This window comes from Adiantum capillus-veneris, chromosome 10, assembly GCF_014529385.1.
Source record: "Adiantum capillus-veneris isolate H3 chromosome 10, ASM1452938v2, whole genome shotgun sequence".
Lineage (NCBI taxonomy): Eukaryota > Viridiplantae > Streptophyta > Polypodiopsida > Polypodiales > Pteridaceae > Adiantum > Adiantum capillus-veneris.
Window position 1 is genome coordinate 94,689,154 of NC_140940.1, and position 144,179 is coordinate 94,833,332.

Here is a 144,179-nt window from a genome sequence, read left to right on the forward strand (position 1 = left end):
CGATCATCTTTGGAATCTGTTCTTAGAAGGACACAGAGGCATCTGCTGGAATCTACAGGATTCACCGCCACGACACATTTTGATGGCAATGTACTCAAGGCTAATGTACCTGCCCTCACACTATTAGCATACATTCGAAGAGGCCTTCGTCTCACAGGATTCTTCGAAATTGACTCACGGATTTTCCATCCTATGGTGAAGGACCTCAAGGCACGGTATGTAGCATACCAACACACGTTATCTGAAAATCCATTTAGATAGCATCAAGAAGCACTAGAAGCAGTCCTTCGAACAAGAAGTTTTTCAGCGACACTTGCTTCATTGGAGCCACATCAACGGCCAAAGCACTGAACATGCACGAGGGCGTGCAAGGATAAAGAAGGGGGGAGTGTTTGGCAGACGAAGCAACAAGCGACCATTCCCAGAGAAGGATCATATTTTTCTAAGAAACCATTGTAAAATTCTTTTGTAAGGAAGCATCTCTAAGCCGAGAATTTGTCAAAGGATTTATGATTATTCTTATGGGAGCAATTGTATATTAGAGAGCCAGTTAGAAGTTTAGGAGCTTATGGCCGAACAAGCCATTTGTAAAGACCTAATCTATAAAGGTCATTTTTTGTAAGTTTGAACATGATCTTTTGGATGGAAAACTGAGAAGACAACGTACATTTGAGAGCTCCTTCTTGTCCAAACTTGTAATCTTTGCCATTGTGGCTACGGTAATCCAAATTCAGATTTGTTTATTGTATTGTGTTCCTCTTATCTTGATCTTCCATTCAAGTGTAATCATTCAAGATTCGGTGTAGGATTTCAACTACGAGTTTGGGGCCTTAAATCACTGTTTTGAGTGTCTATATGCGTGCTTTATGTTGTTTTGACCCTAGGAGGGGCTTTAGGGACCTTAAAACGACCCATTAGGATCATCTGTTCGCTGTTTTTGCTGACTTTGGGACGAACGATCGCGATCTTTGTACCTCTCCAGAATGCTGTGACAGTGATAGGATATGTTCCTGATAATCCCTTGTAGCTTCCCTTCAAGTTTCGTGTGATTCCGATATGATTTGCATGGTAAACTGGCGTGATGACTGTAGAGCTATGTAGGAGGACATAGGCAGATCACTTGGCGATAATGCGTTTGATTTGCTTGTAGAGTTAGTAGTTGCATCTCTTCGAGTTCACTTCATTAGGAATGACACCCTAGTGAGTTTCCATGCCTCATCCAAGTCGCTTCCCCTGTATTGATAAATATATTGATGCTTGATAGCTATGCTATGGACGTTCGTCGCGGCGACCCGCAAACACATGGTGAATTTGGGATAGGCAATGTGGCTGGAGTAATCTAGGTTGCTTCCCTCTATCATATTTGGTCTTTTGGCATACTACACATTTTGAAACATACTCTTGTATGTCCACTTTCATGGTAGGCCAATAGAAATACGTCTCTACTCCTCGAAGAGTAGGTTGAATACCTCAATGCCCCCCATATGGAGGAGCATGGAATTCATACATAACTTTCTCATGAAGGGAATGGGTAACACATAGCCTGTGTTTGTGGGGGCAAGGTGAATGGGTCCTCTTTCTTCCCCAAAGCAAGGGATGACATTATGTCTCTAAAATCAGGGTCACTAGCATACTCGTCTATCATAGAAGATAGGTCATTGTGAGTAGCTATAGACACTGCATTAACTTTAGGTCGTCGTGAAAGTGCATCAGCCACTTGATTGTGCTTACCAGTAATGTGAGCAATATGAAAATTAAATTGCGAAAGAAAATTTGTCCACCTCATTTGTTTATCGGACAGCTTGGTTTGCGTCATAAAATACTTGAGACTTTTGTGGTCGGTTCGTAGAATAAATGGAGTCCCCAATAGGTAGTGCTTCCATGTTTCTAGGGCATGTAGAACAGCTAAAAGCTCTTTCTCATAAATGCGCAAGACTCATTCATCCATATTGAGTCTTCGGCTCTATATGCTATGGCATGCCCTTCTTAAAGCCTGCTCCAAGGCAATCACCACAAGCATCACATTGGACCTCAAATGGTTTTGAGAGATCCGGAAGCATGAGGACTGGTTGGGAGGTAAGCTTCTCCTTGAGCTTATCAAAAGCATTTTTCTCTTTAGCAGTCCATACATACTTAACGTTATTCTTAGTTAAGTCATGTAGTGGTCCTGGTATTTGAGAGAATTTTGCTATGAAGCGTCTATAGTATGCGCACATACCAATAAAGCTTCTTAGTTCATGTAGATTCTTTGGTTTAGGCCATGCTTTTATTACCTCTAATTTTGATGGATCCATACAGATACCATCTTGAGAGATAATATGACCTAGGTAATATGACCTAGGTATTGAATCTCTTGAAGGAAAAATTCGCTTTTCTTTTGGTTGAGGAAAAGCTTGTTCTCCCTCAATGCTTGAAAAATCACTTGGAGATGTTGCTTATGTTCTTCCAAAGACTTGGAGTAGATGATGATATCATCAAAGAACACTCCAGTGAATTTGCGGTAAGGTCTAAAAATTTTCTCCATTAGACGATTGAATGTAGCTGGTGCATTAGTCAAACTAAAAGGCATGACTAAATATTCATAAAGACCAAACGTTGTGCGAAATGCAGTCTTTAGGATACCTTCATCCACTATCCCTTTTTTATGATAGCCACTCTTAAGGTCAATCCTATTGAAGTAGGTAAAGCCTTGTAGCTTATCAAACAGATCTTCTACCCGAGGTACGGGAAATCTGTTTTTGATAGTGATATGGTTTAGTGCTCGATAGTCCACACACATACGGTATGTACCATCCTTCTTTTGCACTAAAAGGACTGGAGAACAGGCAAGTCTAACTCTTCTTGATTCCTTCCATCTACATTTGATGAAACGATAAGGATATTTTCGAGACTCTTTGACAAAAAATCATGTACGTAGAAACTGAGATCTTCATTGATTTATCAAAAGCAGGAGAATTTACAAGTGGAATAGTGCGACCACGCTCACTAGCATCTATATAGATATTCTTTCCCCTGTAGATGAAGTAGATTCTCCTTTTAGAGAACTTCATATTGGCAACCATGAAATCAAACCATGGCACCCTTAGGATAGCATCCTCATGTTGGAGAGGAGAGATGAAGAAGTCTTCTTTGTCGACATAGCTTTGGACATGAAGCCTCAACTTCCCAATCAAGGGAGTAATGGAGGCTTGTTGTCCCTTGAAAGCTGCGTCAGCCATTACCATATCTCCCATATCGAAAGCTTGAATGCCCAACTTGGTGGCCAACTCCGTTGATATGAAGTTGTGAGTAGAGCCAGGGTCAAAAAAGATGAAGGCATCATACTCTCTTACCTTTCCCCAAGCATAGGAAAGTGATGATCCTTTGCAATGAGCGTCCTCTTTTGGAGCTTCAATGGTGGAAGCCCTAGGAGTCTCATTGCAAGCAATCTTTTTGGGGCAAGAACGATAGCCATGTCCTTGCTCCCCACACTTGAAACACTTATGGTCCTTGCGAAAAGCTTCAAGCGCTTCAGGAGAGTGTTTGTTTCTACCTTCGAAAAGTCCCTTCTCCTTGGATCGATTGTTGTTGTTATTGTTGTTGGAAGTGCCTTGGGAAGAGTTTTGAGCATTGGTCTTCCCCTTTGCATCATTTTTGTATTTGTTTTCTTGCCATTCCGTCGAGCCCCTTGATGGAATCAATGCGTGAAGCAACCATGGTGTGATGGGTTACTTCGCTAATAGTACCAGGCCGTTGAGAGTTGATGTATTCGGCCATCTCTTCAGGTAATCCCGCATAGAATTGCTACCTTTGCTCCGCAAATTCTATCTTTTGAAAGACAGTAGCCTTGAGATATATATCCCAAAACTTGTCTACATACTTTTGGATAGACTCATGAGAGAGAAGATTCAAGATGCGCCATTCGGTAAGCACTTTGTCCTTTGCATCGCTTGCAAGGAATTGCTTCACGATGGAAACTCGTAGAGTTTTCCATGTCTCTGGGGCTTCGTCGTTGCCACATAGGCTAGCCCACCATTGACGAGCTGATTTTTGAAAGTGCATAGCCACATGGCGTAGCTTGGAGGACTCCATAAAGCCCTCATCTCCAAAGGCCGCATCAAATTGTTGGATGAAGGCCAACACTTTGTTGGTAGCACCAAATGTGCCATCATAGGTGAGAAAAGAGATACTCTTTCCCCCCTTCTTGAACTTGTTTAGCTTTTGTGACCTTCGCCATCATGCAGGGAATGATTTGCAATGTCCTCCCCTCTTGTATTCTCGAAGAGAATAGCCATAGCTTTCGTCAGAAGAGGAGGAAGGTGAAGAAGAAGGAGAAGAGGGTGACATCTTCCTAGCCCTTTTCTTCCTTTGTTTCCTTTCTTCCCTTTTGGAGTGACGAGGGGAAGGACTATGTGTTGATCTTTTCCTCTTGGGAGGAGTGGGCGATCGTCTAGACCATTGTCTTTGTGGAGCCACATCTTCAGAGGAACTTAAATTGTTGAGTAAATTTGGCTTGCAAAGCAGGGTTGCCCATAGCTTGCTGCAACCTAGTGATAAGATAATTCACAAAATGCGGGCATCATCATTAGCACCTTCATGTGCAAAATCAAAGCTATCAATATTCATTCTACTCTCTTGATTATTGTCAGTCATGTTAACAAAATTTATGTATGTACTTAGTGTATACTTTGGCAATTCAAAACTTTACTTGCCACTCCTCTCAGCCTTTGGAAATTGGCTCTTAAGTATCTACACCCACGGCTCGAAGTGGTTAATTATAGAGAATAGTGGAGTAAGTCTAACATAGCAATGTTGCCAAGGGCTATCTCCTTTCGGACTTCTTATGGCTCAATAATGGTAAAGCCGTAGGCAAGTCTAAAAAGACTCCATTATTAAGTCCAAAGCTTCCGAGGTGTGCACCATATCCCACATAGTGGGCTCAAGAAAACCAATAATAGATCCTAGTTTCACTTACCCTAATATAATTAACAAAATCAACCATTAATAGGCTACTTAAGGACCTCTCTTCTTAAGCAAGAAAAGAGAAACCAAATGCTCTGATACCAATGTAATGGAATTAGCCTTTTAACTTGAGTTGTAGCGGAAAGTGAATAACATATGTAACATTTCCTCATTAGGCAAAATTTGGACTCACAAAGGGGCCCTTTAAGGAGTTTGACTTTACCTCTCTCTACCAAAACGGGCGCATGGATAAATTTTTGCAAATAAACTCCAAAGTTGGCGGAGGTTTGACAGTTAGAATGTCCTCTTCAAGCTCTATCTACTTATATATAGCACGCCATGAGATTCCTCATATTTTAGAAGATTCTTTTTTTTTATTAACCTATGATGTGACAACTCTGTCGGAATCTAAGTGAATCAAAAAAAGAATCTTCTAAAATATGAGGAATCTCATGGCGTGCTATATATCAGTAGATAGAGCTTGAAGAGGACATTCTAACTGTCAAACCTCCGCCAACTTTGGAGTTTATTTGTAAAAATTTATCCATGCCGCCGTTTTGGTAGAGAGAGGTAAAGTCAAACTCCTTAAAGGGCCCCTTTGTGAGTCCAAATTTTGCCTAATGTGAGCATTTCTTTGTGTGTAGAGGTAGAGGGAGAAGGAAAGTGCTTGGATGGAGAGAGAAATAGTAACACATTACTTCATTAACATGGCATGAACAATACTTGTAAAAGAGAGTGACAGTTTAGAGAAATTGACACCAATAGAGGACCAAATTAGTTGGAGCCGTTCCCCCCTCCAATAGGCATTTGTATTATAGATTCTTCCATGAAGGAAGACTTGTTTACAATACAATTGATTGTGTTCCTTGAGACCTTCTTGATGAGGTGAAGATGGCAAGCTTTACTCACCAAGCATTAGCATGGTAACAACAATAAACATGATTAGCATGAACTTGAAGAATGCCTAGCCTCAATCCCAAGACCTCAAACACCATGAAAGGTGAGGATAGCTGGCAGGGAGTGAGGAAGAAGAGAGAAGTAGAAGTAGCTCTAAGAGAAAGCAATAACCCCTTGCACATAATCACTCATAGCTCTTATAACATAGCTTACCAGAGTGATAATGGATATTAATTAGAGAGATTGATAAGCAAGCATAAGCATTCTCTTGTGTGGATTTGCATCCATAGCCAAGAGCTTGTTGTAGTAGGCACTCAACTTCTCAAGCTTGGAGAAGGAGATGGAGTTCTTGCTTCACAAGAGTGTGTGAAGAGAAGAATGAGAGAGAGAGAGAGAGAGAGAGAGAGAGAGAGAGAGAGAGAGGTACTTTGGTCGACCCCCTTCCCTAGGCTTTTATTGAAGCTCATTGGGTCATGTAGCCCTCTAGCCAATGAGAGCTTTGGTTGCCTTTGGGGCAAGTTGTGTAGTCTCTTGACAAGTGTCCTTCTTTCCCTCTTGTGAGTTTAAGCTAGCACCCCCCTTGCTTAAGCACAACCCTTGCCTACTTGAGCAGTGTGCCTCTAGCTACACCTGACATGTGGGCCCTTTCCTCTCATGAGAGTATGGGCCCTTGGTGAGGGGCATACATGCTACTCATATCCCTCCTTTGTAGGGCTCGCCTCCTTCTTTGTAGCAAGTTAATTGAACTTGGTAAGCAGGTACGCCCCCTGCTTAAGCACAACCCTTGCTTAAGCAAGCTGCCCCCTTGCCTGCTTGGACCTTAATTGCCTAAAGTTTAAAAATTAATGACTATGTCCTAAGGCTTTTAACACTTACCTTTGGAGGCTTTAATGAAGCCAACCCTAAGGTCTTTTGCTCCATTGGTTAGCCTTGCTCTTTGATAGACCATTTCTCATTTGGAACCCTGTACCATTGGCCTCGTGTTGAAATAGAACTATAAGCACATCTGTATCTTAACCCTTGTTCCCGTTATTCTCCCACATTAAGTGATCAGTTTAATATGAGAAAATTATTTGGGTTGGTTAGATATTAGATTTTATGACAACTATCGTTTATGGGATCCTGAGAGTCGATCAATTATCCGTAGCAGTGTTGTAGTCTTCAATGAGACTAAGAAGCATAAACAGCCAGAGAAAGAGGTAGAATTCCAGAAAGTGACATTTTCCGATGTATTACCTCCTTTGCAGACATCTCATGAGCCAGTTATGCCGCAAGTGAATGCTCCTGTTACTAGAGAAACTGAACAGGCTAGTACTAGTTAGCTGAGAAGGTCTCAGAGAGCCTCAAATCCGCCAGACCGTTTTGCTCCTGGCCTGGATTTTGTATTACTGACAGATAGTTGTGAGCCGTCTTGTTACAAAGAGGCCATGCTGGCCAAGGATAAGACTCAGTGGGAGCTTGCAATGAAAAGTGAGTTGTCTAGTATTTAGAAAAACAAAACTTGGGAATTGATTCGATTGCCAAAAGGTAGGAAAGAACTGCCTTGTAAATGGGTTTACAAGAAGAATATTGCATTTAGTGTTGAGAACTACAAAGCTCGTTTAGTGGCCAAAGGTTTCAAGCAAGAATATGGTATAGATTTTCAAGAAATTTTTTCTCCAATGGTCAAGATGACGACACTGAAACTGTTGCTTGGTTTGGTTACCACTGAAGATTTGGAGCTTGAGCAAATGGATGTCATTACAACTTTCTTACATGGAGATCTTGATGAGGAGATTTATATGCAGCAGCCTGAATGATTTGTGCTAAAGGGAAAGGAACATTTAGTCTATACGCTTTTGAAAAGTCTCTATGGCTTGAAGCAATCATCCAGACAATGGTATCAAAAGTTTGATGCATTTATGCGTTCCCTATAAGCATAGTACTGAGGATCCATGTCTTTATGTAAAAAGACAACCCAATGGACAACTGATTATGCTTATTCTTTATGTGGATGCCATTCTCATTGTGGTCATTCAAAAAAGGACATTGCTGACCTCAAAATGAAGATGAAGAGTCAGCTTGACGCAAAAGATTTGGGAAATGCAAATCACATTTTGGGTATGTGCATTACTCGAGACCGTAAGAAGAGATTGTTATACTTATCTCAGAAGGAATATGTGCATAGAGTTCTTGAGCGTTTCAACTTGCAGAAGGGGAAGGCATTGAGTACCCCATTGCCTGCATATTTGAAACTTAGTAAGAATTATTGTCCCAAATCTGATGAGAAAAAAGTTGCGATGGCTAAGGTTCCTTGTGCTTTAGCTTGTGGTAGTCTCATGTATGCCATGGTGGCTACGAGACTTGACATTGCACATGCAGTGGGAGTTGTCAGCAGATTTATGTCTAACCCTAGTAAAAAGCATTGGGATGTTGTCAAGTTGATTCTCAAAAACTTGAGTGGAACAACGATTAGACAGTTATGCTATGGTCGTGGAGATCTATCCATCAAGGAATATGTGGATAGTGATTATGCACGCCGTGTTGATACACATAGATCAATGATAGGTTGGATCTACACATTTGCTGGTTCTGCTATCTCTTGGAGATCCGTTCTTCAAGATTGTACGTCGATTTCCACTACATAGGTTGAGTATGTTGCTTTAAGTAAAGCATGCAAGGAAGCTATATGGCTTGATTGCCTAGTGGGAGATCTTGGATTTGAGCACAAATTGCCAGTTCTTCACTTTGACAGTCAGAGTGCTATTTCTTTGGCCAAGAATCCGGTGTTTCATTTGAGAACAAAACACATTGATGTGCGGTATCACTTCACTCCAAAGTGCTTGGCAAACAAAAAGCTTGACTTGGTGGATTCATACGTCAAAGAACACAATGGATGCACTCACGAAAAGTCTCTCTAGGCATGAGTTTTAGCACTATCATGAGTTGATGGGCATTCGGTGAGATGTATTCTTCCTCACTCATTCTTTTTTTTGGCCTCCCACATTGGACATCAAGTGGGAGATTGTTGGGTTTGTTGGCCTATGTCCGGCCGATCGTCACTAACTCCCGCCACTAACTCACTTACAGTTTCTTTTATCCAACTATGTAGATAATACATTACGAGCCATACACACTATCTCAATATAGTGTGTGTTGTGTAGGAGGCCAAGGCTCACCCTCACTTGTGTCTGTGTACTCTCTTCTCTCTCGCACTCTCTCTTCCCGCTCTTGGACTCGATCCAACATTGATCCTACCATCTTTTTCCCTGGGCCACATGCTCACCTATTGGCAATATACCCAATGAGCCCATTGCTTGCATCATTGACTACCAATCTATCTCAACCACAGCAACTACATGTTGACATTCTTGTTTCTCGTGTTGCTCATCTGTAGTTGGGCTACCCCAAGTTTTTCTCACTACCTAGTCATTTGTTGAAGCCCCTTTTTTCTATTGTCAATGGCTTGCTTATCATCACGAGTAGCTTCACTCTTTGCAACAATTCACTCTTGTTTGCAACCAGCTACACTCTATTTACATATAAGAGCCACACGACCGTGCATATCCGTATCATATTGCAATATTTGTGGCCATCAGTGAGTCGTTCCAACCAACACCAAATTCGGGTCCTAGCTGACACCATCATTCTGCAACAGCCCCTTGTTAGGAAACCTATCGATGTTTTATGTCGAGCTCCTCATTCAAAAAAAAAGGATTAATTAAATTAAAAGCCTCTAAAGCCTTGAAGGCTATTCCCACAAGGACCTTCAAGTATTTTTCTATTTCTATATCTTGTTTTCCCAGTGTTGTTAGCAAGGGCAACATATGTCTATATTGTGCACCATTTTTAAATTAGCACATGATATATATGAAATATATGTGCATGAAAGCACTTGCACACACTTCCACGGGTTTAGACACTATCGACAAAAGACTGGTAAGACCGCCTTGTTGGGGATAAAGGCCATTGGGCCAATACCATCACAAGCTAACTGCTCCACTAACCCTAATCTCATTCTTTCTTATTGATAATATAGAACAATAACGAGCTCACACATACTGTGAGAAGAAGCTCCACCAAAATTCTCTCTCTCTCTCTCTCTCTCTCTCTCCTCTCTTGAAACCCTAATCTCTCAGCCCTGGCATCCCTTCCACGCTACACACTCATCAACAACTGGTATCAGAGATAGAGAGAAGGGCTTGCATCATTGCAACGTTGCGGCGGAGATTGCGGTAAAGTTGCAAAATTTTCAACACTGTTTTGCAGCATAAATTTGACTGAGGAAAAGGTCAATTTTCAGCTTGATTCCTTTTTACAACTTTCCAGTTGAAAGTTTTTTCACATTCGACACTAATTTTGATGTGCGTTTGGCAGACTGCCTACACATGTAGGGTATACAACTGCAAATTTTTATTGATCTGTTTTGACCTGTAAAAACAACCCATTTCAGGTCCATTCCGAAATTTTTTGATTGTTTTTTTTAGATCTAAAACTTTACAGAAGGAAGTTCTGCAAATTCTGAACGGTTTGGGAGATATTGGCTATCTGGCTGCAGGGTGCTTACGAAGTTGCACATGCTTTTCTTGTGAAGAGTTGTTGGAAGTGGGATGCATATAACATACTTTGTTTGTTCAATGTGTGGTTGATTTGTTCAGGGATTTTCAGCATACATAACAAAAGTTCATGTGTGGCTTTTGAAGAAAACAAATGCGTTCGGATTATAGCGCTTGTTGAGCTCATCTATGGTTGATAGTGCATCTTGCGGTTTTGCGCTTGTTTATGCGCATTTTTTATTACATTGATACACGATCTTGTGGATACTGCCTATGTACGCATCTTTGGAGCCATCTTGGTTAATATGGTAGTCCCGACCATTTCTAAGATTTGTTTCGAAAGATAGTCATTTATGGGACTTGACTATAGTTGTGTCATTGCTTAGCCTTTTGTGAGGGTCATGCGTGAGGTTTTTTGAAGCCGAACACTGGGGCCCGGGTTATCCAGTGCAAGGTGGATTAGGTTTCTGAAGCTCCCCTTGTCATGGCCTCGCCATATGACATGTATGATAGTCGACATAGGTGCTCGACATGTGTGTTCATATGTATGCATTGAGAGATGCGTTGATACTTGACTCTTCTTGTTGAGATGCTAACAGATATTGCTTATTCTGGTGATTTATGACATTTGGGATATGAGATTTTGTTCCTCTTACAAGGGAAATTCTGTCAAAATAATCCCATGACTTTCATGGCTATGATTTCTTGAACATCTCTTTATCTTGCCATTCATTCCTTTGTGCTTCTATTGGGTTTGTTGGTTGAGATTTTACTCGATTTACAGTTGAAACTCTGCTGAATTTTTGTCAAGATTATTATTGACATTTAGTGGCATTATGGCTTCTTCTTCTTTGGATAGCTCTTTGCTTAGCATTGAAGAGTTTGATGGAAACAACTCTTCTTATTAGAAGAAGCAAATCATGAATGTCTTGGTTCAAAAGAAGTAGGTTAAATCCATAAAGTTCAAAATCATGAATGTCTTGGTTCAAAAGAAGCAGGTTAACCCATAAAGTTTCAAGGTGTCAAACCCGAGAACATGGATGTGAAAGAATGGGAAGAGCTAGATGAGCTAGCTAAGTCTACCATTGAGTTATCATTGTCTAAAGCTGTGTACTACAACGTGGAAGATGTTGAAGGAGGTGCTTATGCATTATGGCAACGTTTGTGCAATCTTTATGATCAGACTAGTGTTGTATCACAAGTCATTGGCTAAAGAAACTTGTTGATTGTCGCATGAAAGAAGGGAGTTCAATGCGATTTTATCCAATTGATTGCACAAAAGGTTCCTCTTAATGATAGCCTAGAAGCTATGTTTTTGTTGACCACCTTGCTAGAAAGTTGGGATACTTTTCGTCCCGATAGTTAATAATAGTCTTACAGTGAATGAACTAACCATTGAGAAGGTTGCTAGTTCTTTGTTGATTGAAGAGATGAACAGGAAGAAAAATAAAAGTGGGAAAGGTTCTACTGCTCTTAATGTTCGTGGTAGATCGCAGTCAAGAAAGGAATCTAGTATAGATAGAGAAAAATCAAGAAGCAAATCTCATTCTCGTCATGACATAAAGTGTTACCATTGCAATAAGCCAGATCGTATACAAAAGGATTGTTTTAGATGGAAGAGAGAGCAAAGAAAAGTTAAAGATAAGCAAGTTTAAGATAAAGGTGAACATAAAGCTTCATCTGTGAAGATTGAAGAAGCAAATGCAATGAAATCATATGGAGATTTGTTGTTCTTATCATCTCTTGACTATGATGTTTTAGTTGCAAGTTCCACTACTACCTTTCAAAACTAGATCATTGATTTTGGTGCATCATTTCATGTTACTCTGTGTAGACAATGGTTTTGTACTTATGGTGCTTCAAGGAAAGGTGTAGTCCATATTGGAAACAACTATTTGTGTGACATAGTCGGCACTGGTGATGTGTAGTTGCGGTTTGCCAATGGTTGTCACTTCACTTTGAAGAATGTGAGACATGTTCCAATTTTGGCAAAATTTTGATTAGCACTGGGAAACTTGTGCCCTTGATGATGAGGGTTATCATACCTCTTTTGGAGATGCTTCTTGGAAGTTATCAAAGGGTTCTTTGATTGTGGCAAAGGGTTTCAAACATGGAACTCTTTACACTCTACATGTTGCTAGTGTTAAGAATAATGTTATATGTATAGCCAAGCAACCAAATACCTCTTTGTGGCATTACCGACTAGGTCATATGAGTGAAAAGGGAATGATAGCATTGTCTCATTTAGGTTATTTACCTTGTCTTGATTATTCTATAGTCTACTTTTAAGGTGTGTGAGCATTGTTTGTACGGTGAGCAAACACAAAGTCCTCACAAAGAAAGTGACTATAGAAGAAGTGAGCCTTTAGAGTTGATACACATAGTGACATTTGTGGTCCTATGCCTAGTGTCTCATTAGGGGATGCTTCTTATTTTGCCACATCCATCAACAAATATTTTTGCAAAGTTTGGGTTTATCCTCTTAAGTACAAGGATCAAGTGCTTGATGCATTCAAAAAGTTTGTCTCATTGGTTGAGAACCAGAGTGGAAAGAAGGTCAAGTGCTTACACACTGACAATGATGGGGAGTATGACTTTTGCGATTCAAAAGGAATCAAACGTGAGTTGACTTCTCCTTACAATCCTCCACAGAATGGTGTTGCAGAGAGGATGAATAGAACAATACTAGAGAAAGCTAGATCTATGTTGTCTAATGTCAATTAACTCGAAGGGTTTTGGGCAGAAGCAATTGTTACTACAGTTCATCTCATCAATAGGTCATCTAATCATGTGCTAGATGAAAGTTCCAGAGATGCTTTGATCTAAGAAGGTTACTTATGAACATCTTCAAGTTTTTGGTTGTGAAGTATTTTGCCATGTTCCTAAGCATATGCGTAGCAAGTTTGACCCTAAGTCAAGGAAATGTATATTCTTAGGCTATGGTGAGTCTGGTGAAATGGGATATCGTCTTTGGGACCCTGAGGCTAAAAACATTGTTCGAACTAATGATGTGTACTTCAATGAAAAAAATATGCATAAGAAACCTATACCTACTGTTGAACTTCGACGTGTGGTGATTCAAGAGGATGGGATAGTGCATAACAAAGTACGTAATGTACCTGCACAACAACCACCACAAGTGGAAAACCCTCCTTTGTTAGAAGAAAGAGTGGAACAACCTAATGTGCCTGAATTAAGGAGATCTACTCGGGTTTCTCGTCCTCTTGAATGTTTTGTTCCATCTCATGACTATGTGATGTTGATGGATTGTGGTGAGTCTTCATGCTATGATGAATCTGTGTCTATTGTTGATGATAAGGTTAAGTGGAAATTGGCTATGCAATCTGAGATGAATTCTTTGAAGAAGAATGACACTTGGCACTTGGTACCGTTGAAAGAGGGCATGAACGTTCTTCCTTGCAAATGGGTCTACAAAACGAAGATTGCTTCCATTGATGATCAGCCAAAGTACAAGGCTAGACTTATTGCCAAGGGTGTTGATTTTGATGAAATCTTTTCACCAGTTGTGAAGATGACTACTCTTTGCTTGGTGCTTGCATTGGTAGCCATTGAGGATATGAAACTTGTTTAAATGGATGTCAAAACGGAATTCTTACATGGGGATCTTCATGAAGACGTTTATATGCAACAAACACAAGGGTTTGTTATTGAAGGCAAGGAAAAGATGGTTTGCAAACTTAAAAAGGCTCTCTATGGGACAAAACAAGGATCCCATCAATGGTACAATAAGTTTGATGCTTCTATGCGGTCTCAAGGTTTCAGAAGGAGTGACGAAGATCATTGCCTCTACACTAAAAAGGCTATTGATGGTAGTCTTTTGATATTGATCTTGCATGTAGACGACATGTTTATCGTCGCGAAAAGTATCAGTGAGGTAGATGCATTGAAATCAAAGTTGCGTAAGAAAATTTGATGAGACTTTGATATGAAGGATTTAGGAGAAGCCAATCACTTTCTTGGTATGCGGATTTTCAGAGATATAAGCAAGAAAGTCCTTTACTTATCTCAGACTGAGTACATTTCCAAGGTACTTCAATGTTTTAATATGGAGAGGGGAAAGGTATCCAATAGCCCATTGCCTCCATATGTAAAACTTAGCCAAATTGATTGTCCTAAATCAGAGGAAGAAAAGGTTGAAATGGCCAAAGTTCCTTAACATCTATTGTTGGTAGCTTGATGTAAGCCATGATTGCTACATGTCCAGACATTGCATTTGCAGTGGCAGTAGCTAGTAGATACATGTCTAATCCTGGTAAGAAGCATTGGGAGGCAGTGAAAGGGGTGATGAGATATTTGAGCGGTACAAAGGAAAAATGCTTATGCTTTGGGAGCAAGGAGGCATGTGTAAAAGGATACACGGATGCCGATTATGTAGGGAATGTGGACTATAGAAGGTCCACAAGTGGCTATGTTTTCACATTTGATGGGGTTGCAATATCATGGAGATCCCGTTTGCAAGATTGCATTACTCAATCAACCACTGAGGCAGAATATGTTGCCACCTCTGAAGCTTGCAAAGAAGCTATTTTCCTTGCTCGTCTCGTGGGAGATTTGGGCGTTAATGTTGAGAATCCGATGTTGCATTGTGAGAGTCAAAGTGCTATTCAACTAGCACGAAATCCTATGTTTCATGCAAAGACAAAGCACATTGAGATCAAGTATCATTTCATTCGAGAGATGCTTGAGGATAAGTGCATCGAGCTTGTCAAGGTACACACACATGACAACCCTGCTAACCTTCTCAGAAGGGTTTACCTCTTGAGCAGTTTGCATATTGTCATGACTTGATGGCCATCATACTCTACTTACCCCTTTCTCTGCTTATTGGCACATTGGCCTTTAAGTGGGAGGTTGTTGGGGATAAAGGCCATTAGGCCAATACCATCACAAGCTAACCGCTCCACTAACCCTAATCTCATTCTTTCTTATTGATAATATAGAACAATAAGGAGGAGCTCACACATAGTGTGAAAAGAAGCTCCACCAAAACTCTCTTTGTCTCTCTCTCTCTCTCTCTCTCTCTCTCTCTCACACACACACACACACACACACACACACACACACACACACAACCCTAATCTCTCAGCCCTTGCATCCTTCCACAATGCGCACTCATTAACACGCCTTACCTCTTCGGTCTTACCTCTTTCACATGAGCCTCACATGAGCACACACACTTAAGCATTGCACTTGAAATGTGTACGTGCCTCACACCATTAGTCATGATTATTACACCTCAACAAACTGGAGCAACGACATCAATGATGAAGAATGACATCAACATGAACACGTTCTACAAGAGGTACTTCACATTAGTGACGCTCGCAGTGCGACACTCAAAAGTGAAAATTCACGGTGTCGCTATCAACGTCGCTATGGGCGTCGCTAGTTTATGTGTAACATAAAGACGCTCATAGCGATGCCCATAGCGACACCGACAGGGGTAAAAAATAAACTGAGAGAGCCCGAAAACTCAGATCTGCGCTTAAGCAAAGAGGTAACCCGTGCTCTCCCTCTCTCTCTCTCTCTCTCTCTCTCTTTCTTCTCCACACACACACACACACACACACATGAGGACGCTTGGACGCGATGAGACATTTGATTAGATGATGTTAGTCTAGCCGTAACTAGATAGCATTAGTTTCCTTTTGTCATAGCATATGTACCATGAGATGACGTTTATACGTCTTTTTGTAACTATTGGAAAACCATGTATATTTTTTCAATAATGACAATGGTGTTGTAACTATTACATTTGCAAAGTTTAACAATCAAGTGATTTTTCCTATGATGTGTACAATTGTCATTGATTTACTTTCATCAATTTACTTTTGTCAGTTTTGTATCTTTATTCTGCAAACAATACTATGGATGATGGAGTTAATGGTTATATTGTCTTGTGGGTGACTACTTTGGGTCTATATCTAAGCTTGCACTTTCTTTCAAAGGTTAATCTGTGCTTATCTTGGATTCATTTAGGTTTACTCTATTATTGAAACATTCAATATGGTTGATGGGTGAATGCCCTGCCACCAAATTTATTTTCTCTCGGGTGTCGCTATATAAGGCTTTGCAACGTTGCTATGAACGTCTCTATAGGTGGCCTGTAAACGTCCCTATAGACGTCGCTATATAGAGACATCTATAGTAATTAACACATATAGCGACGTTCTCGTATTAATGTTGTTAGCAACAGTCTTAGCAACACCGAGTATTTTCGTCACTAACAACGTCACAAGTGCACACAACCTCTTGTAGTGTCGAAGATCTACATGTAAAGATGAAGATGACAACATCAACAACGACATATGACAACAAATTTGAAGAGGACACAGATAAAGACCTCGTCACACATGAATGAATGAAATTTGTATTGCCTAGGACTACTATCGAACCTACTAAGTCTCACATGTGAACCATAGTGATGAATCCAAATCATAACCGTTATGATGTATCATGGGACGTTGAACCATGGTGATGAATCAAATTGAACCACCATGATATATCACGTAGATAAATCATGTTAGCCTAGGGGTACACTATGACATGAACACATGAACCAAAACACATGAACTCTTTGTCAAAGCCCCCAAGTTTGGCTTAAGGGGGTGATTGTTGGGGTAACCCCAACTTGTGGCTTGTGTGGGAAACCCCTCTAGCCACCTAGGAAGGATGAGGCGATTAAGATGGTCCAATAGGGAGAAGATGCAACCTCTCTAACCAATGATTGTAAAGCACCAACCCTATCTAAGAGGCTCTTTTCTAATGGATCATTAAGCACTTTGCATTTTTCAAGCTTTATTCATTGTGTCTATATTCTAGCATAATGCTCTTGCCTTTAGTTTAGCCTAACCTTAATCCTAATCAATCTAACCCTAAACCTAACACCATGATTAAGCTAAGGCTCCATCCACCATAGCTTGATGCTAAACCATTGGTGATTGGAGAACAGTCTTCCGCTACTAACCCTCACACTTATTACTCTCTTCTCTTCTCTCCCCACTTCTCTCTCATGGTATGCGTAGCACTCCACTTAGGAGGTGCACATGCAGACACTCCCATGCTCTCTCTTGCTCTCTATCTTCGATCTTCGAGTATGTATCACATCAAATCTTGTGCATGTAGAACTCGTGAGGAATGCCATGTCTTCGTCCATAGTACACATCACCCCCAAATGTGGCTCTAAACTAGGGGTAAACAAGTTGCAAAAGCATGCACTTCAAGTATACATAAAAATCACACAAATGCATATCTTCAACACTTGCATTTGCAAGCTATCAATGCACACAAATACATATGCACACAAATGCATCACATAGTGACATAAAATGTTTGCAGGGGACTCGGGGGGATTTACTCAATGTAATAAAGGGAATGCCACTTGCGAGCGGATGGTCTCGGAAAACCCTCTATCTATGACTTGTATGCTTTAAATATGTCCCCCTTTTTTGCACTTATACGGTTTTTGATTTTTTTTGGGCAAAACTCACAATGGTGAGTGGACTATATTTTCATAATCAAATAATTACAAATTCCAATCATGCTCGAGCCGAGCCGTGACTTCTTGCAAAGGACCCCCTTTTTTTCACTTAAACGGTTTTCGATTTTAGAAATTGATGCCTATGTAAATTGAGCGTGGGTCTTTGCACATCCTCAAGTTACTTTGCCAAGTGGCACTAATCGACGAGGTCAATCGGACGGTTCACAATCCGTGTGTAATTTATTGGGTCACGCTCAAATAATTTATTGGGTCGTGTTCAAATGGACCTACGTTATATTTCTGTCACATGAAATATGAATGATGCAATCATCTATGCGCGGCTCTCAAATGCGTTTCTGTGAATAATGTATATACGATCTTCAAGCACCAGATCGAGGTCGCCATGGCTGGTTGGCTTTCTTCTAAGTTGAAAGAAGCTGAGAACTTCTTGCAGCAGGTAGATCTCACTCTCATTTTTAGCTCTATTTTCCGGCATGTTCCTGCGTGATCGACAATCAGGTTTTCTAGATTCTGACACTCTGTGTATGCCTTTTCTGAATATGTTTTCAATAACGTGCTCATTCTGTACAGAGTTTCGCCATGCATACACACAAAATGAAGAGATTGTATTGCCCTCAGATACACGATTGCCAAATGCGCACGCATTGTCATTCCCATATTGTCACTGTAACACTCAGATGTTTTAGGACAAAGGTAGCTACGTATAGGCCTTCTATGAGAAGGGATGAAACACCGACGGATCCAAACTTGTATACCACCTTCTTCAAAAAACACGAGCTGGTCAAGCACATTAGGTTTGATATGTTAGGGAGCTCGAGGTATTTGCATTTTGTCTGTCAAATTGGCAGCAGAAGGTATACTTCAAATAGCTGCAAATTGTTTGAGTTTGTAACCTGGATGGACCTGCGTAGGCACCCTGGTTTCTCTTAGGGGTGAATCATAGGGAGTGCGCACTGTTTTATGGCTATGCCTGACTGGTTTGTCATACTGGTGTCTGGCTCTGTTGAGGGCGCCCGCATGTCGTGAAGTCAGTTATAGGGGTCAGGTAGATCCCTTGGGGTCCATATATAAATTCTCCCATCTTCTTCTATCGCGGGGTTGCATGGGAATCCAGTGCGAACTGTTTAATGGCTATGCCTGGAAGGGGTTTTGCCTTATTGCTGACTGACCCTGTTGAGTGCGCCTGGGTATTGTCTTTGTGGTTGCCCTTTTATGGGCTGGGCTGATTTGCTTTTATTTTTGCCCAGATCTCACCTATGCATGTCATGAAGTCAGTTTTAGGGTTTAGGTAGGTCTTTGGGGTTCATGTATAAAACCTCCCCGCCTCCTCCTACCCTGGGGTTGTATGGGAATCTAGCGTGCAGTATTAGTCAACGATTTGAAGCTTTCTTCACGCTCTCAGATGATCTTACCTTCTCTCTCGTGTTCAATGTTTTTTCTCCTTGCCTCTCTTCCTTTTATTTACTACCCTTAATTGGAAGGATTCCCTTTGTTCATGCTCATCAAGTGCAACGTGTGAGGATTAGTGGTGCTAAACCTATACTCAAGATTAAAACTTCATACTTAAGATCAAACTGAGACTTAAGAGACGAGAACACTGATGTTTGATTGATTGAATAAATGCTTGAGAATTGAGTACAATAGGTTCCTTATATAGGAGATGAAGAGTCACAATTGAAAAGACACACTCATGGTGAAGAGACATGAGTTTAGACGTAAAGAGATATTCTTTGGACGAAGAGTTGCAACCATTGGGTGAAAGGGTGTGACCCGTCATCGAAGGAGTGTGGCTTTTGGCGAAGAGGCATGTCTCTAGAGCAAAGAGTCGTGACCCTCCAAGTGAAGGGGTCCTCCTTGGCATGTCACTTTGCGTATCTGCAACTCAGACTAGATGTGATAATGTAACATTGTAAGGTGCAGCGGAATGAATGTTGTATTTTCTCAAGATTAGTGATCTATATTTGCTCAAGGTTCCTTTTAGTTCTTAGGGAAGGAGAGAGCCTTCCATCTTATGGAGAGTGCTATGATCACGAACAAAGTGAGTGGATATTGTGCGTGCAAGTGTATGAGACTGAGAGAAGGAGAGAAAAGAGATACGACACCCGAGAGGTTGTAAAACCCTCCTCCGAAGGCCCCACTCTCGTCGGCAAGAGTGGTCTACTTTTGATTGCACAAAGGTGTACAATGATGATGCATGGACTGATGCAAACGGGGATTATGTCGATGACGACGATGATGACTTTAGGGCTGAATTCGATGGTCTTCTATCTGCTGTCCACAAAGGGGTAATGGCTGAGAATCTGGACCACTTTGGGGGGCTGAAAATGACTGGTTTGCTGCTGTTTTTATGGCTGAAAATGACCGGTTTGTTGAGGCTCGTATGATGATGAAAAATGCTGAGGTTCTTGCACTATCTAGCTGTGTTTTTATGGCTGATGTCGAGGGCTGAAAATGCTGTTTGGCTGCAGGGCTCAGGCTGCGTTTTCATGGCTGAAAAACGCTACCTCTTGCAGGTTTGCTAGCGTTAGCAAAACGTTGAAGTAGGGCTGCTGCAAGTATGTAAAAACGCCAATGTGTACTGACTTGTTGGCGATGGCTGCAGGTGAGGAAAACGCCAAGGGGAAGAGAGAGTATAGCGATCCCAAAAACGCTAGGGGTTGAAGGGAGGTGGCCTCACCAAGCGAGCTTGAAGAGGTTCTTGTTGAGAGAGGGAGGGAGTACATGTTGCTTGGAAAGCCTGCTGTGCTCCTTGCTCATCTGCCCAATTGTGCTAACTTGGGTTTGCTTATATATTAACTTACCCAATTTGCCCTACTTAGTTCCCAACAAAAGTCACTTAATAAATAAGTAAAAAATGTTAAAATTAGGAAAAAATAGGATGAAGTCACTTGAAAAATCTCCAAACTGACTCTGATGGAAATGCTTATGCTTATGCAGTGTGCAACCAGAGGATATGCATCTACACTAAGTGATTGGGCATGCACGGTCTACGAATAGACTCACAAAGGTGCCAGATCACTTCTAATCTAGACTGATTGGACTGACGGGAAGCCTGCTATGGTGTAGCTTGTCCACGGACACATAGGGTTGGATGTGTCACGTGACATCCCCTCCTTTTTAAAGTGAGGTACTGGTACCGAGCTGCATGGCTTCCTTGTAGTTTGCCAACAACTCTGGATAATCCTTGAAGAACTCTTCGTCTACCCACACCGCTTCGTGGGTTCCTCGATCTTTGAACTTCAAAAAATATTGTCGTACTTGTTTCTTCGAACCATGGCAAAACCGATGCAACAAGACTTGCTCCGGCTCCATAACTTCAGCTTCATCGATGATCTCCGGTTCTTCTTCTTTCGAAACGTCCTTTGGAGGTGTTCCCTGGAACACTTTCAACCAAGAAACATGGAAAACGTTGTGCATTGACCATGAGTTAGGCAACTGCAATTTCATTGAAACCTCATTTATCTTTTTGATGACTGAAAATGGACCATACATACGAAAAGACAACTTAGGATATTTCTTTCCAACTTGCTTAAGACACTGTTTCATGATTTGTAGATATACCCAATCTCCTTCCTTGATCGAGACCTCCTGACGATGCTTGTTATCCTGTCGAGAATAAGATTCCCGAGCCTTGCTTAGCCGAAGCTTCACACTCTTAGAAATCTCATCCAATGACTGACTCTCAGCATTGGCATCATGCATTTGACTGACCGATCTAGTCAAAAGTGACTGGAACGGACGGCCAAAAGCTACCTTATACGGAGTTCGACCAATAGCAGCATTTAGAATAGCCCGAACCAATGGGAGATAGAGCTCCCATTGAAACTGTTGATCATGAACATAAGATTTTAACACTTCAAAAGCCAACTGATTATAAATTTCGGTTTGACCATCTGACTGTGGATGAAAAGCGGATGAAAAATTCAACTTTGTGTCAAAATTTTCAAAGAGTGCATGCCAAAAGTTGGACGTGAACTTAACATCCCTATCTGAAACAATGGACTTTGGCAAACCACAGAGGGGGTACCAATGCTTAATGAGCAATCGTGCAACATCTTGTGCAGTAACTGTGGCTTTACAAGGAATCAACATGCAAAATTTGCTGAAACGATCAACAATAGTTAAACATTGAGTGTTCCTTGAGTGCAAACTTGGTGGTAAGTTAGTCACAAAATCCATAGAGATATCCTGAAAAGGTCCCTCAGGAATAGGCAGCGGAAGCAAGAGGCCTTGCTGCTTACCTTGATGAGCTTTTACTTTTTGACATATAGTGCACTGTGTGACATAACGAAACACATCTTTTCGCATTTTAGGTCAATAAAAAAAACGTTCAATCTTTTCCAATGTGGTGCTCATTCCCCTGTGCCAAATCATGTGCATCATGCAATATGGTTGGCCTGAGAGAGGGCAACACACATAAACGTTGACGAAAAAATAACAATCCATCACGAATGAGATAGTTGCTGGGCCCTTGGGAAGCAAGAGCCTGCAACCAATACTTACTAAACTCCGAGTCTGCATACTGATGCTTCATGCTGTCAAAAGACTCACCCTGTATAGAAAATGTGGTTCTTGACTCAAGGGCCAAAATCTGTCCTTTGCAACTCAATGCATCTGCAATAGGGTTAGCTTTTCCAGGCACATACTCAATCAAACCTCCAAATTGCTCAAAAAATTGTGACCACCGTGCTTGGCGATCACTCCAATGTGCACTAGGCATAGACTGGAGCCACTTGAGGGCTTGATGATCTATGTGCACTGTAAACTCTCTACCATACAGAAAATGCTTCCAATGCTTAAGAGAGTGAATGACAGACAAAAGTTCTTTATCATAAACTGAATAATTCTTTTCCGCACTATTGAGCTTCCGGCTAAGGAAAGCTACTGGGCGACCATGCTGTTGAAGCACAGCGCCAATGGCGACATTGCTCGCATCCGTCCATACCTCAAAGGGATCATCCCAAGAAGCAAGGATAAGACACGGAGCTTCTGTCACCGCAACCTTGAGAGCTGCGAAAGCCTCAATGGCTGCCTCGGGCAAGTCTACGCGTTGACGGCGAGTTGGTCAGGCTTCCCACCCTCTTGTTTGACTCACTAGCCTCTGACATCTCTTGGAAGTCTTCAATTGAATTGGGTGTACAACCAGAATATGCACCATCCTCCTCACTGTCTTGCTCGTCTACAATATGCACTCCACCAGGCACTACATCCAAAATCCTGCTTGAGATTCCCACATATTCAGCACTATTTGAGCTTCTGCCACTACCATTGTCCTCATACTCGCCCATATATCCGCTATCGGTAGATGTAGATGATTCTTCATCATCAGTTACTGCCTCTGCTATGGCTGCCGAACCCATGAACCTCTTTTGATCTTCACAGAAGGCTAGAAGTAGAGCTAGCTTCACATGGTGCCAGCTTCTTTGCTCTGTTATCGAGAGATTGCAATAGTGTTTCCATGCGGCTCCACGAAGCCCTTGCCATGCATAATCTGCCTTTGCCTCATCGTCGTCGATCTGCAACTCTTCCATTTCTAGCTCCACCAGCCATATCCAAGGTCTAATCCTCTGCCCTCGTGCTCCGCTAAACCACCTGTCAATCTTGGAATACGCCATCTGCATCCACTTGGCGGCTTTAAGGCTTTCGCACAATTGAAATTATCCTGGTAATTGCCCTTCAAGCACTTATCTGGGAGCTTTAAAACACAAAAAACACCCGTTCCCCAGCAGGATCGCCAGAAGATGATAGGAATCCGGATACCCACACCCAGACCAAGACTCCTACTCTCCTCAATAGCCCAAAAGCCTTTATGTCTCTTCCCTCTCGCCTTCTTTCATTGTCAGAAAAAACCTACCTATGAAAGCTTGGGAGAAACACATCATCACCTACACTTTTGCTTCTGCCAATAGCTCAAAAACACTCCCCCTACTTACAAGCTTCTCATAATGCGGCCCTCTCTCTCTCTCTCTCTCTCTCTCTCTCTCTCTCTCTCTCTCTCTCTCTCTCTCTCTCTCTCTCTCTCAAACAAGCCCACAGGATGAAGATCTCAGTAGGCTTGCTTCACATATTGAAACCACATCTATTTGAAAACCAAAAGCATATGGAACCTGAAAAATGACCATATGTACACACACAAAAAAATAAAATCCAAGTCGAAAGAACGTCTTGCAGCTAGATGTCTGACGCCGAGTCCTTCATATACGGAGAGATCTCCTGATGCATTGAAGTGGGCGTCGTTTTTGATCACCAGCCTTGGAGCCTAGGCCTAGTCCTTTCTTCTGCATGTGATGCCATACTCATCCCCTAGCTTGTTATACTCTTGCCCCCAATTGGCCTCTCTTGGCTTCTCTCATTAGTAGCCCCCGATGGCTTCCCTTGCCCTTATAACATGCAGCCCATGCGCCACCAGATGGCGCCCCTGCAAGCCGGTCACCTTCTCTGGTCGGCCCTTCTTATGCAATCACTGGTCGACCCCTCTATTCTTTGCAAACGCCCTTGAGGGCTCCCTATTGAGCTCGTCTTTGATCTCCCTCTCTTTGCTCCTCTGTGCCGCCCAGCCTGGCCTTGAGAGCCTCCTATTGAGCTCGTCAGATGGCTTCCCCCCTTCCTCTCTGCAGCTCGAATCCGGCCTCTCTAGGGTGCTCCCTCCAGAATTGCTCAGGGTGGCGGCCTCCCAAGCTCTGCACGACGGCTCTCGAAGTGCTCCCCCAACTCCTTTTATGCCCCACTCTTTTTTTTGTTTTTTCTGCCTGCACGCGTTACTGGCGGTTCCTTCTCCCTCTTCTCCTTCTAGTGGCTTCGCGGACCCCAGTTTTGGAGAGCCCTCGGCCTCTCTCCCGTCCATGGCGGCTCTTCACGTGGTGGCCATGCTCCCCATGATTGCAGTCGATCCGAAAATTCATTTCCATTTCTTTTTTATCATTTTAAATAGGGGCCGGTTCCCACCCGGATGCTAATATCATGTATTGACACCCAAACTCCTCGTCATGGCCCTTCACGTTCATTCTCACCGAGCAGTTGGAAGCCTTCAACTGGGGAGCCACTTGCTTTGCAACTCTATCTCTCCAAAAGCCGCGCGCCCATGAACATTTTGGTACTCTGCTCGAGATAAGTCTTATGAATCGCACCTCATCACCTTCTTGAATGGCGAATCCTCTTCTTGCTTGCTTGATTGGTGGCCAAAAATCACCTGTCCGGTTGCCATCTTTACCATTTAAAGAGACTTATGGAGCGAGCTTGACTTTTGAAGCTTATGCATAGTGGTAGCTCGTCTCCTCTTCAACATCTGCTTATCCATATCCTTTGTGCTTGAAGACATGGCCACCCGCCTCTGCAAGGCATCGGTTGAGAGCGATTCTGAATCCATCAACGAGAGCTTATGCAGCCTTGGGAGGTTTGGAGAAGATGTGTTCGCAGGTTCAGTTTCAGGAACCTCGAACAAAGCTGTGGCTTTTTGACGCTCTAGTGGCTTCAGCTATGCTTCTATGGGGTTCAGATTTGGGGGCCCTCACTGGACCACCAAGGCAAGTCTGGTAGCATTGATGATGGAGATGTATGGAGAGGCCTCTAGTCTCTATGATCTCTCGGATGATTCGGGCTAAGGCCTTAGTGCCACATGAGATTATTCGGGCTGAGCTAGCTGCCCCTCCTCTCGTAGTTGAGGCCCTTACTAAATTAGTTTCCTTCATGCATAATTTATGGGACCTTCCTAGAGACAGATAAGCTCGGCTAGCCCTTGAGTCATCCCTATAGCTAGTGCTACAAGGGGACCCAGCATGTTGGTATAGGCAGATGTCTTTCCTTGCTTCCTTCTTCTTTTATTTGGTAGCTTCTTGCATAGGCACTTTAGGTCTAGGCATCCCTTGTGGAGAACTTGATCTAGGAGGCACTGTGCCATTTCTACATCCACTCCTGTGGCCCTTTTTAAAGGCCCTTCATCCCCATTTTCTTATCTACGCTTCTCTTCAAAAACAACCTCATTGGCTTGACATTTGGCAATGTACGCTTGCACTGACAAAGAATCTACAGGGTCATTCCAACCTGCTTCTAGCGGAATGCAATCTCTGGCTTCATGCAAAACCTCTTTAGTCATCTTTTCTTTTATAACAGATTCTATTGCTCATGGCCACAAGTTTCCAATATCATCAGATGATGCTCCTTATCCAAAACTCTTTTGGAACTCCTATCTCTTGCAGTCTGTGCATCAATCTAGCTCTGGGCACTATATCGAAGGCTTTGCGGAAGTCCACAAAGCAACAATAGAGCCATCTCCCACGTGATCTCCCCTCCTCAATAATGACTCTGAGTGTCAAATATGATCAAGAGTAGAGAAACCTCTCATGAAACCTGCCTGTCGAGCTGCCCGTACACCCTCTCTCTGCCCATCTACTCAACTGCTGCTCAAGGATGGATGCGTACAACCGTGCCAATGTGTGTCCAATCATGATAGTGCGGTAGTTCCCAGGCTCCATAGGGTCCCCCGACTTGAAGATAGGTACAATCGTGGACAAACTCCGAGTATTAGGTAGGCCCTCGCACATGGCACGGTTGAACATCACTGCTAGAAGCTCTGCAGGCAAATCTTTGGCATGTATAAAATGCTCTACTACCAGGACATAGTGATCATATGCTCTCCTAGTCTTCATCCTGTCAATGGCTTTCTTTGCCATCTCCGCGGTAAAGAAAGCACATGTGTGTGGGCATGGCTTTGGCGGATCTGAAAGAGGTGGCTGCCTCGAGATGGTGTAGAGAGATGATGCATATCGACCCCATACCTCCGTAGAAGTGATGACTGGTTGGGGGGAGTGCTCATGGAAGAGTCGCCATGCCTCGCCTGAGTCCTGGCTCAAAAACAACTGATATAAATCTTGCTCTATCCAAGCTAGAAACGCCCTCTTCTTTCGTCGTACCAAACGTCGAGAAGCAATCCGTGATTGCTTGTGAGTAATGACTCCTAGAAGTACCTCCCTCTGAAGTCGGGCTCTCGTCTCTCTGCACTCCTCATCGTACCAGCTATTTTGGGGTGTGCTCCCAGAACGTCGGCGCTGCCCAGGCTTAGTATGGGCGTATGCCTTTGTTGCTGCATCCTGTAGTCTCTGTCAATATATAAGTGAGCTCCCCTAAAGGTCTCCCCGGATCCTCTGTGCATAAGCGTCTGTAGATACCATCTATGTAGACAGAATCAGTCTCTGAAGTAAAAGTGTATCGGGTATGCGTAGGTGTCTATGCCAGTCGCACTGTGCTGAAATGGAAGAGACGGTAAACGTGAGGAGAGCATGATCTACTATTACCCCAATAGGCCTGGGTCCGACTGTAAAATCCTGAATAGAGGGTATGAAATCGGGCTGAGCCAAAACATAATTTACTGTGCTCGTCCCATGTCTATGAGGAAAGCAAGTGAACCCACTCGACGCTGGAAATTTGTGGAGGCCATTCAAGATGGCGAGTCCATGTGCAGTCCCCACATCTGTTAGATATCCCCCATATCCAGTGTGCTCTTCATCCTACAAACACCTGGCCAATCCCATATCACTGAGATCCAATTGTCTCAACATTTCCTATGAGTTATTGTAGAAGTCTATCTGAGACTGGCCCGTCCTGGCACTGAAATCTCCCAAAAGAATGAGTTCTCCATCCTTAGAGAACTCCCATATGTCCTCGTCCAATATCATGTAGGGTGACTCCCCCTTGGGCAATGCACAATGAGATGTGCTGGGGGCAAAATAGCATATTGCAATGTAGAGTGGCCTCCGTGTCTCTGCTCTCACTGTGACCCACATATATCTCGTCCCTCCGAACAATGCGAATGAGGGGTTTCAGGTCCTTCAAGAATAGGACTGCCACACCTACTAACCCCCGTCCTTTATGCGCTGATCTCACTTCTTGCCTACAAATAGTCTCCCAATGGTATCTCGTCACTCTAGGTAATGTGTCGCCAGGAGTCTGATGCGTTTCCGAGTAAACAATAATGTCTCTTCCCTTACAGCTATCCTCAAATGTGCCTACATCTAGCTTCATTGATCCGTTACAATTCCATGCTGCCATTCTAAGGTTGTTCCCATAGGTCTCGCACCGTCATGCGGTGCGTTTTTCCAACACCACTACTCTCCCTCCCATATCCATATATATATATATATATATATATATATATATATATATATATATAGAGAGAGAGAGAGAGAGAGAGAGAGAGAGAGAGAGAGAGAGAGAGAGAGAGAGAGAGAGCGTCCAAGATTCCTTTTGGGTCTTCCTTTTCCCGTTCGTCAGTCTAGCCCATTCGCGTGAACTGTACTGGCGACCTGTTGACACGCATTGACTCCAAAATACAACACTTGGCACAGCATGCCTTGGTTGGTCGGATGATTGGACAGTCTCCACCTCGCTCTTCCATACGTGATTGGTGTCAGACTGCATTGGGCACTACTCAGGGACGGGTCTCGGAGCTTACGTTGCTTGGCAGAGGCATATTCATGGTACGTCTTTCAGATCCCGCCACTGCCTCAGCTCTTCTGGCTCGGTCTCCGATACTCTCTGATCGCAGGATGATATACTTGACGAGGTGGTATCCCGAGTTTACTACTGAGGAGTTTGACAATCGACACCTTATTCCCAGATTCCCTCTGACGCTCTCCTTCCCGGATATGCCTCTCCATTTTATTGATGAGCATCTCCTTCAGATGATTGCTGCTCATTTTGGCACAGTAGTTCCAGGATCCTGCATCTTCTCCTCTGGTCCACCTCGCATTCAGGTCCTGGTGTTTGGGGATACTTCATTACCAGATACAGTTACTGTGGCTGTGCGCGATCGAGACTACTCTTGCCGAATGGTAGTCATTGGTCGCCCAGGGCAGTGCTTGCGTTGTCACGAGATGGGACACTTGGCACGAGATTGCCCCACCCTGCCCCGCCATCGACGACAACAACAGCCAGCTCCTGGCACTCATGCTCAGTCACGTGGTCAGCGTCAACAACCGGTTCCTCCTACTACTACTCGAGCACCTCGACAGCCTGCAGGTGCTCCTCGAGCTTCGACCCTCCATGTCCCTCCCTCTGCTTTAGTTCCTACTGAGAATGCATGGCAGACAGTGGGTCGTAACCATTCATTCCGTCCTCGTCAGCAACCTACACCGCATGCAACCCCCACTGTTACCTCTCCTGCTCCCTCTCAAGTTTCCACCACCCCATTACCCCCTGCTTCTCCTCGCCATTCTTCCTCTTCAGCACAGGATCACTTACCTCTACTACCAGCTCCTCCTTCTCTTGCCGTTTTCCCGCCCGCTCCTTCTCCTCTTCCCGAGATCCCAATTCCCATGCAGATGGATCATTCCCCGCTATTACCTCTCCCTTTTCCTCCTCTCCCTCTCGCCCTTGCTCCCCCCCCTCCACCTTCTGGTCCTCCCCCTCCTTCAGCCGCTCATACTTACGTCCCACGCAGTTTTCTCAGCTCCTGTCCTCTTTCCTGGGGCACTCATTGGGCGGAAATGTGTGGTGACTCAGAAGGACCACTGCGGGTACAGCTCTACCTTATGCATCACAAGCCAGGTTGTGTTCCCTCTTTAATAGGCAGTTGCTGTCAGTCCATCCATTCCTTTTTCCTTCCATTCCATGCAGCTCAGGAATGGTCTGAGGATCAGGTTCTACATTTTATGCATGCCCAATCTATGGCTCAGCTTCATTCATGGTTGTCTACTTCCGCTCCGGATGTACTGTCTCCACACTTCCCTTCCTGTATTGGTGCTATGGAATGGAGTGATGTTTGTGCTTGCTATTCATTGCCTATGGTCATTCATGTATCCTCAGATGTGGTGCTTCCTATGTCTATGCGCATGTGGGGTGTCAAAGCTGCAGCATCAGTAATGCAATGTAAACAAGCTGAGGTCCGTAGTTGGTGCAATGAGACGCCATATTTTAGAGAAGGCTTGCGGGTCGCTTTCCTACCGCCCGAAGCTCACCCCTTGGATGGCCCAGCTGCCTCCAAGAAGATGCGCAGTTAGTCAGATGCTTTACCAATTCTTTCATGCAGACTATGGATTTACATGTAGTTTCTTGGAATGCTAATGGTTTACAGACTTCTCGGGTAAGAGGTTCCCGCAAGCTTTTACTTCGCAGAGATTTGCACGCTCATGTAGTAGGCACTGTGGATATATTACTAGTACAGGAGCATAAGATTGCCACTCCCTTTGGTAATCTCATGCCCTCCGGCGCTCACACTTTTTGGGAGCCTGCTCTAGGCATTCATGGACAGAGTTGCGGTGTATGCATTTCAGTGGGGCCACGTTACTTGGCCTCAGTTCAACAGCATGGCACCCTTGTCGCTGGAAGAGCAATCTATGTGTCTCTTCGGATTCAGGACTCTATCATTGGTTTTATGTTAGTCTACGCACCCACTACTCCTCGGGAGAGGGCTACTTTTTGGGCCTCTTTGGCTACTGTTCTACCTGCTGTAGACTCTTGGGTTGTAGGAGGCGACTTCAACAATGTCGAAAGCGACTCTGATTAGCGATCCATCACTCCTCCTGTTCTATCATCCATCTCTCCCGATGAGCAGTCAGATTGGGTTCGATTTCTTATAGCTATTCAAGGTGTTGATGCATGGCACATACCCTCTTTTGGTCATCACCCTGCTACACTTCATTACTCGTGGGGGTTTCAGAGACAGCAGGGGAGATTATTAGAGCGACTTGATCGTTTTTACATTGGCCCTTGGGCAGCAGCTCTAGGTGGATTTACTACTATTTGGAGAGGGACCAGCCCCTCAGATCACTTACCCATCTCATTGTTTATCTCCTTCACTAGATCCTCTGCACAGAGACGGGGCTGCCGCATCCCTGACAGTGTTCTCACCACTGAAGTTTTGCAGCAACAGATTCGTGACTTATGGTCCACGGGTGCTTCTTATGGTGGTCCCCCTGGAGAGTTCCTTGCTCATTGCATTACTCAGTCTAGTATTTACTGCCGTGATCAGACTGCTATTATTCATCGACAGTTGAGAGTACGTGAGTTTGATCTTCACATTCCTCTTGGTTCCACACAGCGCTTGCTTGAGGAGTGGCCTCAGGATGCTTATCTCGCTGCTAGACAGACAGAGCTCATAGAGGAAATTCGTCGCGTACAGGAGGCTAGGTCTGAGTTCACTCATCATGCTTCAATATCTCATTGGATAGCTAAAGCTGATCGAATGAATAAAGCCTTCTTCGCTGCGCATAAAGAGCGCCCTCCTGGCACCACCCTTCGGACTTTTTACGATGCTCAGGGGACACTTCATATGCATCCTGATGTTATTCTTGATATGTCTGCAGATTATTTTGAGGCATTGTTCACTGCTGATGTATGCACTACGGAGGTTTTACTTGCCCGTGAGCAGATCTGGCATCACACTCGACGCCGTTGTATAGATACTATGACCGAGATCTTGTTGGCACTCTTCACCCTTGCAGAGCTTCATGCTGCTATCGACAGTCTAGATCCATCCTCCTGCCCAGGAGAGGATGGCCTCACTAGAGCTTTCTTTTTGACTTATTGGGATGTATTGCATATACCACTGCTTCGCGGTTGTCAGGACATCTTTGCATCAGGATATATGCATCCGGATCTATGCTTAGGTCTCATATCTCTTATTCCGAAAGGGGGTGACACAACTCAGCTCCGCCAGTGGAGACCTATTACCCAACTCCCTTCGGTCTATAAGATATTAGCGTTACTGATTAGCCATCGCTTGCGACCGTTCTTACCAGATATTATTCATACTTCTCAGACAGGCTTTGTCATGGATCGACGCATACTGGATAATATCTTCACTTTTTATGAGGCAGTAGAGTGGGCCAGATCATCTTCTGAACCTCTCGCTTTTTTCATTCTTGACTTTGAGAAAGCATACGACCGTGTTGAGTGGGACTTTCTCGAAGGATCATTAGCCAGGATGGGTTTCCCCTTGCGATGGATCGCAGGCATTTCCGCTCTCTTCAGGACTGCCCGTAGTCCTATTACTATTGGTGGTCGTGTCAGTCGCAGTTTTGAGCTCTCTCGATCTGTCCGACAGGGATGTCCTTTAGCAGCATATCTGTATCTGTTTGTTGGAGAGACTATGTCAGATTTTCTTCGTGCTCAGTCATGCATTTTGTGGCTTGACCATGCTAGTACCTTCAGCACCAGACCTTATCGATCAGGAGTTCGCAGATGACACTATGCTGATGTTGCACTATTTGCTAGCAGCTCTTGATGCCATGCGGGAGGCCTTGACGGTTTTTTGCATTGCCAGTGGTGCACGTATTAACTGGCATAAATCCTATGGGTTACTGGTTGGCAGTGATGACATACCTACTTGGGGGGTAGCTGATGGTTTCACATGGCTGCAGCCGGGTCAGACATGCAGATATCTGGGCTTTCAGGTTGGATTTGATGTTTCCTCACAGCAGCAGTTTGCACCCGTTCTATAGTCTATTCGCAGGAAGCTATGTCATTGGTCTTCACGTCATCTGTCGTTGGCTGGCCGTGCATTGGTCGTCAACCAGGTCATTCTGGCTACAGTATGGTATACGGCCTCTTGTTGGATGCTACATTCAGGAGTGATAGCTCAGCTCCGCAGACTAGTGCGGAACTTTTTATGGAGTGGCACAGATGGGACTACTGATACTTGTGCTCGGGTTCGCTGGTCCACGATTATTCGAACTCGGTCAGAGGGCGGCCTTGGCATTATTGATCCAGAATTACAAAGTCGCGCCCTTCTTACCAAGCTTATAGTTCGGGGTCTTTTTCCCGGCCAAGAACCTTGGAAGATGCTTCTTTAGGCCGCTATTTGCACAGAAACTCCACGCCTCGGCACTAGAGATGGTCATACTTGGCGTACAGGGTATCGTTTTCTCTTTACGGATGCCCCCTTGTCCACCAGCACTCTCTCACCCTTCATCCGATCACTCATTCAGATTTGGGTTTCCATGCGACTAGCTCTCATACGCTCACCTCCCTCATGTCGTGAGGAGATTGAGCGCCAGCCTCTCATTTGGAATGATGCAGTTCTTGATTCTTTGGTTAACCCACCCCGTCAGCTTGGAGAGAGGACTCACATTGATTGGGCTGCTTGGGACAGTGGCCCTGCTGCCTTTATGCGGTTGTTTCATGAGACGCGTATGCTGGATGCAGATTTTGTAGCAGAACATTATGACATTGGTCGCGGGGTGACAGACAGACTTCTTGAGATTGACTCCGCCATTCCTTCATAGTGGGACGCAGTCATGCGAGGCACGGTTCAGATGCCTCCACATAGTGGCTGGGAAGGTCTCTTTGCTGAGAGCACTCTCTTATTAGTTCGTTTAGACACCATGCTGTTCACAGTTGATTCAGACTCCTCTCAGGGGATTCATGCTAGGCTGACATTTGCTACCACCTCTCCGCACCTTGTCTACACCGGCGCTCGATGGGAGGCCATACAAGTAGTTGGCTTTTGCGGAAAGCGTCGTTGTGTTGACCCCCGTTTCGCATCCGCTGATGCCGCCCTTTGGAGGCTTTGGGTGTGGGAGGGTCGTGCCTTATCTCAGCTTTATTGGGACCCAGGAGAGTGGCATTGGCCTCACTCTAACCCCACCTGTGCACATGTATCATTTTTTGAGTACACTGTCAGAATTGGAAGATTAGCATTGATGAGACAACACCCAGAGCAGCCCACTGGTATGCGTTTTTGGTTACATTTAGGTCTCTCCCATGCCTATTTACAGCAGTTTTGGTCAACCATATGGGATTTACATGCGGCTCGTCGTATTTCTTTTTTCATGTGGATGATTGCACATGCAGGACTTCCAGTTGGAACTTGGCTAGCCACTATGGGTCATGATCCGTTATGCACTCGATGTCCTTCGCGACTACATGAGTCACCGGCCCACTGTCTTTGGTCATGCTCCTCTTCTCATAAAGTGTGGCTACCAGTTTTCTTTTTACTTAGCAGAGCAGGTGTTCAGGATGGATTTCTCACTTGGGGCTCTGTCTCATGGTTGATGCCGATGCCCGGACCGCATCTTTTCTATGAGGGCTCAGACACAGATCTAGCTCTTATGCTTACCTCGACTGGTTATCTGCGAGGAACTTTGGCTATGTTACCACAGATCGCATGGCAGGGGGATCCTCAAACACGTGATGAAGTTTTTTCAGTCATCACTAGCATTACACTATGGAATATTTGGAGAGCTCGTTGTCTTCACATTCTCAGTGCGGCTTCACAGCTCCTTCAGGATATCCTTACTGCCATTTGGCTGGACATCATTCACACCCTGATTTGGCAATGGGATTCTTCCTCAGGTACATCTAGAGCAGCCGAGGCTCGACGATTTGCCTTTCTTCGGCGTTGGGCCCGAGCTCCACTCTTTTTCACACTTACAGGTGGTCAGATTATATGGCATTATGCCCCCCCTCAGTGGTTTCTACTCCACTCATCACACAGACCACCACGAGATTGTACTAGCCGAGTTGTCACTATAGTGGCTCTCACCCTTACATTCAGCTTGTACTCCCCATGTGACAGGCTATTTTGGCATCCGTTGGGGATCATATTGTACTCAGTAATATATAGCCCTGATTTTTCCAAAAAAAAAAAGAGAGAGAGAGAGAGAGAGAGAGAGAGAGAGAGAGAGAGAGATGAATGAAATGAAATGTTATATTAACATCTTCAAAAGGCCAAAGTGACCGATGAGACCAGAAAGTTACAATGTGGTGAATTTGATACAAAGTCTGAGAGAGAGAGAGAGAGAGAGAGAGAGAGAGAGAGAGAGAGAGAGAGAGAGAGAGAGAGAGAGAGAGAGAGAGAGAGTGGCTCTCACCCTTACATTCAGCTTGTACACCCCACGTGATAGGCTATTTTGGCATCCGTTGGGGATTATATTGTACTCAGTAATATACAGCCCTGATTTTTCCAAAAAAAAAAAAAAAAGACAAACAAAAAGAGAGAGAGAGAGAGAGATGAAATGAAATGTTATATTAACATCTTCAAAAGGCCAAAGTGATCGATGAGACCAGAAAGATACAATGTGGTGAATTTGATACAAAGTCTGAGTGTGTGTGTGTGTATATATATATATATATATATATATATATATATATATAGATAGATAGAGAGAGAGAGAGAGAGAGAGAGATGAAATGAAATAAAATGTTATATTAATGTCTGCAAAAGGCCAAAATGACCTTTGAGACCAAAAAGTTACAATGCGGTGAGTCTGATACAATGTCTCACACACACACACACACACACACACACACACACACACACACACACACACACAGAGAGAGAGAGAGAGAGAGAGAGAGAGAGAGAGAGAGAGAGAGAGAGAGAGAGAGAGAGAGAGAGAGAGAAAGAAAGAAAGAAAGATTTTTAACGTCTATGTCAGGCCGAAATCGGCCTATGAGACAAATCAAATGTACATGGTGTGTATGTCATCCGTCTATCGGAAAGACAAATGAAACAAAACTGACACAAAACTGAACTGAATGTAGGTAGTGGAGTATCTGAGGAGGGATGGAGCTCTATCTCTAGGGGTATATGCATGTCTATATGCTCAAGGTAGTACAATCATGAGAATGCATCAAGCTATCTAGCTCCATCCTGTACTAATGGGGGGATGTAAGATGTGGTACATGGGCGGGTCTGGTGCCAAGGCTACCCGGATGAAAGCTGTCGGGTCGGCCCTCATCTGAGCCACTCGCTCCTCAGTGGCACGGCGCTCCCGGGCTCGGATCTCCTCGATCTGTCGGTGGTGGGAGCTCGCGCCCCTGTAGCCTGTGACTCGTGGTCGTCGTCTAGCTCGGCTCACCTCCGCCTGTGGGAGTATCACTCCCCTCTGAGTGTCTGGTGAGGGAGGGGCGGCAATCCTCTGAAAGAAGTCTGTGAGCTGTGACTGTCTCCCCTCTGTCTGTGTAGCTGTGTGTGGTTGTAGTAGTGTGTCCCGATGGCTCTGTATCTCTAGTAAGAAACGTCCGAGCTGTCTCTGATCTCGAGAGTCCATGATCTCTCGGAGAGTGGGCTGTCCTCTGAATAAGGCCTCATACCTGCCTCTGACCTCAGTGTATGCTCTGCATCTACATACAAAGTGCTCCTCACTCTCCACCTCCTCTGTGCAGGCTCTGCAGACTCGCTCCTCCCTGGGAACACCAGTATGTCTCCCGATCTCAATCTCTAACTTGTGTGAAGCCACTCTCAGCTGACCAATCGCCACCCGTGAGCTGTGGCATATATGTGTCCATGTAGCGTGGTCTCTGTATGAACCCCCCAGACAATATGGTGAGAAACTGGTCTCTGTAATCTGACATCCTCGTCCCCAAGCCAGGTGACTCCCAGACTCTCCTAGTGTATAGCTGCCACAGATCCTGTCTCAATACCAAGTTCCTCTCACTGCGAGAGAGGTGAACATATGGTGAGTGGGGGTCGTACTTGAATGGTGGTAGGCTCTCCATGTCAAGACCGTGTCCCTCAAACCATGCTCTGACCTGTGAGTACCATGCTCTCTCATGCCCACTCTCTGATAGCTGTATAGCTGCCTCAAATGCTCTACGAGTAAGTCTGTCAGGAGGTAGCTCTCTCATCCTCTGGATGAAGCAGACTGTCTGGAATAGTGCCTCTACAACCATAGGTGGTGTGGCGAGCTCGGCTCTAATAATGTCATGTGGCACTGTCTTCTTGCTGCGGAGCAAGCGTGAGATCATACATACCTGTGGCCTCTCAAGCTGTGTCCACTGGTCAGCTGTCAATCCTGGTGCCCATACTGCCGCCGAGTACATCAAGGCCGGGGTGACTAAGGTGTCGAAAAGCCACCGCTTCGTGCGGGGCTCCTGAAAGTGTGCCTGGTGGCATCTCTGCTCTAGCATGGCCAGAGCTGCATATCCTCGGGTGAGCCTGTCAGCAGCAGCCTGCCTCATAGTGAAGAGTCCTGGTAGGCTGGTGAATGTGATGCCAAGGTAGACATAGGAGGTGACTACATCAACCTGTCCTCCTGCTGCTGTGAAGGTGGCAGCGCTCCTCACTGCACTGGATGTGTGAAAGATCATAACCTTGGTTTTGCCAAGGTTCACAGTCAACCCCCTGTGTGTGCTGAATTCGTCCAAGGCCTCAAGATGGCGTTGCAAGCCCTCGGGTGACTCTGAAATCAACACAATATCATCAGCATATAACATGATGTGGACTGGAGTACCTGCCAAGTCGCTTCCCTCTCCTCCTGCTCGCAGTATGTAGTCGGAGATCTCGTCGATGTAGAGCCCAAAGAGTGTCGGGGAGAGTGGGCATCCTTGCTTAACACCAATGGTGCTAGCAATGGTCTCTGAAAAACCGCCTGGGCAACGAACTCGACCCGTCACCCTCTCGTAGAGAGCATATATGGCCCAAATCATCTCTGTTGGTACCCCAATGCTGTGAAGGCGCTGGAAGAGTCTCTCGCGTGGGACTGTGTCAAAGGCCTTGCGGAAATCCACAAAGCAGCAGTAAAGCCTCTTCTTCCGCGCCTTTGCCCCATCAATGAGGCAGCGCAGAACGAAGATGTGATCAGTGGTGGAGAAAGCTCGTCTGAAACCTGCCTGGCCTGAAGCTCGTAAACCCTCGATCTTTGCGTAGCAGCTGAGCTGTGCCTCAAGTACTGCTCCATATAGCTTGGCCATCGTGTGGCCAATCATGATAGTCCTGTAGTTCCTTGGGTCCAGGGTGTCGCCAGATTTGTGGATAGGCACTATGGTGTGCTGTGTCCACTCCTCTGGGAAGCCCTCCCCTATAGCCCGGTTGAAGACATGTGCAATCAACGGGGCTATAGTGGAGGCCGCATAAATGATGTGCTCACTCTGTAATCCAGTATGGTCAGCTGATCGTCTGTGCTGCATGCGGCGTATGGCCCTCTCTACCATCTCTGCTGTAAAGAAGGAGGAGCACGTGGGGCGTGGCTCGTGTGGCTGTGGGATAGGAGGCTGCCCTGGCACCTCATAAAGTCGCTCTGCATAATCATGCCATATCTGTGGATCCTCAATAGCTGTAGTCGGACGTGGCTCGCGCAGGTTGCGCCATGCCGTCGCGCTATCCATGCTCATGAATAGGCGGTATAGCTCAAGCTCCTGTGCCTCTTCGAATGCTCGCCGCTTTTGGCGTGTCAGCGTCTTCATATGCCGTCTGGCCTCTCTCTCTGTGATCTCTCCTAAGGCTCGCCGTGCACGGAGGCGTCGGTATAGCTCTCCCAGGGGGGGGAGTGCGTCCTGTGTGAGTGGTGTGTGGAAAAGAGCTAATAGCTGAAGTTCTGAGGCATAGTCCCAGGGGGGGGAGTGCGTCCTGTGTGAGTGGTGTGTGGAAAAGAGCTAATAGCTGAAGTGTGGAGAACGGAAGAGATATGTGATGTGAGAACTGAGAGTGGTGTGGATGGGTGGAGGAGGCATAGGCCATGCTCGACCTCGGCCGAGTAAAGAGAGGCTAGCTCATGTGTGAAATGGATGGTGGTGTGTGGAGTGTGTGCTGTGGAGTTGTGTGGGATGGTATCTCCGGTGATGGAGAAAGAGAGGTATGTGTGGTCGGCTCCGATGGGTATGGGTGGAATGGTGAAGGATGTGATAAGGTGTGTAGCCTCCCTGGGTCCCTGAATATAGTCGACTGTACTCCCCCCTCCCTCTGCAACTCCATGTGGCATACAAGTCAGGCCCCCTGAGGTGGGCCACTGGACCATCCTGTTATAAATAACGAGACGGTGCTGGGAGCCAAGTCGAAGTAGATGTCGTCCGTAGGCTGTGACTGGAGCTCTGTTTGCTGTATCTCTCATAGTAGCCTCCTCATCTAGAGTGTAGTGCCTCTGGGTCCTCGTGGTCATATGCCTCACACTGCTCACTGCGCGTACGAGCATTGAAGTCTCCCATAAGGAAGACTTCACCCAGTGTGGAGTACTCCATAATCTCCTCCGTGAGGCATGCGTACGGTGACTCCTGCTCAATAGGGGCGAATCTGGAGCCCGTGGGAGCAAAGTAGCAAAGGGCAATGTAGACGATCCTGTCTCGTGAGAGCTCGAGGCGAATCCACATGTAGCGGGCCTGTGGGTCCCGGGCAACAATCTGTAGTCTGCTGTGAAGCCCCTGTCTAAAGAGTATGGCCACTCCTCCTGAGCCGCGAGTGGTGTGCTGGCGCATACATCCCCGATGTAGAGACTCCCACTGGAATCCATGTATCCGTGGTAACCCTCTCTCTGGGCTCTCGTGTGTCTCTGTAAGTAGAATGATGTCTCGACCTCTCATCACCTCCTCAAGTCTCTCTGGGTGTGTCCATAGGTCTCCATTGCAATTCCAAACCGTGACATGAATCTCCTCGTGTGTCCCACAGGCCGCGAGTCCCTATGCGATGGTCTTGCCATCAATGATAACCCTACCATCTCGATATACTGCCTTCTTCCCTTCTTTGCGGGCTTGGTGGACTCTAGGCATGCACGCGTGACGGTGATCTTGTTGCATCTTTGTGAGGTCATCATCAAGATAAATCGGGGGGCCTTCTAGCCCTCTCAAGATGACCCTCTTTCGGAGGAAAGAAGTTCGAGACTCCTCGGAGGCGAATTGGAGGATGAGAGCTCTTTTCTTTGGATCTTTGCCGGCTCTCCAAACTTTGGAGAAAGGGATCTCTTCTTCCTTGTATCCCACTTTCTTGCATAAAGCTTTCCCATCGCTCTCGGGTGTAGACCCTTCTTCTTCTTTGATGCCGGTCACTCGCACATTGAGACTGCGAGCTTGTCGCATCTTCTCCTCCTCGATGGTTGTGTGTACGATGAGTACCTCATCTTTTTGGGCTTCCTCTCTTGCTACCTTCTTGATGTTCTTTTTGACCACTTCGACCCATCCTTCTTTGGTGGCCTCTAATTTGTCCTCAATGCTTGCGGTGAGGGCTTTGGTGATCTCCTCCTTGAGGGATTCCTTAGCCTCCTCTTTAATCTCTCCTTCCTCGGGGGTGAGGGATGTGATGGAAGCATGAAGGAGATCGATTTGTGCCTTCATCTCTTCTTGCTCTTTCCTCCATCTCTCCCTCTCCTTCTCGTTCTCCCGTTCCCTTCTCTCCTTTTCCTCTTTGAGATTTTGGATTTCCGCTCTCATGTCCTCCTTCTCTTCGTTCCATAGCTTGATGAAGGTGGCTTTCTCCTCCTCCCATCTCTCTCTCTCCATCCGCCATTCTTTCATGTCCTTCTCCAATTGTGCAAGCCTCTTGTTCGTGAGCATGAAGGTTGTCTTCATTGTCGATGTCGGCGTCTTGATGATGGGGGAAGACATGGTTGTCTTCGTAACTACCCTCTCTTCATATTGTGAAGAAGAGAGGAGAAGGGGAAGAGAGGGAGTACGTGTGTGTATGCGTGTATGTGTGTAGTGTGTGTGTGGGTATGTATCCGTGTGTGTGTGTGTGTGTGCGAGAGAGAGAGAGAGAGAGAGAGAGAGAGAGAGAGAGAGAGAGAGAGAGAGAGAGAGAGAGAGAGAGACGACATGCGACACGGAGTGGCGGAATTCCACCCGAGAGAGAGAGAGAGAGAGAGAGAGAGAGAGAGAGAGAGAGAGGTTGAGATTCTATTTCCTACTCATCGATTTCAGATCGATCAGCAAGCTGCAGAGTCGTTAGGCAAACCTGAAAAAGAGAAGCATGGTAGCATCTCCAAGAACAAGAGTGGGTCACATGGAAACATCAAGCCCATGTTCAATCTATCGTTGGCAGAACAAAAAGAGACAGGCCGGGAAACTCACATACGAACCAAGCTAGACGTGGGCTCAGAACCACTGCCCCCTGCACTATCTAAGCTCATCAAAAAGTCTGATCAAGGTGCCAGGGTACTAAACAGCAATGCAAGATCTGAGATAAAGGGTTTAAGGTCCTACAGAAAGCAGTCAAATGCTATCCCTCAAGGTAAAACAGACACCGATAATAAAGCTGGCAAGGATGATTGGACCGAACTCTTGGCTTCCCCAAATGTAGATGCTGGTACTTCTCCAGGTCTTGCAAGTAGTGTGGGGAGCTCTGATTCAGGCCATACTGGCTACTCAAAAAAACGACTCCCTAAATCTACTCCAAACTCTAAACAGAGTGGACACCACGAACAACGTGAGGATATTCTGCGAGGAAACTTCTCAAGGGGGTCAGATATGACTCTAAAGATCAGTCCTTCCGTCAGCTCCTCAAATATTGCTATAGTTGACTCTCAAAGTGCATTTTTTCCAGGAAGATTTGGAGATGAAACTCTTAAACGGCGGTTGGAAAATGATTTGGCTGGGCTGGAGGGTGGAGAGGCAGTAGCAGAAGATTCACAAGTTTCAATTTCTAAGGTCACAGAAACTAATGGTAATGTTCCATACACAGCTAGAAGACACTTAGATTCTGAAAGTTTACCCAATGTTGTAGAAGGTGGTGATAGAGATGATGGAGTTAATAAATTGAGAGTTCGACAACAGCAATTGGACTCCTCTGACGTAGTGAGACCATCCAGCCCAGCCTCTGAATGTGATCAGTTTTCTGATGATAAACGTGATGAATATGAGGGGACTATTCAGGTGACTCATGGAGCCACTCTTGAAAGACCATATCTAGAGGGGATCCTTGCACTTGAAAACAAAAATAACTTTCCTCAGAATGACTTCGGTGGAAAGGATCAAAGTGCAGTATTAGATAGTCCCCTTGCTGTTGACAGCAGAGAGTTGGCAGCAGAGCTTGAGGTTGGTGAGTTGGAAGAGTTGCCAGAGGCTCAGACTTTACCTGCTTCGTTACAAGTAGAGGAAGAAGACAGTTATGAGAGCAATTCCATGACTGATGAAGATTCTGATGGCGGGACAGAGTCTGAAGATTATGAAGAGATTGAGAGGCAAAAATCAGCTCACAAGAAGAGGATAGCTAGAAGAAAGGAGCTGACTGCTGCTAGAGCAGCAGAAGCACAAGCAGCAATACGAGAGCGAAAGCTACTTGTGGAGAAACTTGAAAAAGAGGTCACATCTCTTCAGCGAGTTCTTGCCGAGCGTGAAGAGCAACAGGGCAGAGAGGCAAGTTTTTTTACCAATGCCCCTCATTTTCTGTATTTTTCGAGAGCATCAATGTGTTCTTGGTCTGCTCTTATTCAGTTTTATTAGCTTTTGTAATCTTACATTGGGGATGTTGAATACATTGCAGGCTGCAGAGTTGCGCACGAGTATTGCAGAAGTCATGCAGGCACTAGAAGCAGAAAAGAAACTCCATAGCTCCACAAGGATGAAGGCACTGTCTGTAGAATCTCAGCTAGAGGTTAGCTGAGCTTCTTAGTGATATTATTTGCGAAGCCATGATAGTTGACACTGCGCTGTTTAAATCGATTGCTATTGTTCACATGTTTTACAATGACCCTGCCTAACACATTGCTTGTATCTAGCTCTCTGACACTCCGCACGCTTCGTCGTAGGAAATTTTTAAAATGCATCATGGTTTGCGACCATGTCATCAGGTTGTGAATCTTGACGTTTGAAAGGTTCATGCTACTCATGTCTAGCTTTGCTGCACGCAGAATGAAAATGCTGATCTTGCTAAGTCTCTTGGAGCGTTACAGTGGGAACTTGAGGAGGAGGTACTCGGCTGTTCCATCTGTGTTATCTTTTACTGTTGCTTCGATAACATGTTTATAAGTTTATGTTTGTGGCCTGAAGGTTTTCAGGTCGGAACCTGGAGATTTAGATAGCATTAGGTCCCTCCTCTGTCCTTCCCTCTCTTGTCATTTTACATTTGCCCTGCCTGTGTCTTAGGTGTATTATAATAGAAATTTCGTTGCCAGAATGATTCAAGTCACATTTGAGTGTGAATAACTTTGGCTCATAGAGTCAGTCACTTCCCTATGCTGTTAATGTTGAAGGCCAAGCTTGTGCCACATTATTGGAATGAGAGGTTTCAATCAGTTGTGACACTCCTCTTTATGAAAAACTTTTAGGGTGCTTTTCTAATGGTCGATATGTACAACCTGTCTAAACCATAAAATGCTTGCCTATCTTCAGCCTATTTAAGGACACTTGCACCGCTATATTTATATAATCACACAATACTCATTTTTGGTGTTTGTAATTTGTCTCGTATTGGTACGTCTTTTGTAAGTGCCACCCTAGCTTCCATAGCCAATTTGACTACATTTAGACCATCATCTAGCTTGTCAATTATAATTGATCCCACCAAAGGGACATAAGATATTTCCTTCATCAATATTGGGTTCTTTCCTTGTAACCTCTTTTTGTATGGTTAGTTAATGTTTCATTCAATGGTGGAGTTTGGAGTTCTAGAAGGCTGCATGGTTTTAACTTTTCTTCTCCTTCTCGTTCTCCTCTTCTTAGAAGATTCTAAAGAGTTGGCATCTAAAGATGGATTTTTTAGATTTCATAACTCTTATTGGGCTCTATTCTATGCTTTAGTGGATACCCTTAGGGATGTAACCTTCTCTTCTTCTGAAGTAGGCACTGAGGCTAAGGCTTGCACCAAGTTTAGATTAGCTTTGAGAGGGTTGTCCTCCTTGGGTCTATGTGGGTAGCTCGGGGGGTGCACTATCCAGAACCCCCTATATAACATGCGTTCATGTGGTAATAAAAAAACCCCCTTTTTAACATGTTTGAATGAAGAAAATGACCCCTTATTTTAGGAAATCTCTCCAAAATGGAATATAAAAACCCCTTTTGTTAAATTTTCCTAAAATGTTTGTATTTAAAAATCCCTCTTGAACTCATGTGGTACACTAAGATGATTACATAGTGGACCGCCCCCCGAGGTGGGTAGTTGTGGCTCAAATGGATAATATGGCATTTCCCACAACATCGTTGAGCCATCAGCCACATGTTTTTCTTATTGTAGGGACATTCTCTCATCCAATGATTTCCCCACATTTGAAACAATCATCGCTCTCTTGAGGGATTTGAGATTGAGATCTTTCCAGCAATGGAGGTCTAACCCTCAAGATATTTAATATCATGAGTGGTAATTGCCCCTCATTAGCATACTCATAATAGCTATAGTCTCGGCGTAATATCCTGGTAAATAGGCACATTTGTACTCTCCCTTGTAGTAACTAAATAACTATAAGCACTAGATTCCTAAGTTTGATAGCCTTTTCATACGGGGTAACATTGACATATCTTAGGGATGTAGCCCCAAGAAGTGGTGGTTGGGCCCCTTAAATTGACGTTGACTAAGAAGTGCCCCCCATATTGATTGTTCTCCTCGCCCTTGGACAAGTGGAGGGTTGGCCTTCCCCAGTGCACATGCTCTACCTAAACACCTAATTTCTACATACATCACACTAGAGCATACCACTAGCACCTTGAGCAACATTCGTACATGTTCATCCGTTAGATAAAATGTCACGTGACACATCCCAACCCTATGTGTCTGTGGACAAGCTACACCACAACAGGGTTCAGTCAGTCCGATCAAGTTAGATTAGCAGTGATCTGGCACTTTTTGTGAGTCTATTTGTACACCGTGCATGCCCAATCACTTAGTATAGATGCATATCCTCCGGTTGCACACAGCATGATCATCGGAATTCCCATCAGAATCCATTAGCATCAGTTAGGGGAATTTTCTAGTGCATTTAGCCTATTTTCCTATTTATTGGGATTTTCACTTATTATTTTTAAGTGACTTTCCAACAAAAGTAGGTAGGGCAATTTTGCTAAGTTAATATATAAGCAAACCCAAGTTAGCACTTTTTGGCAGAAGAGGCAGCAGGAGCTTCCCGGTCAACAGGCAACTTCTCAGCAGTATCCCCCAACACCCCCAGCGTTTGGATCTCCATCCTCGCCGGGCAAGTCCCCATCTCTGGCGTTTTCCCTCTTTGCAGTTACCGCCGGCAGCATCAGGTTCCGAGCATCTCCCCCCTTGCATGATCGCCCGTAGTACCTCTTCAGCAGCGTTTCCATCACAAAAACGCTAGGCTAAAACCTCAGCTTTTCCCAGCGTTTTCAGCCCTAATTGCTAACGCTAGCCCTGATGCACACTTCAGCGTTTTTTCCAAGCATTGGCCACTTGCAGATCTCAGCGATTTTCAGCCAAGTAAAGACGCAGCAACAGCAGTACAAAAACGCAGATTTCAGCCTTGCAGAAACACAGGTTTTCAGCAGTAGAACAGTAGCAGATCAACCCCCATTCGGTTGCAGAAGTACCCCCAAGTCTAGCCCAAGAAAACGCAGCCAAAACAGTCATTTTCAGCCACCGAAACAGTCCCCGAATTCAGCGATTAGAAGCCTACAGATTTCAGCCATCGAGTCGTCGTCGTCATCACCGTCGTTGTCATCGGCATAGTCCCATTGCATCAGTCCTTTGCATACCCATTGTACACCTTTGTGCAATCAAAGAATAGACCACTTTCGCCGACAAGAGTGGAGCCTTCGGAGGAGGGTTTTACAACCTCTCGGTGTCGTATCTCTTCTCTCTCCTTCTCTCAGTCTCATTCACTTGCACACACAATATCCACTCACTTTGTTCGTGACCACAACACTCTACAAGACGGAAAGCTCTCTCTTTCCCTAAGAACTAAAAGGAACCTTGAGCAATAAAGATCACGAATCTTGAGAAAATACAACATTCATTCCGTTGCACCTAACATTGGTATCAGAGCTTTGGAAGTGTTCTGCATTACTCAAGGGAAGAACCACAAGAACCACAAGATTTTTTTTTTTGCTTGTGATCGCACGAACCCAAGTTTACTTGGGCGTGGCGATTCATAATCGTGTTTTGTTGAAGAGTGACAGGAATCCCAAGAAAGAAGGGCTTGTCCAGTCTCCCCTTGTGTCTCTTTTCACTCATTGAGAGCGGACCGTGCACATAGCGGCCGGCCAATGGACGTGAGGTGGGAAAAAGCAACCTTGGTGTGAGCGCAAGGCCGCCAAGGGGTGCGCCCGCAGAAAAGGGTAGAACTCGGGTGAAGAGAAGATCCTTCTCCAACGCGATTTGCAAGCAAACGGAAACCTCAAGAACCCAGTTTCTCGTGGACTTAAGAACCAAAGACCCTAGTGCATGGTCGTCACCCGAAGCGGCATGGATACTTCGCATTCAGGTGATGAGCATGAGAGATGCGACGAAGGATTCTCCCCACCAGGAGATTTTTCCAACCCTTCCCCTTCGCCATCTACGCCACGAGTTGTCCTCACTCACTCCTATGGAGATGATGGTCAAATCGATATTGGACATGATGGCACAACAACAAGAAACGAATAGAGTTGCATTGGCACAACTCGCAAGCAAAGCAGAAGCACAAGAAGCCAACGACCGCGAGCGCGATGACAATCGCCTTGCTCAAGAACGTGAGCGCATTGCTCTTGTCGCAAAACAAGAAGAAAATCGGCTTGCTTTCGAACGCGAGCGCGATGAACGAGAAGCTCAAAGAGAGATTCTCCATAAAGAATTTCTTTCCCACATGCTAGCCTCGAACCGATCCACCCAAAGATCGTGGAAGTTCGTCAAGTGGCGCAAGCCACGACGTGGATTCCAACCATCCAGTTACAGAAAAGTTGATCTTCAGTAAGTATGACGGTAAGATGGATGCTACTGTTATTCATTCTTGGTTGCATCAATTTAATGCTTATTTTGCGACAACTAAGAAGACAAGCAATAGCAAAGTTTTGACGGCAGCTATGTACCTTGCCGGTGATGCCATTAATTGGTACCACGCATGGCAAGAGGCACAGCTAGCCGCACACCTAGAGGCAGTCGACGATTTCACGCCCCTCTGTTTTAGTTGGGCTGATTTCCAAGACAAGCTCAAGGCACGGTTTATACCACCTCAGTATCTCGCACGGTTGAAAGACGATTGGTGCGCTCTCAAGCAAAATGGTATGCCGGTTATGTCTTTTTCTGATCGTGTTTTGCAACTAGGTACCCAATTACGCATGTCAGATGATGAACGCAAAGAGGCATTTCTCTTTGGATTGGACGAGTATATCAAGTACGATGTCGAGGTATTCGATCCAATCGATCTCAACAAGGCGGTAGCGATTGCTCTCGCACAGGAGATGAAGCACAACAAGGGAAAGCCTAAGGAGAACAAGACTTCCACAAGTACCTCGCAGACTTCTCAGAACTCACAGAACGGTAAGAATGATAACTCTTCTAACCAATCTTCCAACAGTATCTCAACAAAGAATTCTTCCAATGAATCTAAGGGTAAGGCTAACACAACTACTAAACCTAAGCTTACTCCAGATGAAAAGGTAGCATAAGGAATTGTAGGAGGTTACATCACGTCGGAAGAACAAAGCACTTATTCTAAAGAAGGTCGTTGTTTTCATTGTCACATTAAGGGTCACATAAAACGAACATGTCCTAAGCTTGAATCAAATGACTCTAAAGAACCCACAACACCCACTACATCTGTCAATGCAATGAATGATAACACGATTGTGCCCACAGTTTCTCAGGACCCTCCTATTGATGATTCTCTCATTAAATGTTATGGTCGTACGTCGGGGCACCGATTTGTCATATTGTTTGACCCAGGTAGTATGCATGATGTGATCAGTTCCTCTCTTGTTGAGAGAGCCTGCCTCGAAGTTAGTCCGAGATCTCCTATCGAGGTCTCTGACTTTCGTCCTGGTACGAACTCTCTCGTCACCGAGGAATGCGTTGATGTGTTATTTGCAATTAAACATACTGCCTTCACTAGAAGATTGGTTGTTTCTCCTCTCTCAGGATGTGATATGATTTTGGGCATTCGATGGTTTCGTGATAATGACGCTCTCATGGATTTTCTGACTAACACTATAACTCTCAATGCCAAAAGTGATTCTCCTATTGTCATTCATGGAGAGGACATTGCTCATTCTCCATCTCTCATTGCTACTATGCAGGACAAGATTTACAGGATTCAAGAGAAGGAGACTCTCTCAGTCTCTTCTTCTCCACAGCATGATACACAGGATTTGCATGATTGTGTGAAGCATGATGATTTGAAGGATAATGATTTGCATGATGATTTGGATGACAATGACAAGCATGATGATTTGCATGTTGATGATGTGATTGTTCACAAGGATGATGTGTTAGTGGATGCTTTTTCTAGCAAAGCTAACCTCGTTGCAGATTCGATCAATCACGAAGAACCGATCTTGGCTCTCGAGCCTTGGTCCAAAGAACTATCACAGGAAGTATTATGTGTTCGCATGATTGATACGCACGCATTGTTCGAGTGTTTCATTCGTGAAGGTTTCCTGTATTTTAGTCAGCATCGTTATGTGATCCCTTTTGCTAGGCATGACATATTGTATGTTGAGCACGTTTCTCTCATGGATGAGCACGAATGTATGTGGATTGTTCATGAAAAGTTGAAAAGTTTGTATGTAAGGAAGTCACATTCCATGTCGCTTCCTTGGCATGACACAGTTTCCCAAAGAGCAGATGATAGTATGAGCACCACGCATGGGCATTTCCATTGTGATTTGCCACAGTTGATTGATTTTGATCAAAGAGAAAAGATTCGACCTCATTGTTTGCATGGGTTTGATGAACGGGTTGTCACTTCGTCTTTATGTTCATCTACATTGCATACACAGTCTTTAGAGAAGACAATATTTTTTTCCTTCACTTTACATGGAATGGGTATGTTCATGGTTTTGTGTTGGAGATGGTTTCAAGAATTTTCAGCCATGAAGATTCTTGAAGACGAAAGAAGCAGGACTCTAGATGAAGTTGACGCAAAAAAGGAGATTCCAACGACTTTGTGTCACTTTCGGCGCGGCCCAAAGAAGCAAGCGTTGCTGACCTTTATGAAGTTCAAGTACCGCTCGACCCACACAGCAGAGTGGGCCGGCGAAGAGTCCCTTCCAGGATTTCGGATGCTGTTGGCGATCTCCCTCGACGCCATACAGTTCGGTACGAGTACCTCACTTTGAAAAGGAGGGGATGTCACGTGACACATCCCAACCCTATGTGTCCATGGACAAGCTACACCACAGCAGGGTTCAGTCAGTCCGATCAAGTTAGATTAGCAGTGATCTGACACTTTTGTGAGTCTATTCGTAGATCGTGCATGCCCAATCATTTAGTATAGATGCATATCCTCCTGTTGTACACAGCATGATCATCGGAATTCCCATCAGAATCCATTAGCATCAGCTAGGGGAATTTTCCAGTGCATTTAGCCTATTTTCCTATTTATTGGGATTTTCACTTATTATTTTTAAGCGACTTTCCAACAAAAGTAGGTAGGGCAATTTTGCTAAGTTAATATATAAGCAAACCCAAGTTAGCACTTTCTGGCAGAAGAGGCAGCAGGAGCTTCCCGCTCAACAGGCAACTTCTCAACAGTACCCCCCAGCACCCCCAACGTTTGGATCTCCATCCTCGCCGGGCAAGTCCCCATCTCTGGCGTTTTCCCTCTTTGCAGTTACCGCTGGCAGCATCAGGTTCGCAGCATCTCCCCCCTTGCATGATCGCCCGTAGTACCTCTTCAACAGCGTTTCCATCACAAAAACGCTAGGCTAAAACCTCAGCGTTTCCCAGCGTTTTCAGCCCTAACTGCTAACGCTAGCCCTGATGCACACTTCAGTGTTTATTCCAAGCATTGGCCACTTGCAGATCTCAGCGATTTTCAGCCAAGTAAAAACACAGCAACAGCAGTACAAAAATGCAGATTTCAGCCTTGTAGAAACACAGGTTTTCAGCAGTAGAACAGTAGCAGATCAACCCCCATTTGGTTGCAGAAGTACCCCCAAAGTTTAGCCCAAGAAAACGCAGCCAAAACAGTCATTTTCAACCATCGAAACAGTCCCCGAATTCAGCGATTAGAAGCCTACAGATTTCAGCCATCGAGTCGTCGTCGTCATCACCGTCGTTGTCATCGGCATAGTCCCATTGCATCAGTCCTTTGCATACCCATTGTACACCTTTGTGCAATCAAAGAATAGACCACTTTCGCCGACAAGAGTGGAGCCTTCGGAGGAGGGTTTTACAACCTCTCGGTGTCGTATCTCTTCTCTCTCCTTCTCTCAGTCTCATTCACTTGCACACACAATATCCACTCACTTTGTTCGTGACCACAACACTCTACAAGACGGAAAGCTCTCTCTTTCCCTAAGAACTAAAAGGAACCTTGAGCAATAAAGATCACGAATCTTGAGAAAATACAACATTCATTCCGTTGCACCTAACATAAAATTTTTATTGTTTTTGTATGTCTTTTACTATTTTTTTGTACAATGTTGAGATCAAAGTTTTATTTGTAGAGAAATTTTTGAAAAGATTTAAACCAAAAAAATTGAATTTGTAGTATTCCGTCTCCCATTCATAAAAAAATTGAGGAGCAGAGGGCTCACTAGCATAAACATAAAGCTCACACTTGAGAGGGTAGAAACATTTGTGATTATGTCTTTTATACACCCATCCGGGCATATCCTTGTACAATATGGCATCTAAGTTATCGACATTCACATGGCGCACCATCACTCCCCTATCAAAGTAGATTGTAGTGGAGTGGAAATAGTAGCGGGTTTTTGTACAAGCTCTCCATTAGTGAGATCTTTTCCTATAATCATATCAAACCAATCGAGCTGCCAATTGCATTGGATCTTGCTTGTTGATCTGCTTGGGAGACACAAAAGATTTATTCATGTTACGTGTAGGCTCACTTTGGCTATGAGAATTCCTATGGAAAAATCTCCCCCAAGGTTCCATGACTTCATAGACAGTACAATGCCTTTATCATACTCAACCAAATGATTGCCTTTGTCTTCAACGACTGGCAGTATGAGAGAGAAAGTAAGGCCTCCTCCTCCCATCTTTATGACATTGATATGGGATACTCTCTAAGGTTCATCCTACCTTACTACTTTAGTAGAGGCTTTGGAGGGTACTTTTGATCTAAAAGCCAATATGATACCACATCTTTTTTTTTTTTTTTTTTTTGCGAAAGTCACAAGGGTGAGTGGATTATATTGATAGATCCAAAAAATTACATATTCCTGCCATACTCATGCCATACTCATGACGAGCCATGACCACTTCAACGGATCATAGATACATCGGCTGATGGGGGAGCCACCCCACGACCATGGATGAGCCCATAATTTCACATTTGCACATCTGTCATTGCGGCGCCAAGGGTCCTGTTCCACTCCTCTGAGTTCCTTTGCTTTCCAATGGCAACGATTGTTGGAATTAGGGTTGCAGGAAAACACACATAGTTTGGAGAAGATGAAGGAAGCTCAAGGCACACAATAGAGAGTGTATTACTTAGTGTGCAATGGAAAGATAAGATAGCCCTAGAGTGATGGGCGTATATACAATGCACGGGGAAAAAACCTCCTAGTGAGGGAAAAAATGCCCCGACGGTCCTCAATGTGTTCACACACATGACTACCACATGTGTATGGTAACAAATCCCCCCTGGGAGTGATGGGGTGAACGAGAGCTGGCACATTGAGTATAGGAAAGTGCCTTGCCTTGAGGACACGATCAGTCCACAAAGGGGAGCAAGCCCAAAGATTTGCAGAAAGATTCGAACTTCTCATGAGACAATGGCTTTGTGAAAAGATCTAGAAGGTTGTCCTGTGTTGGCACATAAACCAAGCTGATCTCTCATGCTGAGAGTCTCTCCCTGACATAGTGATATGCACCTCAATGTGCTTTGTGCGAGCATGAAAAACTGGGTTCCTCGCAACTGCCAATGCGCTCTGACTATCAGTGTAGATGATTTGGCAGTGTCCTGTCCAACACCCAAATCAGCCAATAAGGCGTCTGAGCCATACACACTCAACCATAGCTGTGAAACTACCCTGTACTCAGCCTCACAACTAGAAGTTGCCACAGTAGGTTGCTTCTTGCTCAACCATGAAATGCATGAAGTGCCGAGCATGAAACAAAAACTACTCGTGGACACTCACATGCCAAAACAACCAACCCAATTTGAGTCCGAAAAAGCATGTAAATCTAGCAGCAATGATCCTCCCTTGGGATAAAACAACCCAAGATGTAAAGTGCCACTCAAGTAGCGAAAGATCCGCTTGACAACCTGCATGAGGAGTAAGTTTTTAGTGTGGACCTCTACCTATGATTTTTCCTGTTTCTTTTGGCTTTAATCATCAATATGGTTCTGTGCCAAAATACAGGTTGTGATCTTTACAAAATACCCTATTGTGTTTAGATAATGCAATAGTCTCTCCAAGATCTCTCTGAGATCTTCAACCTTAAGTAGATGTAGAGACCTTTCTGCAAGGCAAATGTTGATGTCTAGCTGGGTTGTCTTCATGCATTTGTAAGGAGACTGCACAAGCACGTACATAGGCCTGCCCAGATTCATACTCATCAAAGAACTGTTACTATATTCCTCCTCTCTTTGCTGAAGTGCAATTTTTTTTGCACGAAGGCGTCGTTCATAGTTTGAGCAGTTTTGGCTGTGAACACGAACCCAGTCTTTTCTTTTGTTAGCTTTTGACTTGAAAAAATTATGAGTAATATTGATTCTTGCTCTCTACGCTTTTTAGCATCTTAGCTTTGTGTTTACGGTTGTCACTTCATCAAATTCTGAGGAAAGGGCTCAATTCATGCATACTCTTTTTGGTCAGATGTCTCAAGTTTTGAAAGCTCGAAGAATGATTGAGGTCAAAGAGGCAGTGAAAACAGGTACACAATTTTGACATTAAGCTTTGTAATGAGAAGTTTTCATGGCCACTATTCGATTTCACGTAGTCAACGGTCGCATGTTGTCAAGTTTTGGAAGGTTGTATTTCAATGTGTGGTCGATTCTGGAATGCTTCATTCCAGGTCTTTAAGAAACTGCTCGTTTGTCTTGTCTCTGTTGTCACTAGTGTCTGAGGGGCTAGGAATTATCTCATGTCCTTGGTGTGAAGGATTTTTTAAGTTGGTTTTTTAAAAGAAATAGACGAATTTCTGCTTTGCCTGTTTTCTTTGTTTATTTTATTTTCATAATGTTAATTTTCACAAAGGTACAATGTGGAGTCGTCTTATCCTTCAATTATAAATTGTCTCTCTTCATAGACAGATGTATGGCTCTTGGTTGTGTGTTTTAGACTTTTGGACCCCTATGTAAACATTGAAACACATGCAATTAGTCATTTCTTGGTTACTATTTGCAGATCTTGAGAGGAGGCTTGCTAATGTTCATGGTGATACTTGTTCTTCGCCTTCACAACAGGGTGGAGATGTAAGCTTGGATTAAAGCATGTAGTTTTTTATCTAGTATTCAGGACGTAAGTAGACACTGTGTTTGTTTGACAGGTGAAGTCTAGGGATGAAGACCAGTCATTTGAGGAAGAGCAATCAGATCTGTGGAAGAAAATTCAGCAATTCCAAATTCAGGTGTGTTCTGTGTTTAGTTGCTTTTCACTTCCTGTTATCAACCAATCAAGAAATTTTTAGCATTAAGACTGACAAATAATCTTCTCTTAGAGCTTAGCAATATGCACTTTACATATAACTCAATGAAGACCTTTTTCTTGTAACACCTAATTGGCACTGTGGGCAGCTCTTAGGGATAACTCATAATGAACCAAACCTACCTATTTGTAAAGGGATTGCCAAAGCCTCTCAAAGAGAAGCCCTTCGTCACACTATGCAAAGTAGTAAATGCCCAACTTGTGAGGGAGATAGACAAGATATAGTGTTCTTCATTTGAGGTGGTTCATGTGCACAAGAGGATGTAGATAGGTTTCTTTGAGTTGTGTTGTTAGAGGAGTAGTTTGTTACGGGCTTGGACACTCCAAGCGAGAAATCAATAGCAACACACGAACAAAGACTGCAAAATCACCTAACTTGAATATAGAAAGAGAGAGCAAAGGAGAGTCGACACGGCACGGAGTAGTTCTGAGCCAAGACACGCTTGCCCCAAAGACTCGTGCCCCTTTCGGGATTTCTTTATTATTACTCTTTGCAAAGTACAACTCCCGAGAGTCCAAATCTCTCCGAGACTTTGCGTCCAGATGCTCTCTGAGGAGCGGCCCTCTCGGCACTTATAAATGCCCAAAAGCAGAGCCCCAGAAGGGTCATCTTCTGGCTAAGTTATATGCATCTATACTTGAGCGTCAGCTTAGCCAGTGGGCAAAGAGAGAGGGTATCAGAGGTTAGGGACATACATGGTTTAGGAGGGGTACTCTACATTGGAATATGATTGGATCATATACTCACACTCAAAGCCATAATGAGGAGGCTAGAGCGCATGGGAGTTGGATCTATTGTTGCTTTGTGGATTTTCGCAAGGTGTTTGACGCAGTCCCTAGAGCGAGATTGACGCGTAGGCTATATCAGTTGGGAGTCCCCAGTGACCTTACATGGGGGATCATGGCACTGTATGAGATAGTGATAGGCAAACTACGCACGGTAGATGGCTTATCAATGATCGTTCACTTCACCATTGATTCATTGAAGTGAAACAGGGACGCCCACTTTCACCTACTCTTTGTGGTATGTATGTTGGCATCGCATGAGATAGTGACAGGCAGAGTACACACAACAAATGGCTTATTAGAGGTGGTTCACTTCACCATTGGAGTGAAATAGGGATGCTCACTTTCAATTACTCTTTTTGGTAAGTACGTTGATAAGGTGTCAGAGTACATTGACAGAGAGGTAGATAGAGGAGCACATCTATTAGGTACTTAGATACCCCTATTGTTATATGCGAATGACATTGTGCTCATAGCTGACTCACCACCTGGGCTGCAGAAGCAGCTTGATGCAATACGAACGTTTGCACATGACAGAGACTTGTTGGCAAATCTTGGCAAGACCAAGGCAATGATATTTAACACTATAGCGCAGTGGGTGAGGTGTTCTCATGTTGGGTAGGAAGTAGTGGAGTCCTACACATGTTTGGGAGTGTAGTTTAGAATGCTGTCCTTCTCCATTTGTTTATTTAGAGAGGGTTTTGGTCCTCTTGCTAGAGTGATGGAAAACATTGAATTGAAGTGAGTCTGAGGATAAGAAATCAAGAGAGAAAAGCTTGGTGAGAGAGAGAGAGAGAGAGAGCTTGTGCTTTGTTTTCCACAAATCCTACTACTTTAAGTTGACATGGTACTGTGTATACAATGCCATGATCTTCATTTGATATGTCTAAATATGTCCTTAGCTTTTAGATCGTATTAATGCTTTGATTCAATCTTGCTCTATTGTGTGCATTCTTGTCATTTATGTATGTGTGTTTGTGTCATTTGAAGATTCACAAGAGTATATATCCTTGGAGAAGAAGAGAGAGAGAGAGAGAGAGAGAGAGAGAGAGAGAGAGAGAGAGAGAGAGAGAGAGAGAGAGAGAGTTAGTTGCTAAATGGACTATTTTCTTATTTTTTAGAGTAATTTTCTTTTTATAGAAATTAGGATATTTAAATGTGTGCACTTGAACCACAAGGATCGGAATTGTAGATCTACTAAAATTATTAAAAGCCATCAGGAACAGACAACTCTGATGTGTCATATGATGGGTGACATTAAGCATTGCCAAGGGTTGTACCATTAGTTCGGTAGGAGAGACTGGGAAACGGATATATTTCTGACGCGTCATGAGATGGGTGATGGGAGCATTGGAAAGGGAATATTCCTTTGGTCTGGCAAGGAATCCAAATTGGAAAAAGGAATACGGGTAAAGACGCAAGCACAAGAATAAAGATGGGTTCTGAGAAGCTTTTTAAGTGTTTTCCGGGAAAAGCAGATGCTTTCCCGCGAGGAATTTGTGTTTGCATTGTATCTATGCCTGAGAATTGCATCCGGGGATGCTTGGAATGTGACATCAATTTCAGCTCACTCAGTTTTGCTGAGTTTTTGTCAAGGTTTACAATTTTCTAAAAAAGTGACCGGCCGCCCACTTAATAAGTGGGCAGCCCTCTTTAATAAAACCAAGGCCTCTAAAAAAACATCCATACTGGCATCTCACGGCTGAAAAAAAAAGCCAGCGATCTCTCTCTCTCCTTGTTAGAAAAGCCCATAGCCTCCTACTTCTGGCTGCCCCGATTTCAGCCGCCTCTGCACCAGCTATTCTTGCCGTGTGCGGGAGCCTATAAAAGCAGCCCACTCTCGCTCTCAATCTCCTAGAAATCTCAGCGCTAGTAGCAAGGAGAATTACTCGCAGGAGTCTACAAGTGATCAAGAGACGTCGATACTTGGAGTGCGCTTTCCCGCACTTAGAGTAACAGGTACCAATTGTGAATACGCGGTACGAGTTGTTTCGTGTTTGTGCTTTTGTAGGTACTCTGTAAGGATTCTAGGAACTAATCTTAAACTAAGTACCTAAACTCACGATTAAGACTTCAGAAACTTGAACTTGATTCAGAGATAAGACTTAGAAGACTCTGTGTTTGATTGATGAATTGAAACTGTGATACAAAAGGCTCCTTATATAGGAGATGAACAGGTTCATATGAAAAGGTAACCTTTCACGAAGAGACACATCCTTTAGGCGAATTGACATGTCTTAAGGCGAATAAACACATCCATTCAATGAAGAGCTGCAACCATTGGTTGAAGGGGCATGACTAGTCGTTGAAGGAGTGTGGCTGTTGGTCAAGAGGCATGACTTTAGAGCGAAGGGTTGTGACCATTCAAGAACAGGGGTCTTCCTGGGTTAGTCACACTTCGCATCTGCATCTGTAATGAATCAAGAACAGTGTAGAATGTAATATCAAGTCACAATCGTGACGTTCCCTCCCATTTAAAATAAAAACCCGGGGGTAGTTGTAGAAGCTTTGGGAGAAGGAAATGTATTGTTGTAGTGCTTCTGCATCCAAAGTGTCAAAGGCATTTGTAACTTTGAGCTTTGTCCAAGAAAAGATTGAATCTTTATCTGCTTCTAGTGAAACTATTGGTAAATTGGCTTGAGTTTTTTGTTGAGTGAAGACCACTAGTTGGAAATTTGCACGGTATTCCATTGGTTTATCTGGAATAGTAAAATCCTCCTGAAGAGATGTCGTAGACTGAGATAGAGTAGTATTTGGAGGTACATTCATCTGTAAAGGTTTATCATTGGAATAAGTTGTGTCCAAAGATTCAAATGCAGTGACTAGAGTTGTGCTGCAAGAGTCTGTATCTGTTTTATTCTTTGCACCACTGAAGGTAAGGACTGGTATCTTCAAGTTTGAAAAATTATAATTCACCATAGCATCTGGTATCTGTTTAGAGATAAAGACTTTATTTTGTAAGGGCGGTGTTGAGGCGAATTTTTTTGCCTGGATCGCGACCAAAGACAGGGTTATGTGCTTGTTGGTTCTCACACAAGAACCAAAATCTTTTGAATCTTCAGCTGTTTCAGCGGGTATTAAGGCTTCCAATTGAGAAGGGGAAGGTTGAGGGAGTTGTCGTCTCTTAGACCTATGAAGAATACTCTTGCACAAGGAAAGGATCAATAAATCTTCAACTTGTACCACCATCAGGCAAGAAAGACTTAAATGTAGGGCATGGCTCGCGAGGGGAAACTTGTCCAGCGTCGTGGCGTTCACGACCGAGTACTCGACTAGGATTGGATATAGGTGCCACTAAGTAAGCCCATCTTGGTATTGTTGATTTCTTTTTAAGATGAGATCCTTTGGAAGCTTCATGTTGGTGCTTCTGTTTGTGATGATTCCATAAGAAAAAGGTTACTTAGAACTGTAGCATTTCCAAGAATATTCATGCTGAGACTTTTGCTGCTCGCACGAAGGTACTTTGCGTCTAGTTGTCTTTGAGAAACCATGCTTTGGGTGAGAAAATTTGAGTTCCGAAGCCTTTGGTTTGAGTGGTTCTTCGTGGTCGATCATTGAAGCTTCAAAAGAAGATGGCAGAGAAGCAGCATGAATAGTCCGAGAAGCAGTAGGGTGACTCCATGAAGAGGGTTGCGTTTGCATTTGCTCCAAGCGAGTGTGAATTGATGCGAGGCTCCCGGAAAGTGCTGCCATTTGCTCTTTGAGGACTGCTATCGGGTCCATGGATGGAATAGAGGTGTTGCTATCTTGTGATTCAGTCATGCTGATTGCTCATATAAAGTAATTGTTTCTTGGAATAAGCTCACGAATTGATACTTCGGGAGCACAAACTGCCTCTAGAACGATTTTCGGCTATGGCGAATCTGGAATAATTATGACTTCCGGTTGAGCAAGATAACGTGGAATCACGATCATTTCGTGTGTAGGGAAATTCCCCGGTAAGATTTCGTCGGGAATATCATATGTGTTCGGGAGATACGGAATGGGCACTCAAGTATGGGCGTCTTCTGTTAGGAATTGGATCGAGCTAGCTAGGGTGGATGAAAGAGAAACATGGTGCAAGTGTGTGAGTGTGTGTAAGCAAGGTTATCACTCAAGTGAATTAGGTTCCAAGATAGGATTAGCTTGGACTCATAAACACAATCTTGAGTATTGACTTAGCTTAGCACAAGCTCACCATAGACAAGCATGTAGTGCAAAATGAGTTGTTGTTTATTGATTCAAGAAATGAGCTTTAAGTAGCTCTACAGCCTTGCTCCACAGTATGTGGGATAAATCCACTCTCCTCTCCTTGACTCACACCTTAGGACAAAGCTCACACTTTACAATCCTCCCCTTGAGGTTTGGACTAAGACAAGATACTGAAGATGCATGATCCACACAGGCTAACAAAATCCACATAGGATGGTGATATCCACACAGGAAAATAAAGTCCACAAAGGATGGTGATATCCACACAGGATGGTAAAAATCCACAAAGGATGGTGATGTCCATACAGGATGATAAGCTAGTATCCACACAGGAAAAAGTCCTCCCCTACAAGTAGAGAGTCTGTATCTTCAAAATGGGTCTTCCCAAACGCTACCTTCGTCTTCGTCCTTTTTGTCTTCTACTATGTGAGCTGATCCTTTGCCAGGTCTTTTGCCTCTTCTGTTGTTGCTTTTAACTGCTTCATGGTATGACTTCGTATCCTCCCCTCGAATGAGTACTTCTGTCCCCCTTTTTATGGTACAATCAGGCTTTATTCCATGTGTCATAATGACATGCAACAATATGCTAAAATATCGTATGAAAAGGTTTATGCAAAAATTAATGCTCTCTTCCATCTTGGTCATACTCCGAGAGCCCTAGCATGCGGTGTTTCTCATACAATTTGTCACAAAGTCTTCACACATGGAGAGATCTTAGCAATTTGGAGACTCTCCAATGCCAATGTCTATCCCATTACAAAACATATAATGTCATCCATGTAGACAAATACAATTACATACATTGCAGGAAATTGTTGTGCTTGGCTGCAAGATTTTAATTTGTACTTTGGATTTTCCCTTCAATGTGAAGCTCCTCTTCACTGTCGGTGAAGCTCCTCTTCACAGATAAGCTTTTGATGCTCGAAAGAACTCCTTGAAGCTTGGTAATGCCGCGGTCGGTGAGAACGGCCCCTTTGGCAGCCCTTGGATGCTCGATAAAATTTTGAAGTTTCACCCTCCCTTAAATTGGTTGGAAATGCCTTTTGAAGCGCGATGAGATCCGCCTTCGAATGCCTTTTGGAAAGCCTTGAAAACTTTGGTTTATTTGCCTTGGGGAAGCTCTTGAAGCTTGGTAGGGTCTTTGCTACAGCTTGGTGGGAGCAAGACCTTGATCTTTGAACTTCTTGGGGGTGCTCGGAGGTTTGAGGCTTTGGTGTGCTTGTGACTGGCCACGAAGGGATTTTCTGGCCTGTGGGAATGCGTCCTTGTGAGGGGGTGAGCTTATAAAATTGAAGGCTTTGAGGCTCTTGAAGCCAGCGCTGTGGGAAGGGGGGCCCAACAGGGTCGGGTAAGCCTGGCAAGGCGGGGGCAGGCGGGCATGAACGCCGGGCAGTCGGGCAAGAGCACCGGGCAGCGGGTAGCACCGAAGAGAAAAGCACCTCGCGCGGGTATTGTCTCCAGTGGACCCGCCAGGCTCAAAAAAGCCACTTGAATTGCATTTTCGGATTCGTCCGTATTGCCCAACTTGGGTTGGCCGATTTGAGCTTCGGACCCCACAGCCAATAACGGCCTTTCTAATTTGGGCTAGCCACCAAGCCCCACGGACTTGCTTGTGGAAAGGCTCCGGAAAATAGAATTTTAACCTCAATTCGGCAGGCACAAACTCACACACACACACCTATTTTAAGGAAATTTTGAGGATAGCTTTAATGGAGTTCTCGGGCTCGGTTTGCAGAGCTTGAAGGCTCTACGGAGAGCTTGCGTCGAGTACTTCGAGATGAGGTTAATGTAATTGCGAAAATGGAGAGATTAATTGGAGGTGCAAATCATAGAAAATTGACACAAAAGTGACTTAGAAATGCAACCATTAGATGCTAATCGTCTTCCCTAATCAAACCTATCTAGCCATGAAGGGTAGTGGCCTCTTGGGTGTGCCAAGGACATGCCCACACATAACTAGATTAAGGCCTAATTAGTGAGATGCAACTAGTCATGAAGAATGTTAATGGGCCGTGATAATGAAATGCTAATCGATCTAATGGAGATGCTAATGATTAACACACACTAATGCATAATGAAAATCCTAGCTAGCACACCATGGCTCTGATATCAAATGTTAGGAATTGGATCGAGCTAGCTAGGGTGGATGAAAGAGAAACATGGTGCAAGTGTGTGAGTGTGTGTAAGCAAGGTTATCACTCAAGTGAATTAGGTTCCAAGATAGGATTAGCTTGGACTCATAACACAATCTTGAGTATTGACTTAGCTTAGCACAAGCTCACCATAGACAAGCACGTAGTGCAAAATGAGTTGTTGTTTATTGATTCAAGAAATGAGCTTTAAGTAGCTCTACAGCCTTGCTCCACAGTATGTGGGATAAATCCACTCTCCTCTCCTTGACTCACACCTTAGGACAAAGCTCACACGTTACATCTTCCATGGGGGTGAATAGTACATAGCCAAGAGGGAGACAAGAGGCCATCGCTACAGGAGCAAAAGGGGGGACGGAAATGTTGCAAATCGCTGCCCCGCAAAATTCTCACACTATGGCTGGTTTTGTTTTTGGTTGTTTTAACGTTTTTGCTTATTGACCAATTGAAAGGGTGTGTTCCCACATGGTTTAAGTTTGGGGTTAATTTAGGGGAGGCCAGACACTTGAGTATTAAAAGGCAGCGCAAAAGAAATACCCAGTAGTGTAATGAACCGGCGAAAGAAAGCTTAACCATCAGTGACCGGGCATGAGGCTGACGTTTGGGGGCTTCTTGTGCATGCCACATGAAGGCGACTGCTGCCATATAGAGGCACCACCTTGTCTAAGCCAGTGAAGAGACACTTCAACAACCAACTTTGGAGAAGGGGCAATGCCAATCTGGATGTCCGTTGGGGAAAGGGTGCCACCAAGGTGAAGGGATACTTGCATGACGGAATGGCTCACCCTTCACGTGAAGGGGTGCGAACTCATGCACGAAAGGGCACAATCCGATGAAGAGGCACACGAAGGGTCACCAACAAAAGTTTGCCTGAAATTCATCGGGTACGTGGCATGCTGCACACACACATTTGCGTCTTTGTCTGTTATTTATGTAATTGGAACAGAAAAATTCATGTTACCTCATACACGTATGCGTGTGTGTAACACCTTTCTTCTGCTTCCATACAACTCCGGGAGAAGGGGGGAGAGGGTAGCGGCGAGGGTGAGAGGCTCACAACCTTTGGGTCTCGGGAAAAAATTTGCTCTGATACTACTGTAAGGATTATAGGAACTAATCCTTAAATAAGTATTTAACCTATGATTAAGACTTAAGAAACTTGAACTTGACTCAGAGATAAGACTTAGAAGACTCTGTGTTTTATTGATGAATTGAAACTGTGATACAAAGGCTCCTTATATAGGAGATCCACAAGCATCTGAAGCAGTCAACATCAGATACAGAAAGAATCCAAGATAGAAGTTCGGCAGTTGTGCCTCACCTTTAATAGGGGGGATGTCACGTGCTGTCACAAAATGATGACGTGGCCCCCCCCTCCCTGTGGCCCTCCCCCGAGTAAAATGCACTCACAGGCTGTACGGATAGGCCACGTGGCAGCAGTCTCCCGTAAAACGTGCTGGTTGCTGACGTGGCAGGGCTGTACGAATTTCGATAATTTGCGCTGCCTGCTTTTTGGGGCAGATTTTAGACCAGATGCTTTTGAGTTTGAAGCTTTTTGGGCTCTGCTTTTGGCATCCTTTGTAAACTTTATAAGAGCCCCTGGGGCCTCACTCTACAGAGCATTTGGACGCAGAGTCTGAGAGCAGAGGTCCCTCGGGAGTTCTACTTTGCAAGGATTAATAGTAAAGAAATATCGAAAGGGGTGCCAGACTTTGGGGCCAATACCTCTGGGCACGGAACTCCGCTGGGCCGTGTCGTCTCTCTCTCTCTCTCTCTCTCTCTCTCTCTATTAAAGTTCAGTGATTAGAAAGTTTTTGTTCGTGTGTTGCTATTGATTTCTCGCTTGAATGATGAATCGTCCAAGCCTGTTAGAGTGGTATCAAAGCACATAAAGATTCTCTACGGAGGATTTGATCCTTTTTACAACACACACAAGTTTTTGTGAAAGAATCTTCGTGTCTCGACATCGGCCTTATTAGCCACTCCCATCCTTCATACATCACGCATCGGACGTGCTCCTGTCTTCATCACTTTGCCTTATAGGGCATAAGCCATAAAGAATTCTAGATTACTCATGGGTTCTCTCGGAGAATCTGACAGAGATAACACATTTAGGTTGGTAGGCAAAAGAAAAATTGAAATCCGATGCGGGAACTGAAGAAAAGAATGAAGATTTGGACAGATTCTTGGTGGGAAATTTTGCCAGAGCAGAGTACAAATGTCAATTGCAAGTTGACACGTGTGAAAAGATTGCTGAAGTACTCCAGAGACCCGCGAATTGTGAAACACCTGAAGAATTACCCGACTAATGAGATTTACTCGAGATGGTGTGAGGCCATTGCTTCTCCTATCGGGTCGAGAGGAAAGTTGAAAAGACAAACGAGTGCAGAAAAGCGAAACGTGTGCTCGCAAGAAGAGCCCTTGAATAGAAGACGAATTAGAGGACCACGAGAAGATAAGCTAGAAAGTTATAGAGCAGCAGCCGAGCGCAAATAAGAAAAGATGGAAGCAGGACTGGTACCACATTGCATGGGGACGTACCCGAATCAGATGAACGAAAATATCGAACTTTGCACAGCATGGGACAAAGTGCGAGACCAAGAAGCCCTCATCTTCTTTGATGGAGGAGCCAAGGCCAACTTCATTGGCGGTTTGACTTGTAATTAGGCTCGATAGTCTAAGGCCACAAGCGGAGGCAGTTCTAGCGGCACCCGGACGGGATGTTGCCATTACACCTGTAATTGGTAAACTTCGTATGCATTGCCAGGGGTGTTTAGGGCATGAGGACTTTTATATCATGCCTTTAGAAGGGTGTGATGTCCTCCTAGGAATCCCTTTGTACCACAAGAACAACGCCGTGGTTGACTTTCGCGCTAAGAAAGCGACTTTGACGAATGAGAAGGGCAAAGAGATTGTACTTGATGGGGAAAAAAAAAAAGAAAGGTCGAATATGTTTGACCTCAAAAAGGAACGACAAGATTTTCTGCAAGTTGAGGCTAACTGTCCGTCTGAGGGCGTACCAGGCGAGTTGTCTCCTTCACATCTTGAAGATCACATGATTGATTCTTGGTAGTACACCACCGAACCAACCACCTTACAGAGTTAGTCGAGGCCAAAATAAAGAAACAATGAACCAGAGCAAATTTCCACATTATGAAGATCGATGATATACTCGATAGACTTCAGGGTTCTACTTGCCAAATTGATATGAAGAATGGTTATCATCAGATCTGAACTGCTTCTGGAGACATCTACAAGATAGCTTTCAAGACGACTTTTGGGATTTTCAAAGAGTTTTATAGGCACTGCAGAAGGATAAGTTGATTATAAATGTAAAAAAGAGCTATTTTTTTTTCCTTGAGATACATTTCCTGGGACGTATCGTCTCAGCGGCGATAGGGGTAAAGATGGACCTGACCAAAATTGAGACTTTGTTATTGGCTTGATTTGAAGATTGTTCATGAGGTTCGAAGCATATCTGGGCTTGTGCTCATTTTATCGGTGGTTCATTCGGAAATTTGCAAAGATAGTTTCTCCTTTGCACTTATTAACTCAGAAAGGAGTCCCTTTCTCGTGGGGACCGACAGAGGTGATTGCTTCGCGTTCTAACTTCCTTTCCATAAACATTTGGTCCAAAGCCTCCATAGGAGTTAGTGCAATCCTTGACGTAGATGGGGAAGGGGGAGGGTCGGAAAAACCTCCTGGTGGGGAAAATTCTTCTTCGCCTCTCATGCGCATCACCTCCAAGCGAAGTATCCATTCCGCTTCGAGTGATGACCATTCTGAAGTTGTGGGTTCTTGGGGTCTTGGGTTCTTAAGTTCACGAGGAACTTGGGTTCTTGCGGGTCTTGAATTCTTGAGGTTCTTGAGGTTCTTGAGTTCTTGAGGTTCTTGAGGTTTTCTTTCGCTTGCAAACCGCGTTTGAGAAGGATCCTCTCTTTATCCGAGTTCTACTCCTTTCCGTGGACGCACCCCTTGGTGGCCTTGCGCTCACACCAAGGTTGCTTTTTCCCACCTCACGTCGATTGGCCGGCCGCTAAGTGCATGGTCCGCTCTCAATGAGTGAAAAGAGACACAAGGGGAGGCTGGACAAGCCCTTCTTTCCTGGGATTCCTATCACTCTTCAAAGACACGATTAGGCATCGACAGGCCCAAGCGAACTTGGGTTCGAGCGATCGCAACAAGCAAAAACAAAAAAATTCTTGTGATTCTTGTGGTTCTTTCCTTGAGTGATACAGAACACTGCCAAAGCTCTGATACCAATGTAAGGTGCAACGGAATGAATGTTTGCGCTTTGCTCAAGATGAGTGTTCCGAATTGTGCTCAAGGTTCCTTTTGTTCTTACGGAAGGTAGAGCCTTCCGTTCTTAATGAGAGAATACTATGATCACAGACAAAGTGAATGGACACTGTGCGTGCAAGTGAATGAGACTGAGAGATAGAGAGAGAAGAGAGATATGACACCAGAGACGTTGTAAAACCCTCCTCCGAAAGCCCCACTCTCGTTGGCGAGAGTGGTCTACTTATGATTGCACAATCTGGTACAAATGGTATGCATGAGACTGATGCAAGTCTAGGCTATGTCGATGATGACGACGAGACCGACCTAAGGGCTGCAATCTGCAATCTTTCTACTGTTGTCCAAAAACGCTGAGGGCTGAAATCTGCGGCTAGTCGTAAAACGCTGATTCTGGGACTGTTTTTGTGGGTCTTTGATGCTGAAAATCTGCAGGTTTAATGGCTGAAAACTGAGGTTTCTTTAGGCTGAAAACTGATGGTCTATCCGGGCTGAATCTACTACTCTTCTAGGGTTGAACTTGCAGGTGCTTCAATGCTGAAAAACGCTGTAGGCTGAGGTCATAAAGGCTGAAAACGCTAGGCTGATGCAGGTCAAAAATGCTAGGTTGGTGGTTTCCCAAAAACGCTAGCTTGCTGGCTGATTCTAGCGATGATGCCGAGTGAAAACGCTATGCACTGGGCTTGCTTCTGGTGATGGCAACCTGATGCAAAACGCTAGGGCAATGAGTCTTGCTTGGAGGGAAAGTCCACCAAGTTCTTGTTGAGAAGTTGCCTGCTGAGCTTGGCTCCTGTTGCCTCTTCAGCCATTTAGTGCTAACTTTGGTTTGCTTATATATTTTCTTACCCAAATTGCCCTACCTACTTTTGTTGGAAAGTCACTAAAAGTAATAAGTGAAAAATGCCAAAAACAGGTAAAATAGGCTAAATGCACCGGAAAATTCCCCTGATGGAATCTGATGGATGTTGATGGGAATGCTTATGATCATGCTGTGTGCAACCAGAGGATATGCATCTACACTAAGTGACTGGGCATGCACGGTCTACAAATAGACTCACAAAGGTGCCAGATCACTTCTAATCTAGACTGACTGGACTGAACTGAACCCTGATCATGCTGGATCCATGCTCTTACAAAGTGGCGACACTATTTACTCGGAGTTGATTATACAGTCTTACGAATCATCAGAGTTTACGCTACTTCTTGTCACAGAAGCAGCTTTTGAAAAAGCAGATGCGATGGGCTAACATCTTGTCACAATTTCACTTCCAGATGATCCATGTCAAGGACACGAAAATTTAGTGGTAGATGCATTGTCTCGGAAGCCCCTAGTCTTGGCTATTTCCATGATTCATCACAGAAGCTTCAAGGATATGGTTGACCAATACGGCACAGATCTTGAGTTTGCGGACATGTATACTCGGATACAGAATGGGGAGACAATTCCAGGGTATTCCATACAGGATGGCTACTTGATGAAGTAAACGATGTTGTGTGTTTTTGTTTTCCCGAGACAAAGATCCTTCTATTAGTTAATGAAATTGCCCATAGGGCTACAACCTCCTCTACAAGAGAGGGCTACAACAATCATGAAGGGGAGACTCTCCCAATGAAAAAACAACATATGTACAATGAGGCTAGATCAAGAGATGGGAGGAGGGAAAAGCCACACAGGTGGACGGTAGTGCCATCCGAGCACACCCTGGACCATGGTGAAAAAAGGCCCAGGACACCAGAGTCGAAGGAAAGCCTCTCTGCGCTCCCGCATGCGGTCGGAACTGCCCTAGAGTCTCTTGAACTATCCTCTGAGAGTATGGACCAGCTCTAGCCAAAGATCCCGAACAGTCTCTGTTGGTGGTACAAGGCGAGCCTCGAAGATGCGGAAGCAACGGGCCCGTGAGATGAAACTGAGTGTCAGGCCACTGATGAGCTCCCAACACTCCTCTCTCTCTGCACCACTCCTGTGGAGTAAGCTGTGTAGCAGGCTGGAGTGTAGGTTGACCCTCCTGCATCACTATCATCTTGCTGGTGGAAGATAACTCAAACTGAAGTGCCGGGCCCGTGAGAGTGGACCAAGCAGCTGCCCCCCAAGTGTACTGCCGAGCAGTGGAAAGAGCTGGCATCAGCCGAAGGACACGAAGCCACACCTGCTGTGCCCGAGGATAGTCCCAGAGACAGTGACGCTGACTCTCCACAAGATGGTCGCAAGTTGCACATGTGGCCGAGAGATCACTATGTACAAGCCAACTCCCAACTGCTGTAGCTCTGTGTGCAACCAGCCACTGGAACAAAGTGACTCGTCTCGGTTGTCTGGAGTCCCACAACCTCTCCCAAAAAGCTGCCAAGAACTCAGCTGAGAGACCCTCCACGTGCCAATGAGGTGCTGCAGAACGAGCCTCTCTCTGCGCTACCAGTATGTGACGTCTAGCCGAACAGTGTACTGAAAGAAAGGGACACTTGGATGGTCTGTAGAGGAGAAGGGGTCCCTCCACAGCCACTCTCCAGGATCCCAATGTACTCGTGCTAGTGGACAGCTCTCCCAAGCCCACAGTTTCCAGTGGCCAGTCTCAAGAGCTGCTGGGTCGAGATCTATGACACAAGTCCTCCCACAGATGTCCACCACGCGAATCCTTTGAAAGCAGCACTCTTCCAACTGCGGGGCCTCAATTGCAACTCGGTGTAAGCGTCCCTCACCCTGTAGCTCAAAAAACAGGGAGAGTACAGTCTCTGAGCAAGCCCGAACTGAGATGAGAACCTCTAGTCGCGTGAAGGCTCCCATCCACATGGGCGCTGTTGACTCGAGAGGTGTGAGCCACTCAACTGGTACTGCCTCTGAGATGTCCTGACACATGCTCTGCACCTCTCTCATGCCCCATAGCTGAATCCCCTGAAGCTCCTGTGACAAGCCTGAAAACTGTAACTAGTCACCTAGAGAGCGTGCTGGACCCTCTGCCATGGGACCCCAGGAAACATGAGGCCGACTACCAACCAAGTGGCCTCTGTGAGTGCTAACCATGGGTTCCAAACAAGAGGTTGTCTCAGGCTCTCCTCCAAGCAAGTAGGTTGGTGCTGCTCTAGGCCTCGCCGCAGTTGCTCCCAGGAACGGAGCAGACTCACAGCGAAGCGGTCCTCTAGTCTCCTGCTCAAGCCAACTCTACGCATCTTTGTGAAAAGCCATCGAGTCGAGGGTCGCCATGGACCTCCAGCCTGAGGCACCCTAGCACGAAGCCGCTGAAGCAAGAACTCCTTCCAAGGCTCCTCACCTGGAAGAAGTCCTATGACGATGAACTTCCCAAGAAGGGCTCTGCTCTGCTGTGCTGGGTCTATGATCCCCAACCCTCCCTGAGAACAAGGAAGAATGATGACCTGCCATGCCACTTTGGCTTGGGCTATCTGAGTGTCACGCCGTGACCAAAGGAAGTTCCTGATCAGCCTCTCAACCTAGCTAATACAAGAACTTGAGAAGATCCAACAAGAAGTGATGTACCACATAGTAGCCAACAACACCTGGTTGGCCACTACAACTCTGCCTGCCAAAGAAAGTAGTGCGGAGCTCCAATGTAACAACTTCCTCCTGATAGACAGGAGGAGGGGAGCAATCTGCTGCTTGGGAGACAAGTCCAAGCCAACATGATAGCCCAAGTACCGAACTGCAGTCCCTGAGGGAATCCACCTGAAACCCTCCCTTGGCATCCAATCTGGCATAGGAGCACTACCAACCGAGAAAGCCACAGTCTTTCTCCAGTTGATTGGTGCGCCAGATGCACAACAGAAAGTCTCAAGAGCCTGCTCACACCTGTGTAGGTTGGCCTCTTGGCCATCCAAGTACAAGGTTGAGTCGTATGCAAACTCAACGTCCAGTAGCTCATCTCCCCGAATAGGGAGCGCTAAGCCACGTAAACCAACCTGCTGTGAAACCATAAACCTGCTCATCGCCTCGAAATAGAACAGAAAGAGGAAAGGGGCAAGAGGGCAGCCCTGTCTGACCGATCGTGTGAGCATGAAGCGATCACCTCTACCTCTTGCTAAAAGCACCTGATTGTGTGCCCGTTTGTACAAAGCTGACACCCCTCGGATCCAAGCATCTGAGAAGCCTATCCTGCGTAGAGTGCCCTCCAGAAAATCCCAATCAACTCTGTCGTAGGCCTTCTCAAAATAGAGAAGAAGAATCACCAAATCCTCACCACAGAGCTGCGCGAGGGCAGAAGCCTCCCAAAAAGTAATGATGTTGTCAAGGATACTACGCTCCTTGACAAAACTTGTCTGAGTCACATGTATAAGGCTCTCTAGAAGTGGCTGAATCCTCAAACTCAGAGCCTTGGCAAGAATTTTGTAGGCTGAGTTGAGGATGGTGATGGGGCGCCACTATCGAATCTCATCCAAGCAGTGTTGTCAAGAAACACATTTCTTCACTCATGAAACGTACGAAACGTTTCTGTATGAGTTTTGACCTTTCAAAGGTAAAGTCAAGGCTCGTAAGTTTTCGCATGTCAGGCTATAGCATTGATTTTTTTATCGTTTAAAAAGTTCTATATTCTAATGATGAAAGTTAGTCCTAGTCTCCCTCTTTTTCATGTCTAATTGTAAGGTAATTCTTAAAACATAGATCTCAGCTTATACCACTTAAACTTACGTACATTTCTTTAGTTTGCACGAAACTTCTGTTTTGGCGTTTCTTTCTCTGACGAAACCGTTTCAAAACTTCTGAAACTCGTTTCAAACGAAACGTTTCAAAAGTCCATGGCAACTATGCATCCAAGGAGCCACCCTCCTTGAGAATGAGGTAAATCAGGCCCTCACTCATGCTGTCAGGCATCTTACCTGTGTGCAAAATGTATTGAAAAGCACTACAAAGATTTGAGCCAAGCAAGTCCTAGTACTCCAAGAAGAAGCTCGGGGTCAAGCCATCCTCACCAGGATAGCTACCACGGGGGAGTGCACTAAGAGCCGTGTGCAACTCCTCTAGCTGAAGAGGCAGCTCAAGCCTCTGACGCATCTCCTCAGTCACAACACAAGGCATCTGTGCCCACACCTGCTCTCTGCATGCATCCTGACGCTGTGACTGGGGCTCTGCAGACAGTAGATCACGGTAAAAGTCAGTGGCAACTGCACGCATGTCCTCTGGCTCTGAAGTAACTGACCCATCGGGCCTCCTCAAGTGTTAGGTGCAGCGGAACGATTGTTTGCGCTTTGCTCAAGATCAGTGCTCCGAACTGTGCTCAAGGGTTCCTTTTAGTTCCTATGGAAGGTAGAACCTTCCGTTCTTAATGGAAAGTGCTATGATCAGAACAAAGTGAATGGACATTGTGCGTGCAAGTGTATGAGTCTGAGAGATAGAGAGAGAAGAGAGATACGACACCAGAGACGTTGTAAAACCCTCCTCCGAAGGCCCCACTCTCGTCGGCGAGAGTGGTCTACTTTTTGATTGCACAAAGGTGTACAATGCGTATGCAATGGACTGATGCAACTTGGACTATGCCGATGACGACGATGGTGACGACTACGACGACTTGATGGCTGAAATCTGTGGTCTTCTAACTGCTGATTTTCGGGACTGTTTCGGTGGCTGAAAATGACTGTTTTGGCTGCGTTTTTATGGCTGAAAATGGGGGAATTTCTGCAACCAATTGGGGCTGTTTCTATTGCTGTACCATAGGCTGAAAACGCTGTTGTTCTACTGCGGTAAAGGCTGAAAATGAAATCGCTGATGCCTCCTGCTGCTAGCCAAAAACGCTAGGCTGATATGGGCCTGAAATCCAAACACGCCAATGATGGCTGCAGCGTTTTGTGCTGAAAAACACTAGGGGATTGTGGCCGGTGTCGGGTTGCCGGTTCTGGGGAAAAACGCCAGGAAAGGGGTGCTTGATGGCGATGGGCTGTTGAGGGAAAACGCCAAGGATGGCTAGAGGATGGTGATCTAGAAAATGCTAGGGCTGAAGGGGGGTTGGCCTCACCAAGCAAGCTTGACGAGGTTCTTGCTGAGAAGGTGCCTGTTGAGCATGTGCTCCTGTTGCCTCTTCTGCCAAAAAGTGCTAACTTGGGTTTGCTTATATATTAACTTAGCAAAATTGCCCTGTCTACTTTCGTTGGAAAGTCACTTAAAATAATAAGTGAAAATAACCGAAAATAGGCTAAAGGCACTGGAAAATTCCCCTGACTGAATCTGATGGATTCTGAAGGGAATACTGATGATCATGCTGTGTGCAACCAGAGGATATGCATCTACACGCAGTGACTGGGCATGCACGGTCTACGAATAGACTCACAAAAGTGCAAGATCACTGCTAAATCTAGACTGACTGGATTGACTGAACCCTGCTGTGGTGTAGCTTATCCACGGACACATAGGGTTGGATGTGTCACGTGACATCAACTGCCTGACCTTGGCATGTGTATGCCGAGGTCCCATTGCCTCAAAGAAAGCGCCTGTCACTCTGTCACCCACCTGGGTCCATTGAGATGCCTGACGATGGAAAGCAAACTCATGGCGCCTCTCCTCTGTACTGACGAGCTCCTGGCGAGCCTGCTATAACTGCTCCTCCAACCAAGGATTGTCTGGATGTTGCTCCGGCATACTCTGCAAGGAAGCAACGCCCCGTCGGAGGCGCTGCTCCTCCTCTCTCGCTGCAGCTAGGCGAGCCGCAGACTCTTGAAGAAAGAGCCGATTAAGCTGAGCAAGTCCTGAGCCCACTTTGTCAGCAGGAGAGTCCTGTATGTCTTAGCTCTCTGTCCAAAGAGCCTCCACTCGCTCTTTGAGCGCAGAGTCCAGCAAGACCCTCTTTGGGATGCGTAGCATCGTGCTTCCCCTCCTCTGCCTATCAGTCACTGCGAGGATCACTGGTGCATGGTCCGAAAAGGAAGTCCCAGCCAAAATGCCAACAGTCCCTCCCAAGTCACAGTAGTGATCACTAGTGTAGAAGCGATCTATCCGCGATAGATTCGCTCCTCCCACTCGACTGTCCGAACGAGAGAAGACGAGGCTGTCAGGTGGCCTCACAAAGCTAGAATGTTGCCACACATCTGAAACCCGCAAAGTCATACATATCCTCTCCAAAGCCGCCAACTCCTCTCCATGCACAGTAGTATGGCTACCTCCAACCCTGTCAGCTGGGTCCTCCAACATGTTGAAGTCTCCCCCAATGCACCATTGCTCTAACTCCGGCAAAGACTCTGCAATGTGGGCCCAAAACTCTGCACGTGCTCTCGCCACATTGGGCGCATAGATGTTCAGGAAGCCCATCAGGCAACTCTGAACCTGCATAGTAATCCATTGAGCCCTGCCTGGCACAATAATCCCTCTGCCCACAATGGCCTGCTGCAAAGAGTCCACAATGGTCATACATACCCCACCCTGGATGCCTCTAGGTCCAAAAGCAGCTGACCAAAAAGTCTCATAGCGGCCACGCAAAATCTGATCACAACGCCGAATGTGGCTCTCACAAAGATGATGCTCTTGCAGCATAAGAATGTCAATCTCACCACCCACGAGGCATCTTTGCAGCTCCTGACGTAGCCGACTCCTCTGACGCTGAAACTGGGGCCCTCCTAATCCCTGCACATTCCATGAGATGATCCTCATGGAGTTAGTGAGAGAAAACAGATGCTGCAACAACAGCCAACCTCGCTATCTTTGAGGCCGGTTTGGATGGGGAGTAATCCACATTCGAACGACCTCTAGACAAGCGCTACCACACAACGGAAAGGAGAAACCCATCGCTGTGTCCAGGGCCTTACTGCCTCTACCTGCAAGAAAGAGGACGTGGACTCGAAAGCTGGCCTCCTTCAAGTCGGAAGAGGAATCACCCAAAAACCGAGTGAAGCTGTAGTCAAAGAAATCCCAACGTTTGTGAATGTCAAAGCTGGCCAGACCTCTGGGTATCGCTGCAAAGGGAGAAGTGAGCACCCAAAAAGGCGGCCTTAGGTGGGGCTGTCCCTCACGAGCCACACGGGTCGTAGCAAAAGGACTACCAAGAGAACGCCTCGCGGCAGAAGCGTGGCTAGTACCTTGTGTTTGAGGAGGAGTGGCGAAGGGGTTGGGAGACGAGGCTGTGGGCCCCATCGAGGAGAGAGGAGGGGCGAGGGGCGAAGGTGGAGGTGGGAGGGGGGGGGGGGGGGGGGGGGGGGGGGGGGGGGGGGGGGGGATGCGGGTGGCAGCGGCTGAGGGAGGAGGAGGCGGTGGTGGAGGAACATAAGTGGACGGGGCCTCCTCAGACAGGTCCTGCTAAAGGGGGTCGAAACGGTTCCTAGTCGGAACCCAGTGCTGCTGAGCTGCAACAGGTCGGCCACTAGGAGGAGCAGTGGGGTGAGCTCTCCCCTGACGGCGGTGGCCAGGCACCTGCTGCCAACCATCAGCTGGCTGGTCACTGGTCTCTGTCGAAGTACTAGCTTGTGTATCTTGTGTACCTGGCTGCTTGGCATGCTCAGCCTTGGGAGGCTGCGCATGCCCTGTGGGTCGAGGTCTCCTGCGAGGACAGGCCTTTGCCATATGGCCCATCTGTCTGCAAATGAAACACTGGTTTGGGAGACCCGAATACTCCACACTCTGTCTGATCCATCTCCCACTCACCCTAGGCAGCAGTACCACCTTGGGGAGGGAGTGTGTGTCACGAACGAGAACCTGCACAGTAGGTAGACCTGCGGCCTTGGCCACAACTGAAGCTGCCGTGCTTAGAGACTCCAAAACTGTCCCGAACATGGAACCAATCCTGGGTAGGAGGGGATGGTACTCTCGCCTCAGGCGTGGGAAACAAACCGAAATCAGCAAGTCTACCTCCTCCCCGAGCACATGTGTAGTAGGGTCAAAACCGTGATACCAACGTCGGAAGTAAGCTCGAGCTGCTCTGATGCCAAGCGCGCTCATCGAAATCACCTTGGTCGTCATATCTGCAGATTCGAACTCGACCTGGTAGTACCCTCTCTCGAGGATCTCGACATCTGTGATCTTGCCCACATCGGAGAGAAGATGGGCCTGCTGAAACCGGGGCATGGGGCGGAAGGCGTTGGCTTTCACCCGAAATTCCAACGCTTTCACCCGAAATTCTTTACTTTAGACACACACACATAGCACTTTGCAGAGGAAACCTTCGACGGGAATTAACACTTAATCACACACACAGCTCGGAAGCTAGAATGCCCCGAGCAGACGCCGACAACTTGTAGGCCCCAAAATTGGCGTCCCTTTCGGTATTTCTTTATTCTATGAGAGGGTAAATTACAAAGTAGAGTCCTGAGAATCCTTTACGTGTATCCAACTAGATACCACTTGATTTGGCCAAATTTCGGCAGCATAACAGCCCCAAAACTTGCGCAAAACCAATGCCCCTGCTGGAACTCACTTCCACTGGCAGAAATCCTCTGATTCCTGCCCAAAAACAGTAAATTCAGCACGCTGTATTTACTGGTTTTTGCCCTGTTTTCAGCCCCAAACAGTCCACTAACTGCCCTCTACCAGTGGGGCAGTATTCCCAATGGTTATGGCGTCCGTATGGCTGAAAAACAGTCAATTTTCTGCACAAACACAGCGCTGAATTTGCACCTGTATGGTGAGTTATGACCCTCACCGGTGCCTGCTTTGGAATAGCAGTTAGCTACCCTGTTCCTGCTTAAGGAGGCTCTTGCCTCAGCACAAAATCATGAACCCACACAACTATACATTAGTCAAATGAAGAGCCCTCTTGTGGGGCATCACATAACTGCATTAGGGGAGAGGGAGAGCAGTGTGTAGTGTGCAGGGCATCACTCCTAGCACCACACTATACATGAGAGGGAAAGAAAGCACTCCATAGCTCTCAACCTGTGACAGGTTCTCAATGAAGCATCCCCCAAGCATAAATCGAGCGCCCCCTCTTTTGCCCTTAACCTGTAATGCATCTGTGAACAAATAGATGCAAAAAGGGGAAGATTTCCATGGCTGCCAAAACCTGCGTATCGCTGAAAACGCAGCAAAACAGCCCTGTAAACACGCATCTGATGCCTTCCAATGTTGAAAATGAGCTCCTTAGTCTTAGGTGAAGTCACGGGAAGCTAGAAAATGGAGAGAAATGGCTGAAAATCACAGTTATCAACCTCCAAAACTGCTCCAAGAAGTCAGTTACGGATTCTCTTCTCCCAAACTTGGTAAATTGACCAAAAAGTGCAACTTGGCACTCATACATGCAATTTCCCCGCATTGGGCTTCCTGATTAAAAATCTCTCAACTGGTGCATCGGTTGACTTTGCAGCAGAGTAATAAAATGTTTCCTTGGTCATACCGAAGGTAATGACGCGAACACATTTCACGGCCCAAAATAGCACTTCCCTAATTTTTAGAAAATGATTTCGTTGGGCTCCCATTGGTCATCCGACCATCTATCCTCATTGGGACCGCATCCAAAAGTGCAATGTGGCCCAACTATCAGATACTTTTTGTTGGTGATCCCACCTTGACTTTTTGCCTTTATTGAGTTCACTTCCTAGTATCCACCAACTTGCTAAGTGCGACGAGGGGACCTACATGATCTTGCTCTGAGCCTAGACATCCTCTTACTATACAAATTCCAGTGCCGACCAACTTCCCGTGTGCGGGTGAAACTACCGTTCACATTGGCCATACAATGTCCGACCATTTGCAACTTCAAAAAGAGGGTCTCAAAAATTAAACAAAAATCATTGGAAAGAAACCAACAACTAAGGTTAGCAATTGCCACGTCCTCGTGACATACCCCCGTCTTGAAATCGCAAACGTCCTCGATTGCATACCATAAATACATGCCACTGATGATCTTGTGTTGTCAGCACTCTTTTATCATCGCATGTATCCGCAACAAAGACTTTCAAAACATGTGTACAAATGATTGAATGAGACCTTCATACTTTTGTCAAACTGTACACTGCTATTGCACTGAATCCATGAGTACATTTGATATGCTAGCTCTATCATTACCACTCCTTTGCATACATTGGGTTGGGGCGTACGTAGGCTATAACCCAAAGCCCTCAAGGTAAAGTTGCAATACATTTGGTGACTCTGATAGTTCATGCTCTTCCGTCCGCTTTGCATCCATAGGTGGATAGTTCTTGAACTTCACCAAGTAGCATCTTTGCAACCTGTCCATAAACTTTTACGTGTGCAAAAGGCTCTTGCCTCTGCAAACTAACATAATTCCACAACCACCCATGACCAAGTAAGCTCAAATTTCAAGATGATTTACCGATGCGTCAAAGAATCCAAGCAATCGCCTCAGAGAATCGGCAAGCAGCGTGTCACTTGGCAGACCCACATCACTCCCGTAGGAGATCTAGTGGCCAATCTACCACCGTGAGACCTCTCCCTATCTCATCTTGGTTCATACTTGCAAACCCTAAAACGCAACAGAAAATCAGCCCTAATTTGACCACTTTTTGGCAGGGCGAACATGTAGAATTTCCTGTGTGTCGTGTGAAGAGGAACCCTCTTACATAATGCCCTTCCCTTTGTCGGCCATAGTGTAATCCCGCGTTCCTGCACTCTGTGTCTTTACCCAAAACAACCGAGGCTCACTTCTTGAGAAAAAATTGATTGATGTCCCGGCAATGGAACCTTGAAACCGGCCCGTGGGGCGGTGGGCGTTGGCTTTCATCTGAAATTCTTCACTTTAGACACACACATTTTGGTCTTGAGAATCTCTATAGACATGATCGCAATAAGAATTAGTTAATTCGACATCAGTGAGGTCTGGGATGGATCTAGATGCGATGGCTAAATACGTTGCTGGCAATCATGGTCTGAGATTTGGAATGAATTTTTTTGTGATTGATTTGATCTGTCATGTGATGTGACTGTCGTCTTTGTACACGTGCTAAGGGTGTTGTCACAAACGGGAGCTAACAATATAAAATACATTTGGATAAATAGGATTATTCACTTATTACTAAAGCCAGAGGATATATATATATATATATATATATATATATATATATATATATATATATAGAGAGAGAGAGAGAGAGAGAGAGAGATAGAGAGAGAGAGAGAGAGAGAGTACTGGGACCAGAAGATGGGTTGGTCCCCCCCCCTTAAAGAGAATCCTTTATTAGGGAGAATCTTTTTACAAGCACAACCGGAGAAAACCCCTCTGTTCTAATTCTCTGACTGGATGGTCGTTCCTTCCCGTAAGGGAAATCCGAGAGGCGAGTTCTCAATCCTTTTTCCGTTTGAACTCGGAGTTGAGACTCCGCAGACAATTTCCGAATTCCGTTTCCAGAATTCCCAAGCGTAGGCCGAAGCCTTCTCGCTTCTCCTTCGCGATGAAGTACCTACAAACACACACGCAAACACACGACAACAATTCGTATGGCGAATCCACAATAGATACCTGTCACTCTTGCACGGGAAAAGTGACCGTGCTTCGTAGTCTCACGATCTCTTGCGTTATCTGGCGGCAGAGTCTTCTCTTGCTGACGTTGGTAACTCTTTTTTTAGTGAGGGGCATGTGGTGCTTTTATAGCTCCTTGGCCACGGCGCGAATAGTTGCTCGTGTAGAGATCGCAGCCGTTTTTTTTTTTTTTTTTTTTTTTGCGCTGCTCTATCCGAAATAGGGAGAGAGAATTCGCTGGCTGGTTTTGTTGCTTTATTTTCTAAGTGGCTGCCCACTTATTAAGTGGACGGTCGGCATATTTTAAAATTGGTCTGAACCTGCCAAAAGACTCAATAAAACTTTATAAGTTAAAAACAATGCCTTTCACAACACTTCCCAGACATCCCTGGATGCAACCACATGCACGAATGCAATGCAAACATAGATTCCTTGCGGGATAGCGTCTGCTCTTCCCGGAAAACTCGTTAAAATATTCCGCTTTTTAAGAAAATCTTCTCAGAACCCATCTTTATTCTTGTGCTTGCGTCTTTACACGTATTCCTCTTTTCCAGTTCGGATTTTCTCTCGACTATGGATATCCCCTTTCCGATGCACCCGTCACCCACCTTGTGACGCATCAGGAATACCCATCACCTAGTCCTTTCCTACCGAACTTACGGTACAATCTCCTTCACGATGCTCTATGTCACCCATCCTATGATGCATCAAAGATGTCCGTTCTTGGATGGTCGGATACTTCTTCCCGATGCTCCCTTTCATCCATCCGATGTGACGCATTAGAAGTACCCGTTCTTGGTGGCCTTACAGATGTTCCCGTTCACAGTGCTCCCGTCATTACTTTGAATGACGCACTAGGAATACTCTGTACTCGGATGTCTCCAGTGAGAAAAACCCTCACTTAAAATTCCAATAATTCATTTAGAATTATTTTTCCTTGGTGTGACCAAGGGAGAAAACCCTCTCACTTATAAATCCAATAATTCATTTAGAAGTATTTTTTTGTCAGATAAAGCCAATTTAGCAACATCCCTCTCACTTATAAACAATTGTCCTCAACTGTAGAGGTACAACTGAATTGCTGGGAGAAACCGGAAAGATTCCAAATCTTGCTCAATGGTGAGTTGAGCTGGTCCTTTCTCAAAAGAGAACTTAAAAATTAAATTAAACAGAAATTCAAAAATTCAATAATTCAATACTTACCTTACCGGTTCATGTCATTCCTCTAGTACCTCGAGGATATCCTTCACCAATCATCAAACTTACGAGCCATGTAAGAACTCGTCATTCGCATCTTTCCAACAGATCGTAAGTTTCCTCATCCGAGAATCTACTAACTCAAGTCTACCTTCTCAATCTGAGAAGAATAATCCTTCTTGAAATCAATCTAGGTATCTGTCCTTGCGCATAATGCTGCGCTGTTAGTCTTGAGGGTATTAAACCTGTGGTGTCCTCCCACATAGGGAATGCCCAAGTCATAGAGCATTAAGCTCGATGTCTTTCTTTCACAATTTGCGATCACCTTAAAGAAGGTTCTTGTTCTGGGCCGTCGCTCAACGTAGGCGGACGGTTCCAATCCGAAGATTCCTTGTGCATGGTGGCACTTCCTTCCAATCTTTTCCTCCTGCGAGTTATTACCACCGGCAGTGTTTTCCAGACGCCCATTAGAGTCTCTTTCTTACAGAATCATAAAAAATGATTCACCTTGCGAGCATCAATGACGCCTTGCAAAATCTCAGCCAGATAGGATTCTAGCCAGATAGGATTCAAACCCGGTTCACAATAGAGCGAACCCTCTTTGATTCTCAGGGATGTTCTCCCATATGTAATTCTTACCATTTTGAAACGGTTGGCGAATTATATTCTTACGAACAGAATAGTTCGAATTTATTCCAACAGCATGTAAATGGTACTCGACCTGCTCATAGAGAAACATATACCACAACCAAAAGTTGCTACTGTAATGGTAAAAGCACATAGCGTACTCAATGATCAAGACTTGCCCTCTCACTGAAAGTTTGAGGGTCTTCTATACAAAAACTCAGGAGCTAGATTGAATTCCCTCACTCCAAACTTTCTCCGGATAGCAATGTATCCTTCGAGGAGAGGTAACAGAAATTCGTTGTTTCTGTGTTCAATGGTCTTGTCCCATTGCGGGGATTGTATTCTATGTACACTAAGGTGTATCCTTTCAGCTTTAATTGCTGAATCCACCATCTTCTGCATAGTATCTTGCAGATGCGTTTACAAAATTCTGGCAAAAGTCCTTCGTTAAATTTGTTCATGTTTTCTTCCTCAGAGAGAATCAAGAATGGAGCTACCTTGGCAAGAGTGAACCACTACTTGCTTTGACTCGCTCGTTTCCTATTGGGCAACCAATCCCAATCTTCTTGAGTGCCTTCCTCAAAGCGTAGAGGGAAAAAAAAAAATTTGTCCGAAAATTCAGCCTTCAATTGAATCCAAGTCTTGTTGTAAGTTCCTTGCAGAGCCTTGGTATACCACCAAGTACTTGCAATCCCCTTGAGGTGTTTCGTCACATGCCTCACCTTTGACGCTTCTCAGAAATTGCCGTTTGCAAAGGCAACTTCATACTGTTGAATGAAAGCGGTAGCTTTTGGGACATCTTCCCTTCCGTCAAAAGTATCAAGCTTGACTGGAGGGTTCTGAGGTCTAAAGACCTTCTTCATATCCTTCCCGAAATGACGGGATTTCTTGGCTATGGTTCTCGATTGATGTTCATGGATATCTTCTGGATTCTGAAGTATCTTGAGCATCATGGTCTTGTCATCTTCTCAGAGAATCCCAAGTCTTGTGTCGACTTTCTTGCAAAGAGGAAAGGAAAAAAAAAAAAAAATCCCAACTTTGCATGCTTTTCCTGCAGGACTTAGGGTTCTGCTTGCTAACTTCTCTCTTGGCTTGTCATGACTTCTTCCCGTATCTTCCCAAAGTCGTCCTTCTTTATAGAGAAAGAGAGGAGACCATTGTCACGTGACACATCCCAACCCTATGTGTCCGTGGATAAGCTACACCACAGCAGGGTTCAGTCAGTCCAGTCAAGTCTAGATTAGCAGTGATCTGGCACTTTTGTGAGTCTATTCGTAGACCGTGCATGCCCAGTCACTGAGTGCAGATGCATATCCTGTGGTTGCACACAACATGATTATCAGTATTCCCTTTAGAATCTATCAGATTCAGTTAGGGGAATTTTCCAGTGCATTTAGCCTATTTTCCTTTTTTTGGTTATTTTCACTTATTATTTTTAAGTGACTTTCCAATTTTGCTGAGTTAATATATAAGCAAACCCAAGTTAGCACTAAATGGCAGAAGAGGCAGTAGGAGCTTCTCGCTCAACAGGCAACTTCTCAGCAGTACCCCCTCAGCACCTTGGCGTTTTTGGACTCCCAACCTCGCCATATCCTCAGAACCTCCTAGCGTTTTTGGATACACATCAGCCTAGCGTTTTCTCTTGTAGTTACCGCCGGCAACACCAGATCCCCAGCGTCCCCCCTCCCCCCCCGCTTTGCATCATCGTCATCACCTTCAACCTGGTAGCGTTTTTGCCTTTCCTCATCAGTACCAGATTCCAAGGCGTTTTCAGCCCATGCTTGATCGCCCTCATTCCCCAAGTCTTCTAGCGTTTGCAGATCTACCGGGTTTGCAGCAGAAGTGCCAAGGGACCTAGCGTTTTTACTAACGCTCAGCCATGCATCAGCGTTTTTGAGTTTCAGCCCCAACCTGCCGCAGATACATAGCGTTTTTCAGCATTAGACATAGTAGCAAAGTAACCCCTTGAAGCATTGCAGAGATCCACCATTTTCAGCCCTTAAAACGCAGCCAAAACAGTCAATTTCAGCCACCGAAACAGTCCCGAAATTCAGCAGTTAGAAGATCTCAGATTTCAGCCATCAAGTCGTCGTCGTCATCACCGTCGTCGTCATCGGCATAATTCAAGTTGCATCAGTCCATTGCATACGCATTGTACCACTTTGTGCAATCAAAAAGTAGACCACCCTCGCCGACGAGAGTGGGGCCTTCGTAGGAGGGTTTTACAACAGTCTCTGGTGTCGTATCTCTCTTCTTTCTCTATCTCTCAGTCTCACACACTTGCACGCACATTGTCCATTCACTTTGTTCGTGATCATAGCACTTTCCACTAAGGAACGGAAGGCTCTCCCTTCCATAAGAACTAAAAGGAACCTTTCGGAGCACTCATCTTGAGCAAAGCGCAAACAATCATTCCGCTGCACCTAACATTGGTATCAGAGCTTGGCAGTGTTCTGTATCACTCAAGGAAAGAACCACAAGAACCACAAGAATTTTTTGTGCTTGTTGAGGTCGCACGAACCCAAGTTCGCTTGGACGCAAGGTTGTAAGGTACGTAGTATTCGGTACGTGTTCGGTATGTACTGTACGTTGTACCGTATGGATTGGGCCATAAGGTACGTAAAATTCGTGGTTTATTTTTTAAAAGCTAAAAATACAGAGAATTTCAAATTTATATACAACCTATCTAGTTTAAAAACACTGCACAATACTTAAACATAGTCACAACTTTCCAAAAACACTTAAAATCACCCCACAAGTTAAGTAATCTCTAGAATCGAGTCCAGACCACATGGCATAGTGTAAGTCAAAAGTACATAACTGAATGCTGAATCCTGATACAAAAATAACATAGTCACTCAATGAAGAGTCTGGGTGGCTCAAGCAACAAAATAAAAAGCATAAATGAGTCATGACAAATGTCCAAGTCCCAAGACCCAAAGCACTGGGCAATCACTACTACTCAAAATCATCATCAGAGGCTGATGAAGACTCAGAGAGCATGTCTCCATCTGTCAAGACATTGCCCTCATCATCATAATCGGGCTCTCTCTCCTCTGGCACAGATGCTAGGGGTGCATCACGCTCATCTGGATCATCAGCCTCTGAACTCTGGGTGTGGATGAGTCGAACAGCCTCATTGGCTCGTTTACGAGCAAGCCGAACGGGTAACTTTCCTCTGCGAATGCTCTCTCTGTGTGCAACCTCTGGATCTGCAGCAGCAATGCGAAGAGGAATACTGTAAGCTCGAGAGCAAGATCTAGTGACCCGACGATCCACGCTCTCTAGCTCCCTGTGCAACTCTCGAAGGATCTCCTCCTGCTCATCTCTAATCCGTGCATCGATCTCCTCCGCAGTAGGATCTGCCACCATCTTCAACTCTGTGGGATCCACCTACAATGACAAGACAAAACATAGTCCATGATTCAACACTGTCTTTTGATCATTGACTTGTTTTCATAAATGTGCATGTAAATCTCACCTGCTTGGGTGTCCCCAAGGCATGAAAGCTGCGCACAGGCCGCATGTTAGCACGGCAATAAACCAATCTCTCTAACTGCTTGGTGCTAAGACGATTGCGGATCTTCGTGTGAATAAGAGAGTATGCACTCCAGAATCCTACAGCAATTCAAATAGCGAACACTCATGGGTCACAAGTGTCACGTGTGACAATATAGATTCATCATGCCATAAATATAAATTATAATTTAGACTTCAGTATTCACCTGAGAAAGGATGCGCAATGCAAGGTGACACAACTTGGGAAGGCCCTGGCGTCCATAGTTCTGCCACCATGTTAAAGGAAGCTTGGTAGCTTCCTTTCTCAATGCTACGGACCGCACAAAGGTGGGTCCTAAACTGTTCATGTAGCTACTCATCTCTGAATCCAGAATCAATTGCTCATCCTCATCGTATATAATGTTCAGATATTCAGAGCGTAGTGTGAGCAATGAAGCCTCCTCAAACAATTCTTGGCTCTTGTAGAGAGGATGGAGAATTGCAGCCATCCCATGGATGGGACGACGCATGAACTGCCATCGAGTCTCTACAATAGCCAAAATATCATCACGACTGCAAACAAAATAGTCACAGTAAGTATGTGTTTTGAAAAATTATAAATAGACATGTCACATGAGGACATTAGAGCACTTTGTAGTTTGTACTTACCGATCCTGTGTCAATGAGGTACATCCAGAAATGTGTGTCTTCATCTGCATAAACAGATGATACACCAACCCAAGTGTAGAGCCCTCCATGTCTGTGACCCGTAGTAGTACATACAATGGCTGTAGAGCCACTGCCAAGGACTGCACCTGTGTCCAGAAGGTCTCATCGAGAACCTTTCTTTGAATGTACTTGGTCGCCTCTGACTGAGCGTGGTGCATCAATCTCCACTTTGGATCCACAACTGTCTGCAACAGTGGATCTCTCAATCTGAACAGCCTCTGAAGCACCAGATGCATGTATGCAAATCTGGTCTTCGAGGGACGCACCATGTCTACTATGCTGTGGCTCCTGAAGATTGCCAAGGCCTGGTGTTTTTTGCGGAAAAAAGTGGTAATGTGCAGTGCATGGTTTCCACACAATGTGCTTGAACTTAGCCTCCACCATATCCCCCATGGCCTTGCAATTGGAGGCATTATCAGTGACCACCTACAATGAGTCATGACACGATATTAAATGAAGTGTGGACATTATTACGTTGGACAATGTATGCAAAATTCAAATGTGCATGCCACATGGTCAGGAATCAGTATCTACCTGCACGACGTTCTTCTCCCCAACCTCCTTGATGGCCTAGCGAATATGTTTGAAGATGAACTCCGCAGAAATGCGTTCTCCAGCTTTCCCTGCATCCACGGCTCGTAAGAAGTATGTGCCCAAGCAGGAGGAAACAAGGATATTGATAATGTGGCGCCTCCGCGTGTCACTCCACCCATCAGAAAGAATAGTGCATCCAAATTGTTGCCACCCAACCTTCACTGGAGTCAATGCTCGGTCTATGATCTCTTTTTGGTTGTCAAGCATGGTAGTGCGCATCTTTTGGTAGTCAAGACCATTCCAGGAATCTGTAGCACCAACCTGTGAAATAGCTTTACCATCCTCTTCCATTGATCAGTCTTCAACACATTGAATGCAATGTTGCACTCTATGAGAGTCCGCGCAATCTCCATCTCTGCAACTTTCTGTCGCTCTTTTACCCATGAATCACTGTGTACACGTGATGGCAATGTGGTTTGCCTTGGGCCACGTACACACTCAACCCCACCTGCACTTGCTGTTGAAGCACTAGCACCCTCATCCTCAGCCTGTGAAACACGAGCTCTCTTTCTACTAGTGCCTGCAAATGATGGCGCTGCAGACGCAGAGCCGCCAATATCTCCAAGTAATGCATCTTGCAAGGCATCCTCTGCTGCTGTTGCTGTTGCACGTGCTCCCCCTGACTGTGACGATGCAGTAGAACCTGGAGGAAAATGCTCCAAAATCAAGGCATCCCTCAATGCTTGCGGGATAGTCTCGCAACCCCCACAATGTCCAGTGGTGCCAATACCAGTGAGGTGCTTCAAAACCCTGGTAATTGTACTGGTCATCTGCTCTCCGCAGTACTTGCACACCCAAGTGCGAGTCCCTGAACCTGCTTGGCCTCCTGTGTTGACAACTCTCAGGACATTGGTGTGCTCGGCCCAAAGAGGATTAGGTCGACGAGGCATGATAACTCTGCAACACAATTAACGCAAACTTCAAAGTTGAATACAAAACTTACAATCTTTCGCGAGGTCACGACTCTAGAGTGCCTCCTTCAGGCTTGCTGACTCCAAACACAAAGGGAGGGAGGGAGGGAGAACCTTATCGGCGGCGTTCCACACTTCCTTTGTCTCTGTGCAGACACTGTGCAGACTCTTGAGACTGAGTTCTAACTTCTGCTACTCTGTAATGTGGTAATAAGATAGGTTGGCTTATAAAAAGGCTCGCCCAAAGAGTCCGACCAGGCGGATAAGCAATCGACGGCCGAAATTTTTTTTTTAAAGCCATGCACGTACGGAATCGTACGGTACGTACGGATTCCGTACGGAAGTACCGTACGGATTCCGTACGGAAGGCAGCCGGACGTACGTACGGAAACAACTATGCTTGGACGTGTCGATTCCTTATCGTGTTTTGTTGAAGAGTGACAGGAATCCCAAGAAAGAAGGGCTTGTCCAGTCTCCCCTTGTGTCTCTTTTCACTCATTGAGAGCGGACCGTGCACTTAGCGGCCGGCCAATCGACGTGAGGTGGGAAAAAGCAATCTTGGTGTGAGCGCAAGGCCGCCAAGGGGTGTGCCTGCAGAAAGGAGTAGAACTCGGGTGAAAAGAAGATCCTTCTCCAACGCGATTTGCAAGCGAAAGAAACCTCAAGAACCTCAAGACCCCAAGAACCCAAGAACCAAGTCCCTCAAGAACCCAAGTTCCTTGTGAACTTAAGAACCAAAGATCATAGTACATGGTCGTCACCCGAAGCGGAATGGATACTTCGCATACAGGTGATGAGCATGAGAGAGGCGGTGAAGATTTTTCCCCACCTGGAGACTTTTTCGACCCTCTCCCTTCTCCATGTACGCCACGAGTTGCACTCACTCCTATGGAGATGATGGTCAAGTCGATGTTGGACATGATGGCACAACAACAAGAAACGAATCGAGTTGCATTGGCACAACTCGCCAGCAAAGCAGAACAACAAGAAGCTAGGGACCGTGAGCGCGACGACAGAATTGCAAGAATTGCCGCAGAACAAGAAGCCATGGACCGCGAGCGCGATGAAAGAAACGCCACACATCCCGCACAACAGGAAGACAAGCGCCTTGCTTTAGAATGTGAGCGCGACGCAAGAAAAGAAAGAAAAGAACTAAGGAAGGAGGAAGCGGCAGCACGAGCCGCGGCCTTGGAGGCCGAGTGTGAAGCTCGAAGGGAGCTACGCACTCGAGAATTACTTGCCCAAGTCCTAGCCTCGAAGACCGAACCACCCAAAGATCGTGGGAGTTCATCAAGTGGCGCAAGCCACGGCGCGGATTCCAACCATCCAGTCACAGAGAAGTTTACTTTCAGTAAGGATGACGGTAAGATGTATGCTACGGTTATTTATTCTTGGTTGCATCAATTTAATGCTTATTTTGCGACAACTAAGAAGACAGGAAATAGCAAAGTTTTGATGCCAGCTATGTACCTTGCCGGTGATGCCATCAATTGGTACCACGCATGGCAAGAGGCACAGCTAGCCGCGCACCTAGAGGCAGGCGACGGATTCACGCCCCTTTCCTTCGACTAGGCTGATTTCCAAGTCAAGCTCAAGGCGCGGTTTATGCCACCTTAGTACCTCGCACGATTGAAGGACGATTGGCGCGCTCTCAAGCAAAATGGTATGCCGGTTATGTCTTTTTCTAATCGTGTTTTGCAGCTAGGTATCCAATTACGCATGTCGGATGATGAACGCAAAGAGGCATTCCTTTTTGGATTAGACGACTATATCAAGTTCGATGTAAAAGTCTTCGATCCAATCGATCTCAGCAAGGCGGTAGCGATTGCTCTCGCACAGGAGATGAAGCACAACAAGGGAAAGCCTAAGGAGAACAAGACTTCCACAAGTATCTCACAGACTTCTCAGAACGGTAAGAATGGTAAGAATAATAACTCTGCTAACCAATCTTCCAACAGTCTCTTATCAAAGAATTCTTCCAATGAATCTAAGGGTAACGCTAATACAATTGCTAAACCTAAGCTTACTCCAGATGAAAAGGTAGCACAAGGAATTGTAGGAGGATACATCACGTTGGAAGAACAAAGTACTTATTCTAAGGAAGGTCATTGTTTTCATTGTCACATTAAGGGTCACATAAAAAGAACATGTCCTAAGCTTGAATCAAATGAATCTAAAGAACCCACAGCACCCACTTCCTCTGTCAATGCAATGAATGATAACACGAGTGTGTCCCAAGTTTCTCAGGACCCTCCCATTGATGAATCTCTCATTAAATGTTATGGTCGTACGTCGGGGCACCGATTTGTCATATTGTTTGACCCAGGTAGTATGCATGATGTGATCAGTTCCTCTTGTTGAGAGAGCCCGCCTCGAGGTTAGTCCGAGATCTCCTATCAAGGTCTCTGGCTTTCGTCTTGGTATGGACGCTCTCATCACGGAGGAGTGCCTTGATGTGTTGTTTGCAATTCAACAGACTACCTTCACTAGAAGATTTGTTGTTTCTCCTCTCTCAGGATGTGATATGATTTTGGGCATTCGATGGTTTCGTGAGACAAACGCTCTCATTGATTTTGAGGCTGACACTTTAACTCTCAATGCCAAGAGTGATTCTCCTACTGTCTTTCATGGAGAGGACATTGCTCCTCCATCTCTCATTGCTAATATGCAGGACAAGGTTGAAAGGATTCGGGAGAAGGAGACTCTCTCAATCTCTTTTTCTCCACAGCATGACACACAGGATTTGCATGATTATGAGAAGCATGATGATTTGAAGGATAATGATTTGCATGATGATTTGGATGACAATGACAAGCATGATGATTTGCAGGATCAAGATGTGATTTCTCACAAGGATGATGTGTTAGTGGATGCTTTTTCTAGCGAAACTAATCTCGTTGTAGATTCGATCAGTCACGAAGAACCGATCTTGGATTTCGAGTCGAGGTCCAAAGAACCCCCACAGGACGATTCGATCATTCTGGAAGAACCGATCTTGGCTCTCGAGCCTAGGTCCAAAGAACCCTCACAGGAAGTATTATGTGTTCGCATGATTGATATGCACGCATTGTTCAAGTGTTTCATTTGTGATCGTTTCCTGTATTTTAGTCAGCGTCTTTATGTGATCCCTTTTACTAGGCATGACATATTGTATGTTGAGTACGTTTCTCTCATGGATGAGTACGAATGTATGCGGATTTGTTATGAAAAGCTGAAAAGTATGCATTCAAGGAAGTCACATTCCCTATCTCTTCCTTGGCACGACACATTTGAAGAAAGAGCACATGATAGTATGAGCACCAAGCGTGGGCATTTCCATTGTGATTTGCCACAGTTGATTTATTTCGATCAAACAGAAAAGATTTGATCTCTTTGTTTTCATGTGTTTGATGAACGGGTTGTCACTCCGTCTCTATGTTCATCTACATTGCATACACAATCTTTAGAGAAGACAAGATTTTTTTCCTTCACTTTACATGGAATGGGTATGCTCATGGTTTTGTGTTGGAGATGGTTTCAGGCATTTTCAGCCATGGAGATTCTTGAAGACGAAAGAAACAGGTCTCTAGACGAGGTTGAAGCAAGGAAGGAGCCACAGAAGACTTTGTGTCGCTTTCGGCGTGGCCCAAAGAAGCAAGATTGCAGACCTTTATGAAGTTCAAGTACCGCACGACCCACACATCAGAGTGGGCCGGCGAAGAGTCCCTTCCAGGATTCCGGATGCTATTGGCGATCCCCCTCCACGCCATACAGTTCGGTACCAGTACCTCACTTTGAAAAGGAGGGGATGTCACGTGACACATCCCAACCCTATGTGTCCTTCGACAAGCTACACCACAGCAGGGTTCAGTCAGTCCAGTCAAGTCTAGATTAGTAGTGATCTAGCACTTTTGTGAGTCTATTCGTAGACCGTGCATGCCCACTCACTAAGTGTAGATGCATATCCTCTGGTTGCACACAGCATGATCATTAGTATTCCCTTCAGAATCCATCAGATTCAGTCAGGGGAATTTTCCAGTGCATTTAGCCTATTTTCCTATGTTTGGTTATTTTCACTTATTATTTTTAAGTGACTTTCCAACAAAAGTAGGTAGGGCACTTTTGCTGAGTTAATATATAAGCAAACCCAAGTTAGCACTAAATGGCAGAAGAGGTAGCAGGAGCTTCCCGCTCAACAGGCAACTTCTCAGTAGTACCCCCTCAGCACCTTGGCGTTTTTGGACTCCCAACCTCGCCATACCCTCAGAACCTCCTAGCGTTTTTGGATACACACATCAGCCCAGCTTTTTCTCTTGCAGTTACCGCCGGCAACACCAGATCCTCAGCGTCCCCCCCCCCCCCCCCCCCTTGCATCATCGCCATCACCTTCAGCCTGGTAGCATTTTTGCTTTTCCTCATCAATACCAGATTCCAAGGCGTTTTCAGCCCATGCTTGATCGCCCTCATCCCCCAAGTCTTCTAGCGTTTGCAGACCTACCCGGTTTGCAGCAGAAGTGCCAAGGGACCTAGCGTTTTTACTAACGCTCAGTCATGCATCAGTGTTTTTGAGTTTCAGCCCCAACCTGCTGCATATACACATCGTTTTCAGCATTAGACATAGTAGCAAAGTAACCCCTTGAAGCATTGCAGCGATTCACCATTTTCAGCCCTTAAAATGCAGCCAAAACAGTCAATTTCAGCCACCGAAACAATCCCGAAATTCAGCAGTTAGAAGATCTCAGATTTCAGCCATCAAGTCGTCGTCGTCATCACCGTCGTCGTCATCAGCATAATCGTGTCTAGTGCGTCAGTACTTAGAGTCAGTGTCTACTTAATCAGTTTATGGCCTCTATTTGCTTTGCAGGCATAATTAGGGCGATTACAATTCTTTCAAGAGGGGGGTATGTCACAAAATGATGACGTGGCGCACACACACCCTCATAAAATGCGCTGACAAGCTGTACAAACTGTCCATGTGGCACCAGTACGGAATCCTGTAAAATGCGCTGGCTACTGAGGTGGGAGGGTCGTACGGATTTCCGTAATTTTCATTGCCTGCTTTTTGGGACAGATTTTAGACCATATACTTTTGGGAACTATTTGCTTTTGAGTTTGAAGCTTTTGGGGCTCTTCTTTTAGCATCCCTTGTAAACTTTATAAGAGCCCCTGGGGCCTCACTATGCAGAGCATCTGGACGTAGAGTCTGAGAGCAGAGGTTCCTCGGGAGTTGTACTTCGCAATGATTAATGATAAAGAAATACCGAAAGGGGCGTCAAACTTTGGGGCCAATACCTTTAACACACTTGGATACTCCAAGTCAAGAATCTACCGCGACACGACAGGAATAGATTGCAAAACAGTTCACAATTTGATTTGACACTGGCCCGGCGGAGTTCCGTGCCAAGAGATATTGGCCCCAAAGACTGGCACCCCTTTCGGTATTTTTTTTATATTAAATCTGTGCTCAAAGTACACGGGAGTGGTTGGGTCTCACTCTCAGACTTTGCGTCTAGATGCTCTGAGAAGTGGGAGCCCAAACCACACTTATAAAGAGTTATAAGGGATGCCAAAAGCAAAGCCCCAAAAGCTGCCCATTAAAAATAGGCTTACAAATAAAACAAGGCTTTCAAAAGCTTCTAAAATAAAACAATTTAATCAAAAGCTTTTTAGGCCTTGCGTAGCATTTGCGTAGAGCAAGATTCTATGTTCTTTTTGTACACTGCCTGCCAGCGCTTTTTGCGGAAGGGTTCGTACGCTGCTGCCACATGGTTGTTGTACAGATTTCCCTGATTTCCGGGGCAGTTCCACGTCAGCATTTCAGCCAGCTTTCTCGGGGCGGGGTGTGTGTGTGTACAGGTCAACCACGTCACCAGTTTGTGACATACCCCCTTCTTGAAAGCATTGTTATCGCCCTCGATTACGCTTGCAAAACAGACAGAAGCCATAAATTGTCTTAGCAGAATACTGATTGTTAGTACCGACGCACTAGGAACACACATCTAGCACATGTACCAATCGACAATCACATCACACGACATCACAGGACATCACTTGACATCACAGGACATCACATGACAAATCACATTCAAAATTCATTCGGATCTCAGACCATGATTTATCGGCAATGTATTTTGCAATTGCATCTAGATCCACTCAGGACCTCTTAGATGCCCGATTGACTAATTCCTATTGCAACCATGTCTGTCGAGATCGTTCAGACCAAAATGCTGCAGTCATTTCGTCTATAAGTTCCTGCACTTAAGCAAGTCAAGAACAAATTAATATCATATTATCGGGAATTACAGTTCATAAAGTCATACAGCAGAATACTGTCAGCTCACAGTATCCATGAAACTCAAAGAGACATCAATGACTTTAGTATCAAAAATCGAGGCAATCTGTTGACAAAGGAGCGGAGCAACTCTCCTCTTGTGCATACCCGTTGCACTAGATTCCGCCCAAGCTTAGTTTGTGGTTCCATTTAGAATAGACTATGCTAATTCAAATGCTTCAAGGTAAAGATTCACAATGTGAGGAGTATCTGCTAGGTCCTCCTCCTCCATCCACTTCCATCCAATGCAGGATAGTTCTTGAATTTAACCAAGAATTGCCTTATCACTTTACCCTAATCTTTCTGTCTTTATGTGCCAATATCTGTTCTGGAACAAGGATCTCCTCGTTTTCTTCCACTTCGGGTTGCTCATCAGGCTCCCCATCTTTGGGCACATTGCCTTTAAAAGGCTTCAAGAGACTCACATGAAAAGCATTGTGAATTCTCCAAGTATCGGGCAGCTTCAGTCGAAAGTAGACATCATTTATCTTTTCGGAGATCTGGAAAGGTCCGTAGTATCGCATACTAAGCTTTGGAAAAAGCCTCTCCTTTCTCTTTTTCTTTTTCAGGCGTGCCTTCTCAAAACATAAGAGCACCCAATCGTTCTCCTTCAATTTCAAATCACGACGATGGTGATGTGCTGCCTTTTTCTGTCTTTCTTGAGATTTTTGCAAAGCCTCGCGGACCTTGGCAAAAGCCGTGTCCAAGTCACGTGTGTACTCGTCGGCTTCAAAAATCTTATCTTTTGTGCTTAGGAAGGGTGGAACCTTCGTAGCACCTTCAATAATCTCAAATGGTGCCTTCCCTGTCGAAGAGTGTATCGTGTTATTGTAGGCAAATTCCACCAAAGGTAAATACTTTTCCCATTGAGTCTTCCGATCCGAGATGTAAGACTTCAATAAATCCGGTACCACTGAATTTGCAATCTCTGATTGCCCGTCAATCTGCGGGTGGAACGATGTCGAGAATTGCAACCGCGTGCCAAAGTTCTCTCAAATAGCCTTCCAAAACAAACTCGTGAATCTGGGGTCCCTGTCGGAGACAATCGTCTCAGGCATGCCATGTAATCTGAAGATCTGGGCCACAAACAGTCTCGCTAAGTAATCCAGCTTGATTGTTTTCTTCACTGGAATGAAATGAGCTTGCTTGTTAAATCAGTCTATAATAGTCCAGATACAATCGTGACCACTCTTACCATCCTGACCACTCTGTGTTCTCGGGGGATCAAAAATGAAATCCATTGCAATACTTTCCTAGGGGCGGGTGGTTATGGGTAAAGGGTGTAACAATCCCTGTGCTTTATGCCTGGACCAAGGCAGTGCCAAGCACGACATCTTTTTTCAACAACCTCTGACCAACAATATAATTGTGAATTTTCCTGTTACAGACTTGGACACCCCAAGTCGGAAATCTGGCACGACACACAAGAGAATCACTTAAAACACTTCACAGACTTTATCACTATTAAATAGAGTTGACACGGCCCGACGTAGTTCCGTGCCGAGAGGTATTGGACCCAAAGTCTGGCGCCCCTTTCGGTATTTATTTTTATATTAATGCTTGAGCAAAGTTACAAATCCGAGGGTCCTCTCTGGCAAAATTTGAGAGAGAAAGTACTCCCTAAGTACATATTTATAGGCCCATGGCCTTCAAACTCAAAAGCAAGTACAAGAAAAGCTTAAAACTCAAAAGCTTTTGGCTCAAAAGCTGCCAGTGGAAAACGCAGAAATCCGTACTATTCTGCCACGTCAGCATAACAACGTAAAATCCAGGTTTCTGTACTGCCACGTCATCATTTTGTGACATTTTGTGCCCATGTCAGCATCTTGCGTAGAGCCACATGCCTTCAAGATGCATGCGTAGGTGATTGCATCTGGAGAGAGGCCCTCGCTTCGCATCCGCTGAAAACAGACTAGAGCTTTCTGGGCTTGCCCTTGGGGTGGCAAATCTTGCAATCAGTGCATTCCAAGAGTCCACACTCTGGACAGGAAGCTCCTCGAGCACTTGCGTAGAGCCACATGCCTTCAAGATGTAAGTATAGCCTTCAGGATGAAAGTATGGGTGACTGAATTTGGAGAGATACACTTGCTTTGCATCCACTGGAAATAGCGTAGAGCTTTTTGGCGTTGCTCTTGTTGCACACATCCCACAATCAGTGCATTCCAAGAGGCGACATTCTGGACAGGAAGCTCCTCAAGCACTTTTTGTGCTTTCTCAAGCTCTCCACATTTGGCATACATATTGAACAAGGCAATGCCAAGCACAATATAATTGTGCCTCCCCAAGCACTTTTTGTGCTTTCTCAAGCGCTCCACATTTGGCATACCTATAGACCAAGGCAATGCCAAACACATCTGTTTTCCACAGCCTCTGATTAACAATATAATTGTGCCCATATCAGCATCTTGCATAGAGCCACATGCCTTCAAGATAAATGTTGATTGCATCTGGAGAGAGGAGCTGAAGCTTTGCTTTCTCTCACAGTACAGAACAAGGTGTCGAAGCCTGTTTGCTGGGCGTTTGTATGTGAGAATCATATGTGTGGCCCATGAGTTACTACTGCTGCATCGTTGCTTCTGCTGAGTGAGGTCTTCTCAAGCGCTCCACATTTGTCATACATATCGACCAAGGCAATGCCAAGCACAACATCTGTTTTCAACAGCCTCTGACTAACGATATAATTGTGCCCATATCAGCATCTTGCGTGGAGCCACAAAGATACATGCGCAGGTGATTACTTTGTTGCATCTGGAGAGAGGAGCTGTAGCTTTAAGGCTTTCTCTCAGTGTAGAGAATAAGGTGTCGAAGCATGCTTTGCGGCTGTCTTGCATGCAATGCTGAAGTATCTTCTGATCCAAACATGATGCACGTGCAATGTGGGTGTGCAGAGTTTGTTGCTTCGCTGATTCTTGGATGGCGATGACAACATCCAAACCCTGATACATCCAAGAGAGGCTCAATAGGTGATCTGCTGATGACTTTGATGAAGAGCTACAACAATCATCAGCAGAAGTGTTGGTGAGTGTTTCCAGCATCTTTGAGAGATCCATTCAAAACGAGGGGCTGCGATTAGCGCTGCCTGCGATTAGAAAAGCGCGAGCTGTTAAAAATAATTATGCAACCGTTACAAAATCCTGGCCACATGGACGAACGTCCTGCGAGATTTTTGAATTCCTATATGCTAACGAAGTAAACAAAAAAAGACTTGCCCAGTGTTTTCTCTTTCTCTGTGCATGGAGCGATCTCACCAGATTCAGTCATGTCTCTTGTTTTTCTTTGTAATGCTGGTGTCAACGAGAACATTTACATACATAGCAGAGTCTAGAATGGTGCTTGAGTGCATAGATTTTGTTGCCGTGTGACAAGTGGCCAGATAGTTTTTGTAAGTTGCATGGGTCACTTAAGATACTAAATTTTGTGGACATGGTGCAGGCAAAGGATCTAGAGGTGAAGATTTGTGGCCTGAAAGATACTCGGCATGTACCAACGGAGACTGAAAAGGAGTTGGAAAATCGACTTGCACAATTGACAGATCACCTCATCCAAAAACAAGCTCAGGTTTATTCGTGTTTCTATTCGGTGTCACCTCTTTTATGTCTATATTCATTCTTGCTGTCTGTTTCTTGATTGCTTGGTGAAACGCTTTCTTCTTATTAGTTCTGTCTTTTCACAGGTTGAGGCTCTTTCGTCAGAAAAAGCTACCCTTTTGTTTCGTCTTGAGGTAAAAGTTCAACTTGAGTTCATACTCTCTAGAGAGAGTAATGGAAGTAAGGGGGGGAAAAGAGGAGGAAAGGGGGGCATATTTTGTGGAAAAGTAACTGACATTGTCCTTATAAGAAACACCTTTTTGTCCTGGTGCTCCATTGTCATGTTTCTTTGTAGGTGTTTGGCTCTGTTATTGCTATTGACTTTGTTGATGTCTTGCGTAGAAGATAGTCTTCAGGATATGCTTAGATGCTTATGCTTTGCCTGTTTGGGACAAAGGATTCAAGAGAAACCACATTGAACCTCCAATGTTTTATGCCTGGTTTTATGCTAGTCTGGATCGAATTAAAGCTGAGTTTTTTTCGGGGGGGGGGGGGGGGGGGTCTGAGGATTACGCTCAAACAATGCATCTTGTAACTCTTGGTATAAAACCAAGGAGTATGAGAGCTTGGCTGTAGTGTCCATCATCTTCTCCCTCTTATCTCTTTCTTCCTCAAGTCCCTAATTGCTTTTGCTTGCTGGGCATTGAATTCAAAGCACAATCCATGTGGCTTTTTTTATTGGCTTTTTTTTTTTAATAATTCAGTTAATTAGCCATCATCAAGCAGGAAAGAGTTACATTTTGGATTTTTTAACAGACTTTAACCCAAACAATTGAAGAAGAGAGAGCTCTAGCATCCAGAAACAAACATGGCCGAAGGAACTCGAATTGGGAGTCCAACTATTATGATATGGAATACGGTCTAGGCAGGTCCTATGATTCAAAGGTGAAGCCCTTTGCTTATGAACATGGAGAGTCTTCTGCAACAGCTACTATCATGAATAGCATCCCTTTTTCTCCTGTATTACGTCAGTTGAACGGTTTTATCTCGGCGGGAATATTCTATCTCCGGAAGCATCGCTGGGCTCAAGCTTTGATTGTCATGTATATTGTTGTTTTGCATATATGGGTTTGGTTTGTTGTGTTTATGAACCCCAAACCTGCTCAAACACTTGCTTTACGAGAGCTTGGCTTACCCAAGAATGTCAGTGAATTAAAGAATGGCTCTAATGTTATAAATCTGCTTTAGTATGTCAATGTCTGTGCACATCTGAAAACAATGAAGTGCGTAGTCTATTCCTTTGTGAACCTTATACCATGTTGTGGGTGATCATGTATATCTTACCATATGCTAACTTTATCATGATGACAGTAGTAAACCTACCTATGTTGAAATCAGCACATCCCACAAGCTCTTCATCGTGCAAGGATACTTGGATTATTCTTCCTTGCGGTATGACTGCGTCCGCTTCTTGTGCATGTTTTTCTCTTGAAGAAAGGTTTTTTTGTTCGTACTTTACTCGTCTATTTGTGTGTGATAGACTCGAGAAAGAAAATTGTGAAGGGATATTGATATGGAAATTAGGGCGATGTGATGGTCAGCACCTCTCTGTATAGTTGTTCCTTTGATTGTATTTTTGCCTGAGGTTGAAGGTCACTTGTGGCCAGCTTGAGTTGTGCATCACTTGTCGAATGTGTGTTTTATCGATGGGCAGGGACATTTCACCGTGCATGGAGAGTCTTAATGTGCTTAGGTGAGGGATGGTCATCACACATCTACCCTAAACATAGCTTTTCTTTTGGCCTTTGTGGACATTGGGTTCAAGTTCTTTCTTTTCGTGGCACAACCAAATGCCTTACAAGTGACTCATCTTGAACCGAGCAAGAGGCAAGTGTCTTGTTGGGAAATCAGACGTTTGATCAAAGCAAATTTCACCGGGACGGTTGAAGGTCAAACGCATTAGCAACGAAAACCCAATGGGCAAGTTGGGAGGCTTAAGGCATTCAACTCGTGCACATCCCAAGAAGGTTGCAATCCCCTGGTTCGTATCAAGAAGACATGGACTATGTTATGATATGTTGGGGCATCTCAATCTATATCCCCTAGGCACTTGATGAGAATGCTTCAAGTCCTAGCACTTCTTCTATTTGTACAAATGAAAAGTCTCAATCTCTACACCCTTTCTACTCCCTCTGTCTACATCCTAACCTCTCTCTACTCTCCCTCTATACCTTTATGGCTCTTTGATACTTTAGTAGCCTCAGCTATGATGTATGGGGTACAGGTATGGGGACCTTCTGTAGGCCAGGATGGTTGGAGACGTATGGAGAGGCCCTTGGTATCTATGATCTCCCGATTGATTAGAGCCAAGGCCTCCGTACCTCACGCGATCATTCGAGCAGAGCTAGCTGCCCCCCCCATGGAGATTGAGGCGCTTACCAGATCAGTGTCCTTTGTGCACAGCCTATGGGATACTACTAGAGACAGATATGCTAGACTGGCCCTTGAGTCTTCCAGACAGTTAGCTCTACAGGGGGACACTTCATGCTGGTATGCACAGATGACTTCATGGTTTCAGACGCATGGCTTCACCATGGACAGGTTGCCCCCTTTCCAGTATTCTCTTCAGGCACCCTCGCTGTCTCTTACACGGGTGGAGATCACTAGACTCATTCGTCAGGACCTGACCCAGCTCGACACCAGGAGGACATGGATAGAGCCGCCTCAGGAGTTGAGCACGAAGATGGCTTTCTATAGAGAGCATCTTCTCCACCTCACAGGAGATGGGTTTGTGATTCGACCCAGCTACATGGACACACATATGTCTCATGGTTTGCGTTGTGCCATTGGTCAGATATGCACATCCTCACATCAGCTCGAGATTGAGACTGGTAGATTCAGAGGGATACCAGCAGACAGCAGGATATGCCGATTATGCCAGAGAGAGCCAGAGACAGAGTTGCACTACATATGTCATTGCACAGTGTTCTATGAGATACGGGGGCGTTTCCACTGCTTATTCAGAGAGGGTTTTGGTCCTCTATCTAGGGTCATGAGTTATGAGGATCAGAGATGTCTTGGACTATATCTACTTGAGTTACACAGGTATAGAGACACTTTACTGGGGAGAGCTAGAGAGAGGCAGTCCCAGAGACACATTACAGATTTCTTTTCACTAGATATGGGACAGCTAGAGGAGCAGCCACCACTGCAGAGCTCGTCCCACACTCATTCGACCACTACTGGCACTCTCATCGACCGAGCATTGGAGCTACAGAGATACAGACGACCGCGACTGAGGAGAGGAGCTACACAGCATCGACGGAGACTACAACAGAAGATTCGAGCCATACTCTCTCGACATCCAGAGTGCAGATGAGGATGGATCCTCACCATTTCTTCCATCTTTGTTTCACACACTGTTACATCCAGTTTACCGGGTACCTATTGTATCAGCTGCTACACCCACGTAGTTTTCGATTGTAGTAGTAGTAGTAGTATTTTGTTCCACTTCTAGTTCTTTTCTAGTTCTTTTGTACCCAGACATGGTATTAGATTCACTATTTTGTAACTGATTGGTCTCATAGGTCATTTTGGCCTTTTGAAGACGTTAATATAACATTTCATTTCATTTCATTTCATTTATTTCTCTCTCTCTCTCTCTCTCTCTCTCTCTCTCTCTCTCTCTCTCTCTCTCTCTCTCTCTCTCTCTCTTTAAGCCATTGACTAGATGAAGACAGGAAGAGCACAGGATCATGATGGTTTGGTAGCAAAGCACTTTATCCATGCTCGAGATATGCTTGCAGAGCCTCTTGCTATGATGTTTAATAGAGCCATGTACGAGGGTTTCCCTGAGACTTGGAGTTTCATCCACTATTTTGCCTATCTTAAAGTCGGGAGATCCTATGCTTCCCAGGAATTACCGAACCCTCATGGTTGGTCACACTTTGGCTAGGATTTATGCATCAATTCTTGAGCATGAGTTGAGTGGATGGGTAGAGAGAGAGGGCATACGGGCAATAGGACAGGTAGGGTCCAAGAGAGGTTTCTCCACTCTTGACTAGGTTTTGACACTCAGAGCCATTATTGAGGAGGGTAGACACCATGGCAGGAGGATATATTGTAGCTTTGTGGATTTCCGCAAAGCCTTTGATACAGTGCCACGAACCAGACTGATAAGTAGATTGCAAGACATGGGGGTTCCCATAGAGCTGATCTGGGGGATCTTAGCTTTATACACGACAGTGGTAGGACAGGTACGCACTACTCAAGGCATGTCCGACATGGTTCACTCCACCATTGCGGTGAAGCAGGGTTGTCCCCTATCTCCGACTCTCTTTGGGATATATGTAGATGAGTTTTCAGATTATGTACAGGCAGAGGGTGATAGAGGTGCTCAACTTGCAGGGACATGGATTCCATTGCTATTAGACGCTGATGATATTGTGCTGATCTCAGATTCTCCAGAGGGGATGCAACGTCATTTGGAGGCATTGCATGTATTTGCACGGGACATTGGATTGTCTGTGAACCTTGGTAAGACCAAGGTAATGGTGTTTAACACCACGGTGCAGTGGGTAAGGAGGCCCACCCCCACTTTTACATATGGTCGAGAGACTGTGGAGTATGCAGATACATACACTTATCTTGGGGCGGTTTTCAGTGGTCTAGTATTTTCCCTGAGGCGTGCAGCAGATTCGTGATTGACCAGAGCCTATGCAGCATTTGGGAGGCTCGAGAGGATATGTTGGCAGGTTCAGTTCCAGGAACCTCGGACAAAGCTTTGGCTCTTTGACACTTTGGTCACTTCGGCCATGTTGTACGAAGTGGAGATATGGGCCCCTCAGTTGATCATCATATCAGAGATGGCAGTACTGATGGATGGAGATGTATATGGAAGCCCTTGGTGTCTATGATTTCTCGGACTATTAGGGCCAAGGCCTCAGTACCACATGACATTATTAGGGCGGAGCTCGCTGCTCCTCCATTGGGTGTGGAGGCACTCACTCCATCAGTTTCATTTATGCATAGCACTTGGGCTCTCCCTACAGACAGATATGCTCGATTAGCACTAGATTCTTCGCGACAGCTGGCATTGCAGGGAGATAGATCATGTTAGTATGCAGAGATGGAATCTTGGTTTCAGTTACATGGCTTTAGTATGGATCGGCTACCCCCATTTCAGTACTCTCTGGATGCACCCTCTTATCTCCCTCACTAAGGCATAGATTACTAGGCTTATCAGACAGGACTTGATTCAGCTGGATACGAAGAGGACATGGATACAACCTACACATGAGCTAGGTACGAAGATGACTTTCTATAGAGAGCATCTTCTCCAACTCATGGAGGATGGTTTTGTGATCAGACCAGGATACATAGACACTCATCTATCCCACGGGATACGATGTGCTATTGGTCAGATACGCACATCCTCATGTCAGCTAGAGATCGAGACAAACAGATTTAGAGGAGTACCCGCTGAGTCCAGGATTTGTCAAGTGTGCCAGATAGAGCCAGAGACAGAGCTACATTACATATGTCACTGCCGAGTATACTATGAGATACGAGGCCGCTTTCACTGTCTATTTAGAGAGGGTTTTGGGCCACTTTCTAGAGTCATGAGATACCAGGATCAGAGATGCCTCGGATTATACTTACTGGAGATTCGCAAACACAGAGAGGACCTCTTGAAGAGGAGGGGAACAATGAGAGATCCAACAACAATGGAAGATTATAGATTTCTTTCAGTCACACAGACAGAGGAGTCAGAGCAACCCCAACAACATAACAACATCAGAGGCACCCGATGCATACTGCTTGATTGGGCGATAGAGTTGGGAAGGTCCCGTCGCACACGGATGAGGGGGCCCTCTCCACATCGACGTAGACTGCGACAGAGGATCCATACCATACTGGCGCGACATAGGAGAAGTCCTGACAGAGTGCCTACCTTGGAGGACATTGAATCTATATAGCATTTTGGATACTGATGTATATGTATATGATGCCTCGACTGTCAGAGAGCTCCATTGTATTAGCTCACCCTTTGTATTCCCCTTGTATCAGCTTTCACCCCACCCCTACCCACTATTTTGTTTTCAATTCTTTGTACTTTTTGTCCCAGACCTGGTATTAGATTCACCACATTTAACCTTTTGGTCTCATAGGTCATTTTGGCCTTTCGAAGACGTTAATATTACATTTCATTTCATTTCTTTACTTCTTCTGTCTATACCTAATCTCTGCGTAATCTCTCTCTCTCTCTCTCTCTCTCTCTCTCTCTCTCTCTCATACTCGCATCGTTTGTTCGAATTATGGATGTAGAGATGTGCACAACGTGGTTAAGATGAAGAAGCTCATGGCACACAACAACGAGTGTATTACTAAGTGTGCAATTAAAGCTACCACATATATATAGTAACAAATACCCCCTAGGAGTGATGTAGTGAATGAGACCTTGCACATAGTGTATAGGGAAGTGTCATGCTTTAAGGACACGATCAATCCAAAGGGAAGGAAGCCTAAAGCTTTGCGAAAAGCTTTGAACTTCTCACGAGGCAATACGGATCTACAAGGTTATCATGTGTTGACACATAAACCAAGTTGATCTCTCTTGCTGAGTCTCTCCTTGACATTGTGATAATGCATCTCAATGTGCTTTGTGTGAGCAGCTTCCTCACAACTGCCAATACGTTTGCAATCTTTTAGAAAGTTGTCAGTTTATCAATTGAAAAACGTAGTTACATTAAGATTTTGAACATCCCTTAGATTATGACAGTCAATTGTTAAAGTTTCATCCACCATTGCTTCATGCTTATCAAGGACATTTTCATCCACCATTGTTTCATGGTTTTTGGCATTTTGGTATAAATATTGGTTTTTTTTTTTTGGGTCTGAGCACCCACTCCATTGCATGGAGAGTGGATGGCTGGATACTTTTAATTTGGTCCGGGCAGTCGTTTTGGGTCAAGATTTAGGGTTTCCTGTTTTGCATGCATGATACACATAGCACTTGCACTTGTTTCAGAAGATTGCAAGTTTGGAAAAAAACTGCAATACAGGTGAACAAAAGACTTGTATATATTTATGGTGTCATTGATAGCAGAAAAAGAAGATACATCTCGAACAAAATGAGTCACAATGCCAAAGCATTAGGTTTGCAATTATGTTAACAAGGGGATTATGAGAATGCATAAGAGTACAAGGCTGCAATTGCAACTCTTGGTCTGTGCTCCAGATGACACTCATTTTCTTGACATAGTCCGCCTCGTCGTCCCAAATACAGTGTTGATAAACCAATACAAAATCTTTACACTGCCAGAACAACTATGTTAAGGGGGGATTATGAGAATGCATACAAGAGTAAGAGGCAGCCATTGGAACTCGACATGTACACGTCTATGCTCTACCTGACACTCATTTTCTTGACACTGTCTGCCTTTTCGTAGAACACCGTAGCCAAAATGTTTACATTGTGCTACCATTGGGAGGTAGCAATTGTTGCAGGCATGAGGTGCAAAAAGAGAGATTTAGTTTGGAAGATAAAGAAAGAATCTTGTGGTGTTTCTGAAGTTCCAATAGTAGCAGAGGGTTGCTTTAACTGAAGTGCTAAATTCTTGAGGGGTAGGCGTGAAGCTCGAAAAAAAGAGATTTTTGGTAGTATATAATGTAGTCAATGAGTAGAACCTTGCATCTCCATTCACAACATCATTCTAGCAAGTTCTCTCATTGCTTAACCTTGGGTGTTTTCAACTAATGATGGTCATGATACAATGTACAAAGGAAGGCGTGCCGGTGTGAGTGTATGTGCTCGGCGTAGTCGTAAGTAGGGAACACTTCCATAGCCCATGTGAGAGAGATGATCAGGAGAATAATCACAAGCGGTCGGCGTCGCATATCCACTACATGGGTGGGACTGTGACTTGGCCGTGACAAAATTGTAGCATCCAAGCATGTTGCTGTCTACTTGATCATCGTCACTATTGTAATTTGGGGAAGAATAGTAGTAGTGATTAGTGTAACTGCGCGTGTAGTATTGCTTGGAGGCTGCTAATTTCGCTCTCGCAGGGGGCTGCGGTTGCGATGAGGGTACATTGATGGAAGACTTGCTTACCTGTGATTTAGAGGGGCCCTTCTTAAGCAATCTCCTCCAAAATAACAGAGAAGGCTTCCACGCCCGTGGAGAAAACGACGACGAATGTGGCTGCGCATTGGGCTTCGGAGTTTCCATTGTGCTCTGTATGTTAATAAACAGATCTACAAGCACCATCATTCCTCCTCCTCATGCATATAATGGCCTCACTTGTTTTACAAGCTTGATTCAGTACCTGCATATAATTAAAGCTTTACCCTCATTAGCTGACAACAATCTAGCCCTCCACAATATGACATGACACTTTTTCTATTAGTATATCCCACAAAGCATTAACCTATCGATCATATCGATCTCCACCATATTTATTGGTCAAAAGTAGGCTATGCGACCAAAAATTCGCATCAGCAGTAATGGAATCACAAGACAATTATTAGAATATTCACTAATGACTAATCCTAATTAGTGATTAGGATTACTAATTATTGCCTCACATAATGGGATCCTGATAATACATTATTTAAATCAACAAACCCAGAAACTTATCATAATGCTGGTGGCAGAAACTTGCTCTCAAATCACCAAAGCCTATCAGAAGAAAGAAACCTCAATTTTCACGCTGTACATCAATGCGATGAGTGTCAGCGTGCGCTTGATGCGCCTGGATCCTTCTGCATCGGGAAGGTGTTGCATCTGCAAGAAGACGAAGAACGGGAATGTATTTTTTTGCCTTAGAAGAAAAAGAATGAGAAATGGTAAGATGGTAATGCAATACAGACAAAGCTAACTTCTAATAAGTAGTGCAGGGTTGCAAGCAACCTTAGAAATGGTACATGCAAAAGCTGCAAAAGGCAGGTAGGGATTATGATGGTGGGCTTGATGCTGTGGGGGGGGGGGGGGAGCATGATGGCCCTCTCCCCTTGAGTCCAACTCAGAAGCGCTAGGAAGCCAATGAGTGTGGGGGGGTAGAGAATGATGGAGCACTTCTCAATAAAACATGGAGCATTTCATGGCCAAGTTTCTAGATTGTGTGTCTGTGTGTGTTTTAAAAATTTTGTATGCACATGGAGCTATGGAATTGCTTATGAAGATGTGGAAATTTTTGGCCACGTTAGATATATGTATGTGTAGAGAGAGAGAGAGAGAGAGAGAGAGAGAGAAGCCTTTCATGGTCAAAGTTAACATGTGCATACACATGGAACTTGGAAGGTGCCCATGTAGATGTTGAAGTAAGTACTTGCATGGAAATGTGTGTGTGTGTGCGCGTGCATGCGCTCTAGTGCTATGTGGGTTGTATAGTGTAGATGTGTCACAAATTTTGGCTATGGAGAGGAGTAGACTTAGAGAGTGTGTGTATATAATAGCATTTCATGGCCAAAGTTAAAATTGCACACACAAGGGCTCAAGAGTGTGTGTTGAAGTGAGTACTTGCATAGAAATATAGTTAGAAATGCATGTAATGGTGAACAAAGTGTGAGTGCAAGTATCTATTATTGATTTTTTTCTCTCTTAATGGCCAAGTTAGAGATTTATGTAGATGTGTGTGTGTGTGTGTGTGTGTGAGAGAGAGAGAGAGAGAGAGAGAGAGAGAGAGAGAGAGAGAGAGTGGGTGGGCACTAGGCTATGTGACCAGGCTATGGGGTGAATGCTCGAGCAGAAGCTCATATTGATGTTATGCATTGTATGAAAAACACTGAGAAAGACTACGTTTTCCTACATGAGAAAATTTCTAAATCTTCTTGTGTGTGTGTGTGTGTGTGTGTGTGAGAGAGAGAGAGAGAGAGAGAGAGAGAGAGAGTTGGTGGGCACTAGGATATAGTATGAGGTGAATGTTTGTGTGTGTATGTGTAAAAGAGTGGGTGGGCAGTAGGCTATGGGGTGAATGCTTGATTGAGAACATGGTGGGTGACACTGTGTGAGTGAGAGTATCTCCTTGCGTGTGAAGTTGCTATGGAATAAAATGGGCACTGATTAGGAAGAAGATAATTCAAAAGAGTGAGGGGAGTGATGTGATTGTTGAAGAGAATCCAGATTTGGGAAGGAAGGAAGGAAGGAGGGAGGGCGGGTCCCCTCCCGTGAGAGTTAGTTGCTTGCTTTGCTGTGACTTGGTACTTTTGATGAAAGAGCGATTTGGTAGCCTAGGTGCCTCTCCTTCTCATGAGCTACCCCCCTCCCTCTCGTGAAGAGACGTGCTCCCACCCACCTGCCACTCTCCCCTTAATGGCTTCGTTGTTGCATAGGCTATCAGCTCATGTGACTTGGTGGATGTCAAGCCACATCATACATGACTAAAGAACACGCGCCCGGTCTTTAATGAAGACCCCGTCATGAGATCGACGGTGGGCATGGCATGCGCGAATTTCCAGGGAGATGGACGTCCAACAAAAAACACAAGTCAACGCCCGCCCGGTGAGTCGAACCCATCACCTTGGCCACGGCAACATGGTGAACTAACCACACATGTGCTTGCATTTCGGTGTCAACAAAGCGAGAAATAAACTATATAACCTAAACTTCTATGGGGAAAAGTAAAAAAATGTACAATCGGACGGCCGAGCCTACCTCTGCTTTTGTGCGTGTAGCTGCTCGCCGTGGATCCCATGACGGGGTCTTCATTTAAGACCCCGTGTTACTTAGTCCTGAGGGATGTCAAGCCTTGATTTATTATTGGTCAAACTTCAAGGACACCACCCCTCTTTAGAGTCTTCACCATTTGGTGACACTATTTCCCGCTCATAGCGGATCTAGGGCCCAAATTAGATAACACTCCATGGGCTTGATCTTCACTGTAGGATCGCCATGTAAGTTGGGAGTAGGATGAACTAGGAGGTAAACTATAGGAAATACTAAGGACTATAGTATACACCCGCCATGCCCACCTGGGCATGTGACGCACAACAGTGTAGTGGTAAGGATTTCTCATGGGGACCATGAGGTCTTGGGGTCAACCTCATGTACTGCAAGGCTGATGAACTAGCAGTGATCCCAACATTGAATTTTGGTGAATTAGGCCGCGTCATTTTGCCCCCTCTGGAGAATTGAACAGTCCAAATCAATGTTTGTGAAAAATCATTTTTCCAAACATACAAAATTCCTTTCTTGGATTTGCCAAGAGGAGATTTTAGCAAATTAGGTTATTTTTTTGTGTTTTTGCATTATTTTTCTCTATTTTGGAGCATAATTTTTCCTTTTCCTCTTGCTCTAAACTGGCATATTTAAAATTGAAAATGACATGATATTAAGCCGAGACACATTTTTCCAAATCCCGAACACTGGTCCAAATCATCCTTTGATTTGGGGCCTTGGATTTCCTCTAATGGATGTTAAATAGAGGTAAGACCATGCCCAAAGCTGAAAGTTGGCCCAATTGATGGAACTCCAATGCTTGAATCCCCACCAAAATCACCTCAATCAAAGGTTGTTGTTTTCATTATCTATAAATCCCAAGGACATAATAGATTAGAAGATGGTCACACATTAAAAAGTTCTTTTTTGTTGCTCGTGCTTATTGTTCACAACTCCTTAGTCATCATAAAGCTCTACGATGTCAAGAGAGACAAGAGAGAGCTTGAGCTTATACACAAACACATGCACAATGCACACAAAAATGGATGCTAAAATCTTCTTTCTTCTTCTTTATTTCCCAAAAGAGTAAGATATGTCTATATAGGGTAAAGGGGCCAATAAAAGGCAGGCCCCCAAAAGGAGGACAAATCATTCTCCACTATAAAAATTCTTTAGAACCAATAGTATGCAACAAGCTTCAAGGCCTAACTGTGACATTATTTGAAATCAAGCCATTCCATGAGGGTTGGAGCCTTGTTGGCAACACCGTCCTTCTTTTGGCCCAATTGTATCTTTCCTTTCAACGCCAATTTTGTTACACAGGATTGCATTAACGTTGTCACACTTTTCGGTCACGGATTCCAATGCAAATAGAATCATTTATGTGTGCAAACTCTTGAGAAGGCGCTTCAAATGACCTATTGATCAATAAAAATTGACCTTTGAGACAAAAGATCCAAGCTGGTTTTCTTAGGTGGCATACTATTGGGTGTTTTACCCTAGCATAAGTCATTATGTAGAAAAGCAATTTGCAATGGTTGAAGTGAACCAACTAGCATGTGAGCTCGCAAGGTAAGTATACCACATAGTATCAACATTGAAGATCCTTGTGTCCATTCCTAGCACGTTCTAATTGTGAATGTAGGCGAGAAGTCATCTAGGTGTATCATTTGTGGGGTTTCGTGTTGATAGCTCCACTTGTATAACCACCAACTATGACAGGGTCTTTCAAGAGTTTCCTCAAGAGATATATACCTCTAACATGTAGTACATTGAGATGGGGATAGAGGGAGAGTGTAGAATCTTCATTGTGGTGTGAACTTTGTCCATGGAAGTAAACTCGACATGAGAGAGAGAGAGAGAGAGAGAGAGAGAGAGAGAGAGATTTAATTATCGTCCTCCGATGTCAAATATGGCATAAGAGACCAAAGTTACATGTGATGTAGTATGTGTGCGGCTGATGAGTGATTCTCGATGCTTTAAAATTGTGGTGATGAGAGTCGCAATGGAGAGCCCACACTGTGGTTGGGAGAGGAAAATGTGTAGGTCTAAGTCATGGCTAAAAATGTGAGGGAACAAAGTTCGGATGTGACTAAAAGCTATGCACTCTAGTAGTGTGTGGCACTTAGACTCTCGAATTTGCAATGAGCATATCATGCACAATCGATTTGACTCTTCTCCATTGTCCTAACACCCTGTCTTGTATGAAAGGGAGTGGGAGCTAAGCCAAATGGCTACAATAGTGTGTATCGCTGACAAGGAGATAGGCTCAAACATGTAAGGGTGAGCACGGTTTCCTCTTTCAACGAAGCACATGGTTTTGTAGTGGGATCAAGGAATTGAATAGGATAAAAGGATCAAAGAATTGGGACTAAAGAGAAATCAAAGCCCTAGAAACCTTACAAGGGTTTTTCTTGTCCACATCTTGTCAGTGTGACAAGCTATGGAGGCTTGCTGGAGTAGCATTTTCAAAGGATCTACTCCTTATAGAAAAGGGCATGCTATTTGCAAGTGGAAAGTCATAGAAAACTCCCTATTTACGAATAGTATATGTTCATAATGACCCCCTTCTTATGATTATAAGATCTATAATAGAAAAAAATGTTATACCCATGCTTTACATATAAGATTTTGTATTGTTGTTGGAAAACACACTATGGTTAAATCTATTGTGTACCAAAACTCTCTTTCCTGTTTGTCTAGGCTTAGTTTATGTCAATCATTAGTTTATGTCAATACACGTTGATGGGTTCTCCTTATTTACAACCGTCAAACAACCATAACATTTATCCACTCACAATTGTGAGTTTGGAAAAAAAAAAAAAAAAAAGAGCAAAATTCAAAAAGTACTGATCAGGTAATCGTCCATGGAAGAATGTGAATACTTATAAATGAGTTCATTTAAAGTGAAAAGATCAAAGATTAACTTTTAATTGACATCATATGGAAATTAAAAATATTATGCTAGCAAGGTTTGCATGTGGTGTACTCATCAAACTCCCTAATCTACATATCAATCAAACTCTCTAATCTAAATATGAATGGAGATATTGATAGACCTTATAGAAGAGTATATGTTTCTCTTCTTCCAATACTCTATCTCTTATCCTTTCCTCTTACATCTCCCCCTTCACAAAGACTTATCTCCTTTATACTCCCCCCTCCCCCCTTCCAAAATTATTTTAGAAGAGAATATAATAAGTTTAAAAGGAAAATTATTGGGGGTGTACCTCTAACTTATACACTTATTTAGCTTTTCAAAAAAATTAAAAACACTCCCTTGCACTTATGTGGTATGGTATTCGTGGGGTTCACTATTCAATACCCCCTATATAATGTGCATTTGCAGGACAATTAAAAAATCTTTGTTTTCACACGTTTTTTGAATATGACTAAAATGACCTTTTATTTTAGAATTTTTTTTTTCAAAATAGAATACAAAAATCTTTATTACAATGTATTTCTCTTAAATTGCCTAAAATTTTGCATTTTAAAACCCCTCTCGCTAAAGTCACGTGGTACATTAACATGACTACATAGTGCACCCCGCCGAGCGAGAGAGAGAGAGAGAGAGAGAGAGAGAGAGAGAGAGTAATTTGTGTTAATGCAAGAAACTATGGAGGGTCTACTGAAGGTATGTAGACACAAGGAAAGAGAAAGAGGGAGAGAGTAAGAGATTGACAGAGGCATTGTAGACTCAACACAATGCATAAATTTTGTTAAAAAGTAGCTCTCTTTGTAGAAGACATTTAGGTTTTTACTTTATTCGCCACATCATTTCTTAAGTATTCTCAACATTATTACTTACGTCATCCAGACTTATCTCCAGTGATAGGATTTGACGCCCATCTGCCCTTCTTAAGGCATTTTGCCGGTCGTATGAAGGCCAAAGTTTTTTTGAGTCTGTCATTGGAAGGGCTTGTTCAAAAATTATCCTTCTATAGAGAAGGGTGAAAAAATAGAATACATGTCAATGGAAGGGCTAATTAAAAAACATTCTATATATATTAATGCTCATTTACAATATCTATATGTATATTGGTTATACTCATTTTGACCGAATATAGTATCTTGCCTTGTAAATTATGCAAAATTTTCTCATTGAAAGGGCAAACTGAAAATAGACCCTTCTATAGGGAAGGGTGCATTTTTCTACAACCCATATTTTGAAAGAATAGGTTGCCCTTCAAATCCTAACACTGCTTATCTCTCCCCTAGCACAAGTTCCTATGTTCTAACTCATCTAGCTCTAGAGCTCTCTTCTCTAGATCTCTTTCTCATACTTACAACTAGATTCTTTATCCTCCCTCCTCTCCCATTTATAGGTCATTCTCATTCTTCATATTTAGTCTCCAAGTCTTCATCTGCTGAATGGACTACATACAAAGTTACTTGATTGTGGATGTTTGTCGCTCAATCATTCTTACTTCTTTTAGTCTTCAAATCTTTATCCACTACACCCGATCTTGTCTTAATGTTCTATCTTCATCTTGGGATAGGATGATCTAACAAGGTAGAGGGCATACAAAGTAGCCTAAGTAATTTATACACTCTTGCATTGTGAAGTAAAAAAATTGATGATCCACCTTGACCAAACACTGTCATTTCTCCAATTTTCTAGCCATTTGTGTATCATGCTCCACCTACATCTTGTCATGTTGAAAATATCACATTGGGGCATATACATATAGCTAAATAGCTAAGATATACAGAATTTGCAATTTAATGTTTGTAGGACATTTTACATATTTGAATGAGTCACCTGAAAGGCTTGAAGATTTGAAAGTTCACCTTACTTGGAATCTTATTTGTAAGGGGCTTGGTAATTGCCAAAAGTCATATGTAACCATCATGAATGAGGGAGACATGAGTATTTAACCACAATTAACTTTGCCAGTGTTTCTCTTCTTGTACTTTCAGTTTGTCTGTGTCATATGTTCAATTGATGTAGTTTCTAGGTTATCTTTAATGCCTAGAATTAATAGTTTTAATGACCAAACTATACATTGATGATGATTTTCAATTTTGGATTTAGGGTTGATGAACCCTGAACACTTAGTCAATCTTGCTATTGTGATTTGCAATTTGGAAACCATTGGGGCTATGGGACTTGTTCAAACTAAATGGAGTCAATGGAAACTGATGCCTTTTTGCAAGAAATTCTCCAATTAGGTGATAGATAAGGAGAAAGAGGACTTATACAATGAAATTCTTTTAGAGAATTTCTAGCATATATGAGAATTGTGCATGAACATACCATGGCCCCTATACCTTTTGTTCTTTGTAACTATGCTTTTTTTGTTTCTCTATATACAGAAAGAAGCATGCCATTAATTGTTTGAGACGTTGTGAAGGAGAAAGAAGAAGCATGAGTGAACACGGAGGAGAGTTTGAACCTCCAAAATACACATATAGTACTAGGTTGCAACAAAAATGTGAAAAGGATGGCTTCCATTACAACAACAAAGTTAAACAAGGGACTCGGTTGCTATAGTACATGAAGTTGAGATTATTTGGAGAATCTCAAGGCACTCAGAGTCAAGCAACTTAGTCAACATGTAAGTTTATGTAGAAGGAAGAAAATGGCTCCTCATCTAGAGGGGATGCACACAAATATTCAAAACTCAAGCATTTAGATATGACTAAAACAAAGCATAGTTTTTGTATTTTGTGTTTTAAGATTGCACCTATAGTAGTAGGCTTGACAAGAGCTAAATATCATATAAAAGAGACATAGTTCTCTTATTGTACACATCAGTTTTGAGTTGTTTGTTCAACCACCCTTCTATGAATATGGAAATTAATCTCTCTTGGGTTGGGAGTTTATCTCTTGCACACCTAGCAACATGCTATTTTAGCCAAACAGCTCCATCTTTCATAGATTCTCCTACCTCTTGATTGAATCTATGAATCATCATTAAAGAGTTTTGTGTGATACCTTGCTTAGAAAACTCATCTATGGACGTATTGGACAAGGCATCTATATCTCAAAACTTTGATTGATCTAGGGCTTGGAACCATGAAAGCACTTGGCCTTCGAATGTTAGTCTAGATCCTTCAAATTGAGTATAGAAATTGGTGATTTCTTTTGCTCTTAGTATCTGCTTGATTGCTATAACATGATCGTATTGGTCTTTTAAACCGTCGAACATTTTCTTGAACGCGGCTAACATATGACACTAAATGGTGCAATAATGCACACCTAGTGGGGCAATATGGGTGCAAAGCATGTGTTGTGGCTCCCTTGCAATAAATGTGACACCCCAAGTCCCCACAGATGCATGGCTCATGGATTAGGCCGAGGGTTATAAGCGCCAAGGGTCATGGCCTTAGGTGCCTTGTCCTGGTGTTCCCTGACTCGTCATAGGCTGTAATTTTTGTGGTGCACATGCCCACTTCTATTGTGACATATGATCATCAAAATATGCAATCAATCCATCCACAACATTGTTTTTGTGGTGTTAGTGTGGCAGGGATCAACATGTTAATGAACTAGTTGATGTCTTGTGGATGGCCATATAGCTTCTAGTTGGATAGAGACACGCACAATACCATGCAAAATCCTGCTCACGTGCATTCTTTTGTGTCAACTTTTGGTCAAGCCCCACCATATGCACAAATTGACTTGGATGGCCAAGTTGACAATCTACGTTGATAAGAGAGGTGAAATAGTCCTTATCAACTTAGAATAGTAGACTCTTCAATTTTCTGCAATCTAGGAGAGCTATGAGATCTTGAAGATGGAGGTAGATTTGGATTCACTACTCTACTATATCACGTACAATGATTTCTAAAAAGGTTATTCTATCGTGGCCTTTTCAGCTCTTATACTTAAGAACTTATATCACATTGATAGATGGACATTAATTAGAGATTCCCTTTGTATGCTCTTCATCTAGGTTCATCACCTACATCTTAATTTTAAGCTGGAGGTCATACAAAGCATCCCAAGTAATTTATACATCCTACATTGTGAAGTAAAAGAATTGATGATTCACCATGACCAAACACTTTCACTTCTCCAATCTTCTAGCCATTTGTGTATCCTTGCTCCATCTACATCATTTCATGTTGATAATATCACAATAGGACGGACACACACACACACACACACACACACACACACACACACACACACACACACACACACACACACACACACACACACACACACACACACAACCTTAGATAGGATATACATCATTTGCAATTTAATGTTTGTAAAACCTTTTACATATTTGAATGAGTCACCTGAAAGGCTTAAAGATTTGAAAGTTCACCTTACTTGGAATCTTGTGTTAAAGGGGTTGTTAAATGCCAAAAATCATTTGTAACCATCATGAATGAAGAAGGCATGAGTATTTAACCACAAATTTCTCTTCCTGTACTTTCAAATTTTCTGTGTCATATGTTCAATTTATGTAGTTTCTAGGTTATCTTGAATGCCTAAAATTGATAGTTTTACGAGAGAGGTTGCAACATATTTAGGTATCTACCCAAAATGAATTAAAGGCAAGGGTCTTAGTACTCATGTGCAATCAATTCTTTAGGTTAGAATGACCATGAAGGTCATGCCATTGCACTCGGGGGGTGCACTATTCAAAAACCCCCTATATAACATGCGTTCAAAGGGTAATTAAAAACTCATTTTTTAACATGTTTGAATGATAAACTGTTTTCTTATTTTAGGATTGCTATCTAAAATGGAATATAAAAACCCATTTTGTTAATGTACCTTGGTTAGTTTTCCTAAAATATTTGCATTAAAAAACCCCTCTTGCTTATCTCACGTGATACATTAACATGATTACATATGCAACCCCCGAGCAGTTGCACCTCATAGTGCAAATTTCTTCTTAATATATAAGGAACTAGCTATCTTTATGCTTTGAAAACCAAAACAATCGCTAAATTCTATCTCATTTTCTAAATTGTACCCCACCATTAAAACAATCAATGCTACAAGTTATGTATTTCATCCACACTAGACTATCATGTCTTTCTTCAATTCTAAACATCCATGTACCATGACTAATGGTGGAAGTTTATACATCTCAATCTCTTCCACATTAACAACCTTATTGACTTGATTTAGAGTTACATATAAATCAATATTTATTGGAAGTTTTTTTAAAGCATGTTAATAACCCTAATAAGAGAGATCTTGGCCTAGTTCTATAGGTGTACTTTTTCTTTGTGCATTGGCTAAAATGGTTGATCATCCTTGGATATATCCATGTTGTAAAAGTGATTGGAATGAGCTCGATGTGTTCAGACATCTATTCTAGATTGGTAGTTAGAGTTAGTTGATATCATACTTGACTTCAGACTAGACTTAAAAGTACTGAAAGACAGAACTGAAACTAGAAATGAAACGACACTGGAAACAATGACTGGAATTGGAGTTACATTATTCAGAAGCCAAATAGAGTACAATAGTACTGAAAGAGATTCAACTTAATGGGATTACAAAGTACATCAAGCAATGGCTCAAGATGCAATTACAAGGCTTGGGGTTAGATCTAACTTGTAGAATATTGGGATTGCACGAGATCTAGAGATTGAGAGGATCTAGTCCGAGAGAGAGCCATCAAAATGAAACAGTGGGTCATATTTATAGTCCATCGGGCTGGTGCGGACTGACTTTGTAATATCATCTACTGTGGTAACTCTTTGGTTACTGTTTCTAGAAGCCTCTCTTGCAGTCACCCACCAATCGCCTACCAAAAGTTGTTTCCACCTTCTACATTTCTCCTCCCCTTTCTTGAATTTTGGTATACCTACCAGAATTTCCAGTGGCATGATGGTTTTACCTAGTATCTATCCATCTGATTTTCTTCTTGTCAGGTGTCCTCTGTTTTGGAGGTCTATGAAGTACTTTGAAGGGGTCTGGAGCACTTGGAGCTACAATGTCTTTCTATATCAATCTAAACAGGGCTTCTTGCTCCAACTGCTCTTTTTTGGGCTATCTTCATTTCCACTTCATAAGGAATTAGTGGATTCCATGTCTTGAAGTCAACATAGTACAAAGTGTGTTTGCCTCTTGTTTGCCTGGCCCTGTCTAGCTTATGGCAGTAGGATGTAGTGTGCATCCACCCTTGAGGCAACCACTAATTGCATTTGATGTGTGCTTCAAAGAGAATCTTAGACCTTTCTCTGAACTGGGTTCAGAGCTTGCCTTATTAGCCAAGTCATTTTCTAGGATTTTGGAAGCCTCCACCATTAGTTGTAGGAGCTGGTTTGTGATCTTAATGAGTCTTCTGATATAGATTTTCTATTGGCCCATTAAGAGTTGAAATTTCTATAAATTAGCACAATAAGCTTAGTAGCCACCGTCTTCTTTAGGTCCTCCTATAGAACTTGATTCCATGCCAGCTACTCCAGGGAAGCCTCCTCATACCAAACCCTAAGCCCATCTGCTGTCTGAACATGCCGTTGCCGATCAGCTGGCTCATGTGCTAAAAAGAAGCGCGGTAACTCTGCTTCTTTGGCTCAGATGGCATATAGGAGTGCTTGAGATTCATGTACAAATTCTAGAAAATTCATGATCACCTGATTCTCCTACTGCATTGTCTTTTTGGAGATTTGAAACATATGAAATAAGGTTTTCAAGTGCTTCTCTTGATCACTAAGAGTCATTCTGGCCTTCGGTCCTTGACTGCTAGCAGCATTGTTTTCCAGTAAGGTTTTGATCCTTAGATCTAGAACTCCCTTGGCACTCTACATCTGTATGAGCATCTCTTTGATATGTAGCTAAATATATTTCATACAGTGGTAGGTTGTGTCGGTGCCCAATAATAGCTCTACTTGTATCCCTAAATACTTGAGATCCGTAGTGGTCGTCCTTTACTTCTGGGTTTATGGCTTTGTCATCATTTGTCAGGCACCATTTTGGGACCTTGTCTAGTACTTGGATGTAGCTCAGATGTGGTGGAAGCTGACATACTATCTGATTATAAAAAATAATCATTTCTAGTATAACACCTTCTATCTTGCCCCCCTTATACAACATTTCAATCCTCTCCATATTTTGTGTCCAAGTATTGTTGGATTTGGAGATTTTTCTACTTTTGCAAGTTTTTTTTAGTGACAGTAGCTCATTAGAATGATTGCGGTCAGAGTCAAAGTCAAGTTCCAATAGAACGGCCTTGTCTTTACACTGATTATGATCTACTTATCCACAAGTTTGCTGATGATTAGGTGGATTCTGTTGGTGTTCCCCAGCAGGTGGCGATTGATCCTTAACATGCCTATTTGTGGCATGGTCTAGAGGCTAGCTCCTAGTAGTTGCTGATCCACTGGCCTGATCTATCCATCTTGATTGTTGTCATCATCTTCTTTCTTCTTATCCTGCTAGTTCTAGCTCTCATCAATGATCATCCTCATCCATGTCCTCATCCTCATAATCTTCATATTTATTCTTCTGATTCTCTGCATATTTTGTTAATTCCTCGTTTGCTAGTGCCGTGGTGTACACACTAACCTTCTCTTGGAGCTTTGACTGAATGGACTCTATGAAATTCTCCAAATCAGTCACATTTAGTGTCAAATCACCATCTCTATTCACAATATGTACTAGAGAATGATAATTGTATTTTTTCATTACTGCATCTGTTTCTATGTGGTGTTTTTGGTACAACTTCTTATAATCTACTCTATTTGCTTCCAGCATCTGGAATTGATCAACATCTTGTTGAACACATTTAGTGTCTTGCTATGCAAGTTCCTTCTCCTCTTGTAGCACCCTATTTGCATCAATCAATTTATCTATCTTTTTCTAAAGGCCCTGCACTTCTTTGTCATGGATATGCTGTTGAATCTGTAATTCAAGAATTTGTTGTGTTCATCCAACTTTGTCTTTCTTGATACTCTTGAGCTAAGCCTGGGTGGTTTTAAGCTCTACTTTTAGCTTTGACACTTCAAAGGTGGAACTGAATGCCTGTACATCCATGGTATTCCAACCAGATTGTATGGCGGAAACACACCCTTTTGTAATAATTCTCAAATCCATATGATGAGTCTCATAGACTGTCATTGGGAACACGTAAGGAAGTTCAACACGGTCGGGTTTTTTCATGAGAAATCACTCCTTAAGTGGGTGTTTTTGCAGGTGTTGCAACTTGTCCAACTTTACAATGAGCATCTTCTCTGAGCCACTGTTCGATGCCTGGTTCTTCTCAATCCGTGTATTGGTCTGAGTTTGTTGAGTAGTGGCCTCCCTTTCAGTGCCTTGTGTGGTTGGCTGTCTGCCTGCCTGTCCTTGCGGCGTGTTCTCCTGCCTTCTCAATGTTTATTTTTTGTTCTGCTCTAGCCTTAAACCCCTTTAAGAGATCAATTGTTTTTTGTTTCTTACTAGCTGACTCAGTGGCTGTCTGAATTGATGTGCATTTTACTCCAGTTTGCACAATCTCCTTACCTTTACCTTCTACTTGCTTTGTTGCAGTGTTCATTGTGTTATATTGATCTTTAGAGTGTCATAATAATCAATATCTAATTCTCCTAAATGATTTTCTCATGTTAAACTGAACATTTAATATGGGGAAGTGCTAGGGGAGAAAAAGCTAGAATATTGGTTAAGCTAGCAGATCGGCCTTAATAGGGATCCAAAGGGGGGGGCCATCTGCAAAAGAACTATGTGCAACAATGGGCTCAAAAGACCCTAAGGTTTAGCCCATTAAGACTTCCAAAATGCTAAGGTTCCAAAATTCAAAGGTTGTGTCCAAAGGTCAAACATTAGGGGAATTGGATGCTTTGTGTGTGTCCCAAAAAGTCTTTGTCAAGCCCTACATAGGAGGGGGCAAGCCCAAGAAGTAGGGATGAGAGAGAAACACCCACACACACTCACAAGCTTCATTTGTACACAAGGGGAATGAAGGACACATGCCAACTCCCTAGGCCAGATGTCCACAAGGTTTACTCAAATCCTATTGGATGGCCATGGAGGTGGACCAATGAGAATTAGGCTAGAGTAAATCTAGTTTAATTAATTTAAAAACACTTAATAAAAGAACCAATAATTTTTTTTCAAAAGAGCTATGTGCAACAATGGGCTCAAAAGACCCTAAGGTTTAGCCCATTAAAACTTCCAAAATGCTAAGGTTCCAAAATTCAAAGGTTGTGTCCAAAGGTCAAACATTAGGGGAATTGGATGCTTTGTGTGTGTCCCAAAAAGTAGTCTTTGTCAAGCCCTACATAGGAGGGGACGAGCCCAAGAAGTAGGGATGAGAGAGAAACACCCACACACACACTCACAAGCTTCATTTGTACACAAGGGGAATGAGGGACACATGTCAACTCCCTAGGCCAGATGCCCACAAGGTTTACTCAAATCCTATTGGATGGCCATGGAGGTGGACCAATGAGAATTAGGCTAGAGTAAATCTAGTTTAATTAATTTAAAAACACTTAATAAAAGAACCAATAAGAACTTCATCTTCAAATTTAACATGCCTATTTTTTCTGCCCGAAGACTAGTAGCAGCTTACAAAATTCTCATCTTCATGTATTTGTTATACTTGTATCACATGTGTCTTTGAAGCACTCTCCTTAGCCTCTGATTGGATAGACTCCGTTAAAGCTTGTCGCTTCCTTCTTATGATATCAATGATTTCCTCGTGGAGCTCTCTTTTTGCAATGCCAAGGACTTCTCCCAATGTAAACTCCACCTTGCTATTTAAGATCCTTTCCTCTAAAACTTTCTTTAAATCTGTGGTAGCTTCTATATCTGATTGTAGGTTGTATGATGGGCTTTTATCCTTGCTCTTTTCTTTATCTTTCTTCTCCTTTGATGCAGCATCTCTCATTGGTACTTCTTGTGATGAAGGCTCCCTTGACATGGGCTCTTGAGAGGGACTCGGATTCTTTCTCCCTCCACCTCTAGTAGCTCTCTTTGAGGGGCCTTCATTCCCATTTTCTCTCCTGCGTTTTTCTTCAACAAGTGCCTTGTTTCCTCGACACTTTGCAGTGTAGGCATGCACTGACAAAGCATCTACAGGTTCATTCCACCCAGTCTCAAGACGGATACAATCTCCTGCTTCATGTAACACTTCTTTAGTCAACTTTCCCTTCATAGCTAACTCCATCGCCGATGGCCAGACATCTTCACCATCCTCACTCACGTCTTCAATATATTTTGACCCTTTGAGCATGACTTGACCAAACTTTAAGCCAAATGCTACTGCTTTAACCATTGAGATAGCATGACTGGTTTCCATTTCCTCAACTAGCTTTTTCATCCCTCCTTTGCCAAAGTTGGTCGCCAAGGGCTTCCCTGTTTCACTAAGATGTATCTTCCCTTCTTTGAAGAAGACAAGATCTCTTAGGAAATAAGACGTAGCTAAATAGATTTTTGAGTAGATTACTCAATGGAGAGAGATAGATTTCACACACAAGAGATTATAGAGTAGAGAGAGAGAGAGAGAGAGAGAGTACACACGATATACGTGGTTCACCCAATGTGGGCTACGTCCATGGGAAAGCAGCCACTCAATGGCTTTAGCACTTCAAAAGAAGAAGTAGTTTACAAAGGGATTAAACCCTTAATAGAGCTCCCGCCTTGCTTCACTCTCATGACCTCACACTCACCTTGTTGCATCAACTTCACACTATAAAATGTGTGTAGAAATGGCCTCCTTTTATAGGCCAAAAGGGCTGCCCTCTCTTATGAGAGACAACCATGTGTAGCCGCCCTTGTGCGAATAAGTCCAAATCGGACCCTCCAATCCGCCCATGTGTGGCCGCCCTTGAGAAGACAAGTCCGCTTTTGAATTCGGCCACCGACCATTGAATTCGGCCACCGGCCACCGACAATTGACTTCCAACCACCGGCCACCGGCCATTGACTTCCGACCACCGGCCATCGGCCATTGACTACCGGCCACCGGCCAACCGACCGGTTGTTTTCCGACCACTTTCCGGCCGCCGTCCGGCCATAATATTCCAGCGAAAAGGAATATTCCAGCGAAAAAAAAAAGTTGCCCTTGATTCTTGTCCGTTAAAATTTTGGTTTCTGGTGAGTGATTTTCCTTCACGCACGATGGCTTCTCCTCATAATGGGGGCCTTACAAATGTGCACTTTTACCACAAAAAATTACAAGGGTAAATCAGGCTCCATACTTAACAAGATCTTTACCCAAGGCATCTTTGAAGCTTTCACAGTCCCTTCTTGGATGGTCTGGGCTGTCACACCAGATGCACCTATTTACAAATCCCTCTTTGTTTTGAGGTCTTTGACTTGATGATTGTCCAGACGTTTGCCCCTTTTCTTCAAGCCTTGCTAGTTTTAATTTCAGCTCACATATGCCCTTCACAAGTTCTTCAAGCATAGACCCATCATCCTTAGAAGCTACAATAGAAGGTTTTGGTTGCTTCTCAGCAGTAGTAGCAGGAACTGGAGCACCATTGTTCCCCACCATCTTGTCTCTTCTGCGTTGTCTTTTTTCCAACAGGGAGACTGCATCTTGTACATCATTCCACCTTGTCTTCAAACCTTGCTCTGTATCTTTGTCTTCCAAGAGAAGCTCTAACTTTTCTTCAATTTCTTTGCCCGCTGCTTGTAGGAAAAGTTCTACCTTCTCCCTATCCAAGGAAGCTTGTTCAGTTCGTGATAGTTGAGCATAGCGTTGCTCAAACTCCCCTTCTTTAGTCTTTGCAACCCAATCTAAGAAAGTTCTTTTGTTCACCCTCTCAAAGTCCTCCATAAAGTAGTCTTCTTTTAGAGCAAGCTTGAATTCCTCCCAATTTCTTCCATGAGCATTTTGAATTGCCCTAATCCGGTCTCTGATCTGTGTGACACAAACTAGCTCAAAACTCGAACCATGTCTTCCTCACACACTCGGTTCAACTTCATTTCCTTCATATAATCTCGTAGATACTTTGTGATGTCCTTGCCATCAAACTGGTCAATTCTCTTCACAATGGACTGTAGTGCTTTTGTGGTTGAAATCTGGCTTCTTTCTTCTGCTTATTGTTGCTGCATGTACATGGCAAATGCTTGAAACATCTGCATGACTGCAGGATCAAAGTTCATCCCATGTGTCTCTTGATTTTCTTCCATGGCTAACAAAGTCTCTAGATCAATTCACAAACTCCCACCCCAGCAACTTCGCGTGGCGTTCACTAGAAATGCCAGGATGTGTGCGGTCTAGATGGGAAGGTGCGGAACCTATGGCTATGAGAGTTCGTGATGAGAGTCACAAAAACTTTATGAAAAAGAATTTATGGAGATACACTAACCCTCTTTCTAAAGATGGTTTTAACTCTAAGAGCATTCGTGACAAAAATGTCACATACCCTCTTTGCTATTGTGCTTGGAACGTGCTTGTTTTGGTAGTCGAGATTATGATGAAAGGACCATCAAATCACATCCAATTTTACTTTAAAAGAGCAATTAGGAACACTAAATGTTCAGCCATAAAACCTCAATGCTCATACAAGCACAATTTTCAATCAAAACCCAAACCTCTTTGGTGGTATCATGTAGCCTCGCCCCCAATTACATAGTCGTAGCATCAAACAATTGAAATGAATACACAAGCTTCCACCTTCAGGCGACAATTTTCTGACTTTTCAGAGATTTGAGAGCTTCTAAATTGAATCCCACACACCATTTTGATATGGGGAACCCTAATTCACTCCCTCACAAGCTCAGATACAAGATTGCGAAGAGGCGCGTCTGCAGCACACATAGATTGGACAACCATGGAAGCTATTCTACAGTAGAGAAAAATTGTTGGTTTTTTTCTGTAAAAAAACCCCTTCTCTCTCTTACCCACGGCAATATGAGCTGATGTGTCAATTTTTGGGCCATTTTGCCACTTTCGACCAAAACTAGGCCATTTTTAGCTCATTTTTAACCAAAAAAATGACATTTTTGATGCGAAAAATCCCAAACAAAGTCAGGAAAATCCCTAAATTTGTGGGATCACTTGCATAAGCATAAAAATAATAGATAATCATCATTTTCAATCAATATACCATTTTGAGTCACTTTCCATGCAATTATGCAACGGCGCATGTTAGCTGCTATTTTTGGCAGTTTTTGTTCGCATCAATCTTTGTAGGCGAGATGAGTGTGCCACCATGAAACACTTGGACTATGTACATTGTAAAACCAAATTAGGCATCTTATCAAGTGAAAAAGCACGCAAATGAGCCACATCCAAGGCCATGACTCCCCGGATAGGTATGTACATGATAGCGACCGCAGTAGATGCTTTAGCATATATCACGATATGTACATTATTGCTTTTCTTTCCATGCATCGAGAAGTGTCAAAAGTGAGGTGAATGATTTTATTTCACACTATGTACGTGCCACGGCACGACAACGATCTCCTCATGACATTGCTCTAGTACCAAGTTGACTTCTTCTTTATAGAGCACTCTATGTAGCAGTCCATCCACCCCATATGCTACAATCGTAAGCCTGGCTGTCCTGCAAAATAGTCGAAAATAGCACATAGCAAGACATAAATGACTAAATCTACGACCCGATCGACTCGCACAAATCCATAATCGAGCACAACACAAATAGAGAGAGACAGAGAGCGGGAGAGAGCAAGAGAGCGCGTGCAGGTGCACCTCCTAGAGCGGAGTGCTACGTCGGCACGGTGAGAGAGAAGAGGAAAGAGGAGAGAAGAACAACGCAAACACTGGGTGCAATCTCCCCCCGTGCAAGAGTGACCATTTCCCTCTTGCACGTATTTCATTTATAGATTTCTTCAATGGTCAATGTGAGTACAAACTGGCCGGCCGGACATAATTGGCCAAAGCTCATAAAGAGCACTTGAATAATCAAATATACATAAAATGTAACATCCTTCTGCATAATCCATTATCTGTTGATGCTTTTGCCACCTGTCAGCTGCAATAGATAATAAAATATCAATTTTATAACATACCTCTCTAGCAACTGTCCTCAGTTGCGAAGATAAAAATTTGCAAACAATACTTGTCAAAAACAATGATTAGAAATCTATATCAAATAGTAACAAGATTCATAAAACTAGACAATATTGTTTATGCCTGCCGTCATCCACATACTACCTATTCTAGTGTCCCATACCACTAGAATAAGCAGTATATGTCATACCCTGATGAATCAGGATATCATTGGTCACGCTCATTATCAATCTCATAATGTCAAGTCTCATCACATAGACACTGCTAAATAATCACCAGATACCAAATCCCAATCCAATTCCAATTCCACAATATAAGTCCAATCCAAATCACTTTCATTATGTACCCGGGTAACAAAATCATACTAGTTGCAGTGGTGGCCAGTCACTGCAGCATGATTTTGTGATTGGTGTTGCCTCATCCGGCGAGTCTACACCAATAAAACGTGCTACCTAAATCGGCGAATCTGCACTAATGCTGTCTAAATCGGAAAATCTGCATTTGATATTATTTAAAAATCATGAATCTGTAATGTTCAATGTGCTGCCTAAATCGGCGGATCTGCACCAAGATAAGTATCTACACACTGCCTAAATCATCAAATCTTTGTGTTGGTGACCAATGGACTAGGCTAGATATAAAAAGACAAAAAATATACTACCTGTGTGACACCACATTGAAGTAAGGTTGAGTAACAAAGTAATGACAAATTGTTATGCATTAGCAGAAGCACCTCGGCTCATGTGAGTAGCTGCATAGGTCAATGTGAAATGATCGCAGTAGCAATTTCATTTAATACAAGTATTGTCACAATGCTAGAGAATGAAGATAAGTAAAAAAAGCCATACTATCTATAAAAAAATGAATAAATAGATGATAATCGAGTTGATAAGTAAGCCATGTGCGTTGAATTTATGTAACTGTGTTGTTCTCTGTGGAATGGTATACGTGGAGGATTGTGTGCTTTTCGTAAATCATTAGACTCTGGATCATGTACTGCATCTGAAAATATGTATCAGTTTATGCGTGGGGAGAGAGGTACAAGTAGAAGACAATTGTAACTAGCAAACTGACACCAAAGTATAGTTAACAAATTCAAAATGTGTTAATTTGGTGTTAATAATTGGCCATAAAATAAAAGCATATTCCGCCTTATTAGTTTATAGTTTAGATAGGGAGAGGATGAAAACTGAGTATGAAGAAAAAACCTCTACAGTTTTAATTTTAATAGCTTAGATCCACTAGAGTCACAAACAAACATAAAATATAGGAACCAAATCCGATTTGATTGTATAACGCAATTTAAGAGACAAATTTACACCGATTACTTACAATCATTTATTATGATTAGCCTTGGATCGATTAAAAAGTGAGGGAGAATTATAAACAACACAACATTAATACATTTGTAGCTGCTCTGTCCTAGAAGCCTTCATTTACGACATGCATTTCTAGTTAGACATAAAATGATGTAAGACAATGGAGGTTCCTTGTGCATTAAAAAAATACCTCGCAAAACCACATAATTAAACTTGTTGGTTAAACTTGTAGTGGGTATGATGGGAGTCTACAGCTTGTACAAATTACTTAAAGCAGGCTAAATAATGCCTTGATAGTCAGATAACGCGGACGACACGAGGAATACCCTTGTCATTCATAATTGGCAAAGTAAAGGTCTACTTAGCTTGAATAGAAGGATAAAGATGCATCAAGCAGGGAATGTCAGTTTGCGTATTATCGAGACATTCAAACAGCATGTGTGTGTGTGTGCGCGCGTGCGCTCGTATATCATTGGAATTGATGAGTGTGTGTAGAAAGCCACAAAAACAAAATTTAAAAAAAATTAAAAAAGATATGAGAAGCATTCTTAGTTAGAGTGTTTTCATTGCCAATATATATATATATAACTCAATTTTAGAACAATTGCATTAAGACTTTAAGCTAATCAGAAGAGATGTCACCCTAGTAGTAACCTATTGCGAGGTGATAGATTGCATTGGTTGTAGGTATGTGTGTACGAATCGCAGACTAGGTGGGGAGAGAGAGAGAGAGAGAGAGGGAAATAAATGAAATGAAATGTTATATTAACAGTCTTAAAAATACCAAAATTTCATATGAGAACAATCAGATACAATCCTTGGGGATCTACTCCAATGCTGGGGTGCAAAATAAAATGAAGTAAACTGAAAGACTTGACGAATTAAAAACCAGCATCATCATCGGCAATGCCCAACAACGAGTGGGGAGGGAAGCAGAGAGAGCAAAATGAAATGAAATGTTATACCACTCGTCTTCGACCGGCCTACGGGAATAAAAATGTCTGGGTACAAAATAAAATGAAGTAAAGTAAAAGGACTAAATGAAAACCCTAAATTCGTCAGGTTAAAATCGTCACCGTCGTCGATTCTTGTGGATGCCCGTCAACGGGCGTGCATCTGAGAAAGTATGTCAAGGGTCGCCAAAGAATTCCTCAATGGCCGCCGCGGTAAGGAATCAAAGTGGTAGGACGAAGAGAGAGAGAGAGAGAGAGAGAGAGAGAGGTTGATGGTGCCTGCATAGGGCTGGTTGTGGCCATGACGAGATCACCCGAAGCAGAGGATGGGGTAGCCATCGGCAAGGAGCTAGTGGAGGCAGGTGATGAGTAAGGTGATCTGCATGAGAGGTTGCAGCTTGTGGCATCCACCAAGGAGTACGATGCCGATTGTAGTGAGCTAGTGGGTTGTTGTAGCTTACAAAATGAAGAGGAAGAGGATGTACTGGCCAAACTCGATACCAAGTCCACGGGGATGCGCCAGTGATGAGGGCAACAAGTAGTACCGTCCATGGCGATGGAGGAGAGGAAGCGGGAGCAGTAAGTCGGGTGAGAGCGTAGAGGGACAGTGTCTCTCTCTCTCTCTCTCTCACCTTTTTGACACATCGGTGACACTTGCTCTTCTTTATGGAGTTGGGCGGGAGCAAGGACTAAGTTTTAATAGGGTCTCAAATGTGGGGATCGATCTGGTGACCTGGGCTGGGGCCCTTTGGAGGCCGGGAGCTGCGATGGTGCAGGGAATCAACCCGAGAACAGTGATTGAGCTTGGCTTCATCGTTTTCAACCACGGAGGCTTCGTCAGGGTGTGAGAAGAGGCTGCAGAAGGAGGCTCTAACTGTTGGCTGCCCAAATTCCTTGCTTATTTCTACCATTGCCGATTCTTTGCAGGTGCTCAAATTTAGTTTCTTGCAAGCACACACATCTATCTATTGATCGAGGCGGCGCTGCAGCAGATGGAGGTGGGAGAGCTCACAAACACAGCTCTACAGATAGGTGCTCTATTGGACATGGCGAGCAACACTAGGTGCCTTCCCACTCCCGCAAGCGTCCTGGTCAGGATGTCAGACGCCATCTCTGGCGTGGTTGCACGTTGAGCTTCCTTGGGATGGAGGAGAGAGAGATAATGTTTACGAGGGAGAGGTTGAGAGAGAGAGCTGAATACTATAGAAACAGCCTGGGGGCCTGGGCGACTTAGTTTTGCATATAGATGAACTGTAGTGTACTTGTAGTTGTTGCTTGCCAATGCCATAAAGAACATGCAAACGTGTTCTAAAGTGAGAGAGTTTGAGAGTGGAGAGATATCCAGGCCAAGATAATGTGAAGGTTTGGATGGCTGTTGGTGGCCGAGAATCAGAGAGAGAAATTAGGTATGCTTGCATAATACGCGGGGTGGGCTGCCGAGTTTTTGATCGTGCTGCAGTGCGTGGGTAATGGCTAGGGAAGCTAGCATTGATGCCTGATCATATGAGTGCCTTCCCAAAAAAAATGATTCACCCCAAAGTGGCGGTAGGTAGAAAGAAGAGGAGATCTGAGTGGTGGCCATGGCATGCAAGCATGCAGGCAGTTGTGAGTTGGATAAGCGGTGGGTGAGGGCAAAATAATTGGCAACCGCTCTCAACTTCAGTGTGTAGGTGTAGCAAACCTATCTGATGGTGCACGTGAGCCAGCTTGAGGCTGCTAGTGTTGGCCCAAAACAAAATTTGGTTGGTGATGGCTTGGTGGGTGCTACTAGCATGCACAATAGTTTGTGTCATGCAGGTACTCGTAGTCGTTCCCCCCTTTTTTTTTTGCTCTACCTCACGCCATTGCTTTTGTCAGTAGCCATAGGGTAATACCATTGTTAGCTGCAGGCGATAGCTGCAAGCGAGCTTACAACGGATTTATCAATGGCGGCACCAACAACAGCTGAGGTAGCAAAACACAAGCATATCATCTAATTGCAATTGTAAAAAAGTAAATAACAATTTGAGACAGAGTGTGTGTTTCACTCGCTTGACGACCTTATATGGTAAGAGTGAGCTTGGCTCTATTGAATATAGCTTACGCCAGCTCTCATGAAGGTCAAGGCCTGGGAACAATCAAAGATGTAATGTAGCTTGGACACTCCCCAAGGTCTCCTGGTTTATTCCTACAATAGTCTGCCTTTAACTCTTGTTCTACTTGTCTTTCTCTATGGGCATTTAACTAGGTCTTGACGATCTTGGGACTTTGCGAGTTGATGCACTCATCTTTTCTTTGCACTCTCACATATTTACCCCTACTATAGCCTCGAATTGATTCATCATGCCATTACAATAGATTCTTCTACATAAGATATCATGATTCTAATTATATTATTCAAGTTACTTTTCTTTATCATATTTTGATGAAGAATGATACTTAATTACCTTAATCAAGAAGAAATAAAATAATAAATTTAGATGAAGCAAAATAATATTGTGTAATTGTACTTAGCCTTTGGTTATCCGAATCTTCAATCTTTGGAGCGTAGCCTCGGCTCTGATACCACTGCTACAATCGTAAGCCTGACTGTCCTGCAAAATAGTCGAAAATAGCACATAGCAAGACATAAATGACTAAATCTACGACCCGATCGACTCCCACAAATCCATAATCGAGCACAACACAAATAGAGAGAGACAGAGAGCGGGAGAGATCAAGAGAGCGCGTGCAGGTGCACCTCCTAGAGCGGAGTGCTACGTCGGCACGGTGAGAGAGAAGAGGAAAGAGGAGAGAAGAACAACGCAAACACTGGGTGCAATCTCCCCCCGTGCAAGAGTGACCATTTCCCTCTTGCACGTATTTCATTTATAGATTTCTTCAATGGTCAATGTGAGTACAAACTGGCCGGCCGGACATAATTGGCCAAAGCTCATAAAGAGCACTTGAATAATCAAATATACATAAAATGTAACATCCTTCTGCATAATCCATTATCTGTTGATGCTTTTGCCACCTGTCAGCTGCAATAGATAATAAAATATCAATTCTATAACACCATAGGTCATTAGGTCTTCCCCTATTAGTGTAAACTTGCGAGCCCTATGTACTATCCTCTTCCTCTAAAAATTTGTTCAAGACACCGCCTTGTACCCAAAAAATATTCTACCTCCTTTAGTGATTCCCTACCTATGTAAGTGGTCGGGGCCACATATATACTTGTAACATGTCCTTGTACTTTGCTACTTTCTAGTTGGTTCGCCTCGTGGTTTTTCTCTCTCTTCACAAGCTTAAATTGGATCTCCTTGAAGAACTTCAGTAGCTTGATAGCAAAGAACCAATGCTTTACCTGCCATTGGCCTAACAATTGCTTGATGACCAATGACGCATCACCGTTAACCACCAATCTAGAAATACCAAACTCGACACACTGCTTCAAAATTTAGATGGAGGGCAAGATATTCTACTTCATTGTTGGTGTGGACATCCGCTAGATCATAGGCCTCTGAAATGATTACCTTGTCGCATGGATCGTGCATCATCACACCTTGAGTAGAGGTATGGAGAAAGCTTTTTAAGGGATCTTTTTTCTTGATTTTTACTTGCATAGCAAAAATAAAAAAACCTCCCTTAGAAAGCTTCCTTGTGGAGAGAGATTTAGTAGGAAGCTTTCTCCTCTCTCTCTCTCTCTCTCTCTCTCTCTCTCTCTCTCTCTCTCCCCCCCCCCCCCCTCGGAGCTCTTTCTCTCTCATATATATACATATATGTATATGTATATATATATATCAATATTTTAACTATTTATTTATTTACCTTTTTATATATTCTTCTCTCTATTCCCTCCTCTCTCTCTCTCTCTCGCGTGTTCAAGTGAGCCTAGCACTCACTTGAACATGAGAGAGAGGGGAGGTAGAGAGAGGAGTATATAAAAAGGTGAGTATATATATATAGATATGTATATATAGAGAGAGAGGGAGGGAGATATAGAGGAGATATATACATACATACATACATATACATATATATGTGTTGTGTGTGTGTGTGTGTGTGTGTACAATCTACATATACATATATATGTATATATATATGAGAGAGAGAGAGAGAGCTCCCTTCTAAAACTCTCTCCACGAGGGACCTTTCTGAGAGATCTTTTTGAGGGAGTGTTTTTTTATTTTTCTACTGCAAGTAAAAATCTCCCTACAAATATCTCTCAATTTCCATCCCCCACACCTCCACCTGCTTGCTGCATAACCCTTCTCTAGGAACCATCAAACCATAAGGTAAAATCTCCCACCAAGCCACGCTCCTCCTTGACTTCATCTCTTACTACCCTTGGATAAACCGGCAATTCAACGACCTTGGTGACCAAAATGTCCGTCAAGTGACATTGACTAGTGTGGGCGATCGTGAACTCGAACTCAAACTCTTGCAGCTCTATTACCCACTTCATGGTCCGCTTCCCTGGCTTTAAGTGCAACACCACTTCCGGTAAGAGATTTTTAGTCGTCAACTCACAAAACTACTACACAATCAAATGTACTTTGAATTTCTTGCAAGCAGAAACCAAAGTCATGACGCACTACTACGCCTTGGTGTAGGTCGCCTCTCAAGGACTTATTACCGTGGTTTTGAAGTGTATAGTCTTAGCTCCCTCCTAGTTTCTGCAGCAACATTGCCCAAATGAACACGATACCCACCGTCATCGCCACATAGAAATTGTCCTCTCAATTGGGAGGACGCACTATCGACAATTGACACATGATTTCTTTCACTCTGTCAAAAGATTCTTGAGCTTCTCCATCCCACTCAAAACCATGCATCTACTAAGCCCTCTTTTGGAGAGGATACACATGCTGCAACAAAATCCAAAAAATGCGTGACAAATAATTTCGCTTATGTAAAAATGAGGCCAAACCTTGAGCACTAGAGGGAGGCTTCATCAAGACTAGAGCCTTGAACTTCTCTAGATCCACTTAAATTCCATTTTGCAGCACTACATGGCCCATTAATTACGCTTGAGGTTGTGCTAGCTTGCACTTCTTAGGGTTCAATTGACCTCCTTCTTTGCCAAGCCTCTGAAAACATTGCCCCTTCTTTTACAAATGATATGCTCTAGAGTTATAACACCCAATGTCATCCATGAAAAAACCTAATGAGCCTGCCCAAGTAGGGACCAAACACCCTATAATTCATCTAGTCCTTGAAGGTGGCATAGGCATTTACCAAACCAAAAAACATCCTGTGACGATAGGCGAAACATCCCCATGGAGAGATAAATGTCTTCTTTACCTAGTCTCCAAGAGAAATTCCTATCTTAAAGTACCCTAGAAATCCATCCATAATAGAGTACCTCTCATGACCTGCCATCCGATTTAAGATTTCATCTTGGAATGGCAGTGGGTAGTGGTTTCTCTTGGTCATCACATTCAATGGCTTGTAGTCGATGCAAACCCACCATTTCCCATTCTTGTTAGTGGTGGAGAAACCCACTCAGACTTCTTCATGGGGTATATGATGCCTGCATCTAACAACTAATTAATTTCCTACCAAAAATATTCCTTTTGAATCTCCCCTAACCTCCTTAGATTCTGTGCTTTTGGCTTTCACCCTTCCTTGAGGACTATCTTGTGTTGTACACCCTTTGCTTCTTGTAGATTCTGTACTTCATCACAAATAGATTCAAAAGAGAGGCACACCACTTGACATAGCCTTGTCTCTCTTGCCTAGTCAAATCTTCACTGAGCATAGCGGTTACCTCCTTCACACCTATTCCATGAACCTATGTTTGTAACTCTTCTTTTGCATGGGAGCCTTCATTATTGATGCCAAACAAATTGGCATCTATCTTTAACATGCCATCCTTGCTTCCCTCATCCTCCATATCTGTATAGCCTTCATTGTAGGCTATATCAATCTTGTACTCATAGCTTGTCGTATCATCTTTGTCTTTTTTCACCATAGGGTGGAAACATCTCTCTTTGGTCTTGACATCAAGCACCACCTATCTCCCTCTCTCTTTGTCAGGCAAGGTGAACACCCTGCTCTGCCAACCTCGTTTATCACCTATCACAAGCAACCATGGCCTCCCCAAGATGATAGGGTATGTATTATCACCTTCTTTCATCACAAAGAAATTGATTAGGCACTCAATGCCATCCACTTAACTTCTATGTCTTGAGCCATGCCCAAACATCTAGCCTTGGCATGGTTATCCATCCTCATGCATACATTTGATTTAGCTACTGCTTTAGCCTCCATCATGATGCAAACCTGAGCTCCACTATCTATATAGGCATGTATGTGCATCCTCTTTTCAATGATCACATCCGTCAGGCTACCCACTCTCAATGCCATGTCTTTCACTGCATGCACATTGCTCTTAGCCTTTGACAGCCTCATGCTAATGCTTGTAGACCACTATCCTTGTAGCTTAGGATTCAAAGCCAACAACTAACCAAAGGCAATGTTAGCCTTTTGATTTTGAATGTAACATTTAATGGCCTAATAACTTGTATGTAGCGGAAATTAGCATGAACATATTGGGCATTTCATTAGAATAGATTCCTAATGAGAAGTACAAGAGTGCTTGGATGGAGAGAGCAACAAAAACCATAACACCTAGTTAGATAGCATCAACAATACTTCAAAAGAGAGAGAAATTAAACTATTGACAACAGTTGAGGACCGGATTTTCATGGAGCCGGTCCCCCGGTCCCCCCTCCAAAAGGCTTTGTATTATGGTTTCTCCTATCAAGAGAGACATTGTACAATACAATTCTTTGTGTTCCTTCAAGACTAGCTAGTGCAATGAAGATGAAAGCTTCTTGCACTAAGCAAAACACTTAGCAAACACAACTTTAATTATCCCCGTTCTCAGACCCAAGACCTCACACACCTTCGAAGATGGTGAGAGCTAGCAGGGTATGAGAGTAGATTGAGAGGAAGAAGGAGTATCTTATGAGAAAGATGTACATCTCCTCGCATAATCACTCATATTAGCATAGCTTAGCTTAGTAAGTAGCTTGGTAGAGGAGATGAGCATGCATTGAATCTTGGCTCTTGGTTGGATTTTCATCCACATGCCAAGAGTGTGTTGATGTAGGCTTCTATCTCACAAGCTTGGAGTAGGTGATGAGCTCTCCATTAAAGCTTGGGAAGAGATAGTCTTCTCTTTTTTCACACATGAGATTGTGTGAGTGTGTGTGTGATAATACCTTGCAAAAATCAGCCCCCTCTCTCTCTTGGGCGAGCCCTCTTGCTAATTGCTCTTGCAGGCTCCCCATTGGACCTCCCCAAGTCAAGCCAATAGCTATTAAGCAGCATAACTGATAGCCTTCTGACATGTGTCCCCCTTTCCCCTTTTGTGAGAGCTTTAGGTAATTTAATAATTAAACTAAACTCTCATTGGACCCCTTTGCCTCCTGGCCAATAGGAATCAGGCAAGCAATTGGGCTCCTAAATGCTCATTGGACCCCTTGGGAGACTGTCCAATAGTCTTCTAGGAGACTTAATTCTCATTGGTTATTTTATTAAGTGTTTTTAAATTTATTAAACTAGATTTACTCTAGCCTAATTCTGATTGGTCCACCTCCAAGGCCATCCAATAGGAATTGGGCACACCTTGTGGGCGTCTGGGCTAGGGAGCTGACATGTGTCCCTAATTTCCTTTGTGTAAAGGGAGCCTGTGTGTGTGTGTGTGTGAGTTTCTCTCTCATCCCCTAGAGGAAGGGCTCGCCCCCTCCCATGTAGGGATATGCAAAGACTTTTTAGTTACACACAAAGCATCCAGTTTTCCCTAGGGTTGACCTTTGGACACAACCTTTGAATTTTGGAACCTTAGCATTTTGGAAGTCTTAATGGGCTGAACCTTAGGGTCTTTTTAGCCCATTGTTGCACATGGCTCTTTTGCAGATGGCCCCCCCTTCAGATCCCTCCTTTGGATCCCTACTGTGGCGGGTCTGCTAGCTTAACCAATATTCTAGCTTTTTCTCCCCTAGCACTTCCCCACATTAAATGATCAGTTTAATATGAGAAAATCATTTAGGAGAATTAGATATTGATTATTATGACATTACCTCTCTCTTGAAATCATAGTCGTCCTCGACTATGGTGTAGAGAAGATAAAGAATATTCATGAGTCCTTTTCTTAGCGGGTAGAGGATCCCTATGTTACCCTACGACATCATTCCACAATGGATGACTAGTCCATTTGGCGCTTGAGAGCCTGAGGCTACCGCAAGCATGTTAGCACATTAGTCCTATCAGTCTTCCATAGTAGAGTGACAAGCTCTACTTGGTGTTTGGGAGACGTCGTCTCCGCAAACTTGATCTAAGCATGCATACTACTTCATTTTTGTGCACAATAAAGAAAAAGAGAGTCTTATAAGACAAAAAAAACTTTGTTCATTTTTAACATTTTGTACATTTGCTTACTCTTGGGAAGCATTGTAAGCATTGAAAAGGTTTAGGTTATCCTTTAATTGTATGCCTTGCATCCATCTAGCATCTTCAAAAGGATAACTCTTAAATTTAATAAGATATCGTCGGATAGTCTTACCGCCTCTTAGTACCTTGTCTTCATGTCGGAGAATGGACTCGGGCTGCAGCACCTCCTCTTGGTCTTCAATAGTTGGTTCTTGAGGTGGATCTCCTTTGTAAGGCTTTAATAGGCTCACATGGAAAGCATTGTGTATGAGCCAATGATTGGGCAACTTGAGTTGATAGGCCATCTCATTGATTGGCCTAAGAATTTGGAAGGGACCATAGTACCTTTTTGCTAGTTTAGCATAGTACTTTTCGTGGCCCGTAGGATTCTTGCCCGTCGTGTGCCTTAATCGAGCCTTGGGAAACTTTAACAAGACCCAATCATTTTCTTTAAAGGTTTGGGCTCTTCCGTGCTTGTCAGTAGGCAGCCTTTTGCCTTTGCTGTGAGATAGAGATAGCATCCTTAATCTTTTGAAAAGATTCTTGTAGGTCTCGGCTATACTCATCTGCAGCAAAGATCTTCCCATGTACCTTAAGTAGCAAGGGACTTTTTGATCTTCCGTCAATTACCTCGAAAGGTGCTTTTCCTGTGGAAGTATGTACAGTGTTATTGTAAGCATACTCCACTAAGGGTAAGTACTTCTCCCATTGGGATCTTTGATCTACTTCCGTTACATAGGCTTTTAGTAGATCAAGAATGGTTAGGTTAGCTATTTCAGTTTGGCCATCCGTTTGTGGATGATAGGCCGAAGAGAAGTTTAGCCTTGTTCCTAAATTCTCAAAGAGACCCTTCCAGAAATTACTGGTCATTCTAGGATCTCTATCCGACACTATAGACATTGGCAAGCCATGGTACTTGAAAATTTGTGAAATGAAGAGGGTTTCCATTTGATGGGCTTTGATAGTCTTTTTGACAGGTATAAAATGAGCTTGTTTACTGAACCTGTCTACTATCGTCCATATTCCCGTATTCCCATCGATATACTTAGGCAATCCAAAGATAAAATCCATGGATATGCTCTCCCATGGTGAATTAGGGATTGGCAAGGGTTGAAGCAATCCAAGTTGCTTCCCTCTATCAAATTTTGTCTTTTGGCAGACTACACATTTAGAAACATACTCTTGTATGTTCACTTTCATGGTAGGCCAATAGAAATATGTTTCAATTCCCTTTAAGGTAGACTAAATCCTTCTATGCCCCGCATAAGGTGGAGCATGAGATTCATACATTACTTTCTCATGTAGTGAATTAGTAACGCATAGTCTATTGCCACAGAGAAGATAACCATCTTGTAAAGTAAATGGTTCTTCTTTCTTCCCTAATGCAAGGGCTGAAATCACATCTCTAAAATCGGAATCAATAGCGTACTCATCTATCATTGAAGATAGATCATTGTGAGTTGCTATGGAAACCGCATTCACTCTCGGCCGTCTTGAGAGTGCATTCTACTTGATTATGCTTGCCAGCAATGTGAGCAATATGAAAATGAAATTGCGAAAGGAAATTTTCCCACCTCATTTGTTTGTCGGAGAGCTTGGTTTGCGTCATGAAGTACTTAAGACTTTGGTGATCCGTTCGCAGAATGAAAGGAGTCCCCAATAAATAGTGCTTCCATGAGTCTAAGGCATGTAGAGCTGCAAGGAGTTCCTTTTCATATATGCCTAGAGCTTGCTCAACAGGGTCGAGCCTTCGCCACTCATAGCCTATGGCGTGCCGTTCTTGGAGCAAAACAGCTCCAAGGCAATCACCACAAGCATCACATTGGACCTCAAATGGTTTTGAGAGATCCGATAGTGTAAGCACAGGTTGAGAGATAAGCTTTTCTTTAAGCTTTTTGAAAGCATTGTTTTCCTTATCAGACCATGTATACCTGAAGCTTTTCTTTGTTAGGTCATGTAATGGTCCCGCAATTTGTGAGAACTTTTCTATGAAGCGTCTATAGTATGCACACATACCTATAAAGCTTCTTAGTTCATGAAGATTCTTTGGTTTAGGCTATCCTTTTATTACCTCTAACTTTGATGGATCCATTTGGATGCCATCTTGAGAGATAATGTGACCTAAATACTGAATCTCTTGCAAGAAAATTTCACTTTTCTTTCGATTAACATAAAGTTTATTCTCTCTCAAAACTTGAAATATTACCTGGAGGTGTTGCTTGTGTTCGTCTGATGAATTAGAGTAGATGATAATATCATCAAAGAACACTCCAGTGAAGGTTCGATGAGGCATGAACAGCTACTCCATCAAGCGGTTGAATGTGGCTGGTGACAATGTATTCGTAAAGACCAAATGTGGTGCGCAATGCGGTCTTTACAATGTCTTGATCAACTATCCTTATTTTATGATAGCCACTTTTTAGGTCAATCCTATTAAAGTAGGTCGATCCTTGTAGCTGATCAAATAGGTCTTCTACCCGTGGAACAGGAAACCTATTCTTGATAGTGATCCTATTTAGTGCTCTATAGTCAACACACATACTATATGTGCAGTCTTTCTTTTGCACTAATAGCACAGGTGAGCAAAATGAAGATGAGCTAGGCCTAACCATGCCCTTCTCAACTAACTCATGCACTTGCCGCATAATCTCCTCTTGTTGAGCTTGAGAAACTCTATAAGGAGGTTTGTTAGGCTGTGAACTTCCTAGAAGAAGTTCAATTGCATGGTCATCATTACCTCGTTTAGGAGGTAGCTCACAAGGGATGTCGTAATAAAAACATCTTGAAACCCCTTGAGAAAATTGGATAACTCTAATTCCTTTTGGTTGCTTTTATTTTCTTTTGCTAAAGCATTAGGTTCATTTTGAGAATTTTGCTAATTGCTCTTGCAGGCTCCCCATTGGACCTCCCCAAGTCAAGCCAATGGCTATTAAGTAGCATAAGTGATAGCCTTCTGACATTTGTTCCCCTTTCCCCTTCTGTGAGAGCTTTAGGTAATTTAATAATTAAACTAAACCCTCATTCGACCCCTTTGCCTCCTGGACAATAGGAATCAGGCAAGCCATTGGGCTCCTGAATGCTCATTGGACCCCTTGGGAGACTGTCCAATAGTCTTCTAGGAGACTTAATTCTCATTGGTTCTTTTATTAAGTGTTTTTAAAGTAATTAAACTAGATTTACTCTAGCCTAATTCTCATTGGTCCACCTCCAAGGCCATCCAATAGGAATCGGGCACACCTTGTGGGCATCTGGGCTAGGGAGCTGACATGTGTCCCTAATTCCCTTTGTGTAAAGGGAGCCTGTGTGTGTGTGTGCATGAATTTCTCTCTCATCCCCTAGAAGAAGGGCTCGCCCCCTCCCATGTAGGGATATTCAAAGACTTTTTAGTTACACACAAAGCATCCAATTTCCCCTAGGGTTGACCTTTGGACACAACCTTTGAATTTTGGAACCTTAGCATTTTGGAAGTCTTAATGGGCTGAACCTTAGGGTCTTTTTAGCCCATTGTTACAAATGGCTCTTTTGCAGATGGCCCCTCCCTCGGATCCCTATTTTCCCTCCTTTGGATCCCTACTGTGGCCGGTCTGCTAGCTTAACCAATATTCTAGCTTTTTCTCCACTAGCACTTCCCCACATTAAATGATCAGTTTAATATGAGAAAATCATTTAGGAGAATTAGATATTGATTATTATGACATTGAACATCGCTTATTGAGGCGTATTTGGGGTAGCCGCTCCCTAGCTGAAAGTTTTCTTGCTTGATTCTGCAAGGACTCCTCTTTTTGCTAATTTCTAGCTACTCTTTGCCTTTTTACACTTTCTCTTTACCTTTACGGGCCCTAGTTTCCTGCTTGGTTTCTGTTTCCCTTTCCATTATTTCCCTTTTGTTGCCCAAAACTTCAACTTCTTGTTTATCCACTCCGATGATGTTCACCCTAGAGACTTCAACACCATCCGGAGGAGCTGGCTACATCAGATTCTCGACTACCTGCTTACCCGGTCCATTGAGTTGTGCTTGGCCTCTACCTCTACCAAAAAATGGAAGATAAATACCGCCTCCTCCCCTTCGCTGCATGAGGGCAATCTGGTGCATAGTTTCCTTCTTGTTAGTGGGTTACCGAGACAGACGTCTATAGCATAGCTATCTGGCACTAACATAATGTCATTACTCAGGGAAGTGACTTGAATGCGGCACGAAGACTTTTTGAGGTTGTCAATCTTAAGAAGTGAACCTAACAAGCTAACGCGACAAATTTACAAGAAAATCAATCACTCAATGATCAGGAAAATGTGCCTATGGCCTTTCTCACAGATCTAGGCCATCATGCCATTCGGGCACTTGAATGGACTTGAAATGCAACAAAACTTTAGGAGGAGGTCTAGGACACCTAGGGGCACTATCCTACGAAGTCTAATTACAATCCAACAAGGTATCAAAATCACCATCCATCATGGAAAAGGTCTTGAAAACTGCAATAGAACATACCAAAAATGTTTCCCTATGGTTTAAGAACACTCTCCTATGGTCAAAACAACAAAAAACAGTGATTTATGCACTCAAATTTGAAGATTAGGCTCACTAATGTGTATTCATGAACCTCAACAGAACTGACAATGCTTACACTTAACCGAAAGAGCAAAGAGAGAGGAATAAAATACAAGCTTCAAAACTAAAAATGGATTACCCAATCATTAGTTTGCGACGATTACAAGTTGGAGCAGCTTGATAGCTTGAGCATACATACAATAGAGATCTTTCTCTTCCCTAAAGATAAGACTCCTTTCACATTAAAGTTATTGATGTTAATACCGAGGGCTTTCTAAATGGCCAATGGCCAGTTCACATGGACCTTTACAAATATCATGACAACATTAAAACTTAGGAAATTCACTGCTACTATGGAATTAGGATTTACACAAAGTATCACTACACTAGCTCAAAAAATTAATAGAGTACAAATGTGGTGTCAAGCTACATGTTTGGCTACGTGTCTCGCTAAGTGGGTGCCTGTTTGATCAGACCTGTAACATCCCCCCTTCCTAGCTTGTGTTGTCCCTTGACACGACCATGTGAAGTCTTGTCATCAGGATTGTCTTCAACTTTTTCTTCAATGTTGATATTTTGTTGGGAAGTGCGTTGTCATTGATGATGCTCCCCCCTTCCTTGTGTGATTCATATATTCCGTTAGCTTTGATTTTCAAGAAAAATTTTCTTCTTGTTCTACATTGGCCTCTTTGTTGTCAGTCTTGGCCACCATGGAGATGGATTTTGATGTGTTTGAGTTTGTAGAACTGATCCTCTTTGTAGCATGGTCTTTATGAAGGGCTTGCTTTCAAGTTCCACTGCAATTTGAGTTTTCCGCAATAGGTAGCCAATGTTGAAGCACTATGTGAGATACATATGATTGTTGTTGATAGCTCGCTTGCTGAATTTTTCATTGCTTGTCCGTTGTCTTTGTATGCCCTTCTTCATTTTTCCATTGCTTGTTGAAGCTTTGTTGTTGTCCCATTTGTTAATTGAGCTTTGTTTTCATCCTTGAAGACAAGAGATGCTCTTGATAACTATGTTGGAATCTGCAGTTGTAACTCCAAGTCATTGGTGATTGATTTGGGTAGCCATTTCCTTATTGTTGAGTAGAAGTAATATATACAAGAAGACTGATGTGTTTCTAAATTTGGTTCTGAAAGATGGATGACCAAAGGGAAAAACCCTGGTGGGAAAAAAGTGCCTTTGGTATACTCTCTTATTGGAGTTGAGAATTTGGACTTGAAGTACCTGTCATGCAAGGTGAGTGCTTGGGAGAAACAAAGGAAGAATGCCTAATTCAAGTGCCAATTATGGGATACTCTATATGCTTATGAGAAATTTTTAAACAAAATCGTAGAGTGTGAAAGAGGGATTTGATGGGTGCTTCAAGGAGAAAATGTAGCAAATCTGACATCAAAGGATGTCACAATAGCTTTCAAGTTTCCAAGAAGGGTTTTTGATGTAAAAGCTTCTTCCCATACCTAATTGTGATGAGTGCGTGAGGGTCTTTTGGAATTCCTCCTTCACTTCACCGCTATACTACAACAACTTTGACTCTAATGCACACCTATATCAGCATGAGCGACACAATGTAATTATGCTCAACTCTTCCAGCTTGACCAATACTTAGAAGCTAAGATTCTTAGAGCATAGAGAATATTCCATGAAGCTTTGGGACTAGCACCTCGCTCATTTAGTGGCTTAGCTGCCCGACTCTGACTTTCATGCCATGTATTTTTAATGGCAACTTGGACTTACTTGTTCTAGGCCCGAAACCCAATTCCATAACTTATAAGTTCTAGAAATTTAGGCCTTTTCCATTGTGTTGGTCTCTAGATGCCACCATTTTGTTGTGTAGGTTGGAAAATTTTGGCGCCTTTTGACTTGCTCGTCATATGTTATCACTACTTTGTGAAAGTTCTTCAGCTACTGTAGAGACTGATGGAGCCTTTGCTTTATCTTCCATGAGAAGCGGTTGAATCTATATTGGGTTCTTTGTGATTGACTTTCTACTAGTGATTTTGGAACCCATCTTGTCTTTGGTCCTTATGTGACCGTCTTTTGATTTTGATTGTTTTTCTCAATGATTTGATGGACACTAGGCTTTGGTAGCTAGATCTGACAATTTCTCTTGTAAAAGCCTTGCTTTTTCTATTGAAGACAAGGTATCCATCTGGAGGTTGTAGCAGCTGGTTTTTGTTGGCTTGTGGCTGTCATTGCTTGCCTTTGGGTAGAAGCTTGTGTGAGGTCCGCACCCCGTCATCTCAAACGACGGTTCTGATGGTAAATTTGGTGGCCACTAGATCTATAGCGGAAGAAAACAAAGTGGTTTAAGGTATCAACTAGCGAACGAGCTCCCATCACCAAGTGAATTGGGTCGAGCCTACAAGCAACGAGATCTAGTTCCACCTCGCAGGGGAAAGCGTGTCTAACCAATTATCGGTCCTAAGACTCACCTTCCAGAAGGAGAGAAGTCTCGAGTGCCTTTTTCCCCATTTCTTTCAGAGGCACCTACACTTGGGACTTCACTGCTTTTGGTGCAATGAGAAATTATAGTGTCTTATACCATACTATGGGGACAAAGAGTTCCCAACCAATCGGGACCACCCTTCTCATAGGCATTGCCAACCCAAGCAGAGTCCCCCACTTTCCACCCCCACACTCACACTTCTTCATGTGTCCTAATCACTACCACAATGGTTGTTCAACATATAAGTTCTTTGATTAAGTTTCGATTCACAAAGTTCATTATGACATCCCTTCAAACAATTTTACAAAGCGGCACCAAAATAATCTTTCTAGTAAAAATTCACTCAAAACTCATTTCGTTAAAAATTCCAATGTTCTGGAGGCATGAAATCCCCCAGCAAGTGTCAAACTCCACCCGTTGTCACCTAGTCGCCCATACAACTAGACTTGTCCACTGCATAAAAAGCACGGCATGGACATCCCACCACAAAGAACGCAAGTCGTGGGTATCCACCGCTGTATGTGCCCGGACCGCACATGGCTACACATGACCGCATTAATCACATTGGGAGTGTCCGGCATGTCGTCGTGTACCTTCATGTGGGAATAAGCCCTTAGAAGGAGGGGATCTCAAGAGGCATAATCAGGAAGGGCTACGGAGATATGAAAGGGTGCTCATTATTTCTACAAAAGGAAGGGTTTCCTTTGTACGCTATATCAGGCTTTCTCATAATCAAAGTCTATGGAATCTGATGTATTCTTATTCTCTCTCTCTCTAATGCTGTGCTGTGCTTATCTCTCTTGCATTTCTGTGAGCACAGTCTCGTAATAGGCAGCCACGCCTATTACACTTGGCGACCACGCGCGAAACGGACTCCCCTTTGTTGACGAAGGAGGCGTTTCCAACTACTAACGCCACAATTCTGAACCAAATGCTGGCTGCAAGCAGGAAGGCGTTGGGGGAAAACTACCTTTTTCCTTGTCGTATGAAGCGGAAAAGGGTTTCCGGCCATGGCCATGAGCGCTGATGTGCTAAAGCCGCATCACCATCGCCTGCAAAACAACCAAAACACGTCGAACTTTTCTTCCCTATGGTTATTTATGTTTAGGAGAGTTTAAATTCTTACATAATTGATAATTAAGATTAAGATTATGCAATAGGCTAATCATATAGTGAATTAGAGAGTAGATTAGCTAGGATTATGCTTAATACAAGCGGGACTAAGAGAATGATAGAGAGAATTGCAGCATAAGCACGAAAATTAACTTTGATTACCGTAGGTTAGACTGAATTTTACTTGATTTGCTGATCCAATGGAGTTCTTAAGGCAAGAATTTGGCAGCACTTTCGTCCTTTGATCCTCCTCTAAAAGTTGTGTGTGCCGGCAGCACCTCCCCAATGTATGTGTGTGTAGGAGTGTGTGTGTGTGTGTGTGTACTGAATATGTGTGTGTGAGTTTATGAGTGCTTGTGTGTGTGTGAGCATGTCCTTATATAGTGCTCATCCTCATGCAGATTGATTTCTATTGCTATATGCATCTAAGTGAGCAACTTAGTCTTGCATGGGAAGTTGAGTGCATGCCCTGCAAGGTGTCCAATTAACTTAGTCTAACAAACTCTCACACTCTCTGTCAAGCATGGCAAGCCTCCCACAAGTCCCTAGAGGTGTGAGGGTGCCTTCTAACTACTAAAGCAAGCTCCCAATGGCCTGGGACTTTTTTCTACACAACCCCTGAGCCCGGTGCTCCCCGCACAAACATTAGGAAAATTTAATTTTAACCTAAGACGGGCAATTCAAGTCAGATTTTAATTCAAGTCAGATTTTAATTTTAATGCTGAAACTTGATGTACTAAGTTGGAGCTAAGGTGCATAATCCCAAGTACCTGCCATATTTAGCAGCCCCCGATGTTCGAAAATGCATTTTTTTCAAATTCGGGGTATGGGTGCAGTTTGTCGAGACGGTCAGAACTAGGCGGGTCGGGTGACCAAAAACTTACTATTTTAGGAAATTTTTCACAAAAACTATTTTATTTCATTTTTCAAAGCTCTATAAGATTCTAAACATCATGGCACCAGCAGATTTAGTAAAATTGCCAAAAATAGTAACTTTTTGCAGTAAGGTTATTTTGTGATACAAGGATGCTCTTTAGCTCGGGGTCAGAGATCTTACAACCTCCCCAACGTGAAAAATTTGAGATGTTCTCATCTCAAGATATTAGGATAATCCTTTATGAGCGTTGGTTCGTCCTCCCAAGTAGCGTCTTCTTCAGGATAATCTTTCCACTTCACAAGGTGCTCGGTAATTGTCCTGTTTCGTAGCTTTCTTTCTCTTGATTCAAGTACGTAATCAGGTTGAAGTTCGAGAACTCCTTGTGATGGCATAACTATCTGATCTGAGTCCGAGAGTTGATCAGGGTTAGGAATGTAGGGTTTGAGTAGGCTGACGTGAAATACATCGTGAACCTTTACGTTCGCGGGTAACTTAAGCTTGTAGGACTGGTCACTCACAACCTTAGTGATCTCGAAGGGTCCAAAATATATTGGGCTTAGTTTCTTGTACCTTCCTAATGATAAGTTTCTTTTCTTCGTTTGAACTTGTAGAAAAACTTTTTTCCTTCCTTGAAGGTCCGTTCTGATCGAGTCTTATCTGCGTAATGCTTTTGTCTATCCTGAGCGGCTTGGATATCTTGGCGAATGGCTTTAGTCTGAACTTCCATGTCTTCTAGCATCTTCTTAGAGGCTTCTATCCTGATGGTTAGGTCTGAAAAGTTAACCGGTGCTAAACAGTCTTGTCCATAAAGAGCTTTGAAGGGTGACATTCCAATGCTTCTATGTTCGGAAGAATTATAAGCATATTCTACCAAAGGAAGATATTGTAACCGCTTCTTTGGCTCTTGCAAACAATAGGCCCTGAGAATGTCCTCAATGACTTGATTTACTCTTTTAGTCTTCCCATCTGTCTGCGGATGATACTCTATGCTGAAGGCTAATTGTGACCCAATAGATTGGAAAAGAGAAGTCCAAAACTTTGATGTAAACTTGGCATCTCTATCACTGACAATACGCTTGGGTAAACCATGTAACCTAAAAATTTCCTTAATGAATACTCAACTAATATCCGAAGCAGTAAAGGTTGTCTTTATGGGTATTAGATGAGCCACTTTTGTGAGCATATCAACAACCACAAATACAGAGTCATAACCTTGTGTAGAAGGTAATCCTGTAACAAAGTCCACATTGATGCATACCCATTTCATCTGGGGTATGTCAAGAGGTTGAAGTTGCCCTGGTAACTTGATTCTTTCGGCTTTTATCCACTGACAAGAAAGACATTGCCTCACATAGCGAAGTATGTCTCCTTTCATTCCAGACCAAAAATAACTCCTCCTGATAGCATGAAGAGTCTTAGCATAACCTGGATTTCCTGATGTAGGGCTATCGTGTGCTTCATACAGAATAGTCTTATTTAAAGCTGGGTCTCTAGGTACATAGAGCCTATGTCTGAAGTAAATACATCATCCCATAAGAGAGTAATCTTCAGCTTCAGGCATCTCATTCTGCTGGACTAATGATACTATACGTTGGTATTCTGGATCTACCAAAGATGCTTATTTAATTCTATCCCAGATATGGTTATTTGGAATAGAGATAGCTCCGAGAAAAGATTTTCGACTAAGTCATCTACAACGGCATTTTCCTTCCCTGGTTTATACTTTATGTCAAGGTCATATTCTTGTAAGAGTTCTATCCATAGCCGTTGTTGCATATTGAGAATAGCTTGAGTAAAAATCCATTTTAAGCTCTTGTGGTCTGTAACTAGCTGAAACTTGCGTCCGAGAAGATAATGTCTCCACAACTTCAGCGCATGTATAACCGCTAAAAGTTCCAACTTGTGAGTAGGATAATCCTTTTCATGATCCCTCAGCTTTCGTGAAGTATACGCCACCAGTCTTCCTTCTTGAGTAAGAACTCCGCCTAAAGCAAATTTGCTAGCATCGGTTGCTACTTCAAATTCCTTACTGAAATATGGAAGCTTTAAGATAGGAGCTGCGACCAAGAATTCTTTTAGCTTAGAAAAACTAGACTCGTGCTTGGTCTTCCATTGGATCCTCATTCCTTTCTTCAGGAGCTTTGTCAAAGGTGCAGCAATATGTGCATAGTCCTTGACAAAACTCCTGTACCATCCCGTTATCCCAAGAAATCCTCTTACTTTGCTGACGGTAGATGGTTGAGGCCAATCAACGATATCCTTGACTTTATCTGGGTCCACTGAAATCCCTTCGGCCGATATGATAAATCCAAGATAATTGACCTTTGGTGAGCAGAAGGTACACTTGCTCGATTTAACGTAAAGTTGGTGTTCTCGAAGAAGATTGAGTACTTTGCGAACATGTTCTTCATTATCTGCCTCGTTCTTAGAATAGATCAGAATTTCATCAAAGAAAAGAGGACAAAATCGTCCAGATAAGGTCTAGAAATTTCCTGCATAAGTCGATTGAAGCTTGAAGGAGCATTTGTTAGACCAAAGGACATTACTGTGAATTCGTAGTATCCATACC

General features: G+C 43.7%; 2 protein-coding genes across 2 annotated transcripts; one reads left to right on the forward strand and one right to left on the reverse strand.

Annotated features, from left to right (window-relative positions):
- Positions 1 to 18,172: 18,172 nt before the first annotated feature.
- LOC147449280 (uncharacterized) lies at positions 18,173 to 95,642 on the forward strand. Its single transcript, XM_086521773.1, has 10 exons — positions 18,173 to 18,331; positions 40,456 to 41,889; positions 42,017 to 42,127; positions 42,384 to 42,443; positions 52,408 to 52,465; positions 52,939 to 53,006; positions 53,081 to 53,161; positions 94,292 to 94,417; positions 94,533 to 94,580; positions 95,203 to 95,642. The coding sequence occupies exons 1-10, from the start codon at positions 18,278 to 18,280 to the stop codon at positions 95,632 to 95,634; spliced, it is 2,472 nt and encodes an 823-aa protein (XP_086377899.1). The 5' UTR covers positions 18,173 to 18,277; the 3' UTR covers positions 95,635 to 95,642.
- A 5,809-nt stretch (positions 95,643 to 101,451) lies between these two features.
- LOC147449281 (uncharacterized) lies at positions 101,452 to 104,324 on the reverse strand. The gene is made up of 3 exons (XM_086521774.1): positions 103,675 to 104,324; positions 103,088 to 103,174; positions 101,452 to 102,716 (listed from the first exon to the last, which is right to left on the reverse strand). The coding sequence occupies exon 3, from the start codon at positions 102,659 to 102,661 to the stop codon at positions 102,152 to 102,154; it is 510 nt and encodes a 169-aa protein (XP_086377900.1). The 5' UTR covers positions 102,662 to 102,716; positions 103,088 to 103,174; positions 103,675 to 104,324; the 3' UTR covers positions 101,452 to 102,151.
- Positions 104,325 to 144,179: the final 39,855 nt, after the last annotated feature.

Bases quoted from the DNA above. Each gene is read 5' to 3' on its own strand.
- LOC147449281 (XM_086521774.1), bottom strand. From the start codon at position 102,661: ATGATGGTGCTTGTAGATCTGTTTATTAACATACAGAGCACAATGGAA.
- LOC147449280 (XM_086521773.1), top strand. From the start codon at position 18,278: ATGGCTGGTTGGCTTTCTTCTAAGTTGAAAGAAGCTGAGAACTTCTTG. The intron at 94,418-94,532 runs GTTTATTCGTGT...GTCTTTTCACAG, and splicing joins TCATCCAAAAACAAGCTCAG to GTTGAGGCTCTTTCGTCAGA. The intron at 94,581-95,202 runs GTAAAAGTTCAA...ATTTTTTAACAG, and splicing joins CCCTTTTGTTTCGTCTTGAG to ACTTTAACCCAAACAATTGA.